Source organism: Xenopus laevis, chromosome 2S, assembly GCF_017654675.1.
Source record: "Xenopus laevis strain J_2021 chromosome 2S, Xenopus_laevis_v10.1, whole genome shotgun sequence".
Classification (NCBI taxonomy): domain Eukaryota; kingdom Metazoa; phylum Chordata; class Amphibia; order Anura; family Pipidae; genus Xenopus; species Xenopus laevis.
In genome coordinates this window covers 83,999,301-84,123,461 of record NC_054374.1, presented here as the reverse complement: position 1 = coordinate 84,123,461, position 124,161 = coordinate 83,999,301, and the positions used below count along the sequence as shown (strand labels likewise).

At 36.8% G+C, this 124,161-nt stretch overlaps 1 protein-coding gene across 1 annotated transcript; it reads left to right on the top strand.

Moving 5' to 3' along the window:
* The first annotated feature begins 7,602 nt into the window (after positions 1 to 7,602).
* tbx4.S (T-box 4 S homeolog) lies at positions 7,603 to 110,587 on the top strand. Its single transcript, XM_018249613.2, has 9 exons — positions 7,603 to 7,854; positions 17,719 to 17,874; positions 54,982 to 55,076; positions 83,813 to 83,932; positions 85,192 to 85,339; positions 100,404 to 100,556; positions 106,324 to 106,412; positions 108,088 to 108,332; positions 109,535 to 110,587. Exons 2-9 carry the CDS (start codon positions 17,722 to 17,724, stop codon positions 110,152 to 110,154), a joined length of 1,623 nt encoding a protein of 540 aa, XP_018105102.1. The 5' UTR covers positions 7,603 to 7,854; positions 17,719 to 17,721; the 3' UTR covers positions 110,155 to 110,587.
* Positions 110,588 to 124,161: the final 13,574 nt, after the last annotated feature.

Here is a 124,161-nt window from a genome sequence, read left to right as displayed (position 1 = left end):
AGGAGAATAATTTAGAGAGTAAAGCCTATGAAGATCTGACGGAACATAAATACCTAGGTGTTTAATAAATGGGAGACTTTTGTTTAGTCTCATTTGCTGTAACATATTTAAGGAAGTTTTTCCATAAACATCCATGAGTTCTGATTTATTTAAATTGATTTTAAATCCAGAGATAGCTTCAAAACTTTGGATGATGGAGAATATCTTGGTTAAGTTTTTATTTGGATCTTTGACAAATAGAAGTAGATCATCTGCAAAAGCTGTTAATTGAACTTTTGAATTGTTTATGTATAGGCCAGGTAAACAATCAGCATTTTTTAACGTTCTAATTAATGGTTCCATTGATAGATTGAACAATAGAGGAGAGAGAGGACAACCTTGTCTAGTTCCTCTCTTTAGGTGTATTGTTTTTGAAAGTTCACCTGCAGCCAAAATCTGAGTAGTCGGGGTTGAGTATAATAATTGAATTAGATCAGTAAATAGGCCTTTAAAACCAAATGCTTTAAGAGAGTCTGTTAGATGTTGCCAGCAAATGTTGTCGAATGCTTTCTCCGCATCAATTCCTATTAGTGTGGTTGGAACATTACTTGTTTTTGCTGAGTAGATTACTTTTATTATGGTTCTAATATTTTTAGTACCTGATCTTCCCTTGGTGAATCCACTTTGTTCAGGAGAGATGAGATTTGGTAGAATATTGGAAAGACGGTTGGCTATTATTTTTGTAAGAATTTTCACATCTTGATTAATTAGAGCAATAGGTCTGTATGATGATGTAAGAGATGGATCTTTACCTTGTTTTAGCAGTACTGAAGTATATGAGTTGAAACCGGAAGGGAGAAACTTTTTGTGGGTAATCATAAAATTGAATAAATGTGTTAGGTAAGGAGAGAATTCATCTATTAAACATTTATAAAAAGGCCCTGTTAGTCCATCTGGTCCACCCGCTTTGTATTTCTTCAAAGATGAAATTGTAGATCTCACTTCTTCCTCAGAAATTGGAGAATTTAATTTTTCTAATTCATCATGCGATATTTTTGGAAGGCTTAAATTCTCTAAGAGTGTTTGTCTCTGCTTACTATCTGTATTAGTGGAAGAATAGAGTTTATCATAATATGACTTGAAAATCTCTGCTATCTCTGTTGGATTATGCGTTATTTTGTCGTCAGCAGATTTGATAGCAGATATCTTATGGCTTTTAGACCAATTTTTTGTCAGGTTGGCTAGCATTTTATTTGGTTTATTACCAAAGTTGAAATATTTAGATTTCATGTAACTCTGATTAATATCATCCTTAATGGATAGCCAAGACTTCAATTCTTTTATGGAGTTTTCAAATTCCACCTTAGAGATTTGTGTTGGATTTGTTTTAAATGTCATATAAGCATTCTTTTGTTTCCCACTTAGTTCCAATATCTTTGAATTCATTTTCTTGGTAAATTGAGATCTGAATGAAGTTATTTCTCCCCTAATGTATGCTTTCCAGGTATCCCAGAGAAGTATTGGATTGCTTGAGTGAAGTATGTTGTCAGCTAAGAAGCTTTTCCATTTGTCTTTAAGCATTTGTTGAAAGTCAGGTCTAGATGACAAAAATATTGGAAATTTCCAAGGGATATATGACTTCGAAATATAATTCGTTATTAGCGTAATGCTTATAGGGGTATGATCCGAAAAATTAAAATCTCCTATCCTTGCATCAGAAACATGACTAAGTAAGTTAATGGACGTGAGTAAATAGTCTATTCTTGTCCCAGATCCATGTGAATGTGAATAGAAAGTGAATTCTTTACTTGAAGGATTTAAAATTCTCCAAACATCTTTAAGATTAGTGTGATCTAAAAATTCCGTGAAAATTTTTGACTTGCCTGGTGACGGTTTGCTTGAAGTATTACATTTATCTAAAGTCCAAATATGTGATTCATTAAAGTCTCCTCCTACTATCACATTAAATGAGTTAAGTGAATTTATTCTATGAATAATATCCTTGTAAAATTCAGGTTTATTATTATTAGGGGCATATATAGAGCAAATGTTCCATAGCTGATTTTGAAGAAAGATTTCCGCATGACAAAATCTACCACTATTATCTCTAGATGATTTTACTAGATGGAAATTTAACTTTTTGCTAAATAAAATTGCTACACCACCTTTCTTATTTATTGCAGGGGAATATATGTTATCGGCAACCCAGGAAAAACACAGCTTCCGATTTTCCTCATCATTCAAGTGTGTTTCCTGGAGGAGAGCAATATCCGCTTTGTAATTTTTTAATTCTTGCAAAATTCTTTTTCTTTTGATTGGGGAATTGATACCATTTACGTTCCATGAAATAATTGTAATGTTATCCATAAGTATATATTTTTAAATAAAATGTATGCCATAACGCCAATACACTAGCCTTGTACCATTTGTTTTCATTAATATCCATTAGACAGTAGCAGTAAGAACATTTTGGGTGATAAAAAATCTCAAAAAAACATGTATAGATAATGAAGTAATAACATAACATTGTTAAACTTACAATAATTTTTAACTTTAAAGCTTCACTTTTTTCCTTGAGTGGAAATTTACAGCTTAATAAACTCAAATATAGAGATTAACCAGTAAAGGCTAGAACCGCCTCCTCCTAAAGAAAAGGAAATTAGGGCCCATGTATATATCCATATAGACCTTTTATACAATATAACCTCAATTGTATATAATTCTACCTATCAAACACAGTGACCTTATATATAGGAATTCAAGTGTCCATCTCTATTTGTTGTGATGGGGAAATCCTCTCAGCCAGTGGGGATCTGGATCTGGATCTGTGGTCAAGCTCCTTCCCTTTTGAAGTAGACTCTTCTCTGGAGAGATGAGAGTTGTAGTTTAAGTTTGCCCTCACTTCTTTATTTTGACTGGAAGAAGAAGCAGTTGTGGGACGTGTGGATAAGTTTGCAAAAGGTAGTTTTTTTGGACCAGAGTGTACATCAAGATGGGCAACAAATCGTTCAGCTTCCTTATAATCCAGGAAGGTATGGGTTCCAGTTGTTAGGAATACTTTCAGGATAGCAGGATAAATCATGGCAAACTTTATTTTTAGTTGAAACAAAGATTGACATACTTTAGAAAAGCTTTGCCTTTTCTTCGATAAGGCTGGTGAAAAATCTTGAAAGATTAGAATATTGTAGCTTTCTAACTTTAGATTTCTGTGACTTTTGTAAGATTGCAATATGCTGAATTTGTCTGCATAGTCCAAAAATCTGACTAAAACCGTTCTGGGTTTTTGATTGTTCCATTCAGAAAATGTGCCCACTCTGTGTGCTCTTTCTATTTTTAAAAAGGGTATTTCCTTTTGTAAGCCTAAAGCCTTAGGCAACCATTTTGAGATAAGAGCACTAAGTGACTCCTGTTTGTAATGCTCAGGGATACCAATGAAACGTAAATTGTTTCTTCTGGACCTATTTTCCAGGTCCTCTGTTTTGCTTTCTAGCTCTTTTACTTTTTTTTCCAGAATCATTATTTTATTAGTAGAAGATGAAGCATTATCTTCTAGAGAAGAAATCCTTTCCTCCATTTCTGTGATACAGTCATGCTGTGAGGTAAGCTGAGCAGATAGTTTACCAATGTCACACTGTATCTTTTGTACAGCTTTGTCAATTGAGGCTTCAATGATAGGGTGCAACATATTGGCAACTTCTGTAGCCATTTGTTTAAAGAATAAGTCATTAGGTATGTCAGTGTGAGATTGTACTGAAACTTGCGTGTTATTTGCAGAGCACACTGTCGCCATCTTGTGAGGGGCCCCAGCGTCTTTTTTCCGTTTACTATCTGGGCTGGACACGTCAGGAACACTTTGTTTTAACTTTTTCTTCGGCTTTGGTGAGTCTCCCGCCATTTATAGGGTTTGAAACTCTAACCGAGCCCTTGAAAATTTAGTTGTAAGGAGGGCACACTGCGGAGCAGCCTCACTGTGCTGCAATTCACTCAGGCGCCATACCGGAAGTTTTTCGCATTGTCTTCCTTAGGCTCTCGGTATGCTGCAGAATCACTTTCCTTTGCACTGAGCTTAAACTACAAAAAAAAAAAACAAAATAATTAAGCAGGCCTTTTATCATCTCATACAGAGGATCACCTTGTACAGAACTGGTAAGGCCCCCTGCTCCCTTCATTATCTTCTATGGCCAGGTGCTCAGGCCACATCTAGGGCTACTGAAACTGTTTCCATCTTCTTTGCTTTATATTTCTCAATGGAGGGATGGGAAGGAAAAAACTGAACAGCTGCTTTATTGCACAGACACGGGCCTTAGGTCTCAGAAATGTGGCCCTGAAAATTAGAAATATAACATTCTTATTATTATCATTATTATAATAGCTTGACATTTGTAGCAGCAACAGCAACCTCACATATACAGGGACTTGGGGGTTTATTGGAAATTATTTTATTGTACTAATAATTTATTGTACTAATTTATTGTATTTATAATTGTTGTTTTTATTATCATCATTGTTGTTGTTTAAACCTACCCTTCGTATTATCGTATTATTGTTTTTACTAAATCATTCGAAATAGGGACTAATCACAGCGAGAATCTTTACGATTTTGTGCAGACGGGTCAGGCAATTACACCTTGAATTAATTATAGCATCAAACATTGTTTCCTTATTCAGATCTATTATAATTATCCTTTATTAATATCTAAATAATTATTCGACTCCTCTCACTTAAAAGGCAGTGTAATCACCGTTGTATTTGAATGTGATATAAATGTAAATATAAATAAGTATATAGCTGTGTAGGTTTACATTTTTATACAATCGTTCGTGTTACTACAGACAATGTATCCTCAATATATATATTATTTATATATCTGGGCAGGTCTTAACATATTACTTAATCGTTGCAGCAGAATATGGATTGTTTTTATTCTGTATGAATTATATTTGCATTGCACTGGTAATTTATTCGTTTGCGCCTGTCCATTTTGTACTATTTAATGCGCCACATTTCTTAGATGAGTTGAATCCTTTTACATAATTTATTCTCCTGTATAATCTAAAACACAACCTATCATAACGAGAAGACTGTGGAATAAGCAGGTCTCCATACTTCATTCATTATAAAGCTACCCCCTCCCCCAGGTGCAGCAGTGTTTTGAGCCTGTAATTAAAGTAGGCAACAAATAGGGGCATTTTGTTTATTAGGGGTGGTAGGTATTTATGAAGTGCAAGTGGGAGGCAGGGATAGAAAGTGAGCCCAAGGGAAGAGGCCAGGCAGTTGTGTGCAGGTATGGGTAGCACAGAAGGGAGGCTGTGGGCAAGGCTTGTCTCTACTAATTCCCCACACAGGCCAGACTGATGGCAGGACTATGCCTGTGCCTCTATCTGAAAGCAAATCAGAGAGGCGTAAACACCAATATTTTGTGTTTTGCTTGGTCGCCCGGACTCCCAGACAATTATATTTCCCCACTTTTCCTGAACACTGACTGCACTGAGCTCTTTGTCTTTGAAGCGGAGCCGCAGGAATGGAGTAATATCCACTAGTATGACATTCCGCAGACTTGCCCAAATATGTATTTATTACCGTCTAGATGCTGGGCTCCTTAATAGCCGTTGGCACTAAGTGAATGGGGAGCTTTGTTTGTTCTTGTATCACCGGGCGCAGCCCTCAAGCCGCACCGTTGTTCATACAAGTTCCCTTACCTGCCCCTTAGCTTTTCTGCGCCCACATTATAAATGGACGATTTTACATTATTTTACCTCTTACTGAAATGTCTGCCTTTTATTTTTATATCATTTGCCAAGCGACTTCATAGGCTGGAGGAAGAAAAAAATCTCAAGGCAATACCTGTATATTTCTCTTTTAACCTGGCCCACACTGAGACTTAATGGTCTCTTTTCATTAGCCCTAATTATTCGCCTACGTTTATAGAAAAAACCTTATTTGTCTAAATTGCCTACATCTCTTTACAAATTGTTATAGTTTGTATCAAACCACTTTATTTATTGGCAGGGGGGAATGGGCAAGTGTATGTGTTAGTTTGGGTATTCATACGTCGGTTAGCCAACTAGCTATTTTATATTTTCTATCTATCTATCTATCTATCTATCTATCTATCTATCTATCTATCTATCTATCTATCTATCTATCTATTTAAAACAATAACTATAGAAATACGTAAATGATCAACCTAGACACCTTTCAATATCTCTTTTTATCCTAGGAAAATGCATCTGTCAAACTATTTGTCAGCCCTGTCTATCTGTCTCTCTATCTATCAAACTAATATATATATATATATATATATATATATATATATATATATATATATATATATATATATATATATATATATATATATATATATCCTGTCAGTCAGTGCACGCCACAGCCCAAGTTACTGACAGTGAGAAGTAAGATGATTAAGAAAGCATGAAATATGGAATAATCTACGCTCTGACATTCACCCACACCCCTTGATGCTTCAGACATATTATAGCTGATCATTTAACCATTGAGGGCTGACCGTTTGCTAACGAAATCAGCTTTATAGAGGTAACCGCTCCAAAGAATTTGTGTTTAGAAATAATTACAGCAAATTCTATTTTTTTTCATGACTGTGACATGTAAGTATTTTATGGCATAATATAACATTTTTGTTAACCTTTAGATTTCCTGTATATTTATCAGTGAAAGATAGAAATGGTCCTAAAGCTTCAGTGGTAATATACAGTCACATTTACATATATTTCCTTCAAAATTGTTTTTTTAAAAGTAACTAAAATACAATATAAAAATAAAATAGTTTCCCAAAAATAAATAATTTCTATGCATGTTTCTATGTATACATTATTGTCACGGAAAGTCTACTCAGCAGGCCTTTTTATTCTGTCGATGTCCTGTAATATTGCTGTCCATCTTGACTTATTGTTTTGATACAAAATACCCACAAAGGATTTGGAAATTAGTAACACCAGAGTAGTAAATGCGGGTTCATTGTGGCTGCAAGGAATACAGGCACGTGTATGTTTCAATATTTTCTTTTAATAAAATACCTTTTTGGTAAATTCGATAATTAATAGAACAAAATTAAGAAAAAATATGAGAAAAAAATATCATTCCCCCTAAAGGGGGTAAAAAATTGGAAAGTAGTCCAATAAATTTTTATACACATAAAAATCACACACACACACCCCCACAAACACGCACACACCTAAGAGACATAAAAAAAATAATCCCTATTGCCCGAGACATCATTGTCCTAGCTCAGTGCCCACTGGGAATGTTATTCAAATGACAGGGAAATAAGCGAATGTTATCAGCCGAAATATCGCTACCGGTCAGTGAAGAGATGGACAAATTGCACAATTGCACCAGAATAAAGGCAAATGGGCTAAAACAGTTAAATTCTGGGGGATGCTGCTGCGGGAACAGAGTTGCACCGAGTCTGATTGACAGCGCCAACGTCAGCAGGAGGGGGGAGACTGGAAGGGGAGGGGGAAAAGAAGGCCAAAAAAAATCTATCTCTGAGAAACTTTTTTTTAGAGAAGATCAAGGAAAAGTTTCCGTGGGATCTGGGAATGTCTCCTCTCTCCTGTGTGGAATGAAAGATCGGGATGCAGCAGGCACTGTGGAAAGGAAGGTTGATCCATAGCAGCAGCTGTGCCTAAATCTACACACAGCATTGCCCACTTCCCTCTGCCCACAGCTCCCTGCCCACGACACACACGGCCTGAAACAGTGGATCATCTTTACTGACACTGCAAGTCGGGGAACCCAGCTGCACCCACCAGGAAATGCTGCTCCCTCGCTCTTGGATACATTTTTAACAAAGACATAAGGGGACGTTCCTAGAGCCTGGAGCCTGTTTAACCACTGTAAGTTGCCCATTTTTATTTCACACTCTCTGCTGTGCAAAGGGAAACAGGGGCCAGGAGGGTAACAGAGAATCAGCTGCAGATGTATATATCATACACCCAAGGGATAGAGGCTGGTACCAGTTACCCAGCACCCAAGTCTTGCTCCCTCTTGTCAAACTATCCACTGATTAGAAATTCCAATGAACAAGCATATAATTACATCATAATAATTTTAAAAATATTCTGTCCTTGCAGCAAATAACTAGATTTCAGTTGTTAGAAAAAGCAGGACTTAAGAGGCCAATGAGGGTTGAAGCAATATAGGGGTCAGAGTATTGCTCTTTATTTGCCTTCTCGTTTTCAGAGCCTATTCCTAATCATCACACCTATTCCTAATCATCACACAACAGAGCAAAGGGACTTTATCTGCCTATTTAGTTTACAGTCGCAGGACTCAATTCTAAGCACGACTTTCACTGACAGATTCCACCCCCCACCTTAGAGGCCTAAGTTTACATCAGAGTCAGCGCTGTGCATTATTACTAATGGAGGAAAACGTACTACTAATAGCAAAGAAAGGAGAATTCTCTGGGAATAGGCTAGACACCTCTATATATAACTACTCCCAGCATCCCCTGTCTGTCTGGCCTCTGGCTGAACACTCTTGACCCATTATTCTATAGCAAAGACAATAATAATAACAGAAAAGTAATAATACAATATATTATATTTAGTGTTATTAGTAATTTATGTAGCAGGATTGTTTTGGATGCCACTGTGTTTATACTACTGATTTCGGGGCATTATTTTGTAATTAATTAAATTGCGACCCAAGGAATTCAGGCTTGATGGCCTTTACCGGTTGCAGGGATATAAAACGGATAAATATTCCTGAATTCAATGTGTTTAGTTAATGTGCATTTACTTTGGATTTTATGGGCATTACAAATATTTTTTTTACATCTTTGCCTGTTTGAAACTTTCAATTTATTTTAAAAAAAAAATAATTTAAACCAAAAATATTTAGCATAACATTTTTTTTTAATTTAAAGTTGATTCGATTATTCAGTGATATTTAGAAATAATCCGCCTCATCATATATAAACACAGGGTGAACGTACATTTTAAATCCTTCACTAGAGGGAATTCAAAGCGTTTCTTGTTTGTTTAGTTTGAGCGTTGGGTGAGCTATTTGACACTAGATAAACGGCACAGCTATGATAAACCCCCCAAGAAACTTGACTCTGTAAATAAAAATATTTTCTCTTACCCAAAGAGAGCAGCATAAAAAAATATAAACACACGTCACTCACAGAGGCACTCGCTGAGCAGTTTATTCTGATATATAAATATATATATACACTCACTGATCTCTTCCATTTGTTAGAGAAATTGAAGAGAGTGAAGGGGAGAGAGAGTTCAGTTCATTACAGAGGTTGTGAATGCCTAGACATCAAGCTAAGGAACAATTCAAAACTTTTAGAATGAAAAATGAGGTGAATGTTGATAAACTAATAACTTTTCCAACTCTAGACATTGCGCCAGGGAGGGTGCAAAATACGACTTTATGAAAAAAAGGACAGTTTAAAGAAAGCTTGAAACAACAGACCCTTTTTAAAAAAAAACAAAAAAAAAACTTTTTAGAGAATGTTTCCCCCATGAGTGGAGTAAAAGATCGTTGTTTGCCGGGTCGGTGAGTTGTAGGTCTGTCACAGTGTTCTGGGGTCTCTCATTCTCCAAGGATAACAGGCTCTTTGCTCATGTGAGCATCTCCCTATGGCCCCCACGGTACAGCAATTATAAGGATTATACAAAGAATCTGCAGGCCTGTAAAGTCGCAGCAGCTTCAGGTTAAAAGTATGTCTCCTGAATTAAAGAGGTGAGAGGGACCTGTAACCTGGAAATCCGCCTTTATGGGAATTTGCATTATGTATATTATTGTTTTATTTGTTTTATTTGCATATCGCACTGAGCTACAGACGCACAGATGAACACAAGCAGCAGCAGTTTACTTACACGTAAAAGTCCATTATGATGAGCACCAGGTCCCACAGTGAGTCTGTCATACCTTATCTTTATTGGCCTTCCCCAGTCTCTGCCCCATGTAAAGCGTTCCCTTTTATCTGCTGCCAGAGCCGTGCTCCATCTCCTGCTGCTCCACTTCTCTGCTGGATCGCTTGCTAGAGGCCAGTCTGCCTTGTGTATGACAGTAGCGCAGTCTGAGCGATAGCAGTAGCACAATGCTGACAATCTACCTGTATCAGAGTTTCTATTTATCAGGCCCAAGTACAGGGCAGGGATTCTGGGGAATGTTACCATTTTCCCCATATAATATTTTTTCACATTTATAAACAAAGTTACTAATGCGCATGATATCATCAGGTAAAGTCAAAACTTTGTAGCATGAAATAATTAAACATTAGAAAGTTGAAGCAAAACCTAATGCTTACGAGTGTTGTTGGAAAAGAAGCACAATTCAGACACAATTCCGTCTCTCAGCCAGCCGACCCTCTTCCCAGTTCGGACTGCTTAAAGGGACATACGGGAAGGCTGCACATTTATTATGGATGAGCGCTATTATCGCGCTATTATGCTGGTCATTAGACTTCTTGTAGGAAATAGGCAGCAGTGGCCCCCAGTTAAGGAACATTTTCATTATACTGAATATAACGTGTTATCTTCATTTATGGTTCATCCTACAGCTTGCCATCACACTTTCCTTCAAGTGACCAGTGCTTTTAAAAGCTTCCCCTGTTCACTTCTACAGCAATGAAAATAGACATTTGCTGTGGGTTTCAGCAAATGATAAGTCAGCTCTTATTGTAATTGCTAAAGGGAAGAGAGGGGGATATGGAGTAAGGGAATGGTGGGGAGAAAGTGTTCTCCTTACAGTACTGTGAGCCACCTCTCAGCTGTCGCCTTATTTCTGTGGATTACAGCAATCCTGCAGTGTGATTTCTACATCATTTTCAGTTTAGTTTTTGCCTTTGAATTTTACTTTTAAGTATATAATGTATTCAAGAGTAGCCCCTTTTGCAGGCTTTTTCTAAGAATATATATATATATATACACACACACACACACACACACACACACACACACACACACACATATATATATTTTCAAAAAGAACCAGCAACACTGGGTTATTTTTAGTAGTGAAAAAATATATTTAGTAAGGCATGTATAGCCTTATACATGCCTTACTAAATATATTTTTTCACTACTAAAAATAACCCAGTGTTGCTGGTTCTTTTTGAAACTATACTAAACTTTAACCGTGCAACTGAGTGAAGTTCAGAAGCGGAGTGCCACCCATTGCACAAGTTATATACACACATATACACACACACACATATATATATATATATATATATATATATATATATATATATATATATATATATATATATATATATATACACATACATACACACATACACACACACACACACACACACATATATATATATAATGTATATAATAAGTAGGCATCAGTATTAGGTAAAGAATTTGCTGGCTAAATCCCATCACAAAAGAAGTATAACCTAAAACCACAAAAGCTAAGGAATCTCATTAAAATAAGCTGCAGAAATGGAACTTGGTAGATTGGACTGAAATCGTGTAGTGTCTCTTTGAAAAGAAAATGCTGGGTGAGTTCTTATTTAAAAAAAAAAAAAAAAAATGGGGATGGAATTCATTTCTGAAATCCCAAACAAAACTGTAGAGGGTTTTCGTGCATCCAGTAAAATAAGGATTTAAAGTGATTATTCATGTGTTTCATTTTGGCAATGACTGCACAGTTGTAAAGCAAATCAACTTTATATTAAATATAGAGTGAAACATTTCCCCCCTTGACTATGCGAAAAGTCCTTGATGTCTTGTTAATAGGAGTGCTAGACCCTTGAAAGAGAACATTAATTTGGTGTCAAAATTCCATTTCTATCCCAAACCCCAACATCAGGTCCTTATGTGACTGCAGCCATCAGCAGACAATGAACATCTTCATAAAAAAGTTTGATAGTTGAAAGGATTGTGACATCACACTATAGCAAGAAGCACTGCTGCTACACAGCCCAAACCCATTTAGCCTCATTAAACAGAACAAAATCCATTTTTCCAAATAAGACCCATGTAGCACTGAAAAAAATCTAACTGCCTTGTAAAACTGGAATTAAGCCACATGTCGGCCAAGTTTGAGCCCCCTGTATGTCATTCAGAGAGCACATTCAGTTCTTGTTTTCCAGCTGTAGAATGCCATAACTTTTGTGTTGCTTAGAAATATGTAAATACAAAAGATTAAAGTTTCACTTCTTTTTAACTGTGTAAACAGAACCATTTAATGGGGCTCTTAACCTTAAGATACTGAAGTGCATCATTTTCTTACATAGTGCTTTGATGTGTAATGAGAGTCATCAGGCTCTATTGAACTCTATATGGAGAGATAGTTTACTTTAACCAGAGAACCACTTACAGTAGATATGCACGTGAGTCTCTCCATATATGTCTGTGTGGAAATATATATAGTTCAGGCCACCAAATGCATTCACTATGTAGTGGAGAAAGTATTTTCTTGTTGGAAACACGTAGCATAGACTGTGTAAATTGGGTCAAGAGGAAACTTCTCTGCCTTACTTGCCTTGCATTAATAATGCCTATAAAAAATATTAATAGTTCTAGTTGCTATAGCAGAATCACCAGAAAAAATATATATATAATGAAACAAAAAAAATATATATATAATGAAACAAAAAAGACCGCACTCACAGGACTTGTCATAAAAAAAAAGCCACAAAGGCTGTGCTTTTATTCCTCAACGTTTCGGCTATCCAACTCTAGCCGTCCTCAGGAGGACGGCTAGAGTTGGATAGCCGAAACATTGAGGAATAAAAGCACAGCCCTTGTGGCTTTTTTTTTATGACAAGTCCTGTGAGTGCGGTCTTTTTTGTTTCATTGAATACACGTAAGTTCTACCAGCACCAAGGCTTTCAACAAATCATTGTGGAGTGCACCAGTTTGGACTCTTTTATATATATATATATATATATATATATATATATATATATATATATATATATATATATAAATCTATATATCTTGACAAAGGTCTGAGATGTAGACCGAAACGTTGATCTTCCCAGTAAACCTCTCTTTATTTTCTACAAATCCTGTGAGTGCTGGGTCATTCTACTTGCTATTGTTGAACTACAATTCTGCACCCATGTACTTGCTGCATTGGAGAGTGCTTCCTTCTAGTATGTCTAGTATATATACATATATATATATATATATATATTTTTTTTTTTTTTTTTTTTAATTTAATGGCGATTTAAAGCATGATGTTTTCAATATGGTCTGCCTGAAGTCCTGGAGACACACAAGCACTGATTTACATGTCGTTTTATGGAAAGTGTAGTTAACAGAGTTCTCCTTCCATTAATAGTTGTGCAGCAGGCGTGAAACACTCTGTATTTTTTGAGGCATGAATATGACAGATGAGTAATTTTTTTTTCAAGGGGATATAAGCAAGCTTCTTGGCTGGAAAAATAAACACCAGAGACAGACAGCCCTATAAATCAAATCAAATGCTGCACAAAATGTATCTGCCAAAATATTTACTCTCAACTCTACTCCTAAAATCACAATTTTAATTAGTGCTATATATATATATAAACTTGTTAAGCAACTTGCCCGGGTGCTGGTAAATAAGGTAAATAAAGTAGCATAGTACTGCACTCAACGGGAATGCTTGTGAAAAAATCCGATGTTTCAAACACCAACTGTGCTCTTTCTCAGGAGCACTGTATATATATGTATATATATATCCCTCCATTTATCTGCACGCACCACTCAACACAACAATTACCGGGTGCTCACCAAAATCCTCATACTCCACCAGATGAAAGCACTCACGGGTCAGTCATATGAGTACAAATAGCAAAAGTTTTATTCCAACAACCGCACATCTACGCGTTTCGATCCCACTGGATCGTCATCAGGATGACGATCCAGTGGGATCGAAACGCGTAGATGTGCGGTTGTTGGAATAAAACTTTTGCTATTTGTACTCATATGACTGACCCGTGAGTGCTTTCATCTGGTGGAGTATGTATATATATATATATATATTTTTTTTTTTAACCTGGAAGAATATCTAAATTTAATTAGATACATTTAGCACAAAATATGCCGTTTTAAATATTTAAAAACTTTATAGAAAAAGAACATTCTGCTTCTAGGCCATATTCACTACAAAATATAAATGTGTGATACAAATAACAGGACATAAACTATATTAGGGGTTATCTTCGCTTTAGAAAATGGTTAGGCAGCCTATGATACTGCTAGTAATTCCATATTCTGTATATTGAGTATGTGTATATGTGTGTGTGTGTCTGTATATATGTATATGTGTGTGTGTGTGTGTGTGTGTATGTGTGTGAGTGTATATATGTGTGAGTGTATATGTGTGTGTGTATATGTTTGTGAGTGTATATATGTGAGTGTATATGTGTGTGTGTGTGTATATGTGTGTGAGTGTATATGTGTGTGAGTGTATATGTGTGTGTGTGTGTGTATGTGTTTGAGTGTATATATGTGTGAGTGTATATGTGTGTGTGTATATGTTTCTGAGTGTATATATGTGTGTGTGGGATGGTGGTGGCATGTTCTATTTGGATTGATTGGTGTCATGTTCAGTTTGCAGGTAGTTACTATGCAGAGTATATAATAGTCAGTGTTGCACAAGGCACAAGAAGGCAAATTAAATTAACATTCTCTTACCCCTTTATTACATTTGTCCCAAAGTGGCAAAAAATGTTTTTTGTTTCTCAAATGGATGGAGTGGCAGGAGGAATATTGCAAACTGAACTGGCTGCATGCTTTGCATTGATGCCTCACAAATAAATATAAAAGGAGCACTGCTTAAAGGATTTACAGACTTTCACTTGTGTATTAAATCAATGGATGGACAAAGCATGGCCTGACCAGATTTTGCTGCGGCTTTCAGAGGGTGCTGGGTGTTGTAGTAGAACTGTAACTGGCACATGTTTGTTTTATATGCCGTTATATATTTGGGATTTTTTAATGATGTTAAGGGAATTATAATGAAATTATCCTTGGTGCTATGCATGCTACACTATTCTACGTGAATGGTATGTGACATAGCCTTGTGTCAGCTAGATAGATAGATGAATAGATATATAGATAGAGATATATACAGGAGAGGGACTTGCTTGCTTTTTTACTCACTAGAAGTTTGTTCTATCCATATCAGCATTTACATTTATTCTATATATTCTGCAATGTCACTAAGTGCTACTATACACATGTTTTGCTCCCTGTTGACATTAAATGCCTAAACTAATAGCTAATGGTTTTCTATTGTTTTACCATGTTTTTTTCCCTCAATTTCCGCTGTTTGTACTTAATTACTTGCATAAACAAACTATAAATTGCACATAGTTGTTTAAACATTACAAAGTGCAGCACACTAGCCTAGATAAAATATTGTTTCTTTCAATTGTGTTTACCATGTGTTTAACCTCCTCTAAAAATACAATGTAAAAAGAAGATTTTGGAATCCTGTGGGTTCCTTATTACAGGAAGGTGCAGCTACTGACCTAAAGGGATTTCAATTGACTACTAGCAGGCTGTTCAGAAAGTAGAAAGAGAATGTTTCAGCGACATTTCCTCAACAGACACACATGTTGTAAGGGATCAGTCACAAAATGAGTTCTTACTGATAAGATCATAATAATATTAATTCATTGTGTTTTCTTGGGTCAATTAAAGTGCAAGAATTGCACTCCCATAGAAAAGAATGTAAAAAGAAAAGCACATAAAGTCAACTTTTTAAAGTTAACCTACATAAAACTGAGGGTTTTGAGAGGTAGACTTCAGGGGGGGGGGCTAGAGTCTGCCATCCTTGTAATAATCTGTGCTGTTCTGCATATATTGTTTTCTTCATCTAGTGGAATCTAAAGTGTTGTATATCAAACATGCCTAGAAGTGGACGCAAAATATAGTCAAGTGGTTTTGCCATTAGGCATGCCACCATGGAAAAGTATATTGGAAACTTTCCTAAAATGCAGTCATGAATTTCTAGGCATGTTCTGCCCTTTTTGTGATTAATTTGGAATACAAAAGACACAATCAAACTGAGAGAATCGAGTAGACGCCGGATTTAATCAGGACATCAGTATTTGTACAGTTCCTCTTTTCATCACATTAGCACATGAATGGCCTGTTTATTGATAGTGCTAGTCTATTATAAATTCAACATTTCAATGAAATCCATAAAGATCATTTTCACCAGACTATTAGCACTTAATAAAACGTACACACACCCATATACATTCTGACACACATAGGGGCAGATTTATCAAAGGTCGAATTTCGTAATGAAATATACTTCGAAATTCGACCATCGAACGGCTATACTTCATCTTCTAATGTCGAAGTCGAAGTTTTTTTGTACTGAATTTGATCGTTTTGCGAACGATTCCAACGATTTCAGTGATCGATCGAACGATTTTACTTCGACTACAAAAAACGTCGAAAAATGCATTAGAAGGTCCCCATAGGTTAACATAGCACTTTGGCAGCTATAATTTGGCGAACTATTGAAGTCAAAGTTTTTTTAAAGAGACAGTACTTCGATTATCGAATGGTCGAACATTTGCACGATTTTACTTCAAATCGAGGTTGAAGTAAATTCAAAGTCATAGCATCCTATTTGATGGTCGAAGTATCCAAAAAATTACTTTGAATTTCGAATTTTTTTACTTCGAAAATTCCCTCGAATTCACTTCGACCCTTGATAAATCTGCCCCATATACTTTATATTACTTACTTTATAGCAACTGGGCAATTTTGAGGTTGGGCTGAAGGAGCACTCATTCTCATATTCCAGGGCCAAATTCAGATAAAACAACAGTTTCTTATACTCTATGCTCAACAGTGGATTTAGTTGTTTATGTTCATAATTTTAAAAAGAATATAAAACTGGGAAAAAGTATTATCTAGAATTACACCTATGTAATATTCTTCTTATTAAGTACGAATTTAATAATGTGTGAAAAATATTGGTTCAGTTCAGGTAGAAATATTATGATTTCTATTGATATTTTAATGAAATCTTATAGAAACATGTTTTGGCTTTTGATAACTATAATTTCCTAGTGTTTTATGAGGCTATTTAAAAAAACTTAATTAGAATAAACTTCATGTAATATTGAAGTCCTGATTGCATATTAACAAGTCCAGTCAAATTAGTCTGAGACCAAATGATCAAGTAAAGCCAATCTTTTTATATCCTTCCAAATTAATGACACAAATTTATTGATCATATGCCATTTGGAAAAAGTACAAAAAAGATAAATTAAAAACATACTGATACTGTCAATGGAAATATGCAACTAGGCCCTTAACAGTTATTAATATTAATACAATCATCTATTCTCCTTATTTTAAAACATTGTTACTTGATTTTTGCAAAATAATTATTTTGTTATTTCTCTTTAAGGATTTAGGCTTGTTTAACGGAATGTAGGGTCAAGAGCAAGCAGTTAAGAAAATCATAGGTTCATTTTAATTACATTATTCCATGTTGTGTGTCAATTTCTTAAAAAGAAAAAAATATATATTATGACAATTATCAGGACTGTGAATCTGAATTTAGAATGATTCTTTGAATGACAAGTTTATACAAGGTTTTTTTTAATTAAATAAAGCTATGAGCACAATTTTATTTGTTGAATACTTAAGAATGAATTTTAATCTTTTTGGAGGGAGATCAATTTTACCATTTTGGTTCAAATGTTACTTTTATTCTCTGTGTAAGAGGATACAGTGTAACAACTTGTCTTTCTGTTGTAAAAGGAAATGCTCCAAGAGAAGAGCTTGTCAGAAAGTGAGGACGGGTTTCCAACAACCCAAACAGCTGGACATGCAGAGGCTGCTGCAGGATCACCAACACTGGGAGTAGCAGGTCTGAGCACCTCTTTGAGCAGCCCACAAAGCCAGGATCCAGAGCAGGTAAAACAAATCTCTTCCTAATATAATCCAGGTTTGCCTCCACATATTAAAAGGCCCTGGAGAACTATACATGCAAGGCCCTTATCCCAAATCACTAAATCTTCTTTAACCCTGTTGTTGATGCAAAATAAGTGCTGCATTACTGTACTGTGTATGTAGTTAAGTTTATTAACACCAGATAGCTTGTCAGTTTCAGACCACACATATGCTATGCAAGCACAATTGCCCTGGAAACAAGAGATAATTACAGTATTTCATAATATGTCAAATAGACCATATGTTTCAAACTGAGCTTTTCAGTGGGCAGCCCATGTGTCCCATAGGATAAGAGGAGATTTAGCAGTTTTTTTTATTGTGTGATATTCAGTAGCACTTAGCTTTTATGTAAACATGCATCTACAGGGCCAGAGGTAGGCTTTATGAAACTGGCATATACATTAAAATAATAGTATCACATAACAAATTACAAATATAAAACTATGTTAGCTCATTTGATCTTTAGATAGCATAGAAAATAGAACAGAATTAGAACATCATAGTGATTGCTAGGTAGCTAGTATCTAACAAAACAAACTGTACATTGAAATGTTAACACTCATACTTGGCAGACTAAGAAAATATTTGTCTGAATCTTTAAAGGAACAGTAACATGAAACTTAAATTAGTTTGCCCTTAATGAAAAAAAAAACCACCAGCACACATTTAACTTTACATTCGCAAAGACTTTATTAAGAAATATCTTAACAATACTCCGCTTGCGCTCCTCTTCTGAAAAGGCGACATGGCGACGATCCATCTGGCGGCGCTCGATTTCTCCCCCCTGCCTTCTATAGGAGATAGCCAGCGAGGAGAAATTGAGCGCCGCCAGATGGATCGTCGCCATCTTGCCTTTTCAGAAGAGGAGTAAGTATCAGTAAGATATTTCCTAATTAAGTCTTTGCGAATGTAAAGTTAAATGTGTGCTGGTGGTTTTTTTTTCATTAAAGGCAACAAAATTTTTTATAAAAAAAATTTCATGTTACTGTTCATGTAATCCCTATTTACAAATTGCATCAGGGATTAAGGAATTGGAGGGATGTTAGAGTTCAGTGCTGCAGCTAAGATCTAACTCTCCATGAAGCAGAATGGTGTTTGGCTGCTCAAAGTCCAAATGGACATCCTTTTCTTCTTTGATGTGAAAATATGTATATTGGTTAAAACATTTTCCTAAAGAGTAGCATTTTTTGCTGGAGTTGCAATGGCTGAATGACGTTGTTAATAATAGACTGTTACACCAGTCCATATTTTTTGAAGAGTTAATAATTGTGGCAATTTTCAAAAAATGATATCAATGCCCTAGATTCCACAGTTTCATTAATAAATCTTCCCCCCAAAATCTGGTTCATGGTGCTTAGAGGCCAGAGTTAGAGAAGAAAGAAATTCTGGGTACTGAAGAAAGACTCCTTTCCTAATATTAGCGAAAAATACTTAAATCAAAGATGTAGACCACAGGTTGGAAATTTTTTATGCTTCTCATACAATGCAATGATAAGAAATTAATTATTACCGAGGTAACTCCTTCGAAAGCTGTAGTGTCAAGGGGAATGCTGCATTTTGCCATCTGCAAATTTTTGAGTGAACTGTGGCAAACAGGGTACCCCTAATGCTGAACATAATAAAGGTATTTCATAGGAAAGATACTACTTTATAATAAAGTCAGGAACAGGCAGTGTTTAGAATAGTCTAGCTGACCTTTAATATTGTCTGGGATCTCTGCTTCCTGTGATAGTGTTGCTCTGCACAAATGGAAATTGTATATATGTACATATAGTAGCATACCTTTCAACTGTCCAGCTTTTAGCAGGACAGTCCCAATTTTGACAGCTCAACAGTCATTGATTGTTACTGAAATGTCCTAACTTTCTCTTAATCTCCTGTACTGAACAGCCAGAAAAAGATAAAAAGTTTCAAAAACTTAACTGGACAATGATTTAAATCTTGCGCAAAAATGTAGTAGACTTCGGATGCGCAAAATACAAAGGGATTCCACCCCAAAATCGAAATTAGAACAAACAGTTTGATATGCGCTTCCGTTTAAGAAATAAAAATAAAGATAAAAATAAATACACCAACTTTCAGTATCCACCAAGGTCCGGAGCCGAAGATGGTTTCTGGGTTACCATCTTCGGCTCCGAACCTTGGTGGACTATAGGGAAACTTTGGGACAATTGGGGGATACTGAAAGTTGGTGTATTTATTTTTATCTTTATTTTTATTTCTTAAACGGAAGCGCATATCAAACTGTTTGTTCTAATTTCAAAAACTTAACTGGCTTTTGCCAGAGAGCCCAGAATATGTGGCAGGTGCACTTCGATACATTTGTAACAATTTAAAATAAGCAAAGAAACAATTGTAACAATTTAAGATTATCAGGTCTCTTGGGGAAACTGTGACTTCCAGCTTATATGGCAATTCACCATTATTAGCAAAACTATAATAACACAGAAATGTGTTCAAACTTTCATAACCTGCCAAATTTTGTAAAATGAGCATGGCAATTAGGTAGTGTAGCCACAAAATGGGCATGGGCAAAACATTTCAACATGCATTTCAACCTGCTCCGAGGGACAAATCGTTTTCCAAAATGTTGGGAGGTATGTAGTAGCTTACTTGGAGGTTCATCTATAAAGGTTGAATTTTAGAGGTTTTTGAAACCATGATTAAACTCTATGGGGAAATGTAAGTAAAGTCAAAAAGAGTAAAACAATTTGCACAAATAAGAATAATAAATTGCATTTTGCAATGTAATATTCTTTCATAGACTGTTATTGCATTGCGAATTTTAATTGCGCATTGCACACTTTTAAGAAGTGCTTGAAGATGTCATAATCTTTTGGCGCAAACATAACAACTTTTTCAGTAAGAAAATTCTCAATCTTCTATTGGCGGAAGTGGTCGCTAAAGAGTTTCCAGGTTTCAGAAGTTATATTAAATTTGGGCAAAGGAAAAAATTGGTTTGCACAAAGGCATACATTTACGCATTGCGAATAGTTATTCCATTACCAACTTTAATTACATTCCCCCATATTTCTATAAGTTATTAAAAGATCCAAATAGAAAAATTATATGAAAAAAATGGACGATGCACTAAGAGATATGAAAACCTCTAAAACCTCTAAAAATCCAAGTCTCACTTGACCAAATAGGTCCTCAACAGCTTTTACCTGGCAAATTTTTCGAATTTAGTTTTTTGTTGGTTTTCTTTGTTTTTATACTAATCAATAAATCACAAATTTTCAGAGCTGCAAAGAAATACAGAAAAAACACAAATGAGGGAATGTAATAAAAGTTGATAATGGAAAAAATATTTGCAATATGAAAAGTTATGCCTCTGTGCGAACAAATTTTCCTTTGTGCGAATTTAATATAGCTTTTGCCAACCCAGAAACTGTTTAGCGACCACTTCTGACAGTGGAAGAAGGTTTGCGCCAGTGCGCAGTGAACGTGATAAAACTTCGTACTGAAAAGTTATGTTTGCTCCAAAGATTACGACACCTTCAAGCACTTCTGAAAAGTGGGCAATGCGCAATGAAAATTCGCAATGAAAATTCGCAATGTAATAACAGTTTAAAGATGAGTAATACATTGCGAAATGTGAATTTTAATTCTTATTTGTACAAATTGTTTTGCTCTTTGCGACTTTTATTACATTCCTCCAAAAGACATTTGTGACTAGTCTATATAGTGGATAGTGACCAAAGAGACTGCAAACCAGGCCAACAGACAGGGAGAACTGTAGTATGAAATGTAGTTCCTTTGATTATGTAGTTGTTTGCTTGCTTTTCTTTAAGTTTTGTCATCCACAATAATCATTTTCTTGCTATTTGTTATTCAAAGTTAATTGTTTCATCCTATCTCACCCTGTCCTTTACACTATACATAAAAAAAACATACGTTCCTTTTTTCTAAATTAAAACAAGTAATAGATAGTCCTGTTTTAGAGAAAAAAAATATATGTTTGAGGATATTTATATAAGATTCACATCTAGGGGCAGATTTACTAAGCTCGAGTGAAGAATTCGAATGAAAAAAAATTCAAATTTTGAAGTATTTTTTTGGGTACTTCGACCATCGAATGGGTCAAATTTGATCGGATTCGATTGAATCGAATGATTCTAACGATTCAAAGTAAAAATTGTTAGACTATTCGACCATTTGACCATTCGATAGTCGAAGTACTGTCTCTTTAAGAAATACTTCGACTTCATACTTCACGACTTTAAACCTACCGAGCTACGTTAGCCTATGGGCACTTTTCTAAGGTTTTTTTGATCGAATAAAAATCCTTTGATCGATCGCTTAAAAACGTTCGATCGAAGCATTTGCGCTAAATCCTTCAAATTCGATATTCGAAATCGAAGGATTTTACTTCGAGGGTCGAATTCGAGGGTTTATTAACCCTCGAAATTTGACCCTTGATAAATTTGCCCCCTAATGTTGCTTCTGTTGATGTAACAAATTACACTGAATAACATTTCCAAATCTGTTTTACGTTCCCAGTCTTAATGTGGCCATACACGGGCAGATTAAAGCTGGCGATTTCCTTTAGACCAATTCGGCAGCTATGTGTGGGGGCTTCCGACCGGGTCCTCCTGATCGATATCAGGCCAAAAATCGGGCAGATATCGATCGGTCAAGTTTGATTTTTGTGTACAATCCAGGACCGCATTGGCTAGTTGATGTGGTCCTGCGACCCGTCGGAGCCCATTCATAGTATCGTAATCCAATCGTTCGGCCCCAGGTTGATCGATATCGCCCAGCCGTTAGTTGGCATATCGGGTTAAGATTCGCTCGTTTGTCGACCTTGCCAAATGAGCGGATCTTATAGTGTATGGCCACCTTTACTTTATTTTTGTGTTTCACTCTTTCCCTATAAACTATTTTTTAAACCAGGAAACATCTTACCCTGCTTTGGTATACAATATAATAGCAAATGGAGCATAGGGGAAGGAACATCTATTGAAATCTGAGACAACTTGATGAATCCCTCCATTCTCACTGTTGTTTTGGCACCTTTCCGTTTTCAGAACTTTCTACAAAACACAGGCAAAACTTTTTGGCAGTTTATCTGTGATTTTTTTTTTATGGGTGACTAACCACTAAAATCTGTGGAATTTTGAAACATGCAAAATGGTTTTACTTTTCAGCAATATTATTTAACTCTTAGACCAAAAAAATATTATTTCGCTAATATAGAGTTTCAAATATTTCTATTGCATGAAAATTCTAGCAGTACTAATGATAATAAAAGCGATTCCAGTAATAATAATAACAATAACAGTACACATACAAGTGCTTTAATTGGGTGTTCTAATATTCTTACCAGAGATTCCCCAGTTCTGTGCATACTGGTTGCAAATGCCCTTGTTGGATCATGACACTAACAGGGAATACTGTACTGAATCCCAATCACTTACCTGCACGTCAATTGACCCAATTCAAAGAGGGTTATAATATCTGTTAGATGGTTATAATACCATTATTATAGACCATTACAATGGGATCCCCTTAACCTGTGCTTAGCTGAGCATTCTTTTTGTTTCATTGTTTCAGTTTGTGGATCTGCACAACACTCTGTCATGCTGAGCTGAAGTCCAGTTATCATTTTAACTGTATGATATCTTGCTCCATTTTTGGGATACTGGTTAAGGGCAGGAAATATATGCTACTGTTTATTTGTGGGCAGGGCAGATCAACATATTACTACACAGAAAAATCTTTAAGAAAGCAACAATATTTTTGTCTCTTTAAATGTTGGAAGCACTCTCTACACTAGCCAACTCACACTTACTCTTTCTCTCAATGGCAAGGAGGTCCAGTGGTCCACATAATAACCTCTAATTTTGAATGATATGCTTCTGTTGAGAACATTCTAAAAATATGTAAGGCTTCCTTTAGCAACCACTGGTTACATCTAAACACCTGTTACTGTCTTAAAAAGGTTACTTCTATGACATGTATATATAGCCCAATAAGGAAGGTCTGGGGGCATTTATTTCAGGGTTTTTCAACTTGGAGATGGCCTTCAAGTTATTGTCATCACTTAACCAACTCAAAAGTTCCACAGATTTTTAATATATTTTGGGTATGTGAATTAATCTGGCCATGCAAAAAGTGCAACAGCTCTGTTCTTGATTAGTATTATATTATTTATATTGTATTATATATATTTTCTTATATAGCACCAACATATTGCTTTGCAGATATTATTCATTTTTACATCAGTTCCTAAATTTACACCATCCTTCTGGGCATTATATGATACCCAGAGCAAAATTTAGATCTGTGTATATGTTGGTTATCAGTTAGAAGCGAAACTGTTCTGTTATGCTTTAAAGAAAAAAAATAGTAAAACGTACTTCCTTTGAAATGTTTTGGAGCCAATGGGATCCATTGTGATATAGGCATTTTTTTGCTTTGCGATAACAGAAGCTCCTTTTCACTATGCTATATCTATTCTTCATACAAAAAAAAGCTTCCCATGTTGCATATTTCTTCAAAACCCATGCCTGGACAGATCCTTAGATAGTCAGGGGTAGAGCTGGGGAGGACCCCAGTTTAATTGTTTGATTTGAATATCAAGAATGGATAATAATATCTAATATCATATTTGAAACAGAGTGTAAAGCAAAAATCTAGCAAAAAATGTCATGGCTGCTAAAACCATGAATATAGCCAACATACTGTACTGAATGAAAAAGTTCACTAATCCCTTTTGGTAATCAACACTCATAGTTTCATACTGAGTTTAAGTCATGCTAAAAGATTAATAGCTACTACTTGTAGCTGACTCCAAATACGTTTTGTTGTTTCCTACAGGGAGGTAATAAACGACATGACTCTTAGAAAATCTATTATGTCTGTGATAAGCCTTAGCTATCCAGAGGCAACAATTTTCTTTGCAATACTAACTTGATGAGCATAAGCCAATAATTTGACCAATATTTGCAGTAATCATTTCAATAAATAAAAATAAAATATGCAAGAAAAATTCCCTTTCCTAAAATAGTAGTTTTGAAAAGTCACTTCCAGTTCTGTACAATTATAGAAAACATACATATGTTAATTTTGTTTATGCTGTTGCTTTTTACAATTTATTCTGCTGCATATAAATGTTTTGGAGGCTACATTCAAGTATTTAAATGAACTTTATAGAATCATCAGTGTGTCTTCTGCCAGTTTTATTCTGCACTGAAAATAAACTGAAAGTCTGTGAAAATGAACTGTTAAATATTATGCTGAAAGTTTAATACACTCCTTTATTAACATGTTCTACACACTAGCAATCAAGCCACATCACACTTAATCACTGGTTTTGGTAACTGAAGGCAATGATGTTCCATTGGTCTAGACCAAAGTGTTCTTTATGGGTTACAATTGTGGTATTGAAGCTTTTAAATACAGGAGAAATATTTCATGTGTTCTGCAGGCTGTGTAAGATGAAATAGAAATAATTTCTGCACTTTGTTAATTGCTGGGACAAGATGTTTTGCAATTTAAACCTTATGCATATGTAATTCAAAAATAATAGTATCATGATTATATTCATACACAGTATGTGCTGCAAGTGCATTGTAAGTTATGATTGATATGCACTTTTTACAATTCAGCTGTTAAAAGTTTAAGGTTCTTCAGAAAATAAGATGTTGTTCCTAAAAGTAACAGTAACACCAACAAATGAAAGTGTTTCAAAGGAATGACAATATAATGTACTGTTGGCCTCCATTGGTAGAACTGGTGTGTTTGCTTTAGAAACATACTATAGTTTATATAAACAAGCTTCTGTGTAACCATGGGGTCAGCCATTCAAGCACAGGATACACAGGAGATAACAGATACGTTCTGAAGAATCCCATAGTAGACTATAGAGGTTATCTGCTGTATATCCTGTGCCTTTTCTCTTTTTTCACATTTGAATGGCTGCCCCCATGGCTAGACAACAGCTTGTTTATATAAACTATATTTGTGTTTCTGAAGCAAACACCCCAGTTTTACCAGTGCAGGGCAACAGGAAATTATATTGTCATTCCTTTAAAACACTTTAATTTGTTGGTGCTACTGTTCCTATAAAGGTAACTGACTATGACTATTGTAAAAAAAAAAACATTACACAATTGCAGTGAATGTCCCACAGTTTTATTATTAATTTTATTTTTTTTAATGCAGAAACAATTTATAAGTGCATTTGCCCAACCTAGTATTTTATTCCTACTGCAAAATCTAATTCATGCTGTGTGTCAGTCATGCATTGCAAAATGCTGGAATCAGCCTATAAGACCAGTTGAAATCAGTTACTGACTCAAAGCATGAGTTTACTGGTTGCAGCCAGGGAGAACATGTTAGGTTGAGGAACAACTGAATCAATACATTTATAAGCAACTAAGAAGAAAATACAAACCATTTATGAAACATTTTTTATTAAACATTTACTGTATCAAATTTTTTATAGAATTTTTAAATTAGCAAACCCTTTGACATGCATTAATAAAACAGTTTTTTAGGGCGTCTGTTATATCCAGCTTTCTTACATTTTCAAGTTGATCTGGGAGTACAATATGTGATCCCTTACTGGGAAACCCATTATACAGAAAGCTCTAAATTACGAGAAGGCCATCTACAATAGAGTCCATTTTAAGCAAATAATTCACATGTTTAAAAAAACGATTTCTCTGTAACAATAAAACAATACCTTGTACTTTATGGTAACTAAACTGAATAAATCCATAAAGTGACAAAACAATTCTTCTGGGTTTATTTAGGGGGCCCATTCACTTAGCTCGAGTGAAGGAATAGAGGAAAAATACTTTGAATTTCAAAGTGTTTTTTTTTGGCTACTTCGACCATCGAATGGGCTACTTCGACCTTCGAATTAGAATCGAACGATTCGAACCATAAATCATTCGACCATTCGATAGTCGAAGTACTGTCTCTTTAAAAAAAACTTCGACCCCCTAGTTCGCCACCTAAAACCTACCGAGGCCAATGTTAGCCTATGGGGAAGGTCCCTATAGGCTTCCTATCAATTTTTTGATCGAAGGATAATCCTTCGATCGATGGATTAAAATCCTTCGAATCGTTCAATTCGAAGTATTTAATCGTTCCATCAAACGATTATTCGTTCGATCGAACGAATTGTGCTAAATCCTTCGACTTCGATATTCGAAGTCCAAGGATTTTAATTCGGCAGTCGAATATCGAGGGTTAATTAACCCTCGATATTCGACCCTAGGTAAATTTGCCCCTTAATTTTTATAAGATTTTTAGAAGACCCAAGGTTGGTAATCTAAATTTATGGAAAGATTGCTCGCTTATCCAGGTACCAAGCATTCTGGATGATAGATCCTATTCCTGTACTGATTTATGCCGATTTCACTTGCAACCTTTTGTTTGCATGCAAATGTGTATGGTGTTGAAGGACACTGTGTGGTTAAATGAGCTCCATCACATCACTTTGTTTTTACATTTAACATGTTGAAAACAAGACATTTTACTTTTATACCTGATTTGACTTGTCAGTTGTGTGTGTATGTATATATATATGCTCATATACTGTATATACACACATATAACTGCCATAAGGTAACCAGGACTTGCTTACTGCAAATTCCATCATGATTCTTGTCTGTACAGCAGATGAAGCAAACCAAGCCCCCTGCTGACTTGACTTTTCTGATTATCTACAAAAAAACAGACTGCTGATTGATCATAGAAAATGGAATTTGCTTGTAAAAAATAGTAAATAACTCTAAATTTAAAACCACCAGATTTCATTTCTTTTAGAAGATAGATATACTGGCACTCTAACAGTTAAAACCTCTAGCCAGGTGCTTCTCTTTTAGTAACCCATAGCAGCAAATCAGCAGGGCAAACGTAATGCCTTTCATTACATTGCTCTGATGGAAATCTATAAATTTAAGGTTACAATGCAAAATGAAATTGAACTTATTTACAGTACATGCTATGATTACATTCACAGTCCTGAACATGCAGTTTACATTAATTTGACACTATGGGGCCTATTTACTAACAATCGCATTTCTATTTTTTCCTCAAATCTCGAAGAAATAATAGGTTATAGGTTTTCCCACATTTTCTTAAATCTCTAAAAACTTGAGATTTTATTAAGGACGTTTTTTTAATCATCAAATTTTTCTGGTCCAGATTTTAAAGGGGAAAAACGAACATTTTTAGAGCGAAACATTGAATTTTTTGAGATTTATTATGCACTGAAGCTGCTAAAAATTAAGATCCGAAAATACTCAAGATAAAACCTGCCAAAATCATGTAGAAGTCAATGGCAAACGGAACATGTTTTAAACCTTCAGGATTCTCTATAGTTTTGGGCTGTTTGATGCTGGTTTTCATTTGATTATCTGATAAATTCAAGTTGTCAAGGCGACAGTTCGATAAAGTCAAGTTAAAGTTAAAAAAATGGCATGCTTTATGTTAAAGGAGAATGAACCACTACACAAAAATTGTATCCAGCTGCCACCCCTTCATACCTTACTAATGTCCCATGTGAATCGCTAACCTGATGTCACACACACTTGAAAAGATTCATCATTAGCCTGCTTGCCTCTGAAAGCACATTCCTTAGCTTCCGCCATTTTTATCTCCTGTATTTCCTGTGAGGCTTGCAGCAAAATAATTTTGCTAAAATGAGACTGTTGATAAATAAGCCTCCAAGGCCAACATTCACTTCTATTTAGCCATTAAACTTGCAAAACAAGTGAATTTGAAACAAAATCTAGATGACATACTTAGCTGAGGAGCAGCCAACTTTAAATAATATCAATAACAGTGTGTTGACCTTTGATAAAGCCAGTTAATTTCTTCTTACTTTGATATTCAAAATTTGCCCACTTACCTTCAATGGACCCTTTTCTGGGCCTGCCCTCCGTGGCATCTGAGGCTTTCTCTACGTTCTGAATGAACTGCGCCATTATAGTTATTTACTAGCCATACATAATTGCTAATCTGGGCTAAGATATTGTACATGGACATCACAGAGGAACTATATTTTCGGGTTTATCCTTCCTATCTGCTTTGGAAATCATCACATGTAATCCTTTGCCAGATCCTGTTAATTCCATCATTACACCCAGAGGTCATTGGGCCCAATCTGCCGCCTGAGGTGGGAAATTACTTGAGCACAAATGATTTATTGTAAGTTACAGAAGGAACTCATAAGGCTTATGAGGAATGTAACCACAAGGGTGGCAAGCCACAAAATAATTATCATTGATACTTGTGCCTATACATGCACCTGACAGTTGCCTGTACCAGCATGGAGCTCCAATGCACCTGTCCAGCCTTCCCCCAATAAATTACTCACAAGTGCAGATATTGGTGCAAGGTAACCATGCAATTACTGATAGCCTACACATTATTGTATTTCTAGGGTTCCACTAGTGGCTTATGTCAATAATAATAAGCAATAATTGCTGACTTGTGCCAAGCAAATCACATGCTAATGCAGTTCCTAATGTCCCTACATCAGTGTGCAAGAAGGGATTCCATTCCCACTATTCAGATTTAGTCACACAAACACTTAGCATTCATTTTGGTGCAATTGTGTTAGACACAAATTAGCAGGTGGCTGCACTTACAGTAGAATTCTGGGAAAACATTATATTGTGGGGGAAATCTTGATTTGTACCCAATAAGGACAGTTCGCTCTACACACTTTGTTCATAAATTGGCCTTTAGTTACCTCCCTTACAGTATGCCATCTGAGAATAGGTTCTCATTTGAGATACAACATTGCCAGAATTTGTTCACACCTCAATGAATTCATGCACCCTGAATATATATACTCTATGCTTTCCTAAATCATTCATATATTACTATATACTGATACACTCTCCCAAAAGGTGTGCTTGGACTATAGTCATTCTATAATGATTGATTTCTAATATATCTTTCAAGATGACCTTTATACATTCTATAAAACTTTACATTATGTGATATTAATTTACATAGCCGAGAAGGAGTAGTTGGATTAAAGCATGAAATGAACAAGTTTATTTTTACACTCACAGTTAGACATTACATTGACAAGTGGACTCCTCAATGGACCCTTCGCCTTCAGCCATCCCATTGAATCCCATTGAATCCCATTATTACATACTGTATGAAACAACAGGAGCCAGAAATGGTGAAAATGGTCACAGCATTTATTCACATTTTATCAAATAAATAAGACCTTCCAGCCTCACCCCAAGGTAATATTCAAAGCTAGAATTCCATAAGAGATCGCTACTATGCTCTGTCGCTCCTCACTTGAGATCAGCACTATGTCATTATATCCACCATGGAGAGAACCTCCTTTCTTCCTCTTCTAAATTTACCTGTGCAGTATTTTGGCAAGGTCCTACCTATGCTGTGACAAATTTGAAATACACTATCATATATCCATTGTTTTCATCCAGAGGAAGGTAAAAAACCCAGCCTGAAGCCACTGCCAATTATGCCTCAAGAGGGAAAAAAATCCTTCCTGAGCCCAGTGGCGATCAGAAACATTCCCTGGATCACGCTTTTGACATTCATTTAGCAGATGTTTAAACTGTATAACTGTACCAAAACCACAATATAACAGTAAACAGGAACATCAGAAAAACACATTTGCTTAATAATAGATGATATGAGAACATAAAGAGAAACTCCTGACATTTCACACCTGCTTAGAAGATAAGGAAGTGAACTGCTTCTTCCCCTGACATCACATCTCTCTCTTTCTCTGCCCCCAACCTGGCTTTCCCTGCCTGAATGGGGTTGTTCACCTTCAATTTAATTTTTTAATTTTTTGATGTAGAGAGGGACATTCTGAGACCATTTGCAATTGGTTTTAATTTTTTATTATTTGCGGTTTTTGACTTATTTAGCTTTTTATTCAGCAGCTCACCAGTTTGTAATTTCAGCGTTCTGGTTCTTAGGGTCAAAATTCTCCTAGTAACCAAGCACTGATTTGAATTTACTACAGCTATGAATGCTTTAATAAAAAATAGAAATTGGATTTCATGTTTAATTTGAAAAGGACATTAAATTATTATACAGATTTTTGTGTCTGGGTGACAGGTCCACTTTAAGTATTAATTTTGTAGGTATAGTTATTCTTTAACTGATATGTTTCCACTAGGTTCATTATGATGGGTACAATAGAGAGTTCTTTCAGCTTGATTAAAACAGAGATTGTGTAATTTTTGAAAAATACTGTTTAAAAGTTATTGCATACAGGTTTAAACAATTGATGGATTTGATTGTGTCCTGCATTAGAAGAAGTCTCATACACTGATATTTGGAATACCATTACCATTATTTAAAAGCAAGGTATCCCCAAATCACAGACAGCAAATTGTAAGTCTGAAAATATATTAGAGCAGTGATCACCCAACCAGTGGCCAGGGCTGGCCAAGCCAACTGGACGCCATAGGCAACCTGGCCGGCCGACTCCTGTGTGCATGCTCCCACCAACCGCAAATGTGGAGAGTGGTAGAGGGGAGGGAGTGGAGAGTGACAGAGTGGAAAGTGATGGGGGGAGGAAGGGGAGAGTGACAGAGGGCAGTGAACAGGGACTAAGGGTAGGCAAAAGACACTTTAAAAGATACCTGCCCATCACTCCCCTATCATTGTTCCAGTAGCGTCAGCCACATAGAGGAAATAGCCAATCACGGTCCTTAATTGGCATCCCAGGGACTTTTTTCATACTTGTTTTTTTTACATTTGAATGTGTCTATTCGGTAAATAAGGTTGGGGACCTCTGCATTAGAGAGACAACACAATTAAATAATTAAATTACAAATTAAATTGTATCCTGGGCCTACTGAAAAACAGAACATTAAAGATTGCATAGCCCATTTTCCCTACACTAGAGTCCTGCGCGGGTCAATTTTTTTGGACCCGTACCCGACCAATACCCGCAACCTGCAATCCGCAAACTGGACCCGCAAACCACATTCTTACCCGCTTGGACCTGCTACCCAACCTCCAAGTACCTTATCCGCAACACGGACCCGTGACCAGCGCCAGTTGCCGCCCCGACCCCTCCTCACGGCGCTCACATTTTCTGCGCAGGAGGAGGTCTGGGCGCTGCACAATTGCGCTCTCTGCACCAGAAGAGCCGAATTTCCGGGTTGAAAACCGGAAATTTGGCTCTTAGTTACCAGGAGCGGCATTTTTGCCGCCTCTGGTAATCAGGGGGGCGCTGCCGCCTGAGGCGAGTGTCTCAACTCGCCTCATTGGTGGAGCGCCCCTGCCCGTGACCCGCCGACCATCAAGAATCAGGAAGTGCTGTCATTGTAAACCAGAAGTGACATCATTGGAAGTAGCTGTGATCAGAAAAAAAGGAGTAAAACAGGAAGTGCTGTCATTGTAAACCCAAAGTGACGTCATCGGACCTAGACGTGACCAGAAAAAAGGAGTAAATATCGCTATTGAGAAGACCTGCAGCCCGACCCGCAACCTGCAGAACCGCCAACAGAGTCTGTACCCGCACCGGGAACTTCTATCTGCAACTTGCAGGATACCGCAGGTTTTTGAGGGCAACCCGCGGGTACCCGACCCACTGCAGGACTCTACCCTACACTGAGTTTCTAGTACAATGCAAAGCACAGAATGACTGATTATAATGTTAAATATTTACTTCCTGAACTTTAATTATTAAAAATGTAGCTGATGACATAAAGTCTGAAATAACGATTTATGCATAAAGCCATGTCACTTTCACATATTTAATTTAACTGGGCATGTAAGCCTTTGCAGTCTCGTGGCTATACTGCTAGAAAGAAAACAAATTAGTAAAATATATGCAGAATTATATTTATAAAGGCTTAGCTGGACTCTATATGCTTAGCTGTAAGGCTAAGCAGGTCCTACTCCTGTCCGAAGGCTAACTAAACACAACAAAGGTATTCACTTGTTCAGTAAGCGGCCTTCGGCTAACTCCTCGGTAACTTATAATATCCTTATGTTTTACAAGAGGGGTACTTTATTCACTATATATATATATTTTTTTTTTTTTTCTTTTTTTTTTCTTCAGTTGTACATACTATGCAATTATACAATTTCTTGAACACTGCAGGACCCTTGGTGCTGGTTTTTGATTTATATATATGCCCTTTACAGAGTAAGAAATATAGATACAAGTCATCACTATAATAGATGCAGTTTTAGATTTAAGAATTCATTTTTGTTCATTACAGCTCAGACAATAACTCAAATCTTCTTCGCAACACAGACCACTGTCACCAATTGAACACATTCTGCTGAACTTTTTTTAATCAATTTTGATATATGTAACCCTTTCCCTGCTATTTACATATGTGCTATGTCATCAGCAAGCAAAGCGACAGCCTCTCAGCGATGTGGCACATATGTACGTTTCTGGGTTTAAGGCTAATGCAAATACTGCGCTGATTCTCGACTTGCAGATGAACAAAGTATCAGTAACCAATTAATTACAGGCAGGAAAGAATGTTTTGATAACTACTTTTATAAAACTTCTGTTAATACTTCAGAATTCTCCAGCTCAAACTATAATAAATCTGCACCTTTTTCTAGTCTTTGATCTAAGCCCAACACATGTAGTGAAATGCAGCCCCATACTGTCCTTAAAGGGTTAATAGTCTCTTAGGAGAAAAATGCAATTCTGTCTATGTTATGGATGCCTCAGATCCAACATTTCTGTATTTGTTCAAATACTAAATCCTCCACAATAATTTGGATTAATACCAAAATGTGGACAAACACTAACATACATAGTTACATATGTGTGCCTCTAATCTATAGGGGTTGTCTCTGGTCCATTGATTTTTGTTCAAAGTAGAACAAAATCCCCCCAACAATATGTTCTGAACAGTAATAACTGATCATCTCTAACACATACCATACCAGTCTACCCTTTTTTGCCATTGTGAACTTTCTGCTGAACATTATAGAAAACAGTTGAGCATGCCCTTTTGTTTAATGATGTGATTCTCATGGTGAATTCTCTAATATCTGTAATCATGTCTAATGCCATCTACATTAGAGAACTTTAAAGGGTCTCTGTCATGGGAAAATACATTTTTTTCAAAACACATCAGTTAGTAACGCTGTCCCAACATAATTCTGCACTGAAATCCATTTTTCAAAATAGCAGATATTTTTAAATTGAATTTTGAAACCTGCCATGAAGATGAAAATGTTGTTAGTTTCCCCGGTGCCTTCAGTCATGTGACTTGTGCGCTGAAAAACGTCAGTCACTCTTTACCGCTGTGCTGCCTGTTGTAGTAATATCACCCCCCCTCCTTTTACCCCCAACAGAACAATGGGAATGTAGCAAGATAACCACTCCCTGACACAAGCTAACAGTTAACTGGTAGATCTGAGAATAGCACTCAATAGTAAAAATCCAGATACCAAACATGACAATTGCATTTGCATATTGCTGTCTGGGAAAATCCTAAAATTCCAACTAGACAGTTTGGGGCAGATTTATTAAGGGTCAAAGTGAATTCGAGGGCATTTTCGAAGTAAAAAAATTCAAAATTCGAAGTAATTTTTTGGATACTCCGGCCATCGAATAGGATACTACGACTTCGAATTTACTTTGACTTTGATTCTAAGTAAAAATCGTTTGAATATTCGACCATTCGATAATCGATGAACTGTCTCTTTTGCACATCGAATAAAAATCCTTCGATCGTACGCTAAAATCGTTACAATCGTTCAATTCGAACAATTTTATCGTTAGATCAAGCGATTTTTATTCAATCGTAGGATTGCCAAATTCGGTGAAAAAACTTCAAATTCGATATTCGAATTCAAAGTTTTTCAATTCGATGGTCGAATTTCGACGTTTTTTGTACTTCGAAATTCAACGCTTGATAAATCTGCCCCTAAATTTAAATTCCTACATTATTTTGTTATGTTCCCCCACAAAAAGAATGGCTCTGGTATGGAGGAGATTGATACATTTTACAGGATAGTGAAGAAAAAGTAGAAATTCCACAAGAATTCTAAAAAAAAGCCTATTAGTTCATGTCTTTTATCCTTTCAATCAATTTCCACATTAATGAGATTTTCTATGTTAACCCTTTAATCATTCAGATAATTCCATCTTCATTAAAGCTTCTTCCACCCATGACTCTGAAAATCTATGTACCTTTCAAAATAGTTTTTAAGAGGAAAGAAATGGTTCATTTAATTTTTTTTTTAGATTGTTGATGATATTGTGTCTTATAGAGATTATGAAGTAATAAAATACTGCCTTGAGTTTATCGATAGGATCAAAGCATAAAACTTTTTGTGCAGTGACTCCAGAGTAAGTCGCTTCAGGCGGCAAAGTCCCACTAGGTACCAGGGGCAGCAAAAATGCCATTCTTGGTACCTTACGAGCGGAGTTTCCAGTTTTCAAACTGAAAATTCGTTCTTCTAGCAAAGAAAGCACAATTATGCTCACTGCGCTAGCGTACTGGCCCTGTATCTCCCCTGAGTGGCTCCTGGGTTCATTTCTTTTTTGCTCACTGACTGGGTTCGTAAAAACGAAACAAACTAGCACTGGCACTAGTGTTTTCCTTAAAGGGATTCTGTCATAATTTTTATGATGTTGTTTTTATTTCTAAATTACACTGTTTACACTGCAAATAATTCCTGAACCAGCAAGTGTTTTTTTTTTTTTAGTTTTAATACTTTTGTGTAGGCAGCCATCTCAGGTCTTTTTGCCTGGTCATGTGGTTTCAGAAAGAGCCAGCAGGCTATTGTTACTCATAATCAATGTAACTGAATGTGACACAGTGGGACCTGGATTTTACTATTGAGTGCTGTTCCTAGATCTACCAGGGAGCTGTTATCTTGTGTTAGGGAGCTGTTATCTGATTACCTTCCATTTTTCTGTAGTTAGGCTGCTGGGGGGGGGGAGCGAGTGGGGTGATATCACTCTAACTTGTAGTACAGCAGTAAAGAGTGACTGAAGTTTATCAGAGCACTGGGGGCAGCTGGGGAAATGACAATATGTCTAGCCCCAAAATTAAATTAAGTTTGCTCTTACTCTTACTGCTGTAGGGAATCAACTTGTGCAGTCTAACTGGCCCACCGGGATACCAGGAAAACTCCCGGTGGGACCGGGTGTCGGTGGGCCCAGGTGTCAGTGGTGCCTCATGCTGCTAAACATTTCACCTATTTAATGGCCATTTCTATGAGAACAAAGAGGCTAAATAGATGGAATAATAGATTATAGTATGTAAAGAAAAGAGACTAGCAGAATAGAGGTTGAGTGAGAAGAGGAAGAATAATAATACTGAAAGTGGGCCCCTGGTCTTTGGTTTTTGGATGGGCCCCTGGTGTCCCAGTCCAACACTGAGCTTGTGTGCCATTTATTATTTGTACTTTAGCACAAAAGTTACTTGCCACCAAAGGCCATATGCATTTAATATTGCTTGCATTTAACCATCTTTCTCATCTAAAATACATTTAAAAATGACTAACATTCATGACTAACATCATTTTATAGGTACATTAATTATTATTATTATTATTATTATTATTATTCTGATACATAGTTTTAGTATAGACTGAAAATACCTTAACTTGGGTTATTCTTTAATCCTTACTAAAACAGTTTTTGCATTATGAATACAAATTTTATTCTAAAGACAGTATATATATATAAACATATAAATATAATCACAGTTTAAAATAGCATCTGTCGCTGCAATCTGGTTCTGACTCCAGGAACATTCTAACAATCTAAAAGAATCCAGCTAATTATCTGGAGAAGAACTGATTTCGACTACACAGGTTTCAATAGAATTAACTAATTCTACATTAACTGATGTATATTGGATTTTTTTTTAAATGACATTTCTTTCATAATACAAAATGGCAGTTTTTGAGTGAAGATGCCCTTTAACAAAGACCCAGTAGGGAACTGTGCAAATATTGTAATTAAAGATTTCACAGCAGTAAAAAACTGCTTATTATGTTTAGAGCTATAACAGTAAATGTCAGTGTTAATAAATGAATTACCCTTTCACGCTGATATTACACACTGGCTACCTCTCCCAAGATAGAAATTATATGGCTAATAACCATAATTTTATAGTTATTAAGAGTGGTATAATGCAAATATTTATCAGGTGTAACCACCTCTGGGACATCTAGCTATTGATACCAAGAAATGTAGACAAGAAAAACTTTTAATACTATTCCAGTTCATGGCAATGGTTTTCTCCCTGATCAACATTTTCCTTGCACAGCCCTCTGCTGTAGACAATTGTCCATTCATTTCTTTAAGGTATTAACTGAGTTTGCTTCAACTAGCACTACATCAACTGCATTATATGAATATCCACTATACATTCAATTGCAAGACACCTACCCTAAAATGAAAATCATTAATGTATATTAAAGCTCAAATGGGAGCTTTTTTTACCTGTATTATGGGACTTGGGCATGTGTCTTTATTTGGCTATCAAACTCTTTTGTGAGTTCTTATTTCCTTAAAATTGCAGTAAAAACTACATTATCCTTTATATGTACCACAGTGATCTGATGGAAGGGAAACTATTACTCTTAAATATGCAATATTTCAAGCATAGTTCATAGATTCCATAGAGGTAAAGGATCAAGCAATAAATGGCAAAATTCAGAGATTACAAATTGCTCCAGATGTGCCAGAAGTATATTCTGAAACATGCGCTAATGTTGCACGTGTTCTTTTTTATTTTTAATAGCAAACCTTTGCGATTACATATATTTATGTAAAATGTTCCTTCGTATAATAAGCCTGTAGGACTGTTAATGTGCAGAATTTTTCTATAAAGAACAGTTCAACAAGCCACATTCACAGAACTTTATTGTAGTGGGACTAGTGGCTGGGAGAAGTATGTGGGGCCTCATGAATAAAAGCACCAGCAGAGTATAGTAAGGTCATCTGTCTGAGCCACCTGCTAAAGCCATATAATAAAGGAAGGCATCCAGAAAACTGTGCACTAGTAGAAATTTGGAAATGTGAGCAGAAGGAACTATTTATGTGCATTTGCTAAATCATTTGCATCTAAAACATCCATCAGTCACTGGGTATTGCTAAATAAGAAAAAGGAACAGTGAGGCTTTAGGCCTGTATTAAGCAATATATTTGAATAGCTATCCTTCCATTCTCGAACATTCTAGAACAGAACAAAACATGTTTATTACAGAGTAATGTGCAATAATAAAAAGTCAAAGTAAGCCCACATCTAGTCCCCACAGCATACAATCAGATGTGTATTTTTAAACAGCTGACCAGTAAATGCTGACTGGTTGCTATGTTACCAGACAAGTAGCAAAATTAAGACCATTTATTACCTTACCCGATCATCAGTTTTATTTTAGAAGTTCACTTTGTGTAATTACCATTCTTATGTGGTTCTTCTAGCTAGGCACACGATCAGATTATGATGGCAATGGGCGCTTATGCAATGAGGACCACATCAACTATCTGATGCAGTCCTCAATTAAAAGAGAAAATCTAACCTGACCGATTGATATCTGGCTACAATAATAATAATAATAATAATAATAGCATAGAAAAATTAAATTCTCATTTGCTCACTCAATATTGCATTTATCCTTTTAGCCCAGCATTAATAACTTCAGTTAAGCTTTTAAGCCCCCATGTGCTAGATGTTTTAAGTTTTGATTTTTTTCTGGATGTAATGGACATTACATATGACTAGATGCCATTTTGGATTTTATTCAGCTGGATGAGGATTTGGCACATTAGTTGCGCTGTGCAGACTACTGGACAGTCATTGAGGTTGCAATGAGATCAGCCCTTCTGTTTGTTACCGCGTGTATACAGCAAAGGCCATTACTGGCAGGATTCCTGGGCTGTACCTCTCCAGAGACTCTGGCTGATGTTTATATCAGAAATCATAAGCTTATTTTGTATCTAGAGAGTAGTTTTTGCAAATACACTTGCTTATGTTTTAAGCTGTTAATGATTGTTCCATAAACTGTTATCACCTTTTATATGTTTTCATATAATATACTGCAATATACTATGATCACTCTCTTGCATGTCTAACATTGATTTAACAAAACACTTTTGCTTTTTACTTTGAGGTTTCCATCTTGTAGACTCAATTTGGTTTGAAAATGCTATGGAAACAGATTTTCAAAAAGTGTAATTTTGCAACAAAAATTCAAGAAAAACCCACACTGGCACCACTCTACTCAGTGATTTCTAGATACTTATTGTGGAAGCAGAATTTAGTACTATAAAATATAACTTTTAATGATCTGCATTAAGAAAAGTTATTCAGTCCGATAGAACAGTCAAACAAACAAAAGTCCCTTAAGTTAAAAACCCTGCTCTGAGACACTATTCTCCACTGGTATCCTTCTATCCCTCAAATGTACTTTTAGCTCTATATTGTACAGTTGCTCACACTTAAACCCAGAGCCAGGCCGGCTATATGTCCTAGGCAACCCGGCCGGTCACGCGAATTCGCAAATTGCCGATCGAGTGCAAATGGACAGGGAGATAGAACAGACAGTCTGAGAGATAGGGGACCGAACATGGGGTAGGTGACAGGAAAGGTACATGCCTGGTGCTCCTCCCAACTTTGTGCCCTAGACACGTGCCTACTCTGCCTACCCCTAGTTCCGACCCTGCATCCACATCCGCCACCGCTAAGTATCATTCAGGCACTAATTGGGCAGGGGGAGAATAGTGTTGTACTTTGTCCTGGTTTATTTCCCCATATGAGTGAGGCTGAGCCCACCTGACTATACGTTGCCCTAGATTAGCTCAGTTGCTCACCAAAGCACACTGCAACAATTGGTCGCTCATGATTCATGTCTCAGAGCAGGGTTTTTAACTAAAGGGACTTCTGTTTGTCTTGTCTATGGGAATGAATAGCTGTTTTTACTTCAGATATTTATGAAGCCTAAATTTTTTCTGGTTGAGTATTAGCGTAAAAATACTTCCTGTGGAAGTCATGTAGAAGTTTACTGCTGGGTTTCATTCAAAAACTAGAAAAAATTGAATTTTTCGGGTGACAATTCAGAAAACTCCTAAATATTACTAAATTCTGCTTCCTCAATACCTACCTGGAGTGGAGAGGTGCCAGCATGAATTTTTCTTCTCTCTTTTGAACATTTTTTGCAAAATGCCAATTTACCTAGCACACCATTATTATTGAGCCACAAATCCCTGCATATGTGGGTGGTGCATTTAAACTTTTAAAAGAAGATCATTTATTTAAGGCTTTTTAAAGATTGACTACCATTAGTGGTCAGTGATTTGAATAAATGTCAAAATAATTAACTGATAAATGCTGCTGGGAGAACACTTTAGAGTCTACAAAATACACACAGGACATCAACAATGTTGCTCATAGGATTTACAGAAATAGTTATAGGTGCAGCCTAGCTCAACCTTTTTGCATGGTGCCCCAAGGAATTGCCTACCAGAATGCAACATCTAACCACCAACTACATTTCAAAAGTCACTAGTAACTAGCACCTCTCTGGAGTTAGCAACATTGGATAAGAATATTACATTTATGGCTGGCTGTAGAGCTATTTAATTGTCTTTTCATTTATGAAAAAGACAATTATACAATTATTTTTATTGCTTATATACTGTATATACTGTAAATAATATTTGTTAGATGAGACTCAAAAGCTAACCTTGTCAAGATAATTCAATTTATGTTTTGGGTTTTGTCTTGTAAAGCAGCTCAATTTGAAGGCAGGGTTTCGGGGAGTTAAAACACGTTTGAACAAATTTAGTATTTCCTTTGGGGAGGGGTGTATTTGTCAGTTCCAGTGGCATTTTTTGTTAGTTTGGCTCAATGGGGATATGTTGTTAATGTTGTTGTTTTTTTTCTAAAACAAGAAGTCTTATTATACAAAGCACATTACCAGTCCCCTGAATGGAATAACAAAAACCCTGCAAATTAATCCCAATTGGCATAATATTCTTGGTTGCCATAAACAAAGAGAATGCTTGTTTATCATTAAATCAATAGAGTATTCATAAGGTCACGTATCATTTTCCATTGCACACATCATTTTTTGGAAGTCTATCAGTGAATAAAATTGTATTTAATTTGCAACAAGGGCAGTTAAAATACATTAGTTGTGGCTTGGAAAGAAAAAAATATAGAGAAAATGGAAAAAGGGTTTAAATGCAGCCACCTGTGGCAATGATAGTAAATTATTTCGTTTACATTTATAGTTTTGGATGAATCCTGTGTTAAACAGATTGAAAGAAGTCTTTTGTTTTATGAGAAAATATATTTATAATACCCAGCTTGGTCATAATGGATAGAGATATTTTCCAGAAAAGTATGTTGTTATTCCAAATGGTCAAGATTCAAATATCTACAAATATCAATGTGATATTTCAGAGGTAAATGTAGTTCATTGTTTTATGGGACTTTATTATTAGATGCAGAGACTTAAACGATGGTAAAATCGTTTGCTGTTCTGTTAAGAGCAGTCGAGGCATATCAAACTAATGACACCTTAGCTGTTGTAAATCCCAATTGAGAGCATGCCAGTTGATGGGAGCCAATATAGCTAAAGGTACTTGCAAAGTAATGAGTGAGGGATCTCTGAATTGTTGGTTTCTTTAAACCAATGTGGACTAATGTGAACCATTTCTCCTAAATATGTCACTTCTAGTGATGGGCGAATTTGCCCCGGCGTCTCGTTTTTGACGCTGGCCCCCGTTTTTCCGACGCCGGCGCCCGTTTTTGACGCCAGCGTCCGTTTTTCGGAAAATTTTTTTTGACGCCCGACGAATTTTTTCCGCGAATTTTCGCGGGAGTTTCGCGAATTTATTCGCTGGCGGCGAATCGCGCAAATTCGCCGCGAATTCGCGCCTGGCGAATAAATTCGCCCATCACTAGTCACTTCTTCTTTGCTGGTACTAACTTGTTTTTTGGGGGTACTTTATTACATTAAAACCTGGTTTTAAAATCAATAATAATGTTATAACTTTAGGAGGTACTAATGCTTAATCTTGCAATTATTAGCATATTATAGAGGCAGATTTATCAAGGGTTGAAGTGAATTAGAGGGAATTTTCGAAGTAAAAAAATTCAAATTCAAAGTAATTTTTTGGATGCGTCGACCATTGATACTACGACTTCGAATTTACTTTGAATTCGAAGTAAAAATAGTTCAAATATTCGACCATTCGATAATCCAAGTACTGTCTCTTTAAAAAAACTTCGACTTCAATACTTCGCCAAATTAAACCTGGCGAAGTGCTATGTTAGCCTATGGGGACCTTCTACAACCATTTTCTAAGTCTTTACACATCGAAGTTAAATCGTTCGATCGTACGCTAAAATCGTTCAATCGTTCGATGGCCAAATTCGGTGAAAAATACTTTGACTTCGATATTCGAAGTATTTTAATTCGATGGTCGAATTTCGAAGTATTTTAAACTTCAAAATTCGACCCTTGGTAAATCTGCCCCTCAGAGTTATAAACTTCAAACATACTCATCATGTTGATATTTTGGAGAATGGATTTGTAGAAATTGCCTGCACATAGAATTTGTTGGTTTATTTGGTCAGACTTTGAAACCAATATAACATTGGATCTTATCAGTAGATTTAATTGCCATCAATCTCAACTTTATTTTTATAAGCTGTATACAGGTATAGGATCCCTTATCCGGAAACCCAATATCCAGAAAGCTCCGAATCATGGAATGGCTGTCTCCCATAGACTCCATTTTATCCAAATAATCCAAATTTTTAAAATTGATTTCCCATTTCTCTGTAATAATAAAACAGTAGCTTGTACTTGATCCCAACTAAGATATAATTAATCCTTATTGGAAGCAAAACCAGCCTATTGGGTTTAATTAATGTTTAAAGTCATTTCTAGTAGACTTAAGGCAAAATTACGGAAAGATCCATTATCCAGAAAACCCCAGGTCCCGAGCATTCTGGATAACAGGTCCCATACCTGTAATAGGTATAACGTTTGCATGCTTATGGGTTTATTATCCCCATATTCTATCTTGAAACATTAATAAATATAGAACATATAGAAAACAATGATCTGAATGTTATGAACAAAATGATAAAAATTGCAAAAGCATTACAATAAGCAATACCACTTTATTAAAAGCTGGGGAACCAGCCAAAACATCAGTCTCTCCTCACTAAATACATCTTGTGAATTACAATAAGTCCTGTGAGTCTCAGGTTCCACTGCTGTGTGGAAAAAAACACAAGAGTTTTGATTATGGAAAAATTGATATGTATGACATCTTATGCATTTATTTTTAATATAATGTTTTAGGAGTATATCATAGGGAGTGCATTTGGTGTATAGGAGAAATAAATAAACAATCACATAAGAGAAATCCATCATGAAACATATCACAGGGGCAGATTTCATATGAATATAAGTATCTGATATAAAACACGGAAAAAAAAAACGTTTACTACCAAAAGTTTAAGCGCATAAATGCAGACACATAAAACCACTTTAATGCTGCATGGTTAAGTTGTGTTTTGCTTAGAGGCCTTTGCAATAAAAACCTATCTAATAGGTAAACTTGTAACACAATATTTTGTATTTTTTATTATTTCCTAAAAGCATTTATATCCCAGAGCATACCTATCCTTTGTTGGTCACCTTTTTGTTAACCTGTTTGTCTAACTCCGACTCTTAGCAATATGTACTACCACACATAATTCCCATATGTAATAAAAGTTATGAAGTTTGCTGAGGTACAGTAATCTATAGCAACCAATAAAAAATTAAACAAAACTAACTGCTGACTGGTTGCTATAGGTGACTATAGCAACCTTTTATTACATAAGCCTCGTAAGACTTTTAAAGATGTATTCCTTCGTGCTTGGCAGGAAACTACCGCTTTTAAGCCCCAAAGGCACTGTATGTTTGAAACTAAAAGTAGCTATTCAGTTCTACAACAGAAATTCCATTAGTAAAAATATTTAATCCAGAAGCTCACCTCAGAAGTATTAATAATAAGAGTTTGCCCTTGATGACACATAACTTGAGCCATCTGATCTTCTTTCTAATTACAGAACCGTATAGATTGTTTCTATCTAGTCCTTATTTACAGGTGTCTGAGGATTACTGGATCAAAGATTTTGTAAGACAGACAGAGGGAAAAGGAAGATGGGTGACGAAGAGCAAGGACATAAAGAAATGCAGTGTTTTTAGAGATCTAGGACATTATAAGATAGAGAAAAAAAATGTTGTTGCAATAGGACTGAAGGAGACCTGTCAGATGCTCCAGTGCTGTGCCTGGTGAAAGTTAAAGGGATACTGTCATGGGAAAAAAAAAACATTTCCAAAATGAATCAGTAAATAGTGCTGCTCCTGCAGAATTCTGCACTGAAATCCATATCTCAAAAGAGCAAATAGATTTTTTTATATTCAATTTTGAAATCTGACATGAGGCTAGACATGTTGTCAATTTCCCAGCTGCCCCAAGTCATGTGACTTGTGCTCTGATAAACTTCAATCACTCTTTACTGCTGTACTGCAAGTTGGAGTGATATCACCCCCTCCCTTTCCCCCCCCCCCAGCAGCCAAACAAAAGAACAATGGGAAGGTAACCAGATAACAGCTCCCTAACACAAGATAACAGCTGCCTGGTAGATCTAAGAACAGCACTCAATAGTAAAAACCCATGTCCCACTGAGACACATTCAGTTACATTGAGAAGGAAAAACAGCAGCCTGCCAGAAAGCATTTCTCTCCTAAAGTGCAGGCACAAGTCACATGACCAGGGGCAACTGGGAAATTGACAAAATGTCTAGCCCCATGTCAGATTTCAAAATTGAATATAAAAAAATCTGTTTGCTCTTTTGAGAAATGGATTTCAGTGCAGAATTCTGCTGGAGTAGCACTATTAACTGATGCGTTTTGAAAAAAACATGTTTTCCGATGACAGGATCCCTTTAACAGGTGAAATAAAAGAATGTCCCACTATGATCAGTGAGCTGAAACTTTTATTCTCTAAAACAAAAGAAAACATATTAATTAAAGGACACCTATATTATTTACACCACTGAGGGTGCAAGCTAACAGAACCTGTACCTCCGGTAACACTCCATTTTCAGGGAAACAATAGTATTTTTTCAAGAAAAAAAAACAATTCAATAGGTGCCCTTGAAGGATAAGTTTTAAAGTACAACCATGAAAATTATAAATGTGCCTTTAGTGAGTATTTAGTTGTTTTCTACTTCTTATAATTGGCTGTTTGGATCACCATATAAAGCAATTCTTAATGGCATTACTTTTTATGATTTATTGATGAATATGATTTCATGAGAATATTTCACTTCACTTTTATGAGTATACTTTCCCATTTCCCATACATGAAATGCAAGTGCCTCTTCTGTTAAACACTTTCATAATAATTTTCTTATCTATCCATTTTTTAATTTTTTGGATTCACTGGAAATATAATACCTTTCCTTCATCAGTGAGCCAGAACTAGAAAAAGACAAATGTCCCATCCAGATTTTAATGCCAGCAAGTAGAGACTATAATCACCTGCTTCCTGCTCCAAATCCCTGTTTTTGTTTCGAAGGAAGAGATACAAATATATCATCTTTTTACATGCACTGAGACAGGAATTAATGTGACCAGAGGGACAAGTATGGGATTTTACTATTCATGAGTTGTATTCAGTATATATAGTGCCAAAGGATCAAAGCCAAGGTAACAGCCCAAGGAAGGCGCCAGCCTCCAAAAACCTACAGGGGGGCTGGCAGTATATCTGTCTACAGTAACAACTCTGTTAAGGTTGAAATCTGCTCCAATTAACACTCTAAGTAACTACAAAACACAGCATTATTTTCACTTTGCTTATTGGAAAAATTATTAATTTTTTATTGTGGCAAGTTTCCATTATTACAAGGGAGTTTACACTAAAAATTAAGCTGCAGACAGCAGAACAAAGCAGAACAGTTTAGCAGAGCTGTCAACCCCCCATTTACTAGATTTTGATCCTCTCCCCCCGGTCTCCTGTCCTTCTTCCGAATTCCCCAAAGTGCGCATGTCCGGGCAGAGATCTGTGGCTTCAGGGGAGAGATTTGCGCATGCACATCACATCCAGGGGTGGCCCTCTGCCTTGACACCACTTCTGGGTTTACAGAAAATCTCTTGGTAACGCACTCTATCTACAACAGAAAACTCCAAGATCTGAAAATGTGTCTCACACACCAAAGTTAATTCTATGCTGCTGTTTGTGATCAGTGATCCATTTCAGGGCGTCCTTCCAGTATACATGTTAATCTCTAGAGTGCAAAGTGTTAGAAAAGCCAAAGTGAGCTCCCTAAACAAAATCCCAAGTTTCTATAAAAATAGTATATAAATGTAAATTACTAAAGAGGATTATTTTAAGCAATGGAAAATTAACTTTAATAGGGGTAGCAAGCAACACAGCATTAAAAAATATGGAGGTACATGTAAGAAATCTTCCATCTAAACAACAGCACATACTTTCAATAATGGAATGCACAAAAAAGTTGTAATAGAGAGGAGAGAGAAAGGAGCACATCTTTTAAAAGTTAAGTGCGTAAATGGCAGAAAACATCTTTATTATTTTGTATTATTGTTCATTATTTTTTCCTTTATTTAGGGGCAGATTTATCAAGGGTCGAATTTTGAGGGTTAAAAAACCCTCAAATTCGACCCTTGAAGTAAAATCCTTCGAATTCATATTTCGAATTTGAAGGATTTTAGAGCAAAAGCTTAGATTGAATAAAAATCGTTCGATCGAACGATTAAATCCTTCGAATCGAACGATTTTTAGCAATCGAATAATTTTTATACGATCAAAAAAAACTTAGAAAAGTGCTCTGGAAGGTCCCCATAGGCTAACATATACATGTATTTGAAAGGAAAAGATTAACTCTTAAGATAAATTAAATAAATGCTCAGACTCTACAGCCACACAAGGAATGTTAATCAATTATAAAGAAAAAAAGAGAGAAAGAAAAGGAAACTTGTTTTGTGACTGTATCAATTCACCAGACCTCTATATATTGGACACTTCCCTTGATATTTATCACAAAGATAGTACTTAACCAATAAATAGGTTTGTTGTTACAATTCATTAAATGCAGTGTAAAGTGACCTGTGCAATCGATTGTGCTTTTGATTTTTTTTTGTTCTAATTTATAAAGTGCCGTGTGCAATCAATTAATTCACCAATTCATTTAGTCTAAAGTATACCATTTCAAAGTGACTTGTTCATAAATTAACTAAAATATTTATTGGTTAAGTTGATTGATAAAAACTTTGAGAGTGAATGTAATTAACTTATGAATGAATTGGAATTTTTATATATACTGGCACCTTAAATGAACTAAATTGATTGAATCGGGAGTGATTAACTCCTAATTTTATCTTCAGTTGTTGCTGACGTTGTGGGTTAAATCTGAATAAAATAACAACGATACTAATTGACAAGTTTCTTTTCATTTAAAATCGTTTTATTGTGGGTTCTTTGAAGGTGAATGTTGCACGTGGCACGTTATATTTAGCAGGGAGAAGTTAAACATACCTAATACTAACAATAAGCAACATTGTAATTTTATAGCCTGGTGTTATCAGCTTATTTTAAATACTGCAAACAAAGTATCAAGTCGGGTAATCTAAATAGATAAGGGTATCCTTTTCTAAACCATACAACAAAGTGAAACTGAATAACCCACTATCTTTGTGATAAATATTAAGGGAAGTTTTCGATATATAGAGGTCTGGTGAATTGATACAGTCACAAAACAAGGTTCCTTTTCTTTCTCTCTTTTTTCTTTATAACATATATATATATATATACATATATATTTACACACAGAGGGGCCCATTTACTTAGCTCTAGTGAAGGAATAGAATTAAAAAACTTTGAATTTCGAATGATTTTTTTGGCTACTTCGACCATCGAATGGGCTACTTCGACCTTCGACTACGACTTTGACTTCGAATCGAACAATTCAAACTAAATATCGTTCGACTATTTGACCATTCGATAGTCAAAGTCCTGTCTCTTTAAAAAAAAAACTTCAACCCCCTAGTTCCCCACCTAAAACCTACCAAAGTCAATGTTAGCCTATGGGGAAGGTCCCCATAGGCTTTCTAAGTATTTTTTTGTCGAAGAAAAATCGTTCGATCGATGAATTAAAATCCTTCGAATCGAACGATTCAAAGGATTTAATCGTTCGATCAAAATATTTTTTGTTCGATCGTTCGATCAAATTATTTGCGCTAAATCCTTCGACTTTGATATTCGAAGTCGAAGGATTTCAATTCGGCAGTCGAATATCGAGGGTTAATTAACCCTCGATATTCGACCATAAGTAAATTTGCCCCATAGTAATGAAGGGCACACACAAAAAAACAATTAACCACATTGATAATGGTGTGTGGCTCCGTTTCTTGGCAAAAGGTCAAGAATGAGAAATAAACAATTAAGAATGAAGAAGAAAGAAAAGAAGCAACTTGTAGAATGGTCTACCAAGGTAACCTCCAGTCCAAAGGTTTGCCAACTGTTTTTGCAATATCTAGAAAATTCAAATGTAGGAAACCATCCACTAGTAAAGTAGTAGCCAAAGGTATTTTGTAAAATTACAATAATAAAAAATTACAATAATTACAATTTAATTATTAGGACATATGTAAGCCTAACGCCTTTCGTGCCTGAAGTGGGCACTTACTCATAGGCTGGTGGTCTCCCCTTGGTACAATCATATTTAATTGATCAACAAGACCACCAGCCTATGAGCAAGTGCCCACTTCAGCCACAAAATGTGTTAGGCTTCCATATGTCCTAATAAAGACTTTTTATGGTTTTTTACTTGAAAAAAACAGGTCATCCAGGTCACTAATACCCACCAGTATACCTTAGCAACAATAACCAATAGATGGATGAATAGATAGATGGGATAGATAGATAGATAAATTGATAGGTGGTAGTATAATAATTGCTGTATAGATAAATAGATAGACTAGTTATGGTGCCTTTAGATATTTCTCACCTTTATTTTCAATTATTGATATTCCAAAGTAAGTTTCCCAAGTTTCCAAGCATTCCTGCTTTTCAATAAATCAATATTTTTTATTTTCCTTGGTTCCCTAGCTATAAAAAGTGAAATCAATTGTAGGATAGTAATATATATTCAAATATGTGAACCTTTAGAGCAATACATTCCAAATACTAAACATAACAGTACCCAAGGCATATTAATTTAGTTTCAAGAAAGGTCCAGCTGTAAACATTATGTCATCTTTTAAGACCTTTGTTTTTCTTAATTAAATAAATTAGAGTTGGATTTTTCCATTAAGATATATGGACAGAGAACTCTGAATTCAAGAAGCATTTAAGAAGTTATATTCAATAAAATTAAATTAACTAAAAGCCAGAAATGGGCACTGCTCTGAACTTCAAATTAGTAGCCTGTAAAGATGGCATTCTTTCCAGACATGTCTCAGTGGTGCCAGATTTCACTCAGTTTCAGAACGGAGAGGGTAATGGGAGTAAGCAGAAATTCAGAAGAGAGAGAGATTCAGCAATCAATTGGTAAATTGTGCACAATGCTGCTATTTGTTCAGAGCAACCAAACATCTGACAAATTGACACTAGGGGGAACATTTACTTAGCTCGAGTGAAGGATTAGAATAAAAAATACTTCAAATTTTAAAGTATTTTTTTGCTTAGTTCGACCATCGAATTGGCTACTTCGACCTTCGACTACGACTTTGAATCGAACTGCAAATCGTTCGACTATTCAACCATTCTATAGTCGAAGTACTGTCTCTTTAAAAAAAATTCGACCACCTACTTCGCCACCTAAAACCTACTGAGCACCAATGTTAAACGATGGGGAAAGGTCTGGAACAATCGGTCAGCACTCACCCAAACCACAAACTTGTCAGACAGGTGCACGTGCAAGGTTGTCCACTCCAACCGGATTAACAATACAAGACGAAATCACAGCACCATCCAAATTGTGTGTAATCTTAAAAAGCCTTTATTGGATTTCTGGCTTGGATCTCAAACGAACAACGTTTCAGGCCGGCGTGGCCTTTTTTCAACTTGCTAAAGGACACGCAGGCCTGAAACGTTGTTCGTTTGAGATCCAAGCCAGAAATCCAATAAAGGCTTTTTAAGATTACACACAATTTGGATGGTGCTGTGATTTCGTCTTGTATGGGGCATTCTAGGCAATTTGGGATCAAAGGAAAATCGAAGAAGAATGATTTTTCCTTTGACCGTTCGATCGAAGGAATTGCGCTAAATCCTTCGGCTTCGATGTTCAAAGTCGAAGGATTTAACTTCAAGGGCCGAATATCGAGGGTTAATTAACCCTCGATATTCGACCAATAGTAAATGTGCCCCTAGGTTTGTGTTCATTTGTTAAGCACTTTTTACTAAGAGTTCCCTACTTTAATTTGTGGAAATTTTCAAACACAAGGGTTAAAAGAAAACTTTGACCAAGTTAAGATGGGCAGACAGCATTTAGGCTGTAAAGCATTTGTGGATAACATATATTATTATTATTATTATTATTATTACATTTTTCCCTAAAATTTGCTTTGCAGGAAAAAAATCTGATTTTCAGTTTTTTTTCTGAATTTTCACTCGGGGAATTGCACGAAACCCATCGCACATCAGAAAATCATTGGGACTTCTCCCATTGACTTATATGCAACCTCAAAAGGTCTGAGATGCTGGATTTTCTGACATTTCCATCCTCAGGGTTTAATAAATTCTGAAAAATTTGTGTTTTTTTAAAAGTCTGATTTTATAAAAAAAATCACAAACATTTCGTGATTTTTGCATTCGGAGTTTAGTAAATAACCCCCATAATGTGTACATTATAGGTCCCCTTTAAATTCATTAAGATGACTGACATTTTGCTTGTATGCAATATTCTTATTGGTGAATTCTGTAAAATTTAAATCTGTATGTTGTCATATGCTTTAGAAAACTAAGGTACATACAGTCTTTCAGTTTTATAAAGGGTTTAAATCCCCTTCAAAATCACAAGGCAAACTTATCTGGGTATGGAACTCCAAAAATTTCCCAAGATACAAAAATCTTTTTTATTTTTTTTTGTTTGTGCTTAAGACTTTAAATGGCTTTGATTCATATCATTTGATAAATGTGGCTCCAATAATATGGAATGGATTGTGTTTTCAAACAGTAGATTAGATGTTTTGCTGAAAACTTAAAGTATTTGGAATGGGTCTCAAAATTAGACATGCATGTATCACACTTTTGGTTTCTTGCCATGTTTCTATAAAATATTGGCAGAGATGGTAATTTTAAATCATTATTTGAAATGATCTAATGTGATTTCCATCTCTGGTGGGCCTTCTGATTTCAGTACTTTGGCAAGCTAAGTCTTTAAATACTTTTTCATTATTCATTTGTCTACACATTTCTATTTTATGTATTAAAATACAAACAAAAACAGCAACAATAATCATAATAATTTCTTCCTTTAAGCAGACATATAAGCTTAAAAAGAGGTGTTCATGAATTAAAACGGCACCTAGATTAACCTAGTTAAATGAAAAGGGTACCCTTCTTCCAAACCCCTTACTGTTTACCATAGAGGAAAAGATACAAAATAATTCTTGTAGCTCTTGTCAATGGGAGCGAAATACTCCAAAAAGAAAGAAATTAACGAAATAATTCCCTCAGTTTATACATTAAAGAGCACTGATCCATATCCATCTACCACAAAAAGTGATATATGAGCGGACTCACAAAAAAACAGCCTAAAACCCTCATGAAGGCAATAAACATCTTCAAATTGTCAAAGGTTTTTTTCACCTTTAAATGAAGTTTTAGTATGGTGTACAGAGTGATATTCTGAGACAATTTACAATTGATTTTCATTTTTTATTATTTGTTTTTTAGTTATTTAGCTTTTTATTCAGCAGCTCTCCAGTTTGCAATTTTAGCAATCTGGTTGCTAGAGCCCAAATTACCCAAGCAACCAAGGAGAGGCCTTAAAAGAAAAATGAGCAATACAAAGTAGAAATAACAATAAATTTGTAGCCTTACAGAATATTTGGTTTTTAGAATGGGTCAGTGTGCCCCATTTGAAAGCTGGATACATTTAGAAGAAAAAGGAAAATAATTCAAAAACTATAAAAAAGAAGAAATGAAGGCCAATTGAAAAGTTGCTTAGAATTAGCCATTCTAGAGCATACTAAAATTTAACTTGAAGGTGAACCACCCCTTTAAAGGTACATCTGCCATTGACATGATTTTGACAGGTTTTAGCTGGAGTATTTTGGGATTTTTAGCTGCTATGGAATATTAAAACCCCAAAAATTTGGATTTTTCCCCTTTATAAACTCCACCAGAAAAATTTGAGGTTTAATAAATAGTCCCCTAAATGTCAGTATTACAGGGGGCGGAGCTAACCGCGAGACAAAACGGAGGTGTTCTAGACCAGCTTCTTACGGCACGGGAATATCAACTACTTAAACATCACACAGTCTAAACAACTTGGCAATAGTTTCCAATGTTGCATGCACTTTCACAGATCAGCAGACAGCGGTGATTTTAAAAAGGCTTTATTACCTCAACAATACAACTAACGCGTTTCGTATGTCATCACACGTACTCATAGGCATGTGCGCGTTAGGTGTATTGTCGAATCATGACATAATGCTATCTGCTTTTTTTTTAAAATAATCCCACACCGAGAGGGGAATGGAAATTAAACGAATATTTACTGAATCACACTGAGGTAATCCAGGAGTTGATTTAGGCCATTCCTCAATATTTTTCTGATAATGACAATGGGAAACAGACCAAAGAGACAGTCTGGGCCGCTCACAAAACAGTATTCAGAGGGATACAGCTCCGCAAATTAAGGGAAACTCGAATAAAACGACTCACGACAGAAGCCCTTGTGCTAGAAACCTCACACAAAATAAACCAAGACCCCCATACGCTAGCAGCACTAATCACCAAAACGGGGGACCTTAAACAAATTTGAATAGAAAATGGACAAACTGCCTGTTCTATGAAAAAGGCAACAAGGCAGAGACCCTACTAGCTAAACTCCTGACCCCTAACAAATCTGCAATATTAATCAGGGCAATAAAGAATTCTAAGGGAAAGTGACTTCATAGAACTAGCGACACCTGACCTGACGTCCAAAATAACAGACATGTACTCCCAGAATTACCTCCCGATGCTTAAACACCTCACTTTGACACTACGCTCATGGCAGGAAAAAACCTATTTCATAGCTAGGAAGGCCCAAAGTAGTCCCAAAAATTTATACCTGTTCCATACGCTGCCCATACACATTGCAAAAAGAAATATTCAAATTCTTCTGGAATAATAAACACTCTAGGGTAAATAAATCTATTCTCATGCAATCTATACCAAAGGGAGGCCTTAACTTCCCCAGTGTTCACCACTATTGGAAAGTGGCCCAGATGTCTCAAATGGTCAAGATCCACTGCCCCCCTGGACACTGTCTGATGAGGCCCCCTACCTCCCAAAACTCTCTTATGGATCCGAGGAAACTAGACCTTCATCAATACTCACAAATTTGATACTGAAGCACACCATACAACTTAGGGAAAAAATCTGGCTCAAATATAAAGAGGAGATCAGTTTAAACCCAGCAATATTCCACACTCCAGATTTTCCCCCAGGCCAAGACTTAAAACCTTTCAGATGGTGGCTAGACAACAACTTTCTAGACATAGACAGTATGCCCCCACTTGGCAGTATCATAACTTGGGATGACCTGCAAAGTAAACACTCTTGCTGGAAACACTACAGATACCTACAAATCAGACACTTTGTTCAAAAGCAAATGGGCAAGACCCACCCATAAAAAGACACATTTTGAATATCTCTGTTCACACCCTTAAAAACTGTGCAGGAGAACAATGGCAACTTGCACTCTACTACATAAGGAAAGCATCTATTAACACAATTGTTAAGGAAAATGCATTCAAACTGCTATATGATTGGTATTTTACCCCGGCAAAGCTGCATAAAATCTATGGCTCCAATCCAAAACTGCTTCAGAGGGTGCAGGGAGACGAACTACACATGTGGTGGGGATGCCCACTGATCTCTGCACTATGGAAAGAAATATTTCTCCTGAGCACCTTATTGAAAAATAATGTCCGACCAGACTCTTGGCTGGCTCTACTCACCTTTAAACCAAACTCCCTCACCAGGAAAGAATTTAAACTCTGTTCACAAATTTACCTAGAAAAGAAAGGCATCCTTACACTTGCAAAAGTAAAAAGGAAAATCTCGTTGGTGTCCTCGATGGAAAAACTTACTCCGATGAAACACTGCAAAATGGACAAATACGACAAAATCTGGACCCCAGGTGTAATCTAGTGCAAGACTCAAGACCACCCACTACAAACGGGATAAGCCGCAAAATAACAAAATATAGGATAAAGTCAAAATCACTAACTTGTAATACTGTAATCTGTATTACCGATGGCCCAATGTGTTTCCTAAACCCAAGCCAACTTCTTTAGTTGGCTTGGGTTTAACTTTGAGTTTCGTGTGCCATAAAGAAAATTGCATGATGATGAGTTAAGTTATGCTTCATAACTTGATTTACTTCAAGGAAGTATCTCTGTAGGCACATATTGGCTTTGTAGATGCACTGGAAGTAGCTCTTTGGGCTGGCATTTCCCTTTAAGGAATATCTTACTTGTTTGGCTAAATCTGTGAAAAATGTAGAGTAACTCAAAGTATTGAATAAATACATTGTTATTGTCCATTTCCAGGCTGTGCTGCATAATGGGTTCTGCACATATGAAATGTCTGTAGCCAATGATTTCTTTGAGCTGATTTCTAAATTTTGCTAATGACATTTGTTGAAATATTTTTATTCTTTTTTAGAAGATACTAAGATACTAATGCAAACTAAGTTGCACACCTGTGTTCCAATAACATATTTGTGTTAAAATTGTATATTAACATACAATTTTTCAGGGGGAGGCAAGAATTACATTGCCACAGTTAATGACATTCATACAGTAATAAAATTACTGACATATCCTCTTTCCATTATTTAGACAATAGAGAACATCAAGGTGTATCTACATGAGAAGGAGCTTTGGAAGAAATTTCATGAAGCAGGCACTGAGATGATAATAACTAAGGCTGGCAGGTCTGTAAAATATCTTAAAATGTTTATTTTGTTTATATGAATCTGGATTAATCATATCACTGATTTTAAGATGACTTTTCAGACACGTTCTGTTCTGGAGGATTTTCTGGGACCTCATTTTATCATAACAATTGCACTCTTAGCAAATTCTACAGTACTTACTTAATTACTTACAATGCTTACTTAATCTTGATCTCTGAAATGTTCAGAAATAATCTCCACTTTCCCGTTTACTGAATGACTAAACTATGTGCATGCATTATATTAACAAAGGAAATATTTTATGGATCATTATACCTAATACACTAATTGGTCACTGACATTGTCTATTTGAGGTCAGGACTCCCGACTATTAAAATTATTTTATTACAATTCAAATTTTTGCCATCATTTTTTTAGATAAAACTTCTGGATCCAATTTATGCTTTCAAAAACTCAGATGTCTGTTGTAAATTCCGCAATATTATCCGTATAGTGTATGAAATGTAGATTCCGCAATTTACCACAGCCAGGTAAAAGGATGCAACCAAGGTTCCCAGAGATGAAACGATTTATTCAGATTATCCAGCCAAGAGACAGCAAGTTATACAGAGATCTTTCAAAATGTGCCCACAGGTTATTCTTCCTTCCTTCTCTCTTTCCCTCTTCTTCTTTTCAGCCAAAACCAGCTCCATTGTAATACTGTTTCTATGCCATTGACCCAAATGGGGAATGGTTCTGATTGGCTAATGACAAGTTAAGCTCCCCATAGACGCGACGATTCTTCTTGCCGAACGACCGATTTTAGGGAAGCCCGACCAATTATCGTGTGGTTAGTGGTATTCGAACGATTGTACATCTTACGATTTTTCGGCCGACATCTGTCGGGAAATTGATCGGCCAGGTCAAAAAATCTTTGTCGGTCCCAGTGCAATCTCTCTATGTTTGCAGGGCCATGCAGGCAGCTCCCCTTTGTTTTCCTGGTAAATTGGTCTTTTTAGTTGATGGTAAATTCGTACTATCGTACGATTGTTCTGAGAAGATCGTGGTCTCACGATCAGGATCTGATCTTTTAAAAATCTCAACATCTATGGCCAGCTTTAAAGAGGAAAACCAGCTCATTTCTTTAGATGTCCTTTTTAACAATAACAACTGTACAAACAGTTCCTCTTTGAAATGTACAAGATTCTCTCCAGATGGTTTCTCGGGTTACTGTATGCCACTCACCTATTTAGGAAACAAAGCATCCTATCTATGTACAATATTTATTAAAGGTGAACTAAAGCTTAATTAAAGAAATAGGCTAGAAATGTTGTACATTTTTTTTTGGGCTTCTGTACCAGCCCAAGCTAACCAAAGCCCTTTAGCAGGGAAGAGCTGTGCTTCAAATGATGCCTATGTACATTCCCACCGTATTTTCTGCTAATTCACTGCAGATGCTCTGTGCTGCTGTGAGTAACTGAGCTTAGGGACTGACTCAAAATATACAGAACACATGGGGGCAGACAGTGGGGTAACTACTCGGCGGCAGGCCCTGGTACAGGATGGGACCCTGGGCCACTCTGTCGGGCATTTCCGATCTGAATCATGCGCCAGAGTGCTGCCAGCGTGTGTGCTGTAAAATTGCCCCATGCAATTTCATGTACAAATACCCCAGAACTCATAGACGGGTGGCAATTCCATGTATACCCCCCAAAACTCACAGCCAGATGGCACAGTGTCAAATTAATGTCAAATTCATACCCCCAGAAGTATAGCAAAATGGTACAGTGGCAATTTCATGTATAAATACCACCAGAAGTCATAGAAGTGACAGATTCACAGAAGGCAAGGAAAGAATTAATAGTCACTTTGGGATAAACACCAGGCAAATGTGTGTAAGAAATGAGTTAGGGGGGAGGTGCCAGCACTGCTGCACTTATCAGTTCAGGGGGGAGAGGGGAAATCTACCCTCTGTGTTCAGCCCGATGAACGCTCCCTCCCTTCATGCTCAGCCCAGCCCTCACTTCGTACTCAACCCATTCCAGCCCTCCCTTCATGCTCAGCCCTCCCTCCCTTTGTGACCAGCCAGCCGGCCCTCCCTCCCATTGTGAAGAAATAAACAGTTCAAATACACTCACGATACTTTGAATAGCTTGTGAACTGTAGGCTCGGCATGTCTCCCAGTCACGTGACCCAGCGTGATATACTAAATCATAGAAGAAAAAGATGAAGACGCGATGCCAATTCAATTGGTGTACTAAGAGTACCTCCAAATCTTTAATGTGCAGAATAGAGCCAAACATTTCAGGAGCCTCACACTCCCTTCCTCTGTGGATAAGTGCACATTGTGCTCAGCCCAGCCAGCCCTACCACCCTTCGTGCTCAGCCCAGCCCAGGTGCGATTGCACCCCTGGTAGTTATGCCCATGGGGGCAGATTTACTGAAGGGCGAAGTGACCATCAATAATGAAAATTCGCCAGAAATCTCATCCGCAGGGACATTGCCAATTTACTAACAGGTGTAGAGGACAATTTGCCAGTGAAAGAGACCGTTTTGCGTCCTACTGCTAGGTGAATTCTCGCTCAGGTGAATGATTGTTACTCCTCCTCAACCTTATGTCTTCGCATATCCTGTATGCTGAAAAGTCATAAAAGTTCTAAAATACGCTGCTGTTTTTTCATATTTTAAAGCTATTGAAGATTTTTGTGTTAACTTTTTTTCCCAACCATTTGAGGGGCATGCCACATTTGTTTTAGGGTGGGCTCATGTCTAGGGCATTAGAGGATCTCTTTTGTCTTTATTATGCTTCCTTGGACATTTGTAATAATAAGTGGCCACTTCAAGCATTTGCAGCAACATCTCTAATAAAGATGTCTATGCAACCTATATGTACCCACCCTATTCAAATTGAGTACTAATGAAGTTTAGATAGGCAGAAATTAACGCTAGCAAAAGTTCTCTATGAAATGCTTGTGCTGACAAATTAATGCTAGCGAAACTTCACCAGCGTTCCGCTACAGAGATGCAACTTCGCATTTTAGTAAATTAGCATGGTGGTAACGAATTTACACCTGCTGAAGTGGCACAAAGTGTGGCGGAGCCTTTTCTGGTGAAAATTCACCCCCTTTAGTGAATTTGTCCCATAGAATGTAAATGTCCTAATATAAGGCTGATTAGTAATTAATACAGAGAATTGCTACAAGACAGCACAGAAATAGCAATTAGCATCGGAAGTTAATAATCAGAATTGTAGCATCACCTTATATTACAGGCCAACCTCATTTTCTGCTTGATAATTTGTGATAACCCCAAATCTTAGCTTCTCAACAGCTGCTCAGAGCCCACTGACCATGTCAGTGTCACAGATCACTGCTGCTATTGACAAGCTGAAACTTTAGACTGGGGCAATAAATTCATTATCTAAAATATGGCATTATTAGCCATATTAATTTTTAAAGTTTATTTCTCCTTTAAGAGCAAAAAATTTAAAAAATGTGAATGTAAAACATTGTCATCAAAAAGTTGTAGAGTTCATGTAAATGTCAATGGGAGCTGTCTATGGTAAATTTAAAATGTTTTGTCGATGCAAATTTTTACCCATTGAAAAGGATATGAATGAAATGATTTTATTCAATCATTTTTTATATTCAGATTTTTTAATAGATAAGCAAACAAAATGTTAGAGTTTATTAACATAGAAAAAACCTCTTACATTACACAAATTCAATATTTTGATAAATAGTAAATAGTTTTAAATCTGTATTTGCTACCTAATCTTACAATGAATTTCCTGTTATAGAATAGAACCATTACGCTTAAAATTTAAAGGTAAACAATATCTTTAAAAAAATTATTTTATAATTATTGTGATGCAAGACAAACTCAAAAATACTGTGCAGTGCATGTTTTATTTAAAATGTTTATGAGAGTAAGGATACATTGAGAAGTTGTAAAAAGTCATTTGTTGTCCGTAGAGGTGAAAAGCTTAGAACATAATTAATTACATATTACAATTAATCAGACTCGTGGAGGAGGATTACTCCCTTCAAGTTTTTTAAGAGTTAGCGAAATAGCAATTCAAAAAGATAAAAAGCTGGTGCCAAAATAATCAATGATTAATAATGTAGAAGTATCCACAAAATGTACGTACTATCTCTTGTCATACATATTACCATGTCATACATACAGTACAGTGTGTTACACAAAAAATGTGAATATCAATATGAATATCAATATGAATACACTTATCTCTTGACATTTCTTTTTGCAAATACTTTTATCACATTGTTTTGGGCATTTTGTACAACAGAAGATAGCATGTAGATGTTTTAGGGGTTTTGTTTTTTTTTTACTTTACATCAGTGTTTTTGCTGATGTGTTTAAGTTTATTTGAAGGTAAATAAAAGATCAAAAGTCAAATTATTTGACCTGCTTAAATAAAAGTTGGTCTTTTTTTTCAATGGTGCTTTTATTGAACTTGTTAAATGATTGTTTATTTTTGGTGTTGTGAGCTTTACTAACTGCCTCTGGAACACTAATTAGATGCCCAGACATGTTAACTGCAGAACTGTTTAAGCGTTGACATAAAAAAGTGTGACCAAATTATTCGAGAACGTCAATTGATAAAAATGACTCCACAACACTATTGTTTTGCCAGCCATGATATGTGCCAATTAACATGTTTGCTTACCAAATGCTTGATTACAAATAAGGGAACCCCAAGAAGTGACTTCAACAGTCTGTTGAAAAGACAAGAAAGAGAATCCGGTAATCTAAGTCCTGCCATATTACAAAGAAGACTTGGAAATGCTTGGTATCATACAGTATGAGAAGCCTCAGAAACCACTGCAGCCGTTCTTATGTGCTGGCAAACACTCGCTACCCTATGTGCTCAATTGCACAGACAAACCTATATGCAAAACCTACCAATTAAAGATTTCTGCTGACACATCTATCTAGAATTTCCCATTCATCCCCAGCCCACAAAACCAATTTAATTCCTGTCTAGCCCACTACCTAACCACTACTGCCCTACATTTATTTTGTTGCATTTGTCTAAAATGTCTATTTCAAACCCCACTATTTGCCTTTATCCCATCACTTTCAAGCCCTTGTGCACTTTCCTTCTAATAGGAACAACCAGTAGGGTGAGCCAGGTAAAGTGTGTAATAACAAGGGACAGATGGATATACCTATTGCTTAAATTGTGACAAGACACTTGTGGTGGACTTTGACCCAGGTAAAAATAATGTCTGCTAATGTTAACAAGAAGTGTCCACTCAAAAAAAAAAAAGGTGTAGCCAATTCTTATATTCAAGAATGCTCTGTGCTCAAAACAATTGCTTTCCTTGCTTTCCCCTCTTCTCCTCATATTAGGTTCCAACTAGAAACTCTTACTCAGCAATTTTACCCAACCAAGCCTGCTGGCATTGTTGTCAGCATTAACCTATTGTGAGACTAAACGATTTTACTTTCTTTCTCTTTGAGACACGTTTACCACCAAGGTTTTTCTCATGGATCTGTCCAAAGAGCTCTCTAAGTAATTCCAGCTTCTAGAATCCTTCCAAGATAAAAACTTGTCATACATTCCAGAATGGACATGGCTTTATATATCATTATCTACTTCATCTAGCTAATACAAATTAATGAATAAATTCAATATACTGTCTCAACAACCTAACATTAATTTCAGGAATTTCTGGCATTGCTGAGGAATCAGATCTGGCTTTTGACAGTTTGCAATCCATCCAAACTGTGGAAATAATTATAAGCACATGAGAAGTAAGGAAATAATAATATAGATAAGGCAGTGCAACCAAATCCCAAGTTCTCAAGAAGACTGCCACCACTACTAGAACATTGACACAATACTCTTGGATAAGCAAGAGTTATGCTCAGATTTTTGTGAACCCATCTTCCTTCCACAATAAAATCAGTAGCCTTTGCAACAATCCTAATGCTTTGCACAAAGTCATCACAAAGGAAACTTTCTGCATAGCATTGCATTCCAAATATTTTCTTTATGTCTTCATAACAGACACTATAAACTACATCTTGCCCCATTTATGCTAGTCAAAGTCTTGTGGATCATGCTACATTTGAAATACTAGGTTGAACGGAAGATGCTGATGCTTAAAGAACACTCTTAAAAATTGTAATACTTTGTAATCCACTGAATTCTTAAAGCCAGCACAATATTACTTTGCTTAATACATGGTCACATCTTAACTCTCACACCTGAAGGGCGTAATAAACAAGCTGCTATAAGGGGGTGATTTACTAACAATTGAATTTTGATTTTTTGATTTTTAATCTCTTAAAATGTGTGGGTTTTCTACATTTCTAAAAAAACTCAAATGATTTAAGATTTATTAGGTGAAAAAAATACAAAAACCTCTAAGACAAAATTTCATCAAGTCAATGGGAGCTGCACTGATCCTATTTGACCACTTCAAATCAGTTCTGACTTTTAGAGATTTTTGGATTTTCTTTCTCCACTAGGAATTGTCAGATGAACTTTGATTTGTATTTTTTAGCACATCGTTAAGCACTTTTTTTCATCCATACTTTTTTAATTTTGATTTTTTAATAAATCTTCCAACATTCATAGTTTTCGAGTTTGTGAGTTTATTCATTTTATTCATGGTTTCAAAAACCTTTTAAAACCACTTTAAATTGTACTTTTAATAAATAAGCCTCCAGGTTTTTGAAATTAGTTACCCATAATGTTTGCATTATGGATAATGTAATTTTCTTTTTATTGTGTAGGGGTCCATAGGGTTAAGTTCCCCTATGGTCTGAAAATTCCTCATGGTTTGAAATCCCCTGGTGTGGCCAGCTAAAAGTTGCGCCTAAACCAGATATGGGAGGGGGAGTCATTCTTTTTCCCATGTGAAGTGTGCCCTGGCATTTCCAGATTTGGCCAGAATTGCCCAATTTCTTTGTAAATCAGAGCTCAGTCTCTTTTCCAGTACATGTGGCTGAAGCAAGATGAGAAGGCCTAAGGGATGGTGAGGACCTTGGAGGGCTTGGGGTACAGGGTCCCGAGCATTGGGAGCTTGAAGGCAGTACAGAGAATGTGAAAGGAGCTTCCTGGTAATTGGATTCCAGTGAAAGAGTCTTCGGTGTGCTTACACTTTGGATGAGTGTTGGAGCCAGCCTGAAGAGTAAATATTTATGTGAGATGCCTGTGGATACCTGTGCCAGCTCTGTATGACTCCTCGTGTTATTTTATTTATTGTGCCATACACTTTATGTTTGTTTCAAGCAGAAAGAATAAGCAAATTAATGTCTTGCCAATGATTTTTAGATGTGCCTTTTTAGATGTGCGCTGGGTTTCATGCAATACCCTGAAGTTTTTGGGTGAAAATTCAGAAAAAACTTGAAAATCAGATGAAAAAACCTGAAAAAAAAATCATGAAAATCTAATTTTTTCCCACAAATATTTTTTGAGAAAATGTAATAATAAATAAGCATAAAAAAAACTGAACCGAGTTTGTAGCAGAAAATATTGAGATAAATTCGGATTCAGATAAATAACCCCCTAAGTGTTAGATAATACCTGCAGTCCCAGGTATACAAACCAGACAAGAAGAAACATTTTAGGGGTTATTTCCTAAACTCCGAATGCAAAAATCACAAAAAAAAATAATCGTGATTTTTTTTTATAAAATCGGACTTTTAAAAAATCACGTATTTTTCTGAATTTATTAAACCCAGAGGATGGAAAAGTCTGACAAATCCAGCATCTCAGACCTTTTGAGGTTGAATATAAGTCAATGGGAGAGGTCCCAATGATTTTTTGATGTGCGCTGGGTATTTTCGGGTGACAATTCCAAAAAAATCATGAAAATTTTTAAAAACTGATGAAAAATCGGAAAAAAAATTTGAAATCAGATTTTTTCCCGCAAAACAATATAAAATAAAATATATAAATAAGTGTAAAAACCCGAGCAGATTTGATAAATAACCCCCTTGTTGGTAGTTTTACGTAAGTCAAGTTTTAGGCAGAAATATTTGGAGCTTCTATCAAACCATATTAAATGGGCCTAACCATATTAAAGGGCCTAATTTCTCTCCTAGGCACCAGAGGCCTCAGGGTCCTAGCACCCGCCATCCGCGTGCACCTCCCCTCCTCTCCACAAATCTGGGCCTGCCCATAATGCTTCACCAAGCTATATGGAAATAAACGTGAATATCTATAAAAAGCTTTTCAACTGACAGATGTCTAGAATAAGAAATTCTTTAGTATCAATGGATTTAGAAAATAGAAGGAACAACATAAAAGGCTGCATCTGTGTTTTACTTTTCATACTTACCTACCTATTTGTATGGAAACAATTTAACTGTGCTATGGGTTTATGTATCCCACGCAACACCAATTGCTTCTAAAGCTGCTTAAAACCATCTCAGACAAATGCAGAAAATAAAATAACAGGACTCACTATAATGGATACTTAGTAAGAATGGAAGCAAACGTTTTTATGATATGAACCTAATGAAAAGGAGAAGCATAAAAGAGGTATAATGGATAATGCTTTTTAGGGCCTCCAGGGTTCCCTCTTTAAATTGAACACAACAATACTTTTAAAAACACATATAAAAGCAATCCAGGAATTTTGTAAATATAATCTCTCAAAAATGGAATTTTCCTAACTGTCTGACCCTCCAATCAAAAGGACACCAGATAAAGCTCATATATCTATCTCCAGACTATGAGTTCAATGTTTCTTCTGTAAGTGGCAGTGAAATTAGGTTTGATAAATGAATCACCGATGAGAACTCATGTTGAACCTGTATTGTTTGTTATTCTGTGGCTACAATCTGGCATGGGTAATCCAGCACTTCAAAGCTAACGGTCCTTACACTGTATACAGAATGTCATGGCAGACTAGCGTGAATGATAAGGAAAAGAAGGGACTGCAAAGTCTGACTACATTGGGAAAACTGGACTTTGTGCAAAACACTTTGATGTTTTTAAAGTGAATACATTATAAAATATTTTCTCTTTCTTCCTATGAGTAATATATTGAATTAAAATAGCAAAAACTGTGCATAAATTAGCACATAAAAAGCTATGAATTTTTTTTTTTAACTATGATATATGATATACAGGTATGGGACCTGTTATCCTGAATGCTCGGGACCTGGGGTTTTCTGGATAACAGATCTTTCCGTAATTTTGGTCTTCATGCCTTAAGTCTATTAGAAATTCATTTAAACATTAAATAAACCCAATAGGCGTGTTTCGCTTCCAATAAGGATTAATTATATCTTAGTTGGGATCAAGTACAAGCTACTGTTTTTATTATTACAGAGAAAAGGAAATCATTTTTAAAAATTTGGATTATTTGGATAAAATGGAGTCTATGGGAGACAGCCATTCCGTAATTGGAACTTTCTGGATATTGGGTTTCCAGATAAGGGATCCTATACCTGTATAACTAAACATGTAACATGATTTTAGATTTCTGTTTCCTTTTTAATTGCTGAGAAAACAGAAAAGGAAAAATATTTTTCATTCAGCTGTCATCAGCTTTCATATACTCATACCTTCAAATACAGTCCATGCTCTGTCATGAATTGTTCCCAAAACCTGTTTGCCATTGGCTGAAACTTAAATTATAGATTACTTTTTAAATAAAAATAACCACTGACTTGGAATATGGGCGAAGTCTATAGAAGAACAGTTGTAGCATACTGGAGCGTCTCTAGTGGGTTAGGGCAATGTTTGCCTTAATATAGTTTTGCCTTTCCAATAGTGATGGGCGAATTTATTCGCCAGGCGTGAATTTGCGGCGAATTTGCGTGTTTCGCCGCCAGCGAATAAATTCACGAAATGCCCGTGAAAATTCGTGGCAAAAATTCGCTGGCGTCAAAAAAATTTTTTCCACAAAAACGGGCGCTGGCGTCAAAAACGGGACGCCGGTGCTGTTTCGCGAATTTTTCGCCGTTTTGCGAAATTCGCGGATTTTTCGGCGAAGCGAAACGGCGCAAATTCACCCATCACTACTTTCCATCATCTCCAATTCATTTGGGCAAAATGTTGACATTTTGCAATATTTTGACACAGTTTTGCAAAGTTTTTTTTAAGCAAAAGACCCCTAGTTTGATCATCAGTAATGTTATTAATAGTTACTTTAACTCTATACCTTTACACTACAAAATTATGCATAGAACAGGGGATACCTATGGTCATATATACATATAACATATATAAAGCACATGGCAAATAGTCAATGAAAAAAGTCTGTGCAGATTTGGTCTTAGTGGCTTTCCAAAAATAGTGATTTATGTTTATTTCTTGGCAAGACACAAAAAATAAAAAATGATGTAGGGTCAGCTGGATTGTTTGGGACTTTATCACATGGATTTAGATGGATACAGTACAAAGTTACAGGCTAAACTGTCTCCCTTTGTCAGAAGACAGTCCATTCTGAAATGTTGCAATGATGAGAGAATAGTAAATTAATTATTTCACTTTCCCAAAAAATTGTGAAACTGCAAAATGCATTAAAGTCAATGGGCATTATTGTGGTGACTGCACAACTGTTTTTTTCACTGCAACTTTTTTTTTGCACAATACTTTTGAGTCTATGGGTGTTTTGTTTCTTCTGGTGAAAAGTTCCACTCATCATTAGTTGCAAGTCTCATGACCCAGGGAACAGGCCATCAACTGGGACTAGGCACTGAAAAATCCATATTGTATTCTGTATGTTGTTCACTGGCAGCAGGTCAATGAAATAACCACCATCTTTTAGAAAAGTTAAAAAATAGAAATGTCTGTTTTGAGTGGTAAGTAAGACTTGGGCCACTTGGCCTGGGGAATATAATATAGGGGTTTCAGTGTAACAACACCCCAATTTTGCAAACAAATAGAATTACGATTAAAAAAATGCAAATATCTTATTGGATCACAAAAGAATTTCAAAGAAAAAGTAGATTCTCTTACACACAGAGGAAAAGAGATAACAGAAAAATAGGAAAGTGATAAACATTGGCATCATTTCACTCACTTCTGTGTGGTAACAGTGACTGGAGCAAGCTTGCCTATAAAAAAAATGACATCTCCAAAAGAACTTATCATGGCACAGTTAATTTTAAAACAATTTGTGAATATAAAAAAGATAAAATATACACAGGACAAAATTAAATAAACAGTGAAAGAATGGATTAGTTTTATGAACTGTGCCAGTAATTTGTTTGCATACCGTCCTCTACTCTTTTGCAAGGAGGATGAAATGGAACTAAGTGATGTATTTATTTTTCTACTGCACTATTTATTTTAAACTGTCTGCCCTTATCCTAAAGACGTAGAAAATAATTCTATATTCAATATATATATAGTATATATATATATATATATATATATATATATATATATATATATATATATATACATATACATATATATATATATATACTGTATATTTATCACAAAGTTTCTTTATTTCATCATGATTTTACCTGCACTGAATATATATAATGTCAGGTTCAATTTTAATTTCTTTAAATCGATTTTAACTATTATTTATTGAATATTTTAGCTACCACCATTCTTTCTTATTCATTTAATAATTTACTTTGCACTTTACTTTGCCGAAAAATTTGCAAATTTACAACGAAATTCGCCTAACGATGAAAAATACGCGAATTGCATTGAAGTCAATGGGCGTCAAAATTATTTTGACGCGTGACAATTTTCACTGCAGTTTTGCAAATGTATTTGCCGGCACCAAAATGTGGAAATTCGCCGCGAATTTGCACCTGGAGAATTTATTTGCCCATCACTACCTGCAACAAGAAGTTATACACATACATTGATATCTAGTTAGAAGCAGGGGCGTAACTACCGGGGGAGTAGGGGGTGCAACTGGGCCAGGGCCCGCACCCCCGCAGGGCCCCCCCGGCAGATTGCACGCGCTGCAGCCGGCTGGAGTCGGCTGCAGCCGCAGAGAAATATCACACTGACAAGGGTGGGGGCGGGCCGGGCTGCATGGCCCGCCCCCACCTAGTTCCGTTACTGGGTAGAAGCCCAAATCTATGTGAGGCTTTGGTATACTGACTACTTTGGCTTTGGATAATGACTTCAAAGGGCAGTCTGATGCTCTCTAATATGAATGATGCATTTTGTTTCACCTATAAAAACCGAGACACTACAGAAAAAATCCTGAAAGCACAAAATGTATCCAAAATGCATTGCAATGGGAAGTTACATTGTGGTTAAGGTATTTTAAGCTCAGTGAAAGCTTATGCATCACCCTACCTATAGATAAGTTCCTTTATAAAATGCAACCACTGTTCTATGTAGGAACAAATGCTTCATTGCTGCCAAATTCTTCCAAACACCTACCTGGATAGCTCCTTCCTTAGATAGACAGTGAGAGGGCTGGGGAGGTCTGCTATCCCATTTGTTGATGTGTAAGGCAAGGAAAAGATAATAATGAGGTATTTTTTATCCAGCAAGCCAAACTTCCCGGTTTCCCGGTGAAACAAAACAATATTCTAGCACAGATTTGTGAAAATGTTTTAAGCTGTGGATGAAAATGCAAATTTGCTGCAAAACTGTCCCTAAATAGATTATGATCATGTTTTTAACCTTGTGCCTTTTAGTTATGCACGTTCAAGTTACTATTTATATAATTAAAACAGGCTTAGTAAACCTCAACAACATATATGATGCTTTCCTCTATCATTCCATGCTGTGTAGACCTGTAAATGGTAACTGCTAATTGGTTGCTGGGTTTCTTTTATACAGTAACTTGAACTTTTCAACTGTTTTTACATTCATCCCGCAGAGTCAGAAATGCAATCTCTAAAAGTAGCATACTCAGATTATATAATAAAACCTACTGGAAAGGAAATTTAAATGAGTCTGAATTGCTAGATCCACAGGTTGGTTTATGCATGTCTAATTGTTGTGTCCGGTCTTCAGTCTGCTTATACACTGCCTTAAATAACCTGAGTAATTCCCTCTTTTTCTTATTTTCCTGGGTCTTAAATTCTGGGTCTTTCATAGTTAGCACCTTCTTTACTTTCTGGAGCAGGTAATTTGATTTAGTCAGTGTCGGACTGGGACACCAGGGGCCCACCCAAAAATCTTAGACCGGGGGCCCACCAAAAGACCCTAGATCAGGGGCCCACTCTTAGTAATATTATTCTTCCTCTCCTCACTCTACCTCTATTCTTCTAGTCTCTTTTCTTTACACACTATAATCTATTATTCAATCTAATTAGTCTCTTTGTTCTCATAGAAATAGGTAATGGCCATGAAATATGCCAAATGTTTTGAAGCATGAGGGTCCACTGACACCTGGACCCACCGGGAGTTTTCCTGGTATCCCTGTGGGCCAGTCCGACACTGGATATAGTCTATGTCTTGTTAAGAGGAGATATGACACTTTTTTCTAAAAGTTTGTCTTTAAATTTGTTTAGTTGTAGTTAAAGAGTCAATTGTAGCCAAACAAATACTTTTTGTATTTATATGGAATTTTAAGGCTTCAGTTCATTGTATTTTGCATTAAACAGGAAAGCATTATAATAAATTGCTTGTATGCAGTATTGGACTGGGGGGGGGGGTTCCACTGGAGTTGCCACATAAGGGCCACCTCGCAGCACCCCCCTCCCAAGTCACAAATCCCCCTTTGCCCACCCCCCACCAGCGCATACCCTGCATGTAATTTCTTCAAGCAATCGGGGAAGGTCAGGGAAAACAAAAGTTCCCGAGGGTGTGGAGCGGGTTGGCCCAATCCGACCCTGCTTGTATGCATCACATAAAACAAGTCACTTCCATTTACCCTGTATCTGTGGTGTTTGAAATTGTATGGAGAAGCAGACTGTCAGTTAGGGTTAGATATAGGGAGAATACCTAGTTTCTGTGTAGTTAATTTTGGCAACCAAGCCAGATTTTCAGTTATAACGAGATTAGCTGTCATAGATTTTGGAACTATAGGTAAATGAAGGACACGTTAATGTTTTATTATGTATGTTGGACTTTAAAAGTAAGGTCAAGTCCAAAAACCCCTGGCTGAAAGAAATGAAAGGAGAATGGTTCACATACGCATCTGCTTTTGTAGTATGAATGAGTAAGCACACAAATCTAGTAAATCATATCTAGTTCAATAGCCAGTGGCTTTGAATGTAGCGGCATATAAAAGAAAGATGTGTACTTGCTTTATAAGGGCAGTTTACCTTTAAATTAACTCATTCAGAAGAGGGCCTGGATTTACAGATAAGCATTAAAAAGCATAATAATAACTAGCCTTTTTACCTTTAACTCGTTCAGGATTGGCATTACAAGGGCAGTTCACCTTTAAATTAACTCATTCAGGAGAGGGCCTGAATTTACAGATAAGCATTAAAAAGTATAATAATAATAATAATAATAATAAGTAGACTGTAGACCCAAAGGGCAATAGTTCTTTTGAGGGTGTCAGTGACTCCCATTTGAAAGCTGGGTAGGTGCAGAAGAGGAAGGCAAGTTAATGTAAAGGTATACTTCCCCTTTTGTTATAGAAATTCACACACGCAGGAAATACAGTACACAAGTAGTGATGGGCGAATTTGGGGAGTTCCGCTTCGCCAAAAATTTAGTGGTAAATTCGTGAAATGGCGAAAATTTTTCAAAACTGCGACGGCGTCTCGTTTTTGAAAATTTGCCGGCAAAAAATGTGTCGGCATCCAAAAAAACGGACACCGGCATCCAGAATTTGCCACGAATTCGCGCCTGGTGAATAAATTCGCCAATCACTATACACAAGGTACAACTGATTCTAATTTCAATAGCAGGAAAGCCCCAAAACATATATGTTTTCTGTATAATTGACAAGAACCAGACACTTGTAACCTTTAACTCAAGCCTTGTATTTTGAAGCGTATTTCACATACTGGGCATTGTTTACTAACCACAAGCAAAGTTCTAAGCCTAATAATTGGCACAAATTTAAATATGTATGTAAACTGTATGTAAATCACATGACCCTGCAGTTTCCACATCAGAGGTAAAAAAAAAAAGTATTTTCTTGTTATAAGCCTACTGTATGCAGGGCCGCCATCGGGGGGGGGGGAAGTGTTGTACCAGGCCCGGAGGCTAAGGGGGACATGGCAGTGCTGCACTTACTTGATTACTACTTTCAGAGAGCTGCCTAATTTTGAAGGGAGGGTGTGAGTACAGCTAGAGGCATTTTCAATCAATTCCCTTCCTTATTGGTCACTGAGTTTAAGTCCCAGGTTGAGCTGCTCAGGGATTTGATAGCTGAGGTTTGACCTTCCCCTCCGGCTCATCCAATTCTGGTGCAGCTTTACTGGAACTTAAAAATTCTGTAACCAATAAGGGAAGAAAATGCTGTCACTGGAAGAAGATGCAGCCACCTGTGCTCCCCTCCCTTCCAAAGTTGGCAGCTCACTGACAGCAGGTGGGCCTTCTAATCAAGTAAGTGCAACATGGCAGGGCCCCCGTAAAGTTAACCCTTTGTGGTCCCTTTTATTGTATGGGGGGCCACCAATTTTTTTTAAACTTCTGGGGAGGGCTGGCCACAATTGTTTTTACATGGATGTGTAAGGGGGGCCCTGGCTTGTAGGGGGAGGGTCCTGGCCACCAATTTTTTTTTACATTGTGGGGTCCTAGCCACCAATATTTTTTTATAGGGGGCCCTGACCACAAATGTTTTTTTTATGGGGGGCCCTGAAAACCAATATTACTTTTATGGGGGACCCTGACCTTCAATGTATTTTTTTATTAACATGTGGGGGACCCTAGCACCAATGTTTTTTTGTTTTGCTTGTGGGTGGGTGTGGCTTGCAGTGGGTAGGGAAGTCTTTTATCACTGTTTAACAAGAAACTATTCTCCCAGTTGCCATTATATGCATTACTAAACACCTTTACTATGCTGTTTTTCATCTTCTGCTTTGAGTCTCAGCTTGAATGCATACCATGACATCTCCACCTTCTTCTGACTAAGACAATTCACATATGCTGATGCACCTGTTGTTGAAGCATCGAGAATGCACCTACACCATTATATTACAGCCTTTTGTTATTAACAAGAGTGGAACATTCGTTTACATGAGGTCAAATTATCTCAGTTCGAGAGTTCTGCTCACAAGAGCAGTTACAAAATTGGTTTCTGGAGATCTATTGAACCCAAATATCTGCAAAATGATGCTCAGGATAACAAAATTACCTTCAAGAGCTTTCTCTGAGATAACATTGAGGCTTTCACATTTTGGAAAGTCCTGAGTTTGAATGTTTCCTGGTACAAAGAAACAGCAACAATTGCAATTCAGTGTAATGACTCATTACTTGCCTCTTCATCTACACAGGCAATGCAATGGAGCTCATGTAACTCATAGCAACCAATCAGTGATTAGCTTTATTATCTATTTGAAATTGCATTACCTATGTTAGGTATCCAATTTTTGTAAAAAAAAAAAATCTACGGGTAAGTTCATCTTAATGAACTCATTTTGTGATGTAGACAAAAGCATTCTAAGGCATTTATCAAGTGGGCATTTTGTTCTGCAGTTTCAATGTGAGAGAGCCAAAATATAAAAGACTAATAAAGACCAGTTGCTTAATTGCTCAGTTTTCTTACTTCTGCAGAATTGTTTGTTTATTTTCACAAACAGAAGTGTAAGTTTTAATAAGCATGGCCATGGAGAGCACATTTAAAAAACATCTAACAAGGATATTAAAATGCACTTTAAGAAAGTCCAGGGTAAAATTGTATTGAAAGCATCAATTGCTCAACACGAATGTACGACAATGAGTCAGGCAGAATTTTAGACTGGTCCTAACATATTTCACAATTCTTATTTTCTAAATTTAGTTCTTATGCATGCTCTAAAACTAATTTACATTACAAATCAGCCCTCGTCTCCCACCTCAAAATGCTAGTTCTTAAATTGGCTTTCAAATACCATCACTCACCAAGTCTTAAAAAACTTGTCCCTTCTCCAGTCTTAAAATGCTCTCTGACCCTCTGCAGTACACAGATGCCCTCCAGCTGTTTCTGTATCTTATAGTAACTTCGTATTCCAAGCTGTCCAAGCTTCTTCCAAGAATCTGATATCTCCCTGAAAGCTATCTTTTCAAAGTGGTATACATGCTGATATTTTAATACATAATTGCCTATTTACTCCATAGCCAATTCCAATGATAAACTCTTGCAAGTAAGGCCCAATTTTCATTTGTGCCATTCTGACATAATCTAGTATTGTGTTTACTACTATTACTACTGAGATTCTTAGAATCTGATCCCTTAAAAATATTTAATTAAAAATAACATCTGTGTTAATTAACAGACCAGGAGAAGGTTTCTGCAACACTGCATCAAGAGTCAGAACCAAAAAAAAAGAAATTAATGTAGACTACTGCTCTCAATAATAGTCCATGTACATTTACGAAAGGACTTTAAATAATTTTTTTTTTTTTTTTTAATCAAATGAAGGGGTTATAAACCCAACCATAGCCCTGTCCCACAGCACCCCCTAGTTTCTATAGAAGAACATAATTGTAAAGGCAACAAATGCCACCAATGAGAATTCTACTAATCAAAAACTTCATCATAAATGCAAAAGGCTTGACTAGTAAGAATTCTGATTGCCAGCACTAAGTCAGGCATCTTTCTGTTATCTTACATACAGTATAGAGATAATAATGATATTTTTACAGGAACAGCAAGGCAGATTTATATAGTGAATAAAGTACCCCCTCTTGTAAAATATAAGGATATTATAAGGTAACTTCTAATATCCTCATATTTTACAACTGGGGGTACTTTATTTATTATAATACACAAATTTCAGTGAGTCATGTGACAGAAATGACATCAGAACTCACCGTTTATAACTGATGACATCAGAACTCACCGTTTATAAGGATATAATTTACAAGATATTCATGGCTTTTGTGTATTATATAGATTTATAAATCAGTCCCTGTAGTAATGTGCCAACATCTTCCTTAGCACTGAACAATAGAAAAGTGGATACAGCAAACATATAAATTACATATCAGCTGATCTATGTGGGAGCTACAGAGGGTTCTGCTCAACAGATCTTTAAAACATAGTAATACAAAACACAAGATAGTACAATCTAAAAATGAGACACAGGTATGAGACTGTCTGTGACTATAAAATTACTACACTTTTGTAGTGTTTTTTTGTTTCCGCTTCTGTGGAAAATGTTCCGTGCTATATACCATAATGTTATAATTAATGACATTAGTGGTAAAGCTTTCTCCTGATGTCTCCATATCATTTTAACATTAAGGGGCTGATAATAAAATTCAAAATTATTTTTACAAATTATATTTTTTCTGTAAAAATTAGTTTTTTATTTCTCTAAAACTCTAAAAATTTGAGATTTATTAAGTGTTAAAGCCACAAAAACTTCTAATACAAAACTGCACAGGGTAAAAGCTGTTGAGGTCCCATAGAAGTCAGTAGGAGCTCAGCTGATCCCATTTGACCATCTTTAATTAATTTAGACTTTTAGAGGTTTTCCAATTTTTTTTGCAAACGAATATCTGAAAAACTCACATTTTTGCAGGTTTACATATTTTTACTGTTCTGTATTTTTTTGGTCTTGAATTTTTTATATTAAATAACTTTTATTTATTATATAACTTTCATGACTTTCGTAGTTTCATTAACCTCTAAAACCACTAAAATTCAACCTTTAATAAATAGGCCAACACCTGTTTAACGTTCTCAACCTACTGCTCTGGTATGAACAACAAAATGAATGAAATTTAGAACTGATGGGAGATTAAACAGCTGACCATGCTGGAATATGGAGTTCTGGGGTTTGCCTATCTTTGTAATAAACCTTAAATTATAGTTCAAGTACTTAAAGGAAAACTATACCCACCAAACAATGTAGGTCTCTATTAAAAGATACTGAGTAAAACAGCTCATGTGTAAAACCCTGCTTCATGTAAATGAACCATTAACATAATAATATACTTTTTTAGTAGTATGTGCCATTGGGTAATCATAGATAGAAAATTGCCATTTTAAAAAATAAGGGCCGCCCCCTGAGATCGTAAGATTCACTATGCACACATACAAACCACATGTAAGGTCACATGAGCCAATCAACAGACAGAGTTCTGCCTTTTGCTTCCTCACTTCTTCCTGTTACAGTTAGGGGCAGATTCATTAAGGGTCGAATTTCGAAGTTAAAAATACTTCGAAATTCGACCCTCGAATTGAAATCCTTTGACTTCGAATATCGAAGTCGAAGGATTTAACGCTAATCCTTCGATCGATCGATCGAAGGATTTTTCGTTCGATCGAACGATTAAATCCTTCGAATCGAACGATTCGAAGGATTTTAATCCAACGATCGAAGGAAAATCCTTCGATCAAAAAAAGGTTAGCAAACCTATGGGGACCTTCCCCATAGGCTAACATTGACTTCGGTAGGTTTTACCTGCCGAAGTAGGGGGTCGAAGTTTTTTTTAAAGGGAAAGTACTTCGACTATCGAATGGTCGAATAGTCGAACGATTTTTACTTCGATTCGTTCGATTTCGTTCGAATTCGAACGAAATTAACCAATTCGATGGTCGAAGTACCAAAAAAATACTTCGAAATTCGAATTTTTTTCATTCGAATCCTTCACTCGAGCTTAGTGAATCGGCCCCTTAGTGTTGTAGTATTTCTAGTCAGGTGATCTCTGATGCAGCACAGATAGAGTCACAAAATGGTGGTTCAAGGCAAGGGATGTAAAAGGGCAATATTTATGTAAATATATATTCCAGTTTGGTAAGATTCTTTAATATGTCATTCAATTTGATATAAACTATCTGTTGCTTAAGTATTCATTTTGGGGGTATAGTTTTCCTTTAAATCATGCTGTTAATCAGTTCTGTACAAGTTGGCAGATGCAGAATAAAAAAAGTACAGAACCCATTTTAGAAGACTAGGGAACCGTAATTTAAAAAAAGTAAATATTAGTGATGAGTGAATATTTAAATTTGCTGAAAAATTTGCAAAACTGCGAAAAATGTTTTTGAAACATTGAATTCAATGGTTGTCAATGGCATTTTTAACACACAACAAATTTTTACGAGTGCAGCAATTTTTTCTTACTTTAAATGCAGTACAGGAAAAGGGAGTTTTTTCTTATGGTGACTTTATTGTCTCTGTGACAATTTTGTCTCGGCAACTTTTTGTTGCGGCGCAAGTTTTCACATTGGATTTTTGCCGCATTTTCAAAGTTTTACTGAAAGGTAGGCTGGGAAGTAAAAACTTGGCATTACTACATTTGTTTTATTCTGTATGAAGACTTTTGTTTAGATCTTAACAATAAAGAGAAATTGCTGTATTCTTGTTACCAACCTCCATGAAATAGAATTTCATTAAGAAATTTTGACTGCAGTCCTCTGGACAGAACTCTGCTCAGCTATGTTAGAAACCACCAGTAGTAAATAAAGATGAATACAGAAATAAAGAAGATAATGTGTAAATCTGTTAAAAAGTTCCTATCAAAGACTGCAATGTAATAATTGTCTAATATAGAAGAGTATTACCTTGCATAATGCAAATTTGTGTTCTCTCACCCCTCATTTATCCAGTTTTCTACTTCTTTAGCAAGCTTTTACATGTTGGGATTAAAATGCCAACAAGCTAATAGCCATGTACATATATACACGTGATTTTCCCAGATACACGTCCATCAACAATATCATGGCACATTTGTCTAAATGTTGTAAATATTTTTCTCTCTTTCTTCTTTCAAGTCTGCAGCAACAAAGTGTATATAACACAATGGCCATGCACAGTTGAGGATTTGTTAGAGCTTGAATGTCTTTGCATCATGTAACGCTCTCTAGCACATGTTTCAAGTTTGATTTACAGATAACAGCATGTTGATCATACAAGTTCTCACCTACACAAATAGCACATTGTGGGAAAGAGCTGTTCTCCCATCAGAAGAAAGTAAAAGCATTTTGTGACAAGCACCCTCTTTGGCCCGTCACAGTTACATGCTAAACATCTGGAATTTATGGAAAACATTTAATGAGTCACTTGAAACACGTTAGTCAACCATTTTGTTCCTTTTTTCTCTGAAAAGCTAATGCATTAAATGGATGGATAAGTAAACCAAGACGTTAACTGGATTGGATTCTAATGGTATCTATAATTTAGGAATAAAAGAGGTCATCAGTTTGTCTGCTTTATCAAAAGAAATAAAAACATAAAATTCTTGTTGACATATGGAATATCAGTTATCAAATTATTTTTGTATAGCTTGCTAATTATTAGCCATTTCGTATTGTTCAATGGTTTTATGGGAATGTTTTAAATAAATAACATCAGCCACATATTATCAGTTTTAATAAAAAATAAAATACTTTGTCTTGATATGTGGCATCAGGCCTCCAAAGATAAAATGAAAGAAAAATTATGGGCCATAAGTACAACATTCAAATTTGAGCTGTTTTTTCAGATTACAGGACAGGTTTATGAAGACAGCCATAGCCAACCACAATCTTTTTTAGCATTACCTAACTATATTTTATACTACATTAAAACTCTTGTATCTAAATTATGACATCAGATATGTCATTTTATTGCATTTTTATTGCAAACACCACAAAATAAAACAGGAATGCAATTGTTAAATCCTAATAAAATCTAATGGTTGTTTGAAGCATGGAGACCATAGATTAAAATTACATTTACTTTTAGTTTTTCAAATAGTTGAATTCATGGAATTATCGATTAATATGAAGGGAATCATGGAAATTTGCTTATGTAAACAGTGAATTTCATTTAATTAGTTGTGAGCTTTTTCTTGAAAATACTTGTATGAGCTTATACCAGACAAAATATAGCAAAACCTTAATTTTACATACCCTGATTTTAAGTTTTCCCTTATTTTACATGTTTCAACCTATACACTATGCATAATACTGTACATTACCTTGATTTTACATTTTTTCAGGTACCTTGGGGTTCTACTGTATATCTGGATCAAATTAAAAACCCAACATTTAGGGGTATGCTAATGCTGCTTATCTGGTATTTGGTTTTAGGAGATAAATCTGAAGTCTAAAGGAAGCTTAAATCTTGGTAAATTTCAGACTAACCCCCATATGTAATAAAAGTAGCTAAGTTTAACTAGGAGCAGTCACCAATAGCAACTAATAAGATATATGCTTTTAAACATATGACCAGTAAATTCTATCTGCTGATTGGCTGCTATGGGTTAACTCTTGGGCAAACATAGCACCTTTTAGTACATGAAATTAGCACTTGGAATTATTAAAACAGTAGTAGCATCATTACTGTGACCATATTACCCACAATGCTGACATTTGGATCTTGGTTATAGTAACAGTCTTTGAGTGATTGTTAGAGAACATATTGTATCCTGCTGGAAATAATTAATTAATTGAGAGAAATATGTTATCTATATATATACATATATATATATATATATATATATATATATATATATATATATATATATATATATATATATATATATATTATATTAAGTTAACCAATACGTTCACTAGTTCAGGTATGGGACCTGTTATCCAGAATGCTTGGGACCTGGGATTTTCCGGATAATGTATCTTTCAGTAATTCAGATCTTCATACCTTAAGTGTACTAGAATATTATGTAAACATTAAATAACCCCAAATAGGCTGGTTTTGCTTCCAATAAGGATTAATTATATCTTAGTTGGGATCAAGTACAATGTATCACTTAACTATTACAGAGAAAAAGGATTTTCTCTCACCTATATTGGGGGACACAGGCACCGTGGGGATGAAGATCCTGCAGCTTGGAGAGCGGACACTAAAATGTTAAAACTTGACTCCTCCTCCTGCTGTGGGCTTCATCCCCTGCCTCCTCCTCCAATATTCAGTTTCTTTTAGTGTCCTCGAAGGAGAACATGACACTTACTGTGGCTGGAGCAAATGATCCAAGGACTTCGGTTAGGGTCATGCCACACTGGGGATAGAGGCCTCCAGGACCCAGTGCCCCACAGCCAGTTTAGGTATGACACCTAAAAATCCTTCTGCCCATCTGCCTTACCGCTCCCCGGAGGACTGCAGGCACGCTCCACACTTCCCATGGCTGTTAAGTTCCCGCTCTATGGAGGTCTGCACCAGCCTTACACTACAGGGAAGCCTCTACCCAGGGCACACAACACACTGGCTGAACAGGTAGGTCACCTTGTGATTTTATTATGGGTGCCTACCTCCCCACCGTTAGTTACATAGAGGGGTTCCCCCGGGCCCCTGCGGATGCATAGCTAAGTCCTTCCTGCCGACGCTCTAATTTTTTCAGAGCCGGCAGGGGTTTTTCGGAAGTAGCTAATATAGCCTGAGGCGCGATGCGGCTGTCTTCCGCACTGCCTCCTTCTCTTACCGCCTCCTTGTTTCCTTACGGCTCCTAGGGGTACATTCTCTCCCCTGATAGAGCCGGGCGGGTATGGGGCGGAGGTAAAAATGGCGGCGAGGCTCCTTCTACAAGCGCCTTTTCTTACACGCCGCCACACGTTAATAGCCACGCCCACCGCTTCCTTATAGGGCACTCGCGTCCTTCGCGCGCTTTCTGCTCCTGCGGTCCACGACTTTGGCGCTGCTACAGCACAGCCGACGCAGCTCTCCTTCCGAGGAACACGCTGCTAGAGATCCCTTCTGGACTACGCTCCTACGAATCAGGCAAGTGTTTCACAGGGGATGTACAGTACAGCCTCGGCGTTACTAACTCCCTTATTTGCCTAACGTGCCACCTCTCTTGTCTCCTCAGACCCTGACAGCGTACGGCACTTCCTCATATCCCCTGCCTCTTCCTTTCAGTAGAGGGATTACTTATTCACCATGGCTGACCTAACAGAGGAGGCAGTCTTAGCTAGAGGGGCAGCAGCTGCTAGGACAGCTTCAAAGGTATCTTACCTTGCCTGCACTAGCTGCAGGGCCAAATTTCTAACAGCCTCTGCTGATCCAGTGTGCACAGCATGTAGACCTCACACTGCTCCACACACACACCCTGACGAGCACTCTACTGCCTCTACTTCACTAGCTGGCTCAGAATCAGAACTAGTGCGTGCCCTCTCCCTTTCCCTGGCTGGACTTCAAAACTTAGCCCGTATTCCTGAGACCCTAGACAGAGTCTTAGAACATCTGGCAGCTCCAGGACATGCTCAGGGCAAACACGCTTCAGCTCCCAAAAGACCTATAGATTCCCCCCCGGAAGCTTCAGGTGGCTTTAACCCTTCTTCCGAAGAGGAGGGTCTTGTTCCGTCAGAGGACGATGCCGAAACAGAGCCCGATCCAGATGCCGAAATCCCTAGAACTCAAGGAGAAGTAGAAGGGCTAATTCAGGCAGTTCTTAAGACCCTAAATATTGAAGACACAGTCTCGGTCGAGGAGACCGGAAAGAACATTTTCAAGAGACAAAGGCGGTCTTCTTGCGTTTTTCCAGCCTACGAACAGCTGGAGGAGATCATTAAGGCCCAATGGAAGACCCCCGACCATAGGGTACAGGTCTCCAAACGTTTTACTCAGACTTATCCATTTCCACAGGAATGTATAGATCTCTGGGCATCTCCCCCGTCTGTCGATCCTCCAGTTTCCAGACTGTCTAAGACCACTATTATACCGGTAGCAGATGCAGCATCCTTCAAGGATCCTATTGACAAGAGATTAGAGGGCTTCTGTAAGGCAATCTTCACAGCTTCTGGAACAGCCTTCAGACCTATGTTTGCAATCGCATGGGTGGCCAAGGCCATGGAAGTCTGGGTTGAACAGGTAGCTCAGCTGATTGGTTCCGAGGACCCCACGACTGACCACCTCCTTTCTCAGGTAGCTGACGCTACAGCCTACATCTGTGACGCATCCCTAGATGCAGCAAAGCTGGTGGCAAAGGCATCAGCACAATCCATAGCGGCTCGCCGTTTCCTCTGGCTAAAGACCTGGACGGCTGACCTAACATCTAAGAGATCCTTAGTCAGTCTCCCCTTCCAGGGAAAACAATTATTCGGGGCAGAGCTGGATAAGATAATCTCACAGGCTACAGGGGGCAAGAGCACCCTACTTCCCCAGAATAAACCCAAGAGACCTCCCTTCAAGCGACGACCATTTTTTCGTCCCTTTCGTCAAGGCCAGAGGACCAAGCTCCACACAGAAAAGTCCAACTCCGGTCCCAGTCCAAGATACCATAACAGACAGAGACCCAGTTGGAACTCATCCAAGATATCGAACAAGTCCTCTCAGGACAAACCCGCCTCCTCCTGAAGGTGTGCCCACCCCTGGAGGGGTCCCCTTAGGCGGCCGCCTAAGAGCCTTTCAGGAGGTGTGGCAGAGTCATGTAACAGACCAGTGGGTTCTCCAAATGATTTCCCACGGATATATGATAGATTTGTCACAACTTCCTCCTCGCAGATTTTTCGTCTCCCGTATACCCAGAGGGGACAACAAGAGACTAGCCTTCCTAAGGATTATCCAAAATCTAGCAGAGTCCGGAGTCATACAGCCAGTACCACAAGCAGACAAGGGTCGAGGTTTTTACTCAAACCTTTTCATTGTTCCCAAAAAGGACGGCTCTTACAGACCTGTATTAGATCTGAAGGCTCTCAACCTTGTCGTAAAGACTGGCCATTTCAAGATGGAGTCAGTACAGTCCGTACTAATGTCCATGGAAGGTCAAGAGTTCATGACAGTGATAGACATAAAGGACGCCTACCTTCACATACCCATCCACAGAAATCATCACAGATTCCTGAGATTCTATGCAGCCGGAGAACACTGGCAATTTGTAGCTCTCCCCTTCGGCCTCTCATCTGCACCTCGAGTGTTCACGAAGGTCATGGCGGCAGCCCTAGCAGGACTCCGACTCAGGGGGATAACAGTTGTACCCTATTTAGACGATCTGTTAGTCAAGGCTCCTTCTCAAGATCTGGCAAGCAGTTACACTTCCCAAGTCCTCCATTATCTCACGCAGCTGGGTTGGATCATCAACTACAGCAAATCCAATTTGATCCCGGCTCAGAGCACAGAGTATCTGGGAATAATTCTCGACTCCAGGAAAGGCAGAGCCTTCCTTCCACAGAACAAGATCGAGACGCTGCGAAGCAGAGTCAGAGTGCTCAAGACGAACGATTCCGCTTCCCTGCGGACAGCCATGAGGACCCTCGGGACAATGGTAGCCTCATTTCCCACGATACCTTACGCGCAGCTCCACACCAGACCTCTGCAACAGCTCATACTGAAATATCAGAAGAAGGATCGGGTGAACCTGGACCGGCAGGTTCCGATCTCGAGGGAGGTCAAACACTCCCTCCGTTGGTGGCTCCACCCTCAACGGATGACGTCAGGAGGGCCGTTCCCCAACCACACCTGGACAGTAATAACAACAGACGCAAGTCTAAAGGGTTGGGGCGGAGTGCTAGACCAGCTGACAGTCCAAGGCATCTGGAACCAGGAAGAACAACTTCTCCCGATAAATATACTCGAACTTCGTGCCATCCTCTACTCACTACAACACTGGACGACGCTCCTACGGGGGAGCCCAGTGAGAGTACAGTCAGACAACATGACAGCTGTAGCCTACATAAACCACCAAGGAGGCACAAGAAGTCGGGCCGCACTGGCAGAAGTACAAAGGATTCTCTTGTGGGCGGAACTCAACATCCCGGCAATCTCAGCGGTATATCTACCAGGAGTAGAAAACTGGGTGGCAGACTACCTAAGCAGGGAGACGATAGATCAGGGCGAGTGGAGTCTTCACCCCGAAGTTTTCCAACTAATCGTGGACAGATGGGGCTATCCCGAGGTAGACCTGATGGCCTCCAGACTCAATCACAAGGTCCCAAGGTTCATCGCCAGAAGCGTAGATCCTCAAGCATGGGCAGTAGATGCCCTAGTAATCCAGTGGAATTGCTGCCTAGCCTACATCTTTCCTCCATTGGCACTACTACCAAGAGTCATCAAAAAGATAAGGAGGGACAAGACTCCAACCATTCTAGTGGCCCCCTATTGGCCACGAAGAACATGGTTCGCAGATATCATAGTGATGGCCGCAGACGATCCCTTTCACCTCCCCCTAAGAGAGGACTTACTCACACAGGGACCGATTGTCCACCCGAATTTACGCTTATGGGATTTAACGGCGTGGCTCTTGAGACCCTAGTTCTGAGAGCTTCTGGAGCCCCCTCAGACGCTATTCCCACCATGCTACGGGCTCGCAAACCTGTCTCTGCCAGGATTTACCACAGAGTGTGGAAGATTTTATCGGTTGGTGCGAATCCAGGAACATTGACCCCAGAGGTGTCAGGGAGAAGGAGATTCTTTCCTTTCTACAAGAAGGCCTGTCTAAGGGTCTGGCCTTAAGTTCCTTGAAGGTTCAGGTGTCGGCGCTCTCCATTCTATTCCAGACCAAGTTTGCACTAAATAGCAATATAAAGACATTTCTTCAAGGAGCAATCAGAATAGTTCCCCCCTATAAGGACCCAGTGCCTCCATGGGACCTTAATCTTGTTTTGTCGGTACTACAGGATGATCCTTTCGAACCCTTGGAGTCAATTCCCCTGGCCACACTAACAGAGAAGGTGGTGTTCTTGTTGGCAATCACGTCAGCACGCAGAGTTTCTGAAATAGCGGCCCTATCGTGCCAAGCTCCATTCACCATCGTTCATCAGGATAAAGTGGTATTACGACCAACACCTGAGTTTCTGCCAAAGGTGGTATCTGAATTCCATTTAAATCAGGACATCGTGGTCCCGTCTCTATGTCCTCAGCCAAAGACTTCTCTAGAAAGGAGACTCAACAGCCTTGATGTTGTTAGAGCCCTAACAACCTATTTGACCATTACGGAGAAGATCAGGAAGACGAAGTCTCTGTTCATTCTCACAGATGGACCCAAGAAGGGTATGAAGGCCGCCAAGTCGACCATTGCTAAGTGGATTCGATCCACTATCATCAGAGCCTACGCAATCAAGGGCAGGGCTCCTCCCTTCAAGATTCGCGCTCATTCCACACGTGCCATCAGCACTTCATGGGCGGTTCGACATCAGGCATCAGCTGAGCAGGTGTGTCGAGCCGCCACCTGGTCCTCCCTACATACCTTCACGCGCTTCTACAGGTTGCACACTCTGGCGTCAGCAGAAGCTGGTTTCGGGAGGAAGGTGTTACAAACTGTTATTTCATGAACACCTTTTCAAGGGGTTCGTTCCCGCCCTCAGGGGTTGCTTTGGGACATCCCCACGGTGCCTGTGTCCCCCAATATAGGTGAGAGAAAGGAAGATTTTTGTACTTACCGTTAAATCCTTTTCTCTCATCCTACATTGGGGGACACAGGCCTTCCCTCCCTGTTTTTTCCATTCCAGTGTTTAGCCTTATGGGCCTTCATGTATAAGGTTACTTCTGTTCTGAATCAAGTTCAATGTTATAAGGTGGGGAGACTCCTTCTCTGTTGGGTAACCTGGGCTATCTACTCCTTCTTCGGTATGAAACTGAATATTGGAGGAGGAGGCAGGGGATGAAGCCCACAGCAGGAGGAGGAGTCAAGTTTTAACATTTTAGTGTCCGCTCTCCAAGCTGCAGGATCTTCATCCCCACGGTGCCTGTGTCCCCCAATGTAGGATGAGAGAAAAGGATTTAACGGTAAGTACAAAAATCTTCCTATTTGAATAAAATGGAGTCTATGGCACGCTTTCTCTAATTCGTAGCTTTCTGGATAAAGGGTTTCTGGATTACGTGTCCCATTCCTCTATTATCACTCTTATTTTTTTTTCTTTTCCCACTAGGCGAATGTTTCCAAGCTACAAAGTTAAAGTGACTGGAATGAACCCTAAGACAAAATATATCCTCCTCATAGATATTGTTCCAGCTGATGATCATCGTTACAAATTTTGTGACAACAAATGGTAAGAAATGTGTTTTCTGTAGTAAATGCTTTGAGTTCACTTAGGAGAAACAAATCCTAAAGTAAAATAAACCCTACCCCCCTTACCCTACATAGACCCCCTCCTTCCCCCCCAGCAGGGTCGAAACTAGGGGTAGGCAGGGTAGGCACATGCCTAGGGTGCAAAGCAAGAGGGGGCGCCAGGCACGCACCTTCTTTGCCTCCTACCCCTAGTTCGGTACCGCCTGGTGCTCTGGTGGGTGCTCGTTTCCTTGCTGCGCATGCGCACACGCCCTATTCTCGTGCATGCCCTTTTTCACGCGCACGTTTTTGTGCCTATCAGGCGCTGCCTAGGGTGCCTGGCCAGACTGGCCAGTCACTGCCCCCGCTCCCAGCCTAGCTGCTACCCCAGGCAAATGCCCCTAACTCTTTAGTTACCCCTCTGAGCAGATTCTGTCCAGCGGAGTTCACAACAGCCATCTTCTTCTCTTCTGTAATTTTCGGAATGAGACTGGCGAAGCGGAGCATGCGCAGTTGGAGCAGTTTTCTGTTTTCGCGACTGCAAATGTGCAGAAACCCATGAAAATTGCCAAAGCGCCTGTCTCATTCTGAAGATTACTGAAACGGCTGAAGATGGCGCCCATGAACTCCACTGGACAGAATCTGCACGGAGGGGTACGTAAAGAGTTAGGGGCATCAGGAATCGCGTAGCTGTAGCAGTAATATTAAGGCACACGATTAGTGAAATGATCTGCCACTTGGTCTGTACTGCTGCCTGAGTGCTGAAGGTGTTAGCAATAGATACGGAGTGACACACCGCTCGCACATTCTTCTTTAGGGCTGAAGGTGCAATAGACATAATGACGTGCCAGAACAGTAAACTAAGTATGCGAGAGCAGCGAGCCTTCAGCACACAGGCAGCAGTATAGACCAAGTGGCAGATCATTTCACTAATGTGCTCAAATATTACTGCTATGGCTACACGATTCCTTGTTTAAATGAGTTAAATGATGTTAATGGTAGAAAGAATGTCAGGCTGAATGGTCGCCCCCACACATTTTCACATCACCAAATCTGGCCCTCGTTGCAAAAAGTTTGGACACCCAAGGTTTAACACATGGTATCATGTCAAAAAAAATTGTGGTGGCTCCATCTTTATGGATGTGTGTATATTTATATTGTTTTCTGTTCATCAACCAAAAAGCTTTGCACAGACACTATTTAACCATTCTTGTGTAATCATTATGAGCACCCTTACATCAAATGCATTTGATTTTGTAGGATGGTGGCTGGCAAAGCTGAACCCGCTATGCCTGGTCGTTTATATGTACATCCAGATTCCCCTGCAACTGGAGCACACTGGATGCGGCAACTGGTCTCATTTCAGAAACTAAAGTTGACAAACAATCACCTTGATCCTTTTGGACATGTAAGAATCCAATTAATTGCTAATAAGAATATTATGCAATTGCATATCCATACATATATGAAACAAGTAATGCTTTACTTAAGTGCCCTGTTTGTTTTCTGTAGGGCAAATACATATTTAAAATGTATCACTGTTTGGTTATGCACTCCTTTTCATCTTCTTTCATCTTTCAATCTCTTTTGCTTGTTTTAGTTTTGTTTAATTGTTTTAAGTGGGATATCAAAATCTACACAGACTCTGTATCACATAATAATGATAAAGTGCCATGCAGAATAATGCATAATCTATCATGACCTTTCATTTTATCTATACTGCCTTAGGTTTTAGGATTAATTCTAAATACAATTATAATACATAGGTCACTAGAGTTCCCCAGACTCTTTTAATTAAACATAAATCACCATGTTTTTGCACTTTCCTTCAAGTGTAAATGCACTTTGTGTGCCATAACTCTTTGCCTGTGTTAAGCAGAAGCAGAAATTCATACTAAAGGGGTGGATATGGGGAATGGGTGTCTTTATGAACACCCATGATCACATAGGCTGGCGACTGTCAGGTGACAAAAGGCTTTAGGACAGGTGTTAAATAAAGGACTCCCTTGACCCTAACAGTTCTATAGTCTGGTCCTTGTGCTGGATTGTTATTCAAAAACAGAATGCAGAACACTGGAAGGGTTAGGTGCAACTCTGTATTGCAAGTGGCATTATTATTAGGACCTCCACATGGGTGATATAAAATGCTTTCTGCAGTCACAAAACTTTGAAATCTTGGCATCAGGGCCCAAACTACGAGTAGTCAGTAGCAGCGTAGGACTGGGGGGGGGAGGCTGCCACCTCAGGGACATCCCTGCCAGTAGTGGAGTCCTCAACTCATTGGAGCTGCAATCCTACACACACCCCCTTGTGCACACACCTTTCCCTTGCAGCTGAGATTGGAGCGAGGTAAGGGAGAGCAGCTATAATTTCAGGCGGGGATCTGGTTTGGATCAGTGGGTCCCACAAGGGTCAGGGACCACCAGTTTTTTTCCCAGTGTACCACTGGGCCAGTCCAACAGAAGAGAACAGAAGTGCTTAACGTGTATTGGTGGGGGGGTCGCTACGTACTTACCTCTTCTATCTGCCTGCCCCTAGTCTGGGCCCTATTCCCCCACTGCCACTTGTCAAAATAATAATTTGTTAGTATGTAAGTGCTTTATAAAACATATGTGGATCCTTTTATAGATTAAAAGAGTTAATTTAATTGATGTTTTACCCTGGGTGTATAAAGCTCATTCAGGTGACCAATGAGATTTCCAGTACAAGTAAATTATTATTTAACAGATTAAATGATAACGTGAAAACTATTTATACAGAACATCATCATTTTTTGGGGGCTTACAAGAGGAACAGTTTGCAACAGCTTTTAAAATGTAATTTTTGCATTCTGTGTAACTGCTGTATGTGCAACAACACAGAATCATTTATATTTATATGCTGGTTTTCATTAAAAGAGCCTCAAGAGGATACTGCTATTTGCTACTCTCCCAAACCTCCAAATTGCAGATGGCAACGTAACCACATTAAAATGGTAGGACACAATAAATAGTTTCTTTCCTCTCAGCAGGAAGTTTTAAGGTCTTTAGAGGAAACAGTATTACAAAAGAATGTGGGGTCACTATTTTTTTTGTTGAAGTTGTTGTCTTTTATAAGTATGTTTAAATAATCTTGGGGGAGGTAATGATTATTTTTCACATGAATTATAAATCAGCTCTATTAATCATTAGATTACCTTATAAAATTCTTCAAAAATCTTTTAAAAACTAGAATTGGATTCAGTTTCATTTAACGTATGGAGGGCATAAGAGGATAGAGGGATAAAGTTTGAGTTTATCTATAAACACTGCTAAAAATTCAAATCTTCGAAGTCATGGAAAAGTCTATGGCATATGGTCTCTTCAACAGTTAGAACATATTTTTTGCCTTCATGTTTGTCAAAAGTTTTGATCTGTTGGTTTTCATTTCGATAATCCGATAAATTTGAGTTTCTCATTCGATAATCCTAATAATTTGAGTTTCGTGCAACTATAGAAAAAGTTGTGCGATTCGAATTGTCTCATGGTTTTGTTGTCACGTTTCCTGAAAGAACAATTTTCCATCCAAATTGTTTGTAAATTAAGTCAAATCATGGATGGGAGTTTGGTCAAATTAATAATATATGTATAATATTTTCTTTTGATGTATATGGTGCTACATAACTCAATGCAATTACTTTAGTACCTTCAGTTTTTAGAGACAACATTATAGACAAACCAAATGCATTTGCCCCAATTCACAGGAATTAATTTCTCATTTCTCCAATATACAACAGTCTTTCAATGAATTCCCCATTCAAAGCATAAAGGCTGGTAAAATTCAGTAGGGCATTCTTAATAAACCTAACACTTGGAATTCAGTAACTTATCCCTGCCATATGGACAGAAAGGTAGCTCAGTGGGTAGCACTACTGCCATGCAGCTGAAGTCCGAGAGTCCAATTCCAGACGGGCCACTATCTGCTAAGATTGTGTATGTTCTCCAATAACTGTGTCTGCATGGTTTTCATCCCACATGCCAAAGGCATACAGGCAGGTTAATTGGCCCTACTGTGTGTGCATGTCATAGGGATCTTAGATTCTAAGGGCATGGGCTGTTGTAAATCAGACCTGAGCTCACTGTTGGTTGCTAGCTAACAGCACACAGACACAAAGGCTCTGTGCCTGCTGCATTACAGGGAACTGCTGAAATGTACAAGGATTCTGCACTACCTCCCTACACTAATAAATAAGCCTCCATGTTTGTACAATTTGATGCATGTCATTTGCATGTGATTGTTTTGATGCACGTGTATTGTACTTACTGAAACAGTCCACTAAGGAAACAACTGCTATGTCCAGGGTTGTAGCTCCAGGGCTCCTTACCATCACTAGCTCATGACTTATCACAACTGTCAACCCCCCAAATTTATCGGAGTTAAAAGAATTTGAGGTCTGTCCCTTGGTCTTTATAATAGAAAATGAATTTACAGAAGTGAAGTGTTGTACATCTGACACTTATTAAATTTTGTTAATCAGCAATGTGTTTGCTACTTTTATTAATGGCTTAATCCATTGTTCTGGACAATTTTAAAAAGCCCATACCGTTAGCTCATTGACAGAAAACATGTGGGCAGAGAAAATACATTTCAAAAATGCTTTTCTTCCTTACCTCCTTCCCCTACATGGGATTATCTAGATCCCAAGGATTTAAACACAGGAGCCTGCTTTTTAAGATAGGCACACTTCCAAAAAGCATGCGCACACTTTTGCTGTGCCTAGTCATGTGAGGTACTGCAGCAATAGAATGTTAATCTGCCATGATTATAAAAGAAAATACTTGTAGTCAGTACAGAAATTACAGCTTGTTTTTAATATATAACTTCCAATTCTACTTTTCAATGACACCTACTACAACTAACAGATGCCTCAGATACCATGTTGTCTGGGAATTAAATCCCATACTAGACAGTGTCCAGAAATATGAACAGCTGCAGCCCACATTGCACCTTCTTGATAGACATTAGGGGACACATATTTGCAATAAGTTGTGTTCTTCAGGGATCTGCTACAGGAACAATACAAAATATAGGCACAGAAGATTCGTGTTGGGGAATTGTAAATCAAAGGCTTTTCCACTTTTAATAGAGGCTTTTGAGGGAAGTTGTTTGGGGTCCTACTGCAGAATTTTTTAAATTTCTAGGTTGCATTGCTGTTTTAGACTAAAAGTGGAAACCACTCACATTTACTGCATTTACTGGTCATCTGTTTAAAAGCAAATATCCTGTTGGTTTCTATGGGTTACTCCACCCTGACAAACGTTGTGGCCCCACAATTACTAGTGCAGTATTTAGTGTACCTTCTTATCAATCCATCTAGGTTGTGTGAGTCCCATGATTTTAGTGGGTGTAGGTTTTTTTCACTACTGCAGTTTTGTCTCAAAAGATTGTAATTGTATAGCAAAGCCCCTTAATACATTTTTATTGAATATATGTTTGTCTTGTGATCATATAGCATGTGTTGAGCCTTAGGACAGCCATACATAGCCTTATTTTGAAATTAGAAAAATAAGGGGGCAGCCATTCAAGCACAGGAAACAAACATGTGTGTTACATGATGTTTAAACTCTTTGCCTGAGACCTTTGCTTTTCTTGGCCTTGTTAATCAGTTTATTAGGAAAAGTAGGTGGGTGCAGGCCAGACTGACTGAAGTCTCTGGATGAAGCAGCTGGAAGGTTATTCATTAGAAAATAGGTGGAGTCAGTGGAGCATATTGTATAACTTTTCCACTCTATTTTAGTATTTGCTTCTAGGTTTCGCAGGATGTATGTACTTATAATGTATTCTACTTTCCTGAATTCATCTTGCCCTACACTAAAAATTTGGCAGTTTTCATAACTTTATCTGGTACAGCAATAAAAGGAAAACATTGTAGGAATTCCATTCTGATTCAGCTTCCAGAGGAAACAGGTGTAGAATGTTAAACCTGCTGAACTAAAATGTAGCCTATTATAGCATTAAATGGATACTAAAATGTGGGCTAAACATTTCAAGTAACCAAAAAATAAAGCATTCTCTTCTGGTTACTTAAAGGGATACTGTCATGGGAAAAAAAAAAAATTTCAAAATGAATCAGTTAATAGTGCTGCTCCAGCAGAATTCTGCACTGAAATCCATTTCTCAAAAGAGCAAACAGATTTTTTTATATTCAATTTTGAAATCTGACATGGAGCTAGACATTTTGTCAATTTCCCAGCTGCCCCAAGTCATGTGACTTGTGCTCTGATAAACTTCAATCACTCTTTACTGCTGTACTGCAAGTTAGAGTGATATCACCCCCCTCCATTTTTCCCCCCAGCAGCCAAACAAAAGAACAATGGGAAGGTAACCAGATAGCAGCTCCCTAACACAAGATAACAGCTGCCTGGTAGATCTAAGAACAGCACTCAGTAGTAAAAACCCATGTCCCACATTCACATGAGACACATTCAGTTACATTGAGAAGGAAAAACAGCAGCCTGCCAGAAAGCATTTCTCTCCTAAAGTGCAGGCACAAGTCACATGACTGGGGGCAGCTGGGAAATTGACAAAATGTCTAGCCCCATGTCAGATTTCAAAATTTAATATAAAAAAAACTGTTTGCTCTTTTGAGAAATGGATTTCAGTACAGAATTCTGCTGGAGTAGCACTATTAACGGATGGGTTTTGAAAAAAAACATGTTTTCCGATGACAGTATCCCTTTAAAGTTTATGGCATCGCACAATCAGAAAATATCAACCCACTTAACTTGAAGAAAGGGTTTAAAAATGTACCTGAACCAGTCCAGCACCCATTCTAAAATGTTTTGGATTATTAACCTAGACAAACATGCTGTTGTTTGAACTAGTTAACCAGCTCCACTGACATCTGATAAACATTAGCCATACATAACGGGGTTAAGAGATTTGCCCACACAAATCTCAAAAAATCATTTCAGATAATTAACCAGTGAATTGCTTTTGAGGTAGTTTTATTAGAGAGACAGCTAATTTCTGAATTATTTTCAAGGACAAAACATCATGGCAGGTCTTGTTCATTTTAAGAATATGGAAAGGTAAGAAAGAGAGTTTGATAAAAGAGCACTACTAGTCTGCCTTTTCTTGGCACTGCTTAAATAATAATTCATTTATGATAAGGTCAGAACTGTGTTGTCAATGTTGCATACTTTTTAGTGGAATATATCAACATATTTGTACCTTTTGAATTTATATCTGCTTCTATTGTTTCCTACTCATTTCTGTGCGTGTACCTTTGAAGTCTTTGGGCCAAACAGAATGCTTAGCTCTGTAGTCCATGTGCAGCTGCTCATATCCATTCACTTGGCACCTTGTAGTCACGATCTGCAAACCAGACGGGGGTTCATCAAATCTCAATCTCAGAGACAGGAAATGATTAATAAATCAATGTAGATTTCATTGTGGTAAATGCTACGGTTATGCTTCAGGTGAGATTATTTCATGATTTGTGAGCACTGATTTGACATCTTTGTATGCTGGCCTACATTATCCCAAAAACTCTAACACTCCGACCTCTTGATTTTCACTCATTATTGCCATCATATTGACATTTGAGTTGGTGCAACATATGTTAAGGAAATACCTAACTCTGTACTTTCTGCAGTAATGAAGACTTTTCATCAACTCCGCTGCTATTTTGAGAACGGTTTCAATATGAAACAAAGTAAAATAAACAGTTAGTGAATATTAAAAAATATTCAAATATTTTTTTCAGTTCTGAAAAATGGGGTTTTAATCAAGATCTTAAAAAAAAATATATCTTTTTAAATAAGGGCCTAGGGCATATTTGAAATATTAAAAAAGATTCAAATATTTTTTTCAGTTCTGAAAAATGTGTTTTTAATCAAGATCTTAAAAAATAAATATATTTTTAAATAAGGGCCTAGGCAGATTGGAAATTTTCCATCCTGTACTCATTTTTCTCTAGCGCAGGTGACAAACCGTTCGAAGTTACCTTCCATTCACCATTAATGTAAATCGCAGGTGGGAAAGAATATGCATTGAATATTAACCTGAAATTGCCGTGCTAGTGAACAGGTTTTCCCACCAGTAATTTCCATTAATGCTAGTAGAAAGGTAACTATGCATTTTGTCTCCTGGAGGATATTGAGCTTGTGCTGCAAAATGTCCCATCTGCCATCACCCTTAGAGAGCAAAAACATGTTCCTGTGTTAGGCCATAATTATTTGATTATCTTTTGATCTGATATAGAATACAGTCATAGGGAAGGCTGTATTATAATGAAGAGATGTGATGCAGCAAATTCCCTCCTGTGACATAACTGCAAGTAGAAAAAAATATATACTGTATATGTAACATTTTAGGTAAGTAAGAGTAATGTCCAGTGTTTTTGTGTACCCCAAGGTGTGTGTTATATGTATATCGATGACATTCAGTAAAGGCAAGCCACAGACTACATAAATAATTTAGTAATATAATCCCTGTCACAGGCAGTTAGCAGTCTGGGGTATGACATTCTGCACAGCAATGCTCAGCTGTAAATTCCATATGAGTTAGCCTCAGACATTCCACAACCACGTAAATATCATATAAAACTGCTCACATTCACTGATATTGGCATAACAAATCTCTGAGGCATTATTCCCAATATTTTAGTATATCCAATATTTTTGTGCTGGTTACATGCCAATCTTAACCTTTAATGCACATAACACGTGGCATCATAAATCCATCATACTCCTTCCAAGAGGCTAAGAAAAGGACACTATCTGGAATACATCAGCAATAAAAACTACATTGAGAAGGTAAATGAGCAACTACTGAGGGCAAGCTGAAGTTCATCCAAATCGGAATCTTCAGAGTCTGTTTTTCTTATCCAGCTAAATATGGATTATATTTCTGCTGCTGTCCAGTGAAGGTTCCATATATTCCCAGAGTAAAAACAGTGCAGATATGCTTCCTTATGATATAGTCTGTTTTTTTTTTTAAGGCATTCATCTTTAGATCATTACCTGGTAACAGAAGATCCCAGTTTTCATTTGGATAAACATACCCATTCTGTTTTCTGTTATCTGCCAGATGGTCTTGGCATATAATAAGATGAGTTAGTAGGGGATTACCAAGCATAGCAGGACCAGATGATATTTTGGTCCGTTTCTGAAATACATAATATATATATATATATATATATATATATATATATATATTATATATATATATATATATATATATATATATATATATATATATCTCATTTAGATTCTGTGGGTACATTTTTTTTCAGTTGGTCTGTGTATATATATATATATATATATATATATATATATATATATATATAATATATATATATATATATATACAGACCAACTGAAAAAAAATGTACCCACAGAATCTAAATGAGTATCTTATGTTTACTCAACATTTCAGTTTACCATGTCAGTCACAAGGTCTGTACATTTTACAGTATTCATCGATCTTAGTGAAACATCACTGCACTATGGGTTCTGGCTCCTGAAAAAAGGTAGCAGCAGCCATCTGATTAAGAGACCCATAGGAGAACTGGTTCTCAATTGCTTTAAACAATGTTTCATTTGCAACTACATTTATATTTTTTAATTAATATACATTGGAAAGTTAATTAAATATAAATAAGTATAAATATAAATAAATAATATTAATATTTTTATAATATACAAATGTTAATAATATGACCCAAGTGGCATATATATATATATATATATAATGCTGTGTAAAAACAATACCATCTGATTGCCTGGAGCTGCTGTTAAAAAAAATATGCAAAACCACAGAGATGACACAACAAAATATCCCACAGTCTCCGGAAGCAATGTTGCTGAATCTATTTGGAAAACTTCCAAACAAAAATATAGAATTTCTGACTTTCCAAATACTAAATGTTTGCAGACTTTTGATTGCTAGAAATTGGAAAAAACAAGAAGTCCCTAGTATTACCTAAGTACAAAGAGAGGTGACCAACAATTTAGAATATGAAGAAGCAGTACCGAGGAGTTTAGGGGGCAAAGAAATTTTTTGGAAGCTCAAAAACTGGATGTCTAAGGTCAATATCTAGTTTATATACAGTTTACATGTATTGCATGAATTGTAATTACCCTGAGAGTCATACCCTTACCCTTTTATTTTTATTTTTTTTAATGTTTCTTTGTTTAATTGTGTGCATATTATTTTGGCTAATGTAATGAGTATGCAATGTTTTAAACCATTATATACCATATAATGATTGTAATGTTGAAAACGAATAAAAATTGTCAGTTAAAAAAACGCAAAACATATTTCTGCCTACAGCAGCAGTTATGGGCAGATTTATCAAAGGTTGAGGTGAATTTTCGAATGAAAAAAGTCGAATTTCGAGCTATTTTTTGTGTATAGTCCAAATTCCATTCGAATTTGAAAAAATTTGAAAAAATTCGGATTTTGAAATTTATCATGTACTGTCTCTTTAAAAATTTGACTTCGAACATTCGCCATTTAAAACCTGTCGAATTGCTGTTTTAGCCTATGGGGGACCTGCTAGAACCTATTTGGAGTCAATCGGTGGACTTTGAAAAATCGAAGGGTTTTTTTTTGGAAAAACTTGAATCGAATTTGATTGTATGTGCTATTCCTTCGATTCGAACGATTTGAATTTGGACCTATTCGATCAAAAAAAAACTTTGACTTAATTTCAGTTGGTCTTTTTGAATTAGAATTTCAAAGTTTTTTCAATTCGAAATTCGACTCTTGATAAATATGCCCCTTAATGTGTAGTGACAGGAATTAATGAAATTTGCTTATCACTGTGCACATGTGGTGGATTTTGATTAGAAAATGCTTGTGATTGCATTCCCAAACACACGTAACAGCTGCTGGCTGAATTAGAGAAAATGCCTTGTCTGCCATTAGCCTAAGGATGTTAGCCTCTTATTATTGGGTGGGTCAAATATGGGACATGTTATTCAGAATGCTTGGGACCTGGGGTTTTCTGGATAAGGGGGTATTTCCGTAATTTGCATCACTATACCTTAAGTCTACTAGAAAATCATGTAAACATTAAATAAACCCAACAGGATAGTTTTACCACCAACAAGGATTAATTATAGCTTAGTTTTGATCAAGTTCAAGGTATTGTTTTGTTACTGCAGAGGAGTTTTAAAAATTTCAGTTTTTTTAATTAAAATGGGGTCTACGGAAGATTACCTTCCCATAATTTGGCACTTTCTGCATAACGAATTTCCATATATCAGATCCTATAACTGCACCAATATCATTGTTATAATTGGGACACTGATGTAGTCTGTCTTCTGTGTGCAGTATTATGTGTTTTAGTGAGTATGTGTTTTAGTGCGTTCCCATTAGTAATCCTGCTTTTATTTAAAAATATACTAAAAGACTTGATTTATCAGTATGGGTAATCCATCTATTATACAGCTTTGCAGTTCAAAGCGATTCACCTATCTTTTATGGCTTATCCTGCTATTAATCAGTTGTGTACTAAAAGGGTATTCCACCTTTTCAGTGTAATGTTAATCATGTTATGTTAATTATGGATTCCGCCTGCACCATAAAAGCTACTGTGGGAACTTTATTTTCCATTTTGGCCATCTGCTGCAGCATGTACAGTATGTCCCTTGATTTGTAAATAGCCAGTGAATGTCTAGCCTGAATCAAAACTAAATTGCTGTGGATTTTCTACATGTACTTTCTTAAGTGATGGGCAAATGTGACCTGTTTAGCGTCTCCAAAAATTTGTGAAAATTCGCCAGCGATGGCTTCACCCATTGCTACACTTCACCAGGTGAAAATTCGCTCAGACAACGCTAATTTACTAAAATGTGAAGTTGTGTCCAGGGCGCGGAACACTAGTGAGTTTTCGCTAGCATTACTTTAGCAATCAAAGCGAAGATGCGCTAGCATTCAATTCTGCCTAGCAAAACTGTGTTAGAGGTCTTCGCTCACGCTAATTTGCATACGGCGGGAAATTATAAAGTTGAATGGACGTATATGTTGCAGCAAATACATTACTTTACACAAGTCCAGGGAACCTTAATAAAGAAAATAGAGTTGTTATAATGCCCTACACATGAGCCCACTGTATAGTTTATGTGCCATATGTTAGAAAATGTAGGGGGAAATTTCAAGGACTTTCGCAGGCTATGACTCTGAAAAAAGGAAAAGACGCCAGTGTTTTTTTGGGACTTTTTCCGCTACAAATATGATGTAGGAAAAGGTAACGTTCAGTAAAATCCGCATCTTAGTGAATTTGCAGAGTAACGTCTATTCGCCAGAATGAAAATTCGCCTGGCGATAGAGTGCGAATGATCGCTCTTCACTAGCGAAGTTACTCCATTGCCCGTTAGTAAATCGGCAAACTGCCTAAAAGCGGTTACCCTGTTGAATTATCGCCAGCGTTAGTCACTTCGCCCTATAGTAAATTTATCACTGTGAGTGTTTTTTCTCCATCATTTCAATTTTAAGCAGTCCTTAGGCTGCTGTATTGTGGGCTTTGATTGTTTTTAGGTAAGGATGATCTATAACAGTAAGAGAGCTCAACCCATGTATAATAGAAAATATGGAAGTAGAAATGTTTCTATATCTATATCTTCCCCAGTGCTTAACACATACAGCTTCAAGATTTGCCTTGCCCCCACTCCCCTGTCACAATCCACAATGACTTGAATTGGCACAGGGTTTGGTAAGAGAAGGCTACTGTTGTTTATTAACAAATTGCTTAACATAGTTAACAAGTACAACCATCCAAAAATGTTTGTAAACTGTTTGTCCAACATGTGCAACCTGTGCAAACAATGTAGCCTCCAGATGACTGATCCAGAGCCTAAATTCTGGTTACTGCTTTCTTTCTCATGTCCCCATCTGAGGCTGACCACATTTCCCAGGACCCCAGGCCTACCCAGTTACCCAGTCACCTTTCCAACTACACATTTTCATCCCCTTAGGGCTCTGAGTCAAAGCATATCCTAAGGCAGTTCCACTGCTGATCTACCCGCCTACTGCACCAGAACTAGTAGGTTGTCTCTAAGGTCCTCCCATTTCCCAAGCTCAGGAATCTCACTATTCAATAGCAGCCACACAGAGGGAAGGAGGGGCAGCTTGTCAAGCCTTGCTTCCATACAGATCATTGGGACCCAATCCTCATTTTCTAAATCATGCATATTGTTTTCACATTTGAAAGCACAGTTATGGGATACTGTAATACAACCCTGTATTTTCTGATATCTAGTAACTCATAGCAACCACTCAAATGTTTGTTTTAAAAACAGCTGTCAAATAAATTCTTATTGCAGATTGGTTGCTTTGGGTTACCAGACATGTAGCAAATGTAAGAAAATGTATTTAATTACCAGATGTGATATGCATCCTGGTGCTTCATGCGTAAGTTACTAGCTAGCATTGCAACCCAACAGTGCTGGGATTTAAATTTAAAAAGTTTAAATTTAAATTAAGTTTAAGTTTAAATTATCCAGGATACTTTTTGTGTAAATTTTGTATGTTCTCAAATTTCCTGCATGGGTTTCCTCCATGTGTTCTGGCATTTTAATGGTTCACTGACTTCTAACTGAATTTACCATGTTTTCATGTAATAATAATACTGTGGCTCAGGAAATCAAGGTTGGCCTGGACCACACCAGTCTATGGCCTGCACGGCTCCTGATCTGAGGGGGTTTGCAACTAAAGTGGGACGTGGAAGCCCCAGTGGGCCTCCAACCAGCCAGGAAAATATATTCAAAGTACGAAAATACAGATAAGTGGAGGGCACTCCCATTTAAAGCTACAATAAAGCAAATATGTAGTAAGAGGTGCAAAAAAACCTTGAGTCGCCCCTACAGAGCAACCAAATATAACATGTCCAAAAAATCAGGTCTGCACACGCAAAAAAAGATCATTTGACTCAGGTGGTATGATAGAAAATGTTTTACTAGTTAGAAGTTAGAAGTTAGAAGAACAATTTGACAGTAACATAATGTTTACACAGACAAAACACTCCACATGATAATAATATACATACCACCCTTTGGTACAGAGAAGGCAGAAAAGAAGCTACAAGAAGCGGATACACCTGCCAAAATGAGAATAGCCCCAACGTTTCGGCAAACAGCCTTTGTCAAGGGGATTTTTTGAGTGTGCAGACCTGATTTTTTGGACAAAATATATTCAAAGTAACAGAAGGTCACACAGTCATAATAAGTGGGGGACTTTGAAACATAATTTTTGCACTCATCCAGATAAATAAAACTTGTAAGTAATTATATTACTGTTAAATCTAATACTTGAATGCCAATTTGCATTTATCAAACCTCAAATTTTAAGTTTTTAAAGGGGAAAATCTCAAGTTTTTAGAAGGAAAGCTGCTAATGCTGAAACAGATACGAATGGACAACAGTGAGGCGTTAGCTAGACAGCTGTTTTCTGATTGGTCAAGCTTGACATTATGTGGGTTGGCATTCTTCTTCCAGTCAAATATTCCCAACATTATATGTGCCCTAATGTGATCCTCTGCATCTCTTTCTGCTGCTATACCCGAGTGTCCCTGACCCAATGTCTTCACTTGCCTAGTAGATTTGATATGAATGTTTTGTTCTCTAAATCAAGCAGCAGTCAGCATCTCTAAGATCTGCTCTTTATTCCCATTATTCAGCAAGCTCCATGAGTTCTGAATTTTTTGAGATTTATTTTGCTCTGAAGCTGCTAAAAATTCGAATCCAAAAATACTCCAGCTAAAACCTGTTGAAATCATGGAGAAGTCAATGGCAAATGGTCCCTTTAAAAATTGGAACATGTTTTTTACAGGATTCTCGATAGTTTTGGGCTGTTTGCGCTAGTTTTCATTCAATAATCCGATAAATTTTCAGGCGAGAACTCAAAAAAAGTTACAAGATTTTGTCACTACTTTTTCTTTCACCGATGTTTTTCAAGAATAATTTTTGGTAAATTAAGATTCAGGTTTGGTCAAATGTTTTTTTTTTTTTTAAATAGTCGAAAAGTCAAATTTTAATAAATAAGCCTCTGAGTGATTGCAGATTCCAGACATAAAGGCAATAAAGGCAGACATATTTTATCTGTTCTAGGTAGAATAAATAATAATAAAGGCATTGCATTCACTGTAACAGGTCGTGGATTTACATGAACTGCCTAATAAAAAATAACAACAATTAAAAACATTAATTTTAAAATCTAATGCATAGTTCAACAACTTTACTAGGATATTTTAATGTTTTAAACCTTTTTCTCCTAACAACTCATGTGAATAATGCTCCACTTTGCACTTTCTATAATACTTGGCTTGTTTCAGCTTGTTGAAATTTAAGCAAGCCAACTGCACATTACAATGAAGAGGTTTTAGATCTACATCGCCAAAATGCATGCAGTCCCACTTTTAAATTTATTCTTAACTTTGACAAATTATTGCATCCATATTAACACCCTCACAACTTTTATGTGTGACAGTGTAAATGTGTTTTGCAATCAGTTGAAAATAAACTGCTAAAAATAGCAGTGGTACTTCTGCTTGGACTCCAGAAAATGTATTTTGGCCGTCATACCTGAGGCCAGATGGTCATCAGCTTTTCCCTTGTCTGGGACACAGATGAGCATATCACTATATACCCTGAGAATTGCTCAGCTGAGCTGCTGCAGAGCCATGTATTTTCTGAAAATGAAATATATATATATTTATATTAATACATTAGATTAATGTATATAATAGGACTATGAAAATTGATTTACTAATTATTAAGGGAACTAAAGGATAAAATACAATTTAAAAGCCTTACGCCTCTGAACACTTAGGGGCACATTTACTTAGTTCGAGTGAAGGAATAGAATAAAAAAAACTTCCGATTTCGAATGATTTTTTTGACTACTTTGACCATCGAATTGGCTACTTTGACCTTCGACTACGACTTCGACTTTGAGTCGAACGATTTGAACTAAAAATCGTTCGACTATTCAACCATTCGATAGTCGAAGTACTGTCTCTTTAAAAAAACTTCGACCCCCTACTTCGGCAAGTAAAACCTACCGAGGTGCAATGTTAGCCTATGGGGAAGGTCCCCATAGGCTTTCTAAGCTTTTTTGGTCGTAGAAAAATTGTTCGATCGATGGATTAAAATCCTTCGAATCATCCGATTCAAAGGATTTAATCGTTCGATCAAAGATTTTTCGTTCGATCAAACTAATTGCGGTAAATCCTTCGACTTCGATATTGGAAGTTGAAGGATTTACCTTCGGCAGTCGAATACCGAGGGTTAATTAACCCTCGATATTCGACTCTATGTACAGTAAATCTGCCCCATACGGTACCCAAAAACTTTAAATAAGTATTCTGTAGGAAATATGTTATGAGTCAACTCATTTAATAAATAGCTTTATTTATTTTTTTGTTAATCAAATGATCCTGGATGTTTGTGTGTGTATGCTTCTAAATAGATTTCATTATTATTCCTCTTCCTTTTATACCTTTTCAGATTATTTTGAATTCTATGCACAAATATCAACCAAGGTTACATATTGTTAAAGCGGATGAAAATAATGCCTTTGGTTCCAAGAACACAGCTTTCTGTACACATGTATTTTCAGAGACATCATTCATATCCGTGACCTCTTACCAGAATCACAAGGTAAATCCCAATGCTGTTTTTTTTTTCTTTTTAATATTCATGTATGTTTTTATAAGTGTATGTCTGTGACAAAAGTCGGAGACATTTAGGGGCAGATTTATTTAGGCTCGAATGGTAAATTCGATTCAATTCAAATTTTCAATATTTTTTTGTCAAAACTCACATATTCAAATTTAATTCACAGACTCAAATTTGAATGTGAGATTTATAACACTCCTCAACCCTGGAAACTGTTATACTTCAATTATTCACCACCCATATGTTAATTGCCTTTCTGACATTCAAGTTTTTTTTGGGAGGAAAACTCTATTAGAATTAGTTTCGAATTTTCAGATCGTTCGTCTTCGAACATAAATAACTTCCCATTTGAGTTTTGAGTAAATTCAAATTTATTAGAGTTTAAAAAATTTACATAACTTTGAAATTTGACCTTTCATAAATCTGCCCCTAACAGTGTAATAATTAACACAATGGAATCATTTGTAATGCTAGCACTAATTATCTCTTTAAGGATTTAAGGAGGGTTAAGATGTTTCTGACCATTCCTAGTAGTGATGGGCGAATTTATTCGCCAGGCGCGAATTTGCGGCGAATTTGCGCGATTCGCCGCCAGCGTATAAATTCGAAACGCCCGCAAAAATTTGCGGCAAAAATTCGCCCGCGTCCAAAATTCGCCCGCGTCAAAAAAAAAATTTTCCGAAAAAATGGTCGCCGGCGTCAAAAACGAGACGCCGGCACCGTTTCGCGAATTTTTGGCTGTTTCTCTAAATTCGCGAATTTTTCGGCGAAGCGAAACGGCGCAAATTCGCCCATCACTAATTCCTAGTCTTTTGTATTACTAGAAGGGAACTTTCATAGACAAGTGTTCAAGGATTTAAAGTACCGTAAACAAATATGTACATGTTTCTAAAAAGCTTAGAGAATAAAGATTAGAGGGACTAAAATTTGGGGTAATATAGGGAACTCTACACTGCTGAATTAGGTTGAAGAATGTTCCAGATCACCCATGTTTTTATGATATAGAGACACCTGTGTGACCCTATTTTATATAAGTGCAATGTCAAATATGAATTTATTTGAAGGCAATCTGGACATGAAGTGTAGAAAAACCTACAAGAGCACAGAAAATGACAAGGTCAAGATCATGGGGCCGAAAAGGGAAGGCTTATAGTTTAAAGGTTGGATTAGTTTTAAAGGTTTTTGAAACCATGACTAAACTCACAAACCCTAAAACCACGATTGTCATTGAGTTTATTAGAAGATCCAAACATAAAAATATAAATTAAAAAAGTGCCAAATTATGCAATAAAAAATACAAATACCTTTAAAACCTTTAAAAATTTTAGTTTTCCAGATAATTTGTAGCCAAAAAAATACGAAAACCACTAATAGTCTGAATTGATTTAACGTGGTCCAATCAGATCAGCACAACTCCCATTGACTTCTATATCACCTTTAGAAATATAAGAAAGCCACAATTGTTAGCAAATGGGCCCCTCAAAAATCCCCCAAACATACATCAATTTACTTTTTCATAGAATATTTTAGCAGGTTTTTGTCACTTTTATGCTGAACACAATAAGAATGTTAAATGTGTCACCAACATTCGTTACAGTCAAAATGGATTATATATCATATATACTGTATCCTTCTCAGCAAGTTCCACAACCATGAATCTTTACCAAAAAGAATTTCTTTAGAAAAAATGAATGCATTTCTTCATAATTTGAAGCGATGTTTTATAGGTAGAAGCCCTTCTGTTCTGTGTTGTGTGAAAGTTAGGGGCCCCACAAATTATTGTAAGTTGCTTCTTATAAATACCCATTATTGCAGTTTTTCATTCCTTCCAAATCTATGTAATATTGCCTTTAATATAATTTGAATGATATGACTATATTAGTACACTACTGAATATTTGATTGGTTCCTTGACACTCTAGGGTTGGTAATTGTTAAAATACAAAGATACCTCCACCACATTTATGTATTATAATATTCAGACTTAGGGGGTTATTTATCAATGTCAGAATTAATCTTAATTTTTTATGAAAAAAATTCCAACCAAATCCGCACAGGTTTTTTTGTCTTATTTATTAGTACACTTTCCCGAAATTTTTGTTTGTGGGAAAAAATCTGAAAAAATGGGAAAAATAAGATTTTTTGGAATTTCTTTCCAATTTTCACTATTCTTTTGGTTTTTCACCCGAAAACTCAGATTTCTTATGTTTTTTTTGGCTGAAAACTCTGAAAACTTTGGGGTATTGCAGGAAACCCAGTGCACATCAAAAAACCATTGGGACTTCTACCATTGACTTATATGCAACCTCGACAGGTCTGAGATGCCAGATTTTCTGATTCTGACTTTTCCATTTTCAGGGTTTAATAAATTCCGAAGAATTTGTGATTTTTTAAAAGTCCAATTTTATTAAATGAATCACAAATTTTTCGAGATTTTTGCATTCAGAGTTTAGTAAATAACCCCCTTACTGTATGTTTCTCAATAATAATGGGCACAGTTTCACCGTTACCTGGAAAATGCTTTTCAGTAACGTGCACAAACATCCATGTATTAAAAATCTTATATAATTGAATAATAGTCATTTGTATACATTTATGGAAGGGAGGGGAACTGTGTATAATAATAAAAAAAAATCACACAGATGTGCATTTTAACCACTACTGGAATCTGGTTCTTGACTGAATACTGGCACAATATGAAAGTCAAAAAGTGATTAGAAAATACAAATAAAGCTGTGTGCAATGCAAAATGAATTTGGCACTGTTTAGTATATACTTATGAATCAGCAACCCCATAAATTCTCCAATGTCATTCAAAAGAAACAAGCAAATCTAAAAATGACTCGAAAAGCTCACCCATAAATCTAAGGTAAAAAGTAATTACAGAATATGTATTTGGTGAAACAGATGAGGAATGCGCCCATAAAATAGCAGCAAGCAGCTTGCCTTTGGCTTGAATAAGTGTCCTGTGAAAATGAAAGCTTTGATTTTGGAGTATGCAAGCAAATACTCAAGGCATGGTCCATCACAAGGCATTTGGAAAATGTTCAGGATTGAGAGAGATGAGTCATTCTTAAATGCACAACCCTAATCTCATAAAGGAATCATTGTATGTCAGGCTGAATTGCCATATCTCGTTATATTAATTAAAATAGAGTGCTTGCACTCATTGGATCAGTTGAATATTCAGATCACTTTTAAGGTACACATGTCGATGACAGTTTTGGTTTAATCCTTTTTTGCTAGAATGGGCATAATAATCCATGTTTGTAAAGCTTGGAAATGCTTTTTCAGCTGACCTTTTTACTGTGTTTCACTATTTTGTTTGTTTTGCCGTTTTTCTAAAAACGTGTTTCCATTCGAAAGCAAGATTTTCCACCATTTAGCAGATGTACTTTTCCTATTTCAATTACATTATGTCAGACTTTTAAAATAAAACATAACACAGCCTAAGACAAGGCATACAATGTTCATTCCTGTGGGATGCTAGCCAGGGCTTTCCATATTTTGCCAGTAATAAAACTTTTCTCTTGGGTTTCCTATTGCACATCTACTATTAAAATCGCCGTATACATCATGTGGTTTCTAGTGCAAAATAATCTAATCTGCAAAAGATCCAGCAAAAAGGTAAAGAAAAAAGTTATTCACCATGACATCATGGTTGAATATCATTGTTCAATTTTGCTGTAAATAATAGATAACAGCATATATACACTCATATAATTACAGGCCTAAAGGCAGGCATACACATGCCAGTCCTGATATGACACAACCATAAACATTATGAACATCATTTTAATTGCTCTATTTGTTCAGACAAAGGGCCCAAATGATCGGAACAACAAGAAGTGGAGAGGTTCTCCATTGGCCAATATGGTGCATCAGCAAAATAAATTCTGAAACTTATATCAATCAGTATAATCCATCTAGCACACACACACTGAAATATTTAATACAGATATGAAACCTATTATCCAGAATGCTCAGGCTTTCATGATAACGGGGCTTTCTGTAATTTGGATCTTTACACTGTAAGACTACTGGAAATCATGTAAACATTAAATAAACCCAACGATCTGGTTCTGCGTCCAATAAGAATTAATTTTATCTTAGTTGGGATCAAGTACAAGCTATTGTTTTATTAGTACAGAGAAAAAGGAAATCATTTTTAAAAATTCGGATTATTTGATTATAATAGTCTATGGGAGACGGCCTTTCCGTAATTCAGAACTTTCTGGATAACGGATTTCCGGATAACGGATTCCATACCTGTATATATGATTGTTTCTATTCTAGACAGTTCAACTACTTGCTTAAAGGGCAACTAAAGTCTAAAATAGAATAATGTTAGAAATGCTGTATTATGTATACTAAATATAAACATGAACTTACTGCACCAGCAGCCTAATAAGACAAATGATTTATGCTTTCAAAGTTGGCGCAGGGGGCTGTCATCTTGTAACTTTGTTAGACATTTCTGCAATATCAAGACTCGCACATGCTCAGTGTGGTCTGGGCTTCAGTTGGGAGGTTAAGCTTAGGGATCGTCATAAATTATCAAAACAGCACAAGTCAAATAATATCTGCCATAGAAGCCAATACAGCAAGACTGATTAATAATCATAATATAGAGACTGCACTGCGTCTCTGGATACAAATCTCTACAGGGAATCCAACAAAGCTGCTCGAGTTCTGGGAAGTAAGGTGGGGGGGCTCCCCCTGCCATTTGAAAGTATGATCGTTTACCTGCACAGCAGTTGGGGACCATCTGACAATTCCTATCAACAGCAGTAAAAGAAGGGGGAATTGCACTGCATACAGTCAGGTTTATGATAAAAACTGTAGATATCTTTTAATTAAAGTATATTGGAGATAGATTTCTTTTTCATTAAAGAAAGTAAAAATGGGATTTTATATTTTTGCCTTTACATGCCCTTTAATCAGGAAAAAAGAGAGCCGATACCTTGTCTGCTAAAAAACGGGGGAATCCCAAACTTTATTCCATGGTGCTCTCAACACTTCACAGTGATCAAACATTTCGGGACCGCATGGCCCTTCCTCAGTGGAAGGGCCATGCGCTCCCGAAACGTTCGATCACTGTTAAAGGGCCGCTATACCTTTGCTTTTGTTTGTAATTTTTTTTAGAACACAACTGATGACTTTTGTGACTGTTTATTGCTTGTCTGGACACAGCCTTTCTTATAACTTCTCATAGCCATATGGCAGTATAGTATAAAAGTACAGTGGTGTCAAATTGGGGCTGCGGTCAGCTGGAGGCAACTCCTAAAGTTTTTTCATATCTACAGTATTGCTGCAAGAGAAAGACTGCATCTTTGCATGGCTTGTGCAGAGATATACAAAACATTTGTTTCCAATGTCAATATTCACCTTGACAACTGTAATGGTGCTACCCACATTCAAATGGTTAAAGAAAGGGAATCTTGACAGGGCTAGGAAAGCAGGGAGGGAGGAGAATGTGTTGTATATACTTTCTTGGGAAAACAAGGAAATAATAGGTGGCAACTGTTCAGTAGGGGGTTCAGGTGACCATGTGTCTTGATGCTCTCCTGGTCATATATTGGTGAATTCTAAGTTTTGTAGCCCCATGTATCATTGTTCTATAGACTTTCTTGAAAATATTTAGACTGCTTTCCTAATTTAATTAGCAATTTATCTGTTTCACTCTGCATTTAAATAAACATATTTATTAATTGTATTTTAAATGTGTGATATTGTCTTTCCTTTTGCAGATAACACAACTGAAAATTGAAAATAATCCCTTTGCAAAAGGCTTTAGAGGGAGTGATGACAGTGACCTCCGTGTGGCACGTCTGCAAAGGTATACCTTTATATAGTAGTAGTATATTTCTTACTAAAATTGTATGTAACCCCTGCAAGTGCTCATAGTGATAGTAGTTTAAGTAGGCTTTATTTCAAGCATACACTAGGTACACCAGGTAGTCACAGTTTATAGAGAGAACACGTTCCACTTGACTCATCCCTTGGCTTATTTATATATTTATATTAATATCATATATTATTATATATTTGATATAGAAATTAATTTTATGAATGGACATTGCTACCTTGAAACTACCTTGATATCAAAGGTCACCACCACAACTTGCAAAGGGATACATTCATTCATAAAATTGCAAAATAATTTCATCTTTTCATCCTCATTTGGCTAAAAGACTTCTGTTACACCAACAGTTTGTGTTACATTTTCTCATACGGTTGCTTGATTATTTTGCCTTTGACTGTGAATGGGAACATATTTAAAGCATATGAAAGAATAATTAAGCCTTTGGTGAGGCTAACTTCCCCAACAAAAGAGTAAATATAATCTTATTTGTATGATAAAAGGCTCAAAGAGAAGTCACAGAATTTTTTTTTTCTGGTGTAAATCTACAACCAGTCATAGAGTCAGTCTCATGATTTTCTGGAGAATGGAATACCCTAAAGGTGTTTATTTTTCTCATTATTTTTATTCAAGGGTCTAAGGAAACCTTGAAACTGCACGGGAAGCCAGCAATTATGGGGAGAGCATAGGGTTTCATTGAAACACAATTTTAATACATATTGGTAAAACAGTTCAACCTCTGGTCATTTTGGGTCCCTACACTTACCTTGCAATGGAGTCCAATAATATCTACTTACGCCACTATCCCATGCCAATTTTAGTATTGAAACTTATTGTACATTATTATTTTGTTTTCCATATATTAATTATAAACATTTAGACATCCATGTTACACTTTTTTTGTATACAAATTACATATATATTTAAAATTTTAATATATTACAAATATATTTACCTTTTTACTTGGAATAGAAACAGTCTTCTTTGTTACTGAAAACATCACTGCGCATAATTCATTTTAATTAGAAAAACTTTAACTCTCTCACTTTAACTGCAAACATTTTTATATTTTAATATGGTTTTCACATGATAAACCAAAAGATTTATTTTTCTGATTTGGCCCTTTATGTAATTTCCATTTAGTGCTATTGTAGCCTTGCAAATCAGTCATCCATATTAGCTATTGTAGTCCGAATTTTTTAAGAATAAGAAATGTATTGAAATATGAATCTTCGGCTCACTACGTTTCATTAATTGGGTGTTGGGTCTCATCATTATTGCTCTGGCTAGACCTGCTGTAGTTCCAGTACATGTAAGGTTTATGGGAATAATCCAGCCTACAAACTTCATATATAGATTAGAGCTAAGATAATGCTAAGAAACTGCAAACTTATAATGAATTAATTCTGTCCAGTCTGAGTACCAAACCTTAGCCTTCGTGTGGGAACATCAAGTTCAATCTTCACACAATCTCCATTGTACAATATACAATTCTCCTTCTACAGACACCAAAAATTCAATTATAGTGTTAAGGGGGAAAAGTAAAACTTCATAAAATCAGTTTTAGAAGACTAATGAGTATTATAAATCTGCTGAGGGTTTAACTTGGACATCTCCAAAATACAGTTAACTATCAACATTTCTCCTGCAGCAAAGAATATCCTGTCATTTCTAAAAGCATCATGAGGCAAAGGCTGATATCAGGCCACCCAGGACAGTTATCAGGCAAATCAGATCTTAACCCACTTCATGGAAGTCACCAGGGCCTGCAGCATTATCAGTATGAGAATGGAGCGCACATGCCATTTGCCCCAACTGATGCCCAGGACTTGCCACTCAATACCTTCACTGCACAAAGGGACTCTGGCTTGTTTTATCACTGTTTAAAAAGAAGAGGTACGGTAAAATAAATAAATAATTGTGCCACAATACCCTTACATACAGTAATTCTTACAGCTATTGTGAAATATGGGTTAGTAATAACAAGTAAAATACTTTTTTTTATGATAAAGAGAATTATTTGCACATAGCTAACACTTGTAAAGCATCATTCTAACATCACCCTCCCAAAAAATGACTGTTTATGTATTATGCTGGGAGCTTTTAATGGAATGTGGGGTTTTATAACTGTGGGTTACAAACACCTTGGCTTAGAGATAGAAGGGTAGATTTTAAATCTAACTCCTACAGTGATTTACCCAAGACTTAGAATGTTTCAATATAATGTCCTTGCCAAATTATAGAAAGAATATTAAACTAGTAATTCGCTTACCAAAATTGTTATTTATACAATTTTAATCTGATGCCTACAGCTATATTCAGTCTTCTACTAACAGTACAACATGCTTAAATATTTTTTTCATTGATGATAAAAGAGGATGCTCAGCTGAGTCTCAAGATCTTTTGACAGGTGGTTAGATCAGGGCTACAATGCAAGCTGTTTGCCCTATTGCTCCCTACCTTCTATGTCTGAATGACATTCAAGGTAGGGGTGGGTTGGGGTCTATGGGGGATATCTAATAAAAGGCACTAAGTTTGCTCAGGAGCAGTAACCCATAGCAACCAATCAGCATTTCGCATTTACTGGTCACCTGTTCCAAACCAAACATCCTATCGGTTCCTATGGGTTACTGCTCATGGTCAAACTTAGTACATTTTATTACATATTGGGGTGCGTCTTTAATAGTACTACATATTCAATCTTCATGTGTTCAGTAGCTTACTGATAATATTGCACTGTAGAGAATTGTCACTACATCTTCATAATACATTGTGACATGTTCCTTTCTCACTGTAGACTATTTTGTCTTTGACATTTAGGGACCTATTTTTCAAACCTTATTGTTTTTTTCTGGCTCAGTTTTTAAGGGAAAATAATTAGAGGTGTATTCAAGATTTATTATGCTCCAAAGATTCGTTTCGCGAATTTTTCGCCGTTTCGCGAATTTCGCGCGAAATCCACGAATTTTTCGGCAAAGCGAAACGGCGAAAATTCGCCCGTCACTAGTCTTTTCTAATAATCTACTGTATATGTTCTCTTTCTCTCAGTATCACTCATTTATGTCCATCTCCTGAATATATAGTTCTTTGTTTTACAGAAGGGGCTCGCCATCTTGACCTACCTTGCAAGAGATCTTATCTGGATCCCTCATCATCTATGGCAGATGATCACTATTTCCGATCTCCTCCCCCATATGACCAGCAAATGTTGAGCCCATCATACCGCAATGAAGTTACACCAAGGGAACCATGTATGTACTCTACTTCAGGAGCTGAAATAGCTGGTGTATCAGGAGTAGAAGATTTACCTCCTCCTCCTCCACCTTTAAGCTGTAACATGTGGACTTCTGTTTCACCGTACACTAGCTACAGTGTTCAGACAATGGAAACTGTGCCATATCAACCTTTCCCTACTCATTTTACCACCACAGCGATGATGCCTCGTCTGCCTGCCATTGCAGGGCAAGGTTCTCAGCCTCCTGGAGAATCCCACTTCAGTGTCTACAATCAGCTTTCTCAGTCGCAGGCTCGGGAGAGAGTCCCTTCGTCATTTCCCAGAGAAAGGGTACATCCATCCCTCTGTGAACGAAAACCCCCATCCCCTCATATCAACACAGCCAATGAATTTCTGTATTCGCAAGGCTTTTCTTTATCCAGAGAATCCTCCCTACAATATCATTCAGGTATGGGGACTGTTGAAAACTGGACTGATGGATGACTGCTGCTACCATGGACGCCACATATGAATTATTCTTCTATGACCCAAACAATCTGATTTCTCTCCTTATTACCTGTTGGTATCCTGCACTCCAGAAAGTCTTTTTATCTGAGATTGCTTGATATAGAGGATATAGAGAAAATATCACTATAGACGTTAAAGCCAACCTATACAGATGTCCTGTGTCTTCTATATTTCGAATACTGGGAAAACTGAACCAATGGAAAAGTAGAACATGCATCAAACTATTTCTCAAATGAAATACAAAAAAAAGTGAAAAATCACTACATTTTTGCATGCTGAATAGCTATTTATACATATGTATGTATATATATATATATAAATATATATATCTATCCAAATGCAAGCCACATTTTCAATGAAGCTTTGCTTTAAACAGATGAAATGCTTAATAAAATCAAATGTTACCAGGTTTTAGACATCTATTTAAGATTTTTTTTTTAAAATTAAATGTGTTGTTTTAAAAACTAAGAAAAATAGGTTTTATATGCAAAAGACAATATTTTCTTAAAAATCCTCTTAGATCCAAGCGATGTGGAAATTTCCTAGTTTCCTTGTTACGTAGCATGGTCATTTTACTTGCAGTACATATCAGAACATAAAAGCCATTTTACTTGTAATCCAAAATTTCTGTTGGTTTTCAGTAATCTTTATTAATTTGTGCAGTGATAAATATTATATGCTGACAGCGACTCAAGATTTCATCATCCCATCCCTCCCTGCTCTTCAATAAATCTCAGACTTTCCCAGGAAGATATCCATAATGCCAGACATTTTCCCAGCCTAAGAAACATTCAACCCATGTTGTGATTTGGTGATATGTGTGGCATTAATTATTGGTTTGTCTGTTACAGCATTTAAGATAAGAACGACATAATGGAAGCTAAACGTTATTGTGAGTTGCCATAAAAAACTATTATGTCAGAATTTAAACATTTTGAACAATACTCCTAACATGGAAATAAGAATCAGCAAATACACTTAAAGAGAAATATTAATGAAAACAAAATGTTTTTGAAAAAAAACTTATAATCATGAAGAAAAATAATTTAGAGTGTTTTCGTTTAGAGTGAAGACGAAATGACATGGTGGGTAATCCATTTTAGCTATGCAAAAGCATATACATTAAATTGTTAGAAAAGATCCTTTCCACTATGCTACACAATCATTAGGGATGTAGCGAACCGCCGATAATGTGTTCGCGAACGCCGTTCGCGAACACCGGCAAAAAATGCGAACAGTTCGCGAACAGTTCGCGAACTTCGAACATCCGAAAATCGTTCGATTCGAACGATTGAAGGATTTTAATCGTTCGATCGAACAATTTTCGTTCGAATCGAATGATTGAAGCCATTCGATCGAATGATTTCATTCAATCCAATGGCTTCGATCGTTCGATTCGAACGAAAATCCTTCGATTTTAGCGATCGAATGGTCGAATGGTCGAACGATTTTGACGCGAACGCCTATTGGCGAACGTCGCGCGACGTTCGCGAACTTGCGGCGGACGCGAACAGCCGATGTTCGCGCGAACAAGTTCGCCGGCGAACAGTCCGCGACATCCCTAACAATCATACCATTTAGATATTCTTTCTTCCAGTTGCAAGAATTACTCCAAATCAGGTTGCCCCAAACACCCTTTTAATTTTCCTTTAATTGTTTTCTGTAGTGAATACAACTGTCTCTCCAGAGTTCAAAGAAGCAGCAGATGTGGAAGGCAAGGGTGATGGAAATGGTGTCTACTGGGAACAAACTGCATTTTGTGATAATTTTGTGCAGATTTTCCACCAGTAAGATCATGAATTTGTTCACAAAACTCTACCAGGCAAAAAAAATCTCCTCCAAGTTCACTTAATAACCCTTTTCTGGTCCAGAACTAGCTCTCCACTTAGCTGTGGATATAAAGTGCAGTTAAACCCTAGCCCTACCCACACTAAAGTCGCTAGTCTGACAGATTTCTCCTGGAAATATTAACTCCACTACTTCTCCTTGGTGGAGCACATTATTGTTCTTACTAACTAGCCCTTAGTATCTTACACCTCTTGGATGTACTACAGCAGCAGCTAGGCTATAACTCACTGGCATCATGCATGGGATCCCTGAAGCCCTAACTTTTCTAAGGCATTGGTTACTTTAGGATTAACCTCCTACAGGCTTTTCTCCACTTCAGAGGCTAACTGAAGCTACTTGCCTCAGGCTGAGTCTCAGCACTCAGCGGGTCTTAATAAAGACAAAAAAATGTATTTACCTATTAGCCCTACTAGGTACATGGGCTACTAGGTAAATACACTTTGTTTACATATGGTGGGGTTGCAGACTTAGATAAATTACCAACACAAGGCGTTATAACAAAAAAGATTTATATATATAGAATATATATATATATTCTTTCAAAAGTATACAGTACATCAAACAAAGCAGTATTTGTCATGAATTTATACACATAAACAAATCCTATTTGATAGCATAATGACAATACATAACATCCAAATGCATACTCAAGGCACAAAAACGTCAAGAAGCAGCTAAATATGCCAAAAATGAGAATAATCCCAAAGTTTTGGCGTAATAGCCTTTGTCAAGGAGATTAAAGGATTACCAGAGGTATAAATATTTACAGCATTGAGGACTTTAATATTAATAATGCTTTATTATGTTCTACCAAATGTGCTTATTAGTGATGGGCGAATTTATTGGCCAGGCGCGAATTTGCGGCGAATTTGCGCGATTCGCGCCGAGCGAATAAATTCGCAAAACGCCCGCAAAAATTTGCGGCAAAAATTCGCCTGCGTCAAAAAAAATTTTCCCGAAAAACGGACGCCGGCGTCAAAAACGGGCGCCGGCGTCGGAAAAACGGGCGGCGCCGTTTCGCAAATTTTTCGCCATTTCGCGAATTTTTTGGCAAAGCGAAACGGCGCAAATTCGCCCATCACTAGTGCTTATGGTTTGTTGGTTGAGAAAAGACTTGAAAGTCAATGCTCCTTGCTTTCATCCATGTTTAGGACTGTTGACTTGCTAGAAAATAAATCTTCTCTCGCACAAGTTAAAGCCAGAGCAAATGGCACAGCTTTGTTGAATATAATAGTGAATCTGTTTGGTGAGTATGTAGTTGATACTGTGAAAGAAATGATGTATGCTGTAATGCCTAGAAATGTCCACCACCATGTCTGACTGTAGATTTTATGCACTATTGCTTTAACCTCTCATGCAGTTTTCGCTTCACATAAACTCTCCAATTGCAACTGAAAACTTCAAATCACAATTAATCTGGAAACAGAACTGTGACCTCTGCTAGGTGATTTTGTTTGTTTTATTGTTAAAGAATAGGTTTAGAAACTGTTACTCTTCCATGAAGTTCTATAAATATTTCGTTTTATATATTCCTTGGAGAAGAGGGAGCAGAAAAGGAGAACAGACTCTCAACTACAAATATGTTATATATTTAATATAAAATATCTCCTCTATATGATTTACACAAGTGGTATTGAAAAAATAAAGCAGCAAAGTTTAGGCCTACCTGGATTCTTTGTCAAGTGTCAATGTATAACAACATAAGATCTTACATATAGAAAGGGAGACCATAACTTTACATACAGAATTCAGCATTTAACCTGAGCTATTCCATTGTATGCAGAGATAAATACAGACACTCAATATGTATGTATAAATCACTGTATATTGTCTAATTATAATTATATTACTGATCATGTTGAGGGTCTATACCGCTCAACATATCGGTGTCAATGGTCGTCTCATTCAGAGCAGATCATGATTTGTTTATTTGAAAAATGTATTTGAATTATGTTGCTTGTTCATTTGGAAATTAATTTCGGATATGTTTCTGACTTATTGGTATCAGTGGGATAGTTTTATTATGAAGATCACTGCAGTGTTGTTTCACACATGTAAGTAAGGAACACTGGATTCACTGTTTCTGTATGGATATTATTAAGTACTTTGCACATAGTCATTCTTTAGCCTCCATTTGAATTTAATTAGGCTTGATAACCTGGGGGGGGGGAACGCGCCCCTGAGGTGGCAGCCCCCATAGGCCGTCACCCTCTAGTCCTATGCTGGACAGAAGAGTCAAGATAGAGCAATACTACAGGTATGGGATCTGTTATCTGGAAACCCATTATCCTGAAAGCTCCAAATTACAGAAAGCCTGTCTCCCATAAACTTTATTTTATTAAAATAATCAAAAGTTATTTCCTTTTTCTCTGTAATATTGAAATAGTGCCTTGTTCTTGATCCCAAATAAGATATAATTAATCCTTATTGAAAACAAAACCAACATATTGGGGATATTTATATATTTACATGTTTACATGATTTTCTAGTGACTTAAGGTATGAAGATCCAAATTACAGAAAGATCCATTATCCAGAACCCCCCAGGTCCCGAGCATTTTGGATAACAGGTCCCAAACCTGTACTATAAGACAAAAGAATATTAGTAGATAATGTGAGTGTTTACAACAAGATAGTCACACATTAAAAAATGGGGTAGTAATATATATATATATATATATATATATATATATATATATATATATATATATATATATATATATATATATATATATATATATATATATATATATATTATATACATTTTTTATATTTACTTAACTCCAGCTTGGTATCTTTTGAGTGTCAGTGACACTTTACCTACTCAGTGTTGATGAGCTTAGGGGTATTAGAAGTCTTATAGAAGCTGGTGTTTATTATTAATTCATTCTGATACAGAATTAATTAATTGGCCTTGAATCATGAATAGTTTATTCTATATAAAGTGTATTACAGGTATGGGATCAGTTATCCAAAAACCCATTATCTAGACAATTCCGAATTACAGAAAGGCCATCTCCCATAGACTACATTTTATCCAAATAATCTAAATAATCGAAGTTTAAAACCACTTTTTCTCTGTCATAATAAAACAATACCTTGTACTTGATCCAAACTAAGATATAATTAATCCTTATTAATAACAGAGCCAGCCTATTGGACTTATTTAATACATTCATGATTTTCGAGTAGATTTAAGGTATGAAGATCCAAATTACGGAAAGATCCATTATCCGGAAAGCCCCAGGTCTCATGCATTCTGAGTTTCGAAGCCCATGCAACAGACAGCTAGAGGCACAGACCAACATACACAGCACTCACGATACGTGGATTAACCTTGCCTGGGTGCATGCCACGATGTTTCAACATGTAGTCCTCCCAAAAACTTAGTAAGTTTCTAAATAAAAGCATTTATATTTTGGATAAATCCTGTGAGTGCGGCTGCTTTTTGGGAGGACTATATATATATATATATATATATATATATATATATATATATATATATATATATATATATATATATATATATATATATATGTATGTATTTATATATATATATATATATATATATATATATATATATATATATATACAGGTATATATACACACACACATTATATTTAGGGATCTATTTACTAACAATCAAATGTCTATTTTTTTAACAATCTATAAAAATTAGGGTTTTTTTCTATTTCTCTAAAACTCTAAAAATTTATTAAACCATGAAAAACTCTAATAACAAAATTTTTTAAGTAAAAAGTTGTTGAGGACAATTTTTAATTGTCTGCAACAGTCTAATTTTTAGAGGGGTTTTCGTATTTTTTTATTTAAATTGTTCAACTTTTTTTCGTTCTTGATTTTTATATTCAGAAAATGAGTTTATACTCACTAAAATGAGAATGTTGCTAAATGGCTTCTTAGAAATGACTTGAAATAAAGCAACAGAAAATGTTTCAATATTATATATTTGAGTGTTGCTTATATTTGCATCTTCTTTCATTATGCAAAACCTGTTTAGGCAGAAACTAAAATAAAAAGTTGTTTCTTCAATATGAACAAAGAGAACAGGGAACATAAAAAAAATCAGTTGCCACATTAGTTAAAATATCTAAAATAGTTATTGTATTAACACTTATATAAAGCATTTTTTCAAGCCCTCTAGAGGAAACATAAAGCAACTTTTCTTGTGTTTTCATAAACACAAGAACTTTGCTAATATGGGTAGGTCAATTTATCAGCCTTTAAAAAAAACACACAATCACAGAAAAAAAAATGCAAATACAATGTAGCTTCTTAAAATGTTTTTAGGTTAGGACAAAATCCAACTTAAAACTTTGATATAGCTAGCATGGTACTTTCATTTCACAGTATAACTTAGACATAAAACAGGTTGGTATTTTTAGCTTAATTCCTTAGTGTAGCAAACTTCCTCCAAACCTTCAACAATCCCATATCTACTGAACGGTACATTCAATATAAACCTATTATGTTTTAATGGCAACCATCAGTATGTGATCTGAGCACACATGTAACCCATTATCCTGGCTACTCCCTGAAATGGGCTTAACCCAGCTAAACACAGCTGTGCATTTGTGCCATTTTAGTGCCCATTGTTATATGGAACAATTCAGTGAAGGCCAGTCAAATGCTGTCGAGTCACGTATATTACATTACACGAGGCACAGCGAGACTTTTAGTTGTATTGCCAAGAGCACCAGGAAGCCATAAAAAACAGGTAATTCAGCCACTGGAGTAAAAAATAAAATTCCTCAAAGCAAAGTATGGAAAAAGTTAAAAATAGCATTAAGCAAGACTTTTGAAAATCTCACAGCACAAAAAAAACTTTTCTTGTACTTTAGATAAGATCAAGAATGCAAAAGTACTACAAATTCATCTTTCTGATATATGCTGACATAACATCTGTAATTAAAAAGCATATCTTGGAAGGTATAAAATACTCAGGCATGTTGTACAAGAGTAATATGGGCCTTTCTTTCTGCTGAACTGTGCAATTTCATTTGTCAAAATGACACTATATCAACACTAGGCTAGACGGCTTCTGCCAACCTCCTCCGAACAATTTATGGTTTCTAAGTTTCCAGCCCAAGCTCTTTGTGCAGTGAGATGTTTTGGCCAGCATAGTTAAACCACCTCTTTTATTTAAGGAAAAAAATATTTCTCTCATTGTCAGACTTTGACAATTTACAGTGTGACTTGCCATAGTTTTCACCACTCATACATTGGGAGAAATGCACAACTGAATCTATTATTCAACCTTGTAGAAGCCTATTAGCTACTGTCTGCTCACACCAAAACATGACACAACAATGATGCATTTTATTCACAGACAGAATCCTGTTTTTCCATAAGATGGAGGACTCTAACACACCAGTGATTGGGTCTGTGGAATTTGCTGGTTATATATGTAAATAATAAATAATTGTAATGATTATCCCTCCATTGTTTCATGACGACAGTTGCAATTGAAAACAATATAAGTAATAATAACCCACATTAACAAAATTGTTATGTCATTTTCCCTTTTGCCTAATTCAAAGGTTATATCAGTTACAAACTTTTGCAAAAATAGCAAATGCAAAAATAGCACCAAAATCAAACATGTTCTGCAGAAAAGACATTGATGGGAAGGGAATAACTTGTTAAGGGAACAGTTCAGTGTAAAAATAAAAACTGGTTAAATAGATAGGCTGTGCAAAATAAAAAATGTTTCTAATATAGTTAGTTAGAGTTTTGTTCCTACATCCTTGGCACTTCATCAGAGTGACTCTGATGAAGTGCCAATGATGTAGGCACGAAACGAGTTAGAGAACCACACACCCTACCGATATATGTAATTTAAAAGCATTGAAATAAAGCCGGATTGATATTACACAAGTTATGCTCTGATCAGCGTTCCACAGCGATCCTCTGTATTAATAAATATGCATGTCAGTATATTCTGCTCGTAAGAAAGGAACATTCTTGCAAAACAAAACCATTGTGGTTCAATAGAAGTGTTGGTGTTGAGGTGGGTAAGAAAAGGCTTTCAAGTTAGCTGGGACAGCTGAAACATTTATCAGGTACAAGGAGGTCAATAAATCATGCTATCAGATAAATAAAATTGATATGGAAAAGGGTATTACAGCAAGCAGTAAAAATAATCTAAAATTATTTTTTAAATATGTAAATAGTAAAAAAAATTAAAGAGGATGGATGGGAACTTTAATATCAGAGGAGGGTCAGCTGGTTGATGAGAACAGAAAAAAAGCAGAGATTCTGACCTTATTTTAACTTCTTAATAGTCCCAATCCTAGTAATACAACTATTGGTGCATGGTTCACACATGATGGAATTCAAAAGAGATTAGAATATGTTAAAATAAACAAAGGTCCGGGACAGGATAGTATTCATTCCAGGATACTTAGAGAGCTTAGCTCTGCTATTGCCAAAACGCTTTACTTAATATTTCAGGATTCATTGAGGTCTGGCATGGTGCCAAGAGACCGGTAATGTGGTGCCGCTATTCAAAAAGGGATCCCATTCTCAGCCTCAAAACTATAGGCTGGTTAGTCTGGCACCAGTGATAGGAAAGCTTTTTAAAGGGGTATTAAGGGATAAGACACTGGACTTCATTGCAAATCATAATATTATGAGTTTGTGCCAGCATGGTTTTATGCATAATAGATCACTTAGCAAGATCACTTTTACCAGACTAATTTAATTTCCTTTCATGAGAAGGTGAGCAGGGAACTTGATTCTGGGAAGGCAGTGGATGTCATCTACTTAGGCTTTGCTAAAGCATTTGATGGTTAAATTAAGGAATGTTGGCCTGTAACATAGTATTTGTACCTGGATAGGAAACTGGCTAAAAGATTATAAAAAGTGGTGGTAAATAGTGATGGACGAATTTGTCCCATTTCGCTTTGCCAAGAAATTTGAGAATTTCCTGTGAAACGGCCAAAAAATGCGAAAAACGTTAATTTTGACACCGGTGACAATTAGCGACAATTTCGCCGCCGCCGACATTTGACACACATTAAAGTCATGGGCATCTGTTTAATTGTCGCTGGCCTCAAAACTTCGGTAATTTATTCGCCGTTGGCGAAATGTGGAAATTTGCCACAAATTAGTGCCTGGTGAATAGATTAGCCTATCACTAGTGGTAAATGGATAATACTGTATTGATAAATGCAAGGTTATGCACTTTGGCAAAAACAATATACATTTTATAAAGTTATACACTAAGGAGCACATTTACTATGGGTCAAAGTAAAAGTAAAACTGTTGGGTTTTCACAGAGTGGCACTTAAAATTGGAAATTAAAATATAGTACAATGAAAAAAAAAGTCAGTACCTATGGCACCTTATGTAGTGCTGCAGCAGGGGATTCAGCCTGTAAAGTTAAGTTTTATGTGCCAGATGGGTGTTGTGCCAAATCCAAGATCTGCACTTCTGCTCTCACACAGTACCTCAGTTTCCCCATGTTCTCACAGAATAACCCAACCCCGCTGCAGCCCCTCAGAGAGCCATGTCTATAGCAGTGTGCATGCGGGAATAGTCAGCTGCCGAGTGTTGCCTGCCTGAAACGTAGGATTTACGATCAGTTGTGCACAGTGCAGGCCAGCCGCTAACAGTATCACAGAGTAGGCCATTAATCACATGATGTGAGTAGGGTCCTCAGCTCCAAGCCTTCACTTGCTTACATGAGGTACACAGCAGAGTGCAGAGTGATGCGAGCGGTGCTCTTCTGATTTTTGTGGGGCCCACCACCCGCGTTTTAGTACAATGTTTGGATGGCCCACCTGTTACAAGAGTAATTATTTTTATTGTGCACTGGCAAATTTAATTAGAGAGAGGGCCTAGGGGCCCACCAAGTTTTTCCCTGGGGGCCCGACAGGCCAGTCCGACCCTGGGCTGGAGCAATAAGTTCAGTATATAAAATATGGCATTTTCAGCCACATTAATTTTTAGGGTTTAATTCTCCTTTAATCCAAAGATTGTGGCATAACATTTGAACATTGAATTTGTTTCTTGTTTTTTGTTGCAGAAATGTTGGCAAATGAGTTTTGCCTGCTTGATGTGTCCATAATACAGATTTTAAGTGTACTCTGAGCAATGCATCTTAAATTCATTTATAGTGTACTTTAGACAGAAGGTATAGATTCAACTTTATGAATGGCCTTTCCTTTATATTATCTTTTTGCTTGCTTTTAAATTCTGCCTAACTCAATTTCAGGCTTAGCAACCCTAGCAACCAGAAAGCATACTGAATATATGAATTTTTAATCATTCAATTTAAGTTGAATTTAATCAATTAAGTGCTTGGTTGCAAGGGCCATTTATGACAGTTGAGTTTTTAAGGGTGTTTATATAAAAGAGTGCATTTAATTATATACCAAAAAAAAGTGTTGAATCTTGCCAAAAATAATATGCTTATTTATAACTAGAAAGCGTAGGAACTGGTTTTACCACGTCTTCCCTTTTGATGTAAATGGAAGGGCTCAAGGAAGGTGATTTACAAAACAGCAAATGCCAGATTTATGCCAGAGTTTATGTCAAAGTCATATACTTCAATGGACTGGCAAAGTCTGTTAAAGCATATGAGAAGAAACCTCAGCATCTAGTAAACTTGCATAAGAATCAGCAAAGTTAGTTTGAACTTACATTTCTTAAAATTTTAATAGCAACACCAGTTTCTAAAGAGCTTTACTAGACTTGCACAGATTTTTTACACAAATTGTTTACTTGCAGCTTTGAAGCCCCTTTCTTAATTTCAGCTTTTACAGCTTTCGCATGTTGAAGTGCTTTGTAAAATAGCACAGAAAACTTTATTCCTTCTCAGTTTTATAAAGATTGTTCCAGCTGTGTATGGTGGGACTAAAGTGGACATGTGCTCCAAGAATAAGACAGGAAGAAGGTAAAGTGCAAACACAGAGCAAGAACTTTAGGTGGCAATAGCTATCTATCCTGTTGGAAGTTGTAGTGCAACAAAAGCTGGAGTTTTTTTTTCACAACAAATTGAAGACCCTACTCTTCCAGAATTGCTATGGGTCTCACCAACTCTCTACGTGTAGGCTGGTACATTAGGCAGGAGTAGAAACATTAATTAAGAATTAAATTCCATAAATGTCCCTAGGAAAAAGGCTTGAAAAGTGACCTAGTCCTGGGCCCTGTGCCACTACAGAAAAACACTTTATTGCACATTTCGATTTCCTACTATAACATTTTGAACAATCATCATTTTTAACCCAATGCGTTTAGAAGCGATAAAATCCTCAGTTGTAAGACTCTGTTGCTTACTTTTATAGTACTTTGTTTATATTTGGCAGCTGGAATAAGAATCCAGTTTTTGCGGGGTGCCGCTTCCATGAATCTATTATCTATAGCTGGTCTGCACTCATGGAATCAGCTAACATAAATTGCATCTAAGTTAATGCAGATCGAAAAGCTTCATCTGAGTTTGTCAAAAATTGCATATGCACATCTTTCCTGCTTCCTGGAGGTTATCCCTTTGCGAGACGCGTTCCTCGGCAGGATTTGTAACCAGATCAGGTGAGATGTCAATAGCTAAATTCCATGTCTGCAAGCAAGCAGTCTGCAAAATACAACAAGCAGTGATAATCTGACAACCTTATGGAGCCTCAAGCAGAAAGCACCGCAAGGCAGAATCACCACATCTGCCAGAGGTTTTACTCAAATAATGAACCAATCCCATCAGCTGTCAGTACAGCAGAATAAGTGTTGTTTAATAGCCATGTACAAACTATCTTTTGTAGCCTACTACCAAATATTTTATGAATGGTAAATATTTAGAGTGGGTGGATAACATGGCACTAAGGCATGAAGTCTCAGCAAACCATGTTTGTGTATTTACAAGCTGTGTTAAAATGGTAAGTTTGGAATTTCTTGTTTTATCTTAAGTAGGTTTTGATAGCTTTTTATTCTTCTATCTTTGTTTTTAGTGTTATACTAAAGGTTCCATATAAATAGTGCTTGTAAATGCTCCTTACAGTGCCTCTATACACCACATAGAACAACTGCCGATTGTCTTAGAACAGCATAATCTCATTTATTTTAAATTGCATTTTTAAACTGAATCCCTTGTTTATTTCTTATGGGCATGTATGTATGCATGTATGGATATTTTTTATATGCACAGCACTGTTCAGCTGAACAATATTTTAATAAAACAATCAGGCATAAATACAATGATCCAAAAAAATCGCCAAAAAAAATTTGTGAAACGCTGAAAAATTCGCCCATCACTAGTAAGGACAAAGAAATTATTTTATGTGTTTGACCCCTAACACTTAGGGGCAGATTCACTAAGGGTCAAATTTCGAAGTAAAAAATACTTCGAAATTCGACCCTCGAATTGAAATCCTTCGACTTCGAATATCGAAGTCGAAGGATTTAGCGCTAATCCTTCGATCGAACGATCGAAGGATTTTCCGTTCGATCGAACGATTAAATCCTTCGAATCGAACGATTCGAAGGATTTTAATCCAACGATCGAACGAAAATCCTTCGATCAAAAAAATGTTAGCAAGCCTATGGGGACCTTCCCCATAGGCTAACATTGACTTCGGTAGCTTTTAGCTGCCGAAGTAGGGGGTCGAAGTTTTTTTTAAAGGGCAAGTACTTCGACTATCGAATGGTCGAATAGTCGAACGATTTTTAGTTCGAATCGTTCGATTTCGTTCGATTTCGATCGAATTCGAACGAATTTAACCAATTCGATGGTCGAAGTACCCAAAAAATACTTCGAAATTCGAAGTATTTTTCATTCGAATCCTTCACTCGAGCTTAGTGAATCTGCCCCTTAGTTTAAGGGTGTCATTCATACCCCAATATCCTGGAGTTAAATGGGCCATTGAATTATTCCTCCATGTCTTTTATATTTCCTCCCTGCCTATATGCCAGTATGAAGTCCAAATAGAAGAGGGTTAGCACAGCTTTTCCAAATCATATGCGTCCAATTCCTTAATAGTTGCTCTGTGCTGCAACTGCTGCAAATGATCCAGGTATAGGAGAAGGAGGAGGAACTCCAGCAGTATTTCTGCAAACAACTTTTTATTCCAGGCAGTGGTAAACACAACATGTTTTGGGTTCAATACCCTTTATCAAGGGGCTCTTGATAAAGGGTATTGAACCCGAAACATGTTGTGTTTACCACTGCCTGGAGTAAAAAGTTGTTTGCAGTAATACTGCTGGAGTTCCTCTCCCTTCTCCCCTATACTTGGATTATATGCTAGTATGGAGGATGAGAACTGACCCTAAATTTATTTAGTTATTCTTTTCTCTACCCTGTCAGGTATGAGGTGAGGGAAAGGAGGTGTCTGGTCGAGTTCCTTCCTCTCTCCTGCATGGTAGGGCTAAGAGTTCCTCTATCACCTTAGCATACAAATGTAAATGTTAGCCCCACTGCACAATGAAGTAGGAAGGAGAGTCAATGAAATCTCTCCTCTCCCCAGTGACAAGTGTATAACTTAAGTGGACATTGTTTAAAATACACTACCTCTCAGATGACTTCTAATGAAAAAAGTACATAGACCCCCTTATGTTGCACTAAAATCGGATATGTGGAAGAAAAAGAAAGTACAGCCGACCTAGGAAATAGGGTTATTGATGCTGTGTGGATGCACGTACAACTGTATTTTAGAGTATTATGGAAAAAATGGAAGCATTCAAAGATATATATTCAATACATTTGAACTCTATCATAAATGCTGTATACATGTTCTGCTTGAACATTGCTAAAGAACTGGTGTCCTTCAATGTAACTTTATCCCTGTTGTGTGCTGCAGTTTGCTCCAATACATAGGGGCACATTTACTTAGTTCGAGTGAAGGATTAGAAGCAAAAAAAATTCAAATTTCGAAGGTTTTTTTTGGCTACTTCAACCATCAAATTGGCTACTACAACCTTCGACTACGACTTCGAATCGAACGATTCGAACTAAAAATCGTTCGACTATTCGACAATTCGATAGTCGAAGTACTGTCTTTTTAAAAAAAACTTCGACCACCTACTTTGCCACCTAAAACCTACTGAGCACTTATGTAAGGTCCCCATAGGCTTTCTAAGTATTTTTTTATCGAAGGAAAATCGTTTGATCGATGAATTAAAATCCTTT

Excerpts from the sequence above, each read along its gene's own strand:
- tbx4.S (XM_018249613.2), top strand. The coding sequence starts at position 17,722 with ATGCTCCAAGAGAAGAGCTTGTCAGAAAGTGAGGACGGGTTTCCAACA. Across the intron at positions 85,340-100,403 it reads ACCTTGATCCTTTTGGACAT|ATTATTTTGAATTCTATGCA; the intron begins GTAAGAATCCAA and ends ATACCTTTTCAG. Across the intron at positions 108,333-109,534 it reads TCACTGTTTAAAAAGAAGAG|AAGGGGCTCGCCATCTTGAC; the intron begins GTACGGTAAAAT and ends TTTGTTTTACAG.